Source organism: Helianthus annuus, chromosome 6 (genome assembly GCF_002127325.2).
Source record: "Helianthus annuus cultivar XRQ/B chromosome 6, HanXRQr2.0-SUNRISE, whole genome shotgun sequence".
Taxonomy (NCBI): Eukaryota; Viridiplantae; Streptophyta; class Magnoliopsida; order Asterales; family Asteraceae; genus Helianthus; species Helianthus annuus.
Window position 1 is genome coordinate 13,183,830 of NC_035438.2, and position 144,179 is coordinate 13,328,008.

Consider the following 144,179-nt stretch of genomic DNA (forward strand, 5'->3'; position numbering starts at 1 on the left):
TCAAGGATAATTCGAATGTGGAAAGAGATGATTGTATCAAATAAAGTTGATAATAGTAAAACGTAGGTTCGATTAAAACTTGAATGGTTCCAAACGGAACTTTGACTAACCAAAGTGGTCGAAAAGTCTTTTGAAATTTAGAAACATGCTTTGGCCTAATAGGTGGTATACTCTCGCCGACAAGTCGGTTAACGGTATTCGCCCTTCCAGTTACTACATGTCCCAATTCAATCGAAAATTCGAGACTTGGCGGGATTTATGACAAATCAAGGAGTGGGACTAGTCGACGAGATGCGGGTTTTGTCCCCTAACTTGACGACTTTGTACCCTAAGTGCGGTTGGTACTCGTTGAGTCAAAATTTAATTTCGACACGTTGATGAGGGTCCACTAGAATTCAAAATTCAAAATTTGAAATTACCATTAAGATGTGGATTTCACTCCTAACTTAATGGTGTATTCGTATAAAAAAGATGGGTGGATTGAGAGTCGTTTACCAAATTGTGAGTTTCACGCCTATTTTGGTGAAGTCGTCTCGTTTGTATAATACGAGTGTTTTCTAGTGTAGTAAAATCGAGTAAAAAGCCTTAGGAAAGGCATATGTTGAGGAATAATAAAAACAAGTGTTAACACATAAAAAGCATGTTAAGAATAGAACATAGAGAATGGAACAATAAAGCAAGTATTAACACATAATAAAACAAGTATTTACACATAAGAATAACATGTCAAGTATAGTACATAAAGGTAAAACGACATATATGTTTAAAAGGCCCAAAGAGAATAAATAAGAATGAAGTAGCATGCAAGTAGTTTCAAGCAAAACATAAGAATGAAGCTCTTAAACCATAGACTAGGTAAAAACATTCCTACTTTTCCTAATTCCCTATAGTTATGGCTCTGATACCAATCTGTAACACCCCAATCGCTGGCGGAAAGATCGATTAAGGGATTATAAACGTACAAGTATGATGGATAAGTGAAAGCAAAATTTCGAAATAAAAGATAGATTTTTGTGCGATTAAAGTCTTGGATTTATAACGATGAAACGAAATACGATTTTTTGAAAGAGATGAGTTTCTGAAAATAGATTTACAAGATGCACATTCTAAATTGGGAAAGTTACGAAAAAACGAAGCGTTATAGGAAGCTGAGCTCAAGAATGAGTTGTTATTAGTTGCTGCCTAGAAGACCGGGTTGTTATAACCGTTTAACAACCCAGGTATGGATCTAGTATAAATACATAATCCCTACCTACCAGACTCATTATTCAGATATTTTACTCCACTTGTTTCTCTCTCTAAAAGTTCATCAGGGTTTTCTAGGGTTTCTTCATTGATTCACCTTAAATCAGTGATTTAGTTGTAAGATCTTGTGAATCTGTTACAGATTATCAACATTACAGATTATCGTGTTGATAATCTGTTAGTTGTGATAGTTAAGAGTTTGGTGATTTTGTGTTGTCTGAATCGTTGTGAGTTTGTAATCTTTAGTTCATTGTTAATAATAATCTTTCATTTAGTGTTCTTGTTGATTATAAACTTCGTATCATGTTGTTCACAACTAGACATGCCGATATCTTTATATCAGAAATGGGGCAACCAAATATGGTCAGGGGTAGTTATGTGAAACCCGATGCGGTTTGAATTGATGTTGGAAACAATCCAATTGAGGTTAGCAACAACCAATAATTCCATTTTCATTTCTTATTGAGGCATCCAAGTAACTTTCATTGTTTAAAAACAAGGTTCATTACCAGATAGACATACGTACAGTCGCATTTCACCAAATTATGACTAACAACTAGGCGTGCTAAACAGGTCGTGTTAATGGGTTGGTGGGTTCAATCAGACCCGAACCTGAAAATTTTAAACGAAACCGAACACGACCCAAACCCAAAAATCGTGTCATACATATGGTCCCGAATATTCATGGGTTGACCCGAAACGACCCGTTCAACCCGATTTTTTTACTTTTTTTCCGGAGATTAATATATTATAATAAAAATTTACTAAAAAAAGTCACAAATGTATATTATACAATTACATTTAAATTATAAAATCTATGTCAGCTTCTCATTTTAAGTTATAATTACGGCATAAAATACCCACTCGATCTAATTTATGACATAAAACATATTGTAAAAAATGTAATATAATATATAGGGTCAACCCGCCAACCCTACCGGGTTGACCCGAACCCAACCCCTTTAGCTAACTGGATTTGCGAGTTCAACCTAAAATTGGCGGGAACTCGTTTAGACTAAACCCAGACCCATGAATTTCGTGTTAGGTTTGTGTCATATTTTTAGATCGTGCTAGAAATTCACACCCTTACTAACAACGCCTTTAAGGACAAGTTTTTGTTTTCAAGTTCATCATATATAAAACCCTCTAAAAATGGATCATATGCTTTTTGACAAACAGGAACATAAAATTATTAATGTACATGAAAAAATAATCAACATTTGGCCTCACATTGGTTCTCGCATTTTGCAAGAAATAAACCGGAGTTAATTGCCCGGATGGTCCCTGTGATTTCACGATTTTTCACGTTTGGAAATGGCAAGTATGCTCCCTGTGGTTTGTCATTTTGTTACTCGGATAGTCCCCTGACATTTACTCAGGGGACTATCCGAGTAACAAATGACAAACCATAGGGAGCATACATGCTATTTCCAAACTAACTGACATCTACTCAGGGGAGTATTCGAGTAACGAAATATAAAGCATAGGGAGCATACCTGTTATTTTCAAAAGATGAGGACTAAACATGAAAAAACGTGAAACCACAGGGACCATCCGGGAAATTAACTCAAATAAACCGGTAAAGGTAATAAGCAAACTATTTTGTGCAGTTAGGTTTTGACTCTGGTTCTGTGAACCGTCGATTGAAGCAGGCCCGCCTTTTCTTCGTGAACAAACCCTGTCTCCGAATGTGTTAGCTCATTCGAGGTTAGAACTTTACTGTCAAACATAACAAAGTGTCGAATTGATAAGACTGAAAATCAAACTGTTAAATTATTATATGTTAACTCAATTCTTGCGTTCTATTTTACAAACCCATATTAAACGACATCGACCAAATCAACAAGTAAACTACACGTGACAACAAATCTATGAAAAAAATCCCTATAAACATCTTCATGTACATTATTAATCGTGTCTTGTTGCTTCCCAAAATTCGACTTGCTTGATCAAATTTAGTTTCAGGTTTTGTAGAGCTTGAAGTTGATGATCATCATAAGGCGGGTGCATGGTGCAGGGACTCGCCTGCGATGGAGCCTTCACCTTTGATAGCTCTTTATACTCTTTGACCATATCTTTCCCCAAACAGGAACAAACTTCAACTGCATTTTTTGTAATGACTGGTCTGTATTTAAAAAGCTTCGAGTATTCTGTTAAAAGATGGAGCATGTAATCATACACCAAATTCATTTGTAATTCCTTTTTTACAAATTCACTTCCTCTTCTTCCAATTTCCTGCGCCTATACAGATAAAAATTGTTAATATTATAACTCATATTTTTTTTCATACGAATGATGGCTCTAGTAGCTATTTTAGGTCATGGAAAAATAAGTTCATAGTATTTGTTTTTTTAATAATGTGATTAAGCTTATGAATGTGAATTTCTGACACAAAACTAACACAAAATTAGCGTGTTTGAGTTTAGTTTAAACAAGTAGGTGCCGATTTCAAGTCAAACATGTTTTAGTAAACCGGTCATGTTTGGATTGACCTTGTTTATTCATATTATTTGGTTCCAAATTTGTAGTTTTAGAGTCTTGATATGCAAAAATAGAAATTAGATTAAGATATCACGTTTGATGATTTGTAGTTAGTGGGCCAAGTTAGTGGTTAGTTTCTATGCTTAATCGTTCGGCTATATTAGAGCGATGTTTCCTTTATGAAAACAAGGAATGAAAAAGTATAAATTGAGTCTAAATTCTTTCTAAGTTTCTCTCTGGCTTCTGGCTTTGTGTATTTTCTTGGACCATTTGATTAACGATTCAATTCATATCAATTACCTTATCTGTATTCTTGTTCCCCCAGTCAACGGCAAACTTGATTGAACTACATTTGTTTTTCTCGTTTATGGGCCAATAATGAACGGTGGGTATTAGACCTCTGGAGAAGAAATCATAGTAGTGAGGAGTTACGACCAGACTCATCGAGTCGCAAGCCAATATATACTTCTCGCTAACCGACCATGTGTTTCCTTCAACGTATATTTTGTACCTGTATGCAGTATGATTTCAATATTTCTAGTCAAAATTGTATAAAACTATATTTATTGGTAACTAAATTGTTGTCGACACACCTATGGGTACATTGGCTTGCTAAATCCGTATCATTAAACCCTTTTTTCCAATCCTGCAATTATTTGGCAAAATAAAATGACATTAAAATACATCTATTTGGTTGCCTTCTAGATTTTTAACAACATGACTATCTGTTTTATAGATGTGTAAATGAGTCGAGACAAGCCTAGCTCCGGCTCCTTTTGGAGCTAGTTTAAGCACGATAGTTCAAGCTAATAAAAAGACGATCTCAAATAGCTCACACTTGACACCGCCTCCTACTCTATGTAATATTTTAGCCACATGAGATATGAAACAAAAGAAATGGGTGATTGAATATTTACCAAATGGTGGATTCTGGCATTCCATTCATGTTTATCGTTAGAGTTGCACTTTGCAAGGTCTTTCCGGGCCCTTCCTGTGCGCGTATTCCCTTTCCAGTATGCAAAGGGTTCCCTTTCCATCCATTTTTGTCTCTGATTCCCTTCTTCCAACTCTTTGCTCAATTTCACCCATGGCAATATATTCACTTCAGGCCTACAAAATCAAATTCCGTCCTAAAACAATATAAATATATGGGTTAATATAACTAGCATACTTTCTCATTTTTCATAGACAAAGCCACTTAACGTAATTTTGGCATATAAAAGTCCATGCAAACGTTAAAAAAACACAAAAAGTCATTATATTAAAGTCTAGGAACTTTTCTTAAATGCATGTAATTGTGAAAATGATATTTGAAATAATGATTTGTTACCTGTTAAATTCGCTAAATAAAGTTATATAGAATTTTGGGAAAAACCAAATGATTTCGAAAAATTTAAGAGGTGACAAATCATTATATTTAATATGTTTTTATGAGTAGATGCATTTTTAGAAAAAGTGCATGGACTTTAATATAGTAAAATTCGGTTGAGAACTTTCCCAGCTTTTTTTTTAATGTTCAATGACTTTTATACGTCTCAAAATTATGTTAAAAGTACTTTTTATGAAAAATGAGGATAAAATCATGCTAATTATTTTTCATGAAAAATGGGGACATAATTACAAAATTATGTTGATGTACTTTTTCATGAAAAAGAGGAAATATGTTAGTTTTTTTTAAAGCATGTTTAAAAGGATTCCGTGTACTTAAATGTACCTTATTTGAGAGGGAAATTATGTTTTTAAAGGTGAACCCCTCCTCCAATTGAGGTGTACATTTAACATCCTTTTTATATTCACTTTAATATATTCCAAATTTCCAAGCTCTAATAAGGTTAGAAATATGGCATATTACCAGCCTCAAAACGACCAATCCGGAAAGACGATATCGTAAGTCAAATCATCCCCACAATAATGAAACAATGGAGGTATAACACTCGTATTGTCATGGTAACTGGATTTTCGAACCAACGGCCAATCGTGACATGTGAACATCAAGTCAAGGTCCGGCACTTTTCCGGGATAAAGTTCAAGAAGTTGCAAGATCCCCCAAATTGTGAATACATCTCGAGTTTGGAACACGTAGCCGTATTTCTCCATGTAAAGTCTTCCATCAATGATGATTAACCTGAAATGTGCCTTTTCTCTAGCTTTTTTCACCATTTCGTTAGTTATTCCAGTATGTTTCCATGGCTTTAGATCTTCGTTAATCCATCTAAAGTATTCTGGACATGATTCAGGTGTCGAGTTGTTGGTGGTTTCACTGTTTTCGAACGGAAGAATGTCCTTTTGACAAAATTGAGCGGTTATTGAAGACTTTAAAAGAATGAGAGTTAGTGAATTTCTAAAATGTTATTTTTAAATTTTTAATCAATCAATAAAATAAAATAACTGGCAACTTTAAACTTATGGTTTTGATGTGTTATTTAAGTTTTAGTCTATTTTGTTCGATTTTTCCTTTTAATTTTTGGTTTTATATCATTTGTTAATTTTATCTGTATGTTGATGTATCGATTTTTAAAAGGAAAAGTTACAAGTTTTGTCTTTTATCTTTATACCACTTTTCAGGCGGTGTCCTTTTTAACGAATGTTGACAGGCGGTGTCCTTTACTAGGTATTTTGTTGCAAATTTAGTCCTTTACACCCAATCCAGTTAAAAGTCCCTGTTAATTGTTGACAGGCGGTGTCATTTACTTGGTATTTTGTTGCAAGTTTAGTCCTTTACCTAGGTATTTGTTGCAAGTTTAGTCCTTTACACCCAACAATTAACAGGGTTTTTTAACTGGGTTGGGTGTAAAGGACTAAACTTGCAACAAAATACCTAATAAAAAACACCACCTGTCAACATTCGTTAAAAAGGATACCGCTTAAAAAATGGTATAAAAATAAAGGACAAAACTTATAATTTTTCTTTTTAAAATGCATTTGCTTTCAATATTACTCATACGACTAGAATTTTTAAGTTGCATCGAAATAAGATAAAAAGAGACAAATCTGAGCAATTTATTTAAATTTATAAAAGTGTTAAAGTATATTTTAAGTAAACACTTACAGAAATTAATCAAAAGTATATATATATTTTTTTCATATTATTAACTGTAATACAATTAGCAAAGTTCGTATACAGTGATTTGAACTTTTGATTCTTTGTATACTTTTATCTTTTAACTTTTAACATTGACAATTACTCTCTCTTAACTTTCTAAACACATTGTAATTGAGTTTTGCGTGTTTATTTTTAGAGTAAATTACAAGTTTTGTCCTTTATGTTTACACCAAATTGCAGACGCTGTCCTTTTTTTCAAAAGTTTACAGGCGGTGTCTTTAATGTTCCAAAATCTTGCACGTTATGACCTTTAGACCAAACTCAGTTAGAAATTTTTGTTAAATCTGGTCATGTGCCTTGCACAGGAGGGCATTATTGTCATTTCATCTCTTCAAGGACTATTATGTAAAAAAAACTTATATTTAAGGGCTAGTTTTTAATAAATTGAAAAATAAAGTACTCCTCGCTCTTCTCTCTCTATCTCTCACCTGTCACCACTCTCAAACAAAACCCCACCATCATTCATAATAGGGCTGTTCACGAGTCGAGCCGAATCGAGCGGACCTTTGCTCGTGCTTGGCTCGTTTACAAATCGAACCGAGCGGAGCGGCTCATTTAAAACCGAGCCACAAATCAAGCGAGCATTTTCCAAGCAGGAAATATTTCGAGCGAGCGGCGAGCGAAGTTCGAGCGATTTGGACAACCGTGTCACCCGATTTAAATTTGCTCAGAGAGATAGTGACAATGTAGGGTCTAAAAAAAGGGTAATTGCACGACAATGTAGGGTCTCAAGTTTTTAAATCTTAATAAACAAACACATTTCATGGCATAATATTTTTCTTATGAATAACAATGTTGTGGCCGACGAGGCGATGATCATATTGCACGATCAATGACGTTGAGAGCAAGAGACGATTGATTTAGGGTAACGGCATGAAACATTGAGGTCATGGGCAGACTGTCGTTTATCTGTTTAGGGTTTAACTTTTAGATTTGATATTAATTTTTTTTATTGGCGTGATCGGTTAGTATGTATAGATATAGTTCTAAATTTGTATGTAGTTGACCAAAATCTAATAGAGAAGTATATATAAAACTATAAATTTAATTTATATTTAAGTATATATGTATGTGTGTATAAATTTAGGTGTGTGTATATGTATAATTTATATGTGTGTATATACATGTTTATATATGTATGTGTTTATGTATATATATATACTAACTAATAATAATAATTCGAGCCGAACCGAGCCGAGCGGACCTTTGCTCATACTTGGCTCGTTTACAAACCGAACCGAGCAGAGCGGCTCATTTACAACCGAGCGTCAAATCGAACGAGCATTTTCCGAGCAATTTCCGAACGAGCGTCGAGCGAGCGACGAGCGCCGAGCGGTTTGAACGGCCCTACTTCATAAACAAAACCCCACCATCCTTCATCCCAACCTCCTGCTGATATATTTTCTTTCAATCAATCGATTAATCAAACCATGATAGTAAATACATAAAAGTCCCAAGAATATTGGAGAATCAAGTATTAAAGAGCACACATGATTACATGAACAGGATCCTTACCAATCGATTATTCAACGAAGAAAACACACCAGACAAAAGGAAGGAACCCTAGGATTGGATATTAACTAGAATGGGCTGATATCGGAGACGACAAACCAGATCTGAGATCGGAGACGGCGGAGTGTACGGCGGTGGCGTAGTTGTCGCAGGTCTGAGATCGGAAATGGTTGTAGATGATGAAGAGTGGTGGTGGTGGTCAGTGGTGGCTGTGGACGGTGGGTCGCCAAGGAGTTCAGACGGTGGGTCACCGGAGAGTTCAGGGATCCAATCCTAGCTATATATCTTTTTATTTGAGTATTATTACTTTACAGTTCAATGGCATAGAATTTGGATAGTTGGATGAATTTTTTACACTCTTGTTTGGTTGCTTGTATACAATCTGGTTATAAAAATTGATGATTTTCAAAAGCCATAGAAGAAGAAATGGTCAATGTCAAAGATGCATGTGTGATGGTGGGGTCAAGTGATAGGTAATGGTATTGTTTTAATCAAATTCTTTTTATTTTAAATGGGTTGAGAGGGAAATTACTATTTTACCCTCATGTGCATTGCATATGACTATTTTTAACTGAGATTTCTAACCAGGTTTGGGCTAAAGGACAAAACGTGCAAGATTTTGAAAGGTTAAGGACACCGCCTGTAAACTTTTGGCCAAAAGGACAGCGTCTGCAATTTAATGTAAACATAAAGGACAAAACTTGTAATTTACTCTTATTTTTATGTAATTGTTGGTATAAAATCAAGCTGATTTTCGTTTCAAAGTAAATTTTTCTCGAAAATAAGTTGGGTCAAATATAATATGTTCTTATACTTATTATTATGTATGTTTTCAGTTGGTTGGTTTACGTTTGGACGTATGTTTTTCGGAAATATGCCGGATCAATAAATATAATAAGTTTTCGTGCTTATTTTTATGTATGTTTTCACTTCGTCTAAGTTTTGATGTAAAATATAATTAACAAGTTGTGTGAATAATGTTTTCATCATATTGGCTTTTTTGTTTCTTTCTTAAGGTTTTTTATTCTAGACTTTTTTTTTTTACTTTTCTTTATATTTTTTGTTTTAGTTTTACGTTTATTTTTCATTAAAGTTATATTTAAGATAGCGTTTATCTTTCCATTTACAACTAATTTAAAATCAGCTTGTCCTGCTGTACAATTTAAATTTATTTTTATGTTTTCGGTTGATGTAAAACATGTGTCAGTGTTTTATTTTGAGCATATTTTTCTTTGGATTGCTAACTGAACAAAATAGATATCGACCGAAACCCCGCAGCGTAACGCAGATAATCTTACTAGTTAAAAACAAATGTTAGCTAGAGTAGGTTTTTTGTCTTTAGTGTATGACTCCCTGATCTTAAATACATTGTTATACGGTCCCTTAATTTTAATAAATTTATATTTTTCTTTTCAAATCAATTTACACTACAAGTTCTCAACTTTAATAAAGTTACTTACCCGCAAACTTATTTTTTAAATTTAGTTCTTTTATTTGTATTACTTATTATGGGTTGAGATCCTGTACAAACAGTGCTAATTATAAGAACCGTAAGAACAGATCTGAACCATTGTTAATTTAAATCAAGGGTTGATATTGATTATAAATAAAACTCTTATAATTAAAAATTACTACTAACAAATTAGGGGTAATTTTGTAAAATTGCTAGTCATTTGACCATTTTCTATTAAATACAAATTCCACCAAGGTTTTTTAAACTAAAATAACTTTTATATACTTCATTATTTTTTTTAAAAATATATACCATAAAATCAAGTATTTTTTTATCTTTAATATGAGTACCATATTGCTATACCTTTTTGTATTTATAAAAGTGTTTTTTAAAAAAAGTTAACAAAAGGTGTTTTATATTTGTGCTAATAAGGTGCTGATTATGTGTTAATTACAAAATAATACAAACAAACACCAAAAGTAGATATAATCAGCACATCTGGTGTGTTGATAATGGAGAACGATTGAAGATGTTGTGCTAATGTCGTTTATGTTGATAATGGAGAACGATTCGAGGACGATGTGCTGATAATGAAGAACGATTAATGATGTTGTGCTAATTATATAGTGTTGTGCTGATTATATTTTTTGTAATTATTTTTAAATAGTTATAAATAAATATGGTCAAAAAGTCTAAATTACCCCTAAACTAATTTTTTATTGATGGACACTTGTCAATTATGTATTGGTTCTTATGGTTCTTACAAACTTAAGTGTTTGTATTTGATCCCATTCCTACTTATTATATTTGGGTCTAAGCTTTTAAACGTGTTTAGTTAACCATATGAAATTATGAATTGCGTTCTTTCAGCAAGATTTTTTTTCGTTTACATTATTACGTTAAAGGACAAATGGGCCCACAAAGAATACTTCCTAAGTTCCTAGTTTCTAAAATGTGAACATCTGGGCCTATCGGCCCAATCTTTATTCTCATTTTTCTTCCGTCAATAATTAACACTGAGATTAATCATTATCACAAACTAATTATTGGTGAGGAATGACACCAGTACATTGACAATTTTAAAATATTAAATGATAAGTGATAAAACTTAAAGAGTTAAGTGTCATTTTTGTCCCCGTGATTTGTTTACTTTTGTCATTTCAAACAATTTTTAAAAATACATCAGTTTCCTCCCTACACACTGAAAACATGTCATTTCAGTCCAAAAATTAAAACACAGTTAAGTCAGAAGGGTTAAATGAAGGGTATTATTGTCAATTCATATATCTTTTATTTTCACCTTATTTTTTGAATTGACAACAATACCCTTCATTTAACATGTCTAACTTAACTGGGTTTTAATTTTTGGACCGATGTAATTCGAAAATTGGCCTGAAATAGCAAAAATGAACAAACCACAGGAACGGAAATGACAGTTAACTCAAACTTAAAAGTTTGATGAATATGGGTGTTAATATTAGTACACCCTTCCTTTCTAGCTCTATATATATACACATTTCATACATATATAAAATCAATTTGTACATTTCTTGTTTTCCTCTACATGTTTATTTTATCATTTTTTTTATTATTTCAAATAAATATCTTTCTTTATTTACATCGTTTCATAGAACGCATCAAATATATAACTGATTATAAGTAAGTAAGATTGACACCACAAGTAAACAGTGTTGAAAAGATAGTATGAGAACAAAAAAAGAGTAGGTAAGCGGTTATAACTATTTCATGCAACATGTTTAAAACAACAAGTACAAATAGTTATGAAGTTCTCTCATTGCTTATTGTTTAAATAAAGTTAATTTTATGTTTATTATTTCGGAATAATAGGATGGGATTATGCCTAAAGCAGAAACAAACATTACCTAAATTACATATAATAATATGTTAGACAAATCAAAGTCTAATGGTCTAACAATCAAATTTGGAATAAAAGAAACCATAAAAATAATCCAAATAATTCATGAACTAGTGGTCAGGTTTCTTTTTTTTTTCTTTTTTTTTCTTTTTTCTTTTTCTGAACGACAAATGTTGCACCTGCCTTACTTTATACCAATTAATTAAGTAACTTTCTTTGCCCAAATTTAAACCTCGGATCTTCACTCTAGTATTTAGTAATATGGTGTTTGGTAAAAAAAAATAATAATAACATGGTTTATATATTGCACAGCTCTTGGAAAAATATACCAAAATAACAAACATTGACCGAATGGAAAACTTAATATTTGAATATAAGGAAAATTAACTTTATAACTTAGATGCATTCATACCACCTCACACACATACATCTATTGGATTGAGTTACCCAAACCGCTTGTTCCAACACTAAAGAAGCATTTTGTATCCAACACCTATGATTCTCAAGTATTAATATACGATTCTTCATATGTAATGGTTGCTATTTAGAAAATATGTAAACCAAGAAATGTTAGTAAAAAGATATAAAGGATATACTCTCTTCCGTATAGATTACTCTTTTAGTAAATATATATACTTAATTAATGTTAATATTTACAGATCCAGGATCAATGGCACATGCAGGTTTTTTTAATAGAAATAGAATATTAATTATTATTAATCTGTTTCCTTTCAATTTCCATGGATTCATTCAATTTGATTTGATTTTATTTGTTTAAAGCACGTATCAAGCATCACGTTATAAAAAGAAATAGAAATCACTTCTCAGACTATATGAATACATTTTTCCACTAAAATTAATATGTTATATCATCACGTAAAAATATTGAAAAAATAATTGAAATCAGTCAAACTAATGCAAACGTATCAACCGTTGAACCTAGGGCTGCAAACGAACCAAACGTTTGGCGAACAGTTCGTGAACCGTTCGGCGGAAAGTTCGTTTGTGTTCGTTCGTTTATTAAACAAACGAACACGAACAGGAAATTTCGTTCGTTTAGTTAAACGAACAAACATGAACAGAGGTCGCGTTCGTTCGTTTATGTTCGTGAACGTTCGGTAACGTGTTCGTTTGTGTTCGATAGATCATTAGTGTTTTTAGTTTTTATATTTATTTAAATAGTTCAAAATTCCGACAAATTAAATATTTAATAAGTGTCAGTCTATTATATATTTTGTTCATGAATTATTATTTGTGTTCATTTGTTTCCATTTCTGTTCATGAACATTAGTTTGTGCTCATTTGTGTTCGTCAACGTTTGTTTTTGTTCGTTGCCTAAAATTAACAAACAAACACAAACGAACACGAACAAGTTCATTTCCTTAACAAACGAATATGAACATAAAATCTCGTTCGATAAGTGTTCACGAACACAAATATTTTCTAACAAACGAACACAAACAATGTCTTGTTCGTGTTTGTTCGGTTCATTTGCAGCCCTAGTTGAACCTATATTTGTTAAGAATTGCTTATTTGTATATAAACTTTAATAATAATAATAATATCTAAAAAAGAAAAGTATGATAAATAAAAGGGAAAATTACCAAAATAGCCAAGAAAAATGTTGACTTACCAAAATAGCCATTTCATGAGTCTTTGGAGAGGGGCATCACCCTTCTTATGCCCCTTAATTCTTTTATATGGATACGTGCATGGATGAAGCAACAAGTACAAAAATGGAATGCATGGGATGAGTCACAGAGGCATAGGATGAGTCAGGGATGCATGGGATGAGTCAGGGACGCATGGGATGAGTCAGGGAGGCATGGGATAATGGGATGAGTCACGGACGCATGTGATGCCTCAAACAGACGCATGGGATGATGGGATGAGTCACGGACGCATGGGATGCCTCAAACAGACGCATGGAATGATGGGATGAGTCAGGGACGCATGGGAGGAGTCAGGGACGCATGGGATGAGTCAGGGACGCATGGGATGAGTCACGGACGCATGGGATGAGTCACGGGCGCATTGGACGCATGATGTCACTAAGACACGTGTCACTTCTACATTGGTGGACGCATGAATGACCCTGACGCATAAGCTCTCTCGTAATCAGTGATGCCCCTCTCCAAAGACTCATGAGATGGCTATTTTGGTAAGTCAACATTTTTCTTGGCTATTTTTGTAATTTTCCCTAAATAAAATACTTACAACATCAACCCAACGAGTAAATATGTCTGCAGTGACGAAAAGGGTGACTAAAAACACAGAAAGGAATATTGGTATGCCGGGGTTCTTCATAAGCATGCCGGAGAAGTAAGCTTGTTTCCGAGATACGCCTGCCGGAAAAGCGGAACCGCATTCACCACCACCACCAGTTATATCTACCATGAATGAAACCTTTAAAAAACTCGGAAGCAAATCATCGTGCTAGTTTATTAGAGAGAGAGAGAGAGAGAGAGAAGTGAGAACTGAGAAGTGGGATTCTTTGATTTTGTGTATATATTGTCGAAGTTATCTTGCATTAATAGAAGTCAAACTATTTAATAATACTAAAGTTATAACCACTTATTGACAAGTTAACTATGGATTGGAAAGCCCAAAAACTTTATTTCATTCGAACTACTTATAAAAACCGTCGCCGTGTTGCGGCGAGCATATTTTATTATTTAGTCTGTGTTTATATATGTTTGAAATCACTACAAGCGCACTGCACACGGAATCGCTGACAAGAATAAAAAAAATGTAGAAAAAAAAACACTAAAAAATAACCGAAATAAAATCAACTAAAAAGTTGTATGGTAATGATGTTTTCGGTAGAAGCCCGTAGTCAGAGATGAGCAAATAGTAATGGGTACCGGTACCGAATTTTCTGAACCAAAGATCCTAAGTACCAGTTCGGTACTGACGTTTGGCGCTCCTAGTATCGGTTCGCTACCGGTTTACCTTCATATACCGATACCGTAACTGGTATTTTTGGTACCAATACCGATTCGGTATCAGTTGGCACCGAGCTCATCCCTACCCCTGAAACTAAAAAAAATTGTACGATACCATTGGTGTTCGTACGGTACCCGTGATCAGGGATGAGCAAATGGTACTGGGTAGCAGTACCAAATTTATCGAACTAAAAGATTATCAAACTCAATCCGGTACCGACTTTTGGCGTTTTATATATCAGGCTGGTGCTGGTTTTTACCTTCATGTACCGATAACGAACCGGTATTTCCAATAAAAGTACCGGTTAACACCAAGCTTATTAGACTTAAAAAGTAAAGGAGATAACAATTATTATAGTATTAAGATAATAAAACTATAAAAAAACACTATATATAATATTTTATTATATTACAGTTTACTATTTATTTCATTCATATATAGGTGAATATATAGGTGAATTAGAGGATTGATTTTTTGTTGGAAAAATGTTATATTTGGACTTAAATTAATATATAGGTGAATTAGAGGACTGATTTTTTGTTGGAAAAATGTTATATTTGGACTTAAATAAATGTTTATTTAAATATAAATTATATGGATAATTATTTGTAGGTTTGTATTCTAGCATGTGAGAGCTTTATAACGAATCAAACTACGGTCAAATCATTTTCCCTGTGAACCTCTCCTGCATCCGAAAACGTTAGCTTGTTTTTTATATTTTATTTACAAAACTTCAAGTACCAAACGTAACAAAGTGTTGAATCGATAATAAAACCGAAATTTAAACCGTTAAATGATTATTTGTTACTCAATTATTCCCTCCCGTTTGACAAAACCATAATATAATGCAACAAGTAAACTACATGTGACAACAAATCTAGAAAAAATCGCTATAAACATCTTCATGTACATTATTAATCGTGTCTTGCTGCTTCCCAAAATTCGACTTGCTTGGTCAAATTTAGTTTCATGTTTTGTAGAGCCTGAAGTTGATGATCATCAAAAGGCGGGTGCATGGTGCAGGGACTCGCCTGCGATGGACCCTTCACCTTTGATAGCTCTTTATACTCTTTGACCATATCTTTCCCCAAACAGGAACAAACTTCAACTGCATTTTTTGTAATGACTGGTTTGTATTTAAAAAGCTTCGAATATTCTGTTAAAAGATGGAGCATGTAATCATACACCAAATTCATTTGTAGTTCTTTTTTAATGAATTCACTTCCTCTTCTTCCAATTTCCTGGGCCTGTGCAAATAAAATAAAAATTTATAATATAGTATAACACATTTTTTTGTTAATGATATCTCTAGTAGCTATTTAAGGTCATGGAAAAAGAAAGTCATAATATTTGTTTTTCAATAATGTAATTCCAAAGGATTTAAGCACGTGGCTGTTATTTCTGACAATGTATGAGAATATGATAGACCTAACACAATAGCTGATTGGCTATTTTATGTTAAAACATAAAACAAAAAAGTAAAATATAACCCCTTCTTATAGTTTAAATGTAATTATTTTATATGAATTCATATTTTTGGTTGTAAATTTATAGTTTGAGTATTGATATGCAAAAATATAAATTAGTTTGAAATCTCATGTTACACAACTTATGATAGTGTTTTAATTCACGTGTCTGGTATGATTTTTCTAGTTCATCTTTTTGTCTGGGTTTGAGACTTCAAATCCAACAAGTCTAATGCGACTTTGATGAACGTTTATTTAGCTTGCTTATTTATATAGTGGAACTAATTACCTTATCTGTATTCGTGTTTCCCCAGTCAACAGCAAACTTGATTGAACTACACTTTTTATGCTCATTTATAGGCCAATAATGAACAGTGGGTACTAAACCTCTAGAGAAGAAATCATAGTAGTGTGGAGTTACGACCAGACTCATCGAGTCACAAGCCAAAATATACTTCTCGCTAACCGACCATGCGTTCCCTTCAACGTATATTTTGTACCTATATGCATAAAACTAAATATGTTTAGTCGGAAAAACAAATTAATTTACTTTAATTTGTACAAAAATAAAATTTAATGTTAACTAATTTGTTGTCGACTTACCTATGAGTACATTGGCTTGCTAAATCTGTATCTTTAAACCCTTTGCTCCAATTCTGTAATTTTTTTGACAAAATAAAATGAATTATTATTACTACTGTTAATAATAATAATTATTTAAACTCTTTCATATTTCAAGTTTACATAAATTTGTAATGATATTTAATATTTAAGTGTATATTTGTTGATATGCTAATATGTTTGTTTAGATTAAGGAGTCTACTCAAATTTGGTATATAAAGCTCGAGTTGGGGTTTAAGCTCATTTATTGAATGAGATTCAATTTTTACGGACCCTGACTCGTTTATACTTGGCTCAATTAAAGTTCGTAAATAAAATCACACTTTTGTTTTGCTACATTGTTGTTGTTGTTGTTGGTGCTGTTGTTGTTGTTGTTCAAACTCTTAACATATTATAAGTTTCCAAATATAACTATATACTAAAGAAAAAATTACATCGTTGGTCCTTGTGGTTTCTGCCAAATTTCAATGTCGGGTACTAATAGTTTTTTGTTGCAAATCATGTATTAACGTTCTAATTTGTCACAATGTTGACCACTAAGGCTAAACCTTGTCACAATGTTGAGTACTAAAGCCAAACCTTCTTAACTTTTTTGTTAAGTCTTACTAAAATGCCCTTTAATAATTAAAGTTTTTAGTCATTTTGTAAAACTTAGAAACCGCAGGGACTATATGTGTTAAATAACCAAACTTATTAAATCAAACAAAAAAAGCCCATCTTTCAGGGGGTCTTCTCTGGCAAAATCGCCGGAATCCGACCATATCGGATTCGTAAAAATTATCCGTTTAACTCGTTTTTTTTCCGTTAATGTTTATTTCCATCATAATCAAAACTAACAACTCGTTTGTGTCATTAATAAACTGCAAATTATGCTTATCCGCTACCCGTTTAACTCCGAAATTCTCATCATCCTCTCGATCCGTTATATCCTCAATTCGAGTCTAAATATACGCCTTTTGACCCGATGCAACTTCATTCCCACACAATTTCACAGCCAACTTCGTCTCTACAACTGATCGGAGTCGCGTCAGCATACCGGAACTTCGGCGATGCAATTCTTATACATAATATTGCAAACTGGTAAGAATATTACATGCTATTTGTTCATTTTATCATATAGAGCCAACGCCCCATATTTATTTCAACTTACAAAACTGTTATATTCCTAGGTTATAAATTTGTTTTAGTTATTTTTATAAATCCTAATTTGGTTTATTATTTAGATTAAGTTAAAAAGTTTATTTTACTAACATATTATTTATAAACTCAAAGTTTATAAATAGTAAACTTTAAATCCATTTAATTTTATAAAAAATATAAATAAAATAGAAAACACTACTTTAAATTATTTTAGTCAAATATAATTAATTAAAAAATAGACCCTCTAGTTACTAAAGGACATTTTAGTCATTTTAGTAAAGTAAGACTTAACAAAAAAAGTTAACAAGGTTTGGCTTTAGTACTCAACATTGGGACAAGGTTTGGCCATAGTATTTAACATTGTGACAAATTAGAATGTTAGTACCTGATTTTGCAACAAAAAATTATTAGTACCCGATATTGAAATTTGACAGAAACCACAAGGACTAACGGTGTAATTTTTTCTATGCTAAATAAAACTTATTATCTATGTAAATATTTGTTAATATATATAATAAACTCATTTTGATTGAACTAAAGCTCGGGGGTTCGAGTTCAATCTCGTGTATGAATAAGGTTCAACTTAGAAAGCCTAGAATTCATTTAAGCCTGGTTTAATTCGAGCCTGTAAAAAGCCATTCTCAAAAAAACTAGGCAGCGAATCGCCTCGTTTACAATTTCAAGATTTTATATCAAGTTTTAATAATACATATGAAACAAAAGAAATGGGTAGTTAAATATATGTTTACCAAATGGTGGATTCTGGCATTCCATTCATGTTTACCATCCGAGTTGCATCTCGCAAGGTCTCTACGGGCCACCCCTGTGTACGTATTTCCTTTCCAGTATGCAAAGGGTTCCCTGTTGGTCCATTTACGTCTCTGATTACCTTGTTCCAATTCCTTGCTCAATTTCACCCATGGTGGTATATTCACTTCCGGCCTACAAAATCAAATTCCATCTTAAAACCCTGTAAATATATTTGTTAATATATCATACTAGGGGATGGTTCAAATGAAAACCACTTTTATTGTGAAAACTCGAAAACTAACTAAAAAAAGCCTAAAAAACACACAAATTTTTTTTTTTTTTCAATTTTTTTTTATAAAAATCGCTAGTTTTTATATATAAAAAAAAAACTTTTTTTCAAAAAAAAAAAAAAATTTGTGTAGTGCACATGTGTAATAATACACATGTGTAGTACACATACATATGTGCAGTATTACACATGTGCACTACACAAAATTTTTTTTTTTGAAATTTTTTTTTATATTAAAAAACCTGAGAAATTTTGATTGCAAAAAAAAAAAAATTAAAAAGAAAATTTTTTTGTATGTTTTTTTGGCTTTTTTTAATTAGTTTTCGAGTTTTCACAATAACTAGTGGTTTTCATTTGAACCTTCCCCTATCATACTATCTGACTATCTGTTAATATATTTGTTATATCTTTTAATATCATACATTCTGTAAATATTTCTGTTAAAATCATTGAAAGAACTAGCATATTTTCTTATTTTTCAGAAAAGAAATTCACTCAACATAATTTTGATATATAAAAGTTAGATGTGCATATAAAGAAACACAAAAATCTCCATCACCCATTTTTGCTATTAAAGTCTGCGTACTATGTAGTTGTGAAAATAATATTTAAAATAATGACTCAGTACCTCTTATATTTGTCAACAATAAAGTTATACAGATGTTTTTTTGACAAATTTAAGAGGTGAAGGATCATTATATTATATATTCTTTATAACTAGAACTCTAGAAGCATCTTAGACAAAATGTATGGACTTTAATATAGAAAAATTCAGTTGAAGGACTTTCAAGGCTTTTCTCTCACATGTTCAAGAATTTCACTCGTCTAAAAATTATGTTAAAGGTATTTTTTGATGAAAACTAAGACAGAATATGTTTGATTCTATTTTTTTCATGTAAAGTGGGGACACAAGTATGCTGCTGTGCTTTTTATTGAAAAATGAGGAAATATTTTGGTTTTGTTTAGAGTATGTCTAAACGTAGCCTATGTACTTAATGTACCCTACGTGAGAGGGAAATTATTTCTTAATGCTAGGCCTCTCCCAAGTTTGTGAAAGAGGGGTACATTTAGCACCCTTTTATATTAACCTAAATATATTCCAAATTTTCAAGCTCTAATAAGGTTAGAAAGATGGTATATTACCAACCCTAGAAGAACCAATCAGGAAAGACGATATCATAAGTTGAATCATCCCCACAATAATGGAACAATGGCGGTATCACACCCGTGTTGAATGGGTAATCAGATTTTCGAACCAACGGCCAATCATGACACATGAACATCAAATCAAGATCCGGTACTTTTCCAGGATAGAGTTCAAGAAGTTGCAAGATACCCCATATGGTGAATACGTCTCGAGTTTGGAACACATAGTCGTATTTCTCCATGTAAAGTCTTCCATCAACGATGATCAATCTGAAATGCGCCTTTTCTCTAGCTTTTTCCACCATTTCATTGGTGATTCCAGTGTGTTTCCATGGCTTTAGATCTTCGTGAATCCATCTGAAGTATTCAGGGCATGATTGAGGTGCCGATTTGTTGGCTATTTCATCATCTCTGAAGGGGAGAATGTCTTTACGACGAAATTGGGCGGTTATTGAAGACTTTGAAACAATAAGGTACGTGTTAGTCAATTTCTAAAATGTTATTTTTCTTATTTCATTAAATAAAATAGAGTAAATTACGTTTTTAGCCTCTGTGGTTATATCACTTTTACTATATTAGCCCAAAATAAGAATTTTTAACATATCTGCCCCCATGGTCTCTATAACTAACCATTTTGGCCCCTAAGTCTAACCATTTTGGCCCCCATGGTCTCTATAACTAACCATTTTGGCCGTTATGATCTCAAATGGTTAGTTATAGAGACCATGGGGGCAGATATGTTAAAAATTCTTATTTTGGGCTAATATAGCAAAAGGGATATAACCACAGGGGCCAAAAAAGTAATTTACTCAATAAAATAATTGGTGACTTTAAAGTTGTGATTTTGATTGTGATTATTTAATTATTTATTTTCTATATTTGTATTAAAACTTTTTTTTGTTTTATAAGAGTTGTTTAATTTATTTGTACTTGATGCAAATTTTTAAAAAGCCACGTCGTGTTCAGTATTTTACTCATGCGACTAAGTTTTTTTTAAGTTGCATCAAAACTAGATAAAAACAGACACATATCCACAACTTATTTACATTATTACGTGAAAGGGTTATGGCAATGACTAATTGAGTAACTCATTAAACCACAAATAGTACTTCCTAAAATGTGAACATTCTGATTGACTGGCCCAATCTTCATCATCATTTTTAATTAAAAAAAGCTTTTGTAAGGCCCCTCATTTTTAATTATAGGTGAGAAATGACACCAGTGTATTGACAATATATATTAAATGATAAGCATTTATAAATTTGGTGAATATCAATTTTAAAGTTACTTTGACATTTATGTTTTCCTTTACATGCCTAATTTACTTCTATAAACCACATATACATACACCTTGATTTGAATTCCCCACGTATTGAATAAAGATGGAACACCTAACACCTCACCATTTCACTTGAGGACATTTATTTCAAATATATATCTTTCTTTATTTGCGGTTTTTTTATGAAACACATTAAATATATGACTAATTATAAATAAATAGCTCTGACATCACAGGTAAATAGTGCTGAAAAGATATAGCATTAGAAAGAAAAAAGAAAACGAGTTAGTTTAGCGATTATATCCATCTTATGCATCGTGTATAAAAAAAGTACAAATGGTTACGTAGTTCTCTCGGTGTCGTACCAATTGGTTATGCAAAAAACGATCCTCTATGTGTAGTTGTAGCTTTTTTTCCAAAGAGAGAAACAAAAGTTATGTTATGGATCAAAACCATTCTAAGGTATGAGATTTGTTCTACATTAGTCGTATGGGCAACCAATGTGGGGTTTATATACCAAATAAACTCTCTCACTCACCAGACTAGTCTGGGTTGAGTTCTCTCATTTGGTTTGTAACATTGGTATCAGAGCCAAACTCGGAGTGGTGGCCTGGAGAGCCAGCCGTGACCAACGAGGATGTTGGCCCTTAAGGAGGGCCGATTGTTATGGACCACCATTGCAAGTTATAGGACTTCTCACACATCGGTCGTATGGGCAACCAATATGGGGTTTATATACCAAATAGACTCTCTCACCCACATACTAGTCTTTTGAGTTGAATTCTCTTGTTTGGTATGTAACATGTTACCCAATATATATAGGTAGAGGATCCTGTAAAAAAGGCCCAAAGTGTGAGAAAGGTAAGAAAGAATCTTAACCATTAGATCTTTTGATCTAATGGTTGAGATCAATAGGGACCAAAATGGTTAATATTTTTCTTAATTTGGACTGAATTGAAAATTATAGGGGTAATAAAGTCTTTATATCCATTCAAAATAGGAAACTGTAAATCAAAATTCTTATAATTCCGATCTCTCTCTCCAATTGATCGTACAGTTTCTCTCTCTCTCAACAATTTCAAAACCCTAATGCCGATAAACCTCCATATCGATCGAACAGCGGCGACGACGAGCGGCAGCGACGACGGCGAGCGACGAGCGGCGACGGCGAGCGGCAGCGGCAGCGGCGACGGCGAGCGGGCAGCGGCAGTGGTTGTGCGGATCGGCAGCGGTGGTGCAGCAGTGGTGGTGCCGGAAGTGCCAGTGGTGGTGCCGGAAGTGGAGAAGATGATACAGAGGTGTTTTTTGTACTGAATGGTGTTTTTTTATTTACTGCTGAATGGTGTTATTTTTGTACTGAATGGTGTTGTTTTTGTACTGAATGGTTTTTTTTATCTAATGCTGAATGGTGTTATTTTTGTACTGAATGGTGTTATTTTTGTACTGAATGGTGTTTTTTTAATTTACTGCTGAATGGTGTTATTTTTGTGCTTAATTGTGTTATTTTTGTACTGAATTGTGTTATATTCTTGTACTGAATGGTGTTTTTTTTATTTACTGCTGAATGGTGTTATTTTTGTACTGAATAGTGTTATTTTTGTGCTGAATGGTGTTATATTTTCTGAATTGTGTTATATTTAAAACACCATGTATGAACATGCTCTAAATGGTGTTATATTTATGGACGGTTATAAGTCCTAAATTCCAGGTTTTTCTCTCTCCAAATCCTTAAATCAAGGATTACCATATTTGAATTTGTTAATGCATTTACAATCATACATTTTTCAATTAATTTAGATCTAATGGTTGAGATTCTTTCTTACCTTTCTCACACTTTTAGTCTCTTTTACAATAACTCCACCCTATATATATATGGGTTATTAGATTTTATCACCCTCAACTATTGCCTATTGGCTGCTGCCACCCTCAACTATCACTTTGACGCCCGTCACCCAAAACTTAACACTTAGTGTGTTCTGTCACCATTTCGTTAACTGATCACTAACTTTTGATCATGTTACTACACTTTTTGAGGTGTCATAGGGATCTTGGGGAGGTTTTAGGGATCTTAGGACACCCCCAAAATTATAGTAATAGGATTAAAAGTTAGTGATCTGGTGAAAGAACACACTAAATGTTAAGTTGGGGGTGACGGACGTCAAAGTGATAGTTGGGGGTGGCAGCGGCCAATGGCCAATAGTTAAGGGTGATAAAATCCAATAACCCTATATATATAGGGTAAGGTTCATGCGAGAACCACCTTTATTGCGAGAACCGCGAGAACCAATGTGAACACAACCTAAAAAAACCCTAAAAAAACCCTAAAAAAACCTAACCCCCCCCTCCAAAAAAAAAAAAAAAAACTAAACCCCCCCCCCCTCACCCCAAGCTAAAATGCTAAAAACTAAACCCCCAAAAACCTAAAAAAAACTAAAAAAAATCTAACAATTTTTTTAAATATTTTTTATGTTAAAATCGCTACTTTTAGTAGCCAAAAATTTTTTTTTTTGGCTACTAAAAGTAGCGATTTTTTATAAAAAAAATATTAAAAAAAATAATTTTTGTGTGTTTTTTAGCTATTTTTAGGCATTTTTTTTGTGTTCACATTGATTCTCGCGGTTCTCGCAATAAAGGGTGGTTCCTAACGGATCTTTGTCCTATATATATATATTACTATGTTAGTCAAATCAAAGTCTAATGGTCTTCCACTAAATAACCGTCAACTTCGCAATAAATGGTGGTTCCTAACGAATCTTTTATATATATATATATATATATATATATATATTACTATGTTAGTCAAATCAAAGTCTAATGGTCTTCCACTAAATAACCGTCAACTTCAAATATCATCCAAATTTGTTTTACACGTCAAATTTGAAACCATGGGAATAATTGAAATACCCACAACCTAAAAATAGTGTTTAACTTCTTACAAATACAAGATTAGATGGTATTAAAGTATAAAAAAAATTGTTAGTTAAAAACAAACCTAAACTTTCTTTTTAATATTACAAGGTTACATATTGCACGGCTCTTGGAAAAGTATACCAAAACAACAAACATTGACTGAATGGAAATGCCTTGATATTTAAATACAAGGAAAGTTAACTTTATAGTTTAAATACATGGATACCACCTACACATACATCCATTGGGTTGATTAATATATTATTAAAAGGCCAATTGGATTTTAACACCTCTAACTTTGAAGAATTGGCCGATAACACCCGCAACTAACACTTTGATCTGTGACACCCCAAACTTTTAATTTTCTTTGTCGTTTCACCACTCAGTTAAGAAATCACTAACTGAGTTACCCTTCCATCCTACATGGCATCATTAATCCTACGTGGTTCTTATGACGTGGCCTATAACATGCAATAAGAAGCAAAATGTGAGGGACCTGGCATTGTTCATCTGTTCATTTTGGAGGGAACGATCAAGAGGGCGACAGCGACAGTGACCTAGCTTCTCAACAATCAACAAACCATCAAGGTTAAACAACGATCAAGGTAAGATTTCACAAGAACTAGTAGATTATGCAATGGGGGAAACGATTGATGTTATGATTTGGTATGGTGGTTACATTGAGTTAGGTTTTGGTGTACCACAGTATGTTGGGGGTGAATCTAGGTTAATTAAAGTTGATGTAGACCACATTTCATACTTTGAGCTAGCAGATTATGCATTGGAAATGAAATGCTATAAATCAAGGAACTTTCATATGTATGGGTTGGATGCGGATGATGGTGAAATTAAGCATTTTCGTGATGATAGAGATGTGTTGGAGTTGGTTAAGAAGGTTTTTAAATGGAGTGAAACATTTATGGAAGTATTTGTTCAAGAACGTCCATTGAGTGCACCTGAAGCCCACTCCAGTTCTACTCCAAAACCTGATACCCAGCCCAAGCCTGTTACCCAGCCCAACCCTGTTACCCAGCCCAGTAACCCTGTTACCCAGCCCAGTAAACCTGAAGCCCAATCTTCTAGGGTTTCCCCTGGATGCAGCTCTAACTCAATAGGTAAGCAAGCAGACAAGGACAGTGAAGATACTGAGTTCATCGTGCAAGATGAAGAGTCAAATTCTGATGAGGAAGATTATGATGAACTAGTTGAGACCAGTGATGAAGAGGAAGCTGCAGATGATGTAAACCAAAATACATTTGGATTAGACTCAGACAAGGAGGATGATGAGTGGATACAGTCACAACATGCAGTTCGAGAGGCAACCAAAATACATTTGGAAGCCAAAAAGAAATTGCTTGATGAGGTAGTTCGAGAGGCATACACATACCTGCCAAAGAAACATGGTCAAGAATAGACAGCTAACTGCAATGTTCATAGCTAATGAGTTCCTGCAAGTGTTCAAATCCAAGCCCAACTGGTCGGCTAAGGAAATCATATTGGCTGTGAAACATAAGTATAAAGTAATAATCACAAAGTGGCTGGCCTACAAGGCTAAAACATGTGCCCATAAGAAACTTCATGGATCAATGAGGGATCATTATAGCAAAATTGGTGCATACTTGGAGATTTTGAAAAAAGTAAACCCAACATCAACATTTGTGCTTGTTACTGCACCACCAGGTTTCATTAACTTAGATCCCACAGCCACATGTGAAACTTTTTTCAGACTGTTTGTGTGTTTTGATGGTGTGAAAAGAGGATTTCTAGCTGGATGTAGGAAGGTCTTGTGTCTAGATGGTTGTTTTCTAAAGACCTTCCTAGGAGGGATGTTGTTAACTGCAGTTGGCAGAGATGCTAATGATCAGATGTATCCATTGGCATGGGCAGTTGTGGATGGTGAAAATAACGATAGCTGGGAATGGTTTATGGAAGAGCTCAGGAAGTGTTTGGGTGTAAGTGATGGTGGTGAGGCATGGACATTCATCTCAGATCAACAAAAGGTAGTAGCCATTATCAGTTATTACAATGAACAATTATCTTCTGCTGTAATGTCTCAGTTTAATAATCATTTATCTGCTGCAGGGTCTTTTAAATGCTATGGCACTTATTTGGCCAAGAGCAGAGCATAGAAACTGTGCAAGGCACATCTATGCAAATTGGCACAAGAATTTTAAGGATGAGGAGCTCAAGGAATTGTATTGGAAAGCTGCAAGAGCATACTGTGAACCTGATTACCTCCAAGCCATTGATGAAATGAGGGCCATAAACCAGGATGCAGTAGAGGCAATCTTAAAGCAGGATCCCAAAGCATTTAACAGGTGCTACTTGAAAACTCACACTAAATGTGATGTCATAGTAAACAACATGGCAGAAACATTTAATGGTTATATCATAACTGCAAGGTCAAAGCATATTATATACATGCTAGAGGACATTAGGGTTCAAATCATGAGTAGGTTAGTCATCAAAAGAACTGAAATGGAAGCCAAAGATGTGGTCATTTGCCCCAATATCCAGGAGAAACTTGATTTCTCAAAAGATGCAGCCTTTAGGTGTGAGGTATACCCCTCATCTTATCAGGTTTTCCAAGTTAGAGATGTTGATGATGTTACAGTTGACTTGGAAAAAAAGACCTGTACATGTAGAAAGTGGCAATTAAGGGGGTATCCTTGTAAGCATGTGTGTGCCGTGGCTGGATTTTTGCATAAGAATGCTGAGGATTATGTTGACCCATGTTACCACAAAGAAACATACATGAGAACTTATGAGTACTCAATCCCACCATTGCCTAGTGAAAAGTTTTGGCCGAAGGTTGATTATCCAATGGATCCACCTCCAATCAAAAAGGCACCTGGTAGGCCTAAGAAAAACAGAAAGAGGGACCCTCATGAGGATCCCAAGAAACCAGGCAAACTGACTAAGCATGGGGTTGTAATGACTTGTGGGATTTGTGGAGAAAGAGGTCACAACAAGAGAAAATGCACAGTTAAAGGTGAACTCAATATATTCAGTTGGTTTATTGATTATATCATTGTTTCCTAAATTTGTTTAATGTTAACAGATTCTCAAAATGCGGCACAAATCGGAAGGAAAAAAGCAAGTAAAAGGGGAAGGCCAACTAAAAGAGGAAGGCCAAGTAAAAGGGGAAGACCAACGGAGAATGCTGCAGTTAGTTAATATGTTATGAATGGTTAGTGGTTAATCTTTTGTTGGTTTTGTAATGACTATGTAAACTTATGACTGATGTGCTGAATCTTTTGAATGGTTAATGGTATAATGGTCATTCTGCAGTTAACTTATGTCTTGCATATATGATCACAGGGGTATAATGGTCATTCTGCAGTTAACTTATGTCTGCAGTTAACTTAAAGTCATGCATATATGATCACAGGGGTATAATGGTCATTCTGCAGTTAACTTATGTCTGTTGTGGCCTTAAAGTCATGCATATATGATCACAGGGGTATAATGGTCATTCTGCAGTTAACTTATGTCTGCTGTGGCCTTAAAGTCATGCATATATGATCACATGGGTATAATGTTCATTCTGCACATATATGGTGACAGGAGTATATGGTCATTATGCATACTATGCACACTTGTTTTGGTTTGCATGTGCTGTATATGGTCTGCACACTTGTATATGGTCACAGGAATATATGGTCATTCTGCACATGTGGTTTCAAATGGTAAAAATGGTCTGCACAAAGTCAAAGTCTCTTTTGGTCTGCAATAACAAACAACTTAAAGAAATTACAATTAAAAACAAGTCAAAGCCCAACTTCACTACATTCATTCATGTCAAAGAACTTACAATAAAAAACAAGTTAAATTCGATACACTATGTAAAACAACATGGCAATGATAACAAACAAGCTAAACAAAAACTGCTGCTTCAACATGAATTCTTTCGCACAAATTTGTCGTTTCAACATATTGTTCTCTTGAGATAGCAAGTTGTTCCACAATTGCAAATTATATTCATTCCCGGTCATAGCATCACTTCTTGTAACTGCACTTGAGCTGCAAGTTGAATGAACTTCGAATAATTTGTCGAAATCTCTTTTCCACATAAAGAACTTGCAGTCGTCTCGCTACAAACCAACATCATGTCGTCAGTTCAAAAACAAGTTAAATTCAATACATGGGGATACACAAGACTTACCGGCCATTGTGAGCAACCGTAAAATTCAGCACCACATCGAACACTTCTCCTTCCTGCTACGCGAATAACAGCTCTGATATCGTGATGACAATACAAATTTCCATCCATGTCCACCTTGAATATTTTAGGGATTCGGTTGGTATTACATGAAGAGTTGGAAGAATTAAACATGTCGATCAGCAAATAAGTTGAAGGTTTGCTATGATCTCGTGATGAGCAAATTAGGGTTTCGATTTGGGTCGATGCGTATGGCTTTAATTTAGGGTTTCCTTGTTTGTGCAGTGTTAAAAACGAAGAAGATGATGCCTTTTATACAATTAATGTGCCACATCTGCAATTATGGGCCACGTCATAAGAACCACGTAGGATTAATGATGCCATGTAGGATGGAAGGGTAACTCAGTTAGTGATTTCTTAACTGAGTGGTGAAACGACAAAGAAAATTAAAAGTTTGGGGTGTCACAGATCAAAGTGTTAGTTGCGGGTGTTATCGGCCAATTCTTCAAAGTTAAAGGTGTTAAAATCCAATTGGCCTTATTAAAAAACTAAAATTAAGGGGGTTTTTTTTAACCTTTAATCATATATAAAATCTAATGGAGTGGGAAAATATGATTGTCTCAGTTTCATATATCAAAACACAATGAAAGAATAAATGAATCATAATTAAATAACCGAACTAATTGAAAAAATGATGGTTCGGTTATGATCATTTCCATAACTCAGTTTAATGATCCAATTGTGTGTGTTTTCCTATAATTGAGTTCTGGGCAATGATTATGACTGTGTGTACAAATAATCGATGTAACCGGATCAATATTAAAACCAAACTATATATATTGGCACGTATGTCAGTATGTGTGTGTTTTTTTTTTTTAATTTGGTTCAGTTTGATTAAGGGGCTGTTTGGCAACATCTGAATGGTTAAATGCTGAACAAGTAAGAAGTCTGAACCATTAAGTGCTAAACCAGTAAGAGGTCTGAACCATTAAGAACCTGTATAATGCTTAACCGTTCAGAGGCAAATGTCTGACGAATTCAGCTTAGAGGTCTTAACCATTCAGACTCTGTATAAATCTTAACCATTCAGAGGCAAATGTCTGAACCATTTAGACATCTGCTCGTGAAACAAACTGTCTGAACCATTAAATGCTGAACCAGTAAGAGGTCTGAACCATTAAGAGCCTCATTAAGAGGTAAACAAACAACCCCTAACTCTACTAAATGGAATGAGCTTTGCTTCCCTAATACGATTTAAGTGTTAATGACTTGTGTGATTCTTAATATTTATTGGTTTATATTTGAAGAGTTAAGTTCACGTACAAAAAGCCTTATCGTACAAAACGTACGAAAGGAATAAAAAAGTAAAACAAACGCGATGACATTTTCATAATTATTTACTCGTAGTGTAATTATCATAATTACTCTACAAATGATTTTGTAGGGTGATTTTGTAAAATAATTTGGTAGGGTAATTATCAAAATGAATCTACAAGTGTATTAAAATTACTATACAAGTTTATCAAACAACATACAAATATACAATTCAAAATTACCTTAAAAGATTAAATTTACTGGAAAAGATTATTTGTAAAGTAATTATCATACTCTACAAAATTACCCTACAAGATCAAAATTACCTTATAAGATTAAAATTACCTTACAGTACCATTTGTAAACTAATTATGATAATTTACAAATTACTCTACAAGATCAAAATTACCTTACAAAATCATTTGTAAAGTAATTTTGATAATTACTCTACGAGTAAATAATTACGGAAATGTCACCGCGTTTCTTTTACATTTTCATCTTAATCGTAAGTTTTGTATGATAAATGTATTTGTATTTTATCTTTTGTCTATATTTGAATATAAATATACCAAGAAATTTTGTTAAAAAGATAGAAAGGAAGGATTCCCCTATAGACATCTCTCACCTTTCAAAGAAAAAAAGACATCTCTCTACAAATTTTATACTTGCGTTATAGTTTACAAATCAAAATGATATATGCGTTTTTTTTAATTAAAATAGAATAATATTAATGTTTTTTTCTTGCAATTTCCATTATATTATGGATTCTTTTTTATTTGATTTATTTAAAGCACGTATCAAGCATAACGTCAAATGAAATTACTTTTCTTGATTAATATGAATACATTTTTCCACTAAAATAATGTTGTTTGATCATCACGTAAAAATAATTGAAAAAATATCGACTGAAATTCAGTCAAAATCAAGGATTAAAGCTATATTAGTTAGAATTGCTTATGTGTATATTAAATTAATATCCATAGTGATATTAATATCTATAAAACCATGATTATGATGGATAATTATATACTTACAACATCAACCCAACGAGTGAATAAGTCTGCAGTGAGAAAAAGGGTGACTAAAAACACAGAAAGGAATATTGGTACGCCGGGATTCTTCATAAGCATGCCGGAGAAGTAAGCTTGTTTCCGAGGAGATACGGTTGCCGGAGTAGTGGAACCGAAATCCCCATCACCACCAGTTATTGTATTTCTGCCATGAAACTTTTGAAAAATTTCAGAAGCAAATCATGTTGCTGGTTTTATGAGGGTGTGTTAAAGAGATAAAGAAAGATAGTGGTTTAAATAGAATTAGAGGGGTGAGAAGTGGGATTCTTTGATTTTGTATACTTTTCTTTCTTTCTTTTTTTAATAGAAGTCAAATAGTTAGTATTTATACAAACTAGTTATTTTTCATCCCGCGCGTTGCGGCGGGACTCAATAACTATAAAAGGCGTGTCAGCAACGGCAAACAGATACTGAATATCAAAACATAAATAAAATGACATGGTAAGGTTAGTCACTCCGTCATAAAAAAACGATTTTAAATAACCTAATATATAATAATAGGGCCCACACGTCCTACACGTTGGAAATTCGGTTGTTTTCAGTTCAGTTATTACGTTGCTAACACGTTAAAATATGGATGAGCTCGGTACCGGTAACGGCAGCGAAAGTACCGATCCGGAAAATCATCAAAATTAGGTACCGGCACCGAAAATGCTCGGTACAATACGGTATGGTATTTGAAGGTAAAAATCAATAAATACAGGTATGGTGCTAGACCGGTGTCGAAACGAAAGTAACGATTCTGAAAACGCCAAAAGGTGGGTACCAAATTGGTACCGAAAATGATTTGGTATAGTAAATTTGGTATCCATACGATACCGGTTCGTTTACAGGATTTGATACGATTTGCTCATCAATATTCTAAATATCCAAGTTAATTTTATATGCTACAATTCATTCATTACAGAAAAAGACAAAAAAGAAAGCAAAATAAGTTGTTGTGTATATAAAACCTCATTCAAACGAAATACAATTTACTTACTGTAATCTAAACGGTGCAATTACTTGCATTGTTGCGTTGCTACAGGATTTGATGAGCTCGTTACCAACCGGTACCGAAAATACCGTTACCGAAAACCCCAAAAGTGGGTACCGGTACCGAATATAATTAGTATGGTACGGTTCGGTACTGGTCGGTACAGGTACGACACCGGTATTCGAGGGTAAAAACCGGTGAATACCTGTGCAGAACCGGTACCGAAAATACACCGGTTTGATAAATTTGAGACTGGTACCTATACCCGATACCATTTGCTCATCTCTTAATGATGTTACTATTCATTCCATTCTAATTTTAAATAACTAGAATTACGACCCGCCGTAATGCGGCGGGGATTCTTTAGTTATAAGTCGATTTAGGACGCGCAGGTTATGTTGAACCTGTCAAATGGGAAAAAATAGACGATGTAAAACGTTCACGCACGCACGTTGCGTTGTGTTAACACGCAAAATTTAGAACGAAACGTAAAAACTTTAAACCAAAGACGCACGTTGCGATGTGTTAAGTCACAAAATTTAGAACGAAGCATAAAGCGAAAAATTTGCGGAAAATGAAAACTATAAAGGACCAAAGTTGAAAGTAAAAAAAATGTGAGGATAGATTGCAAAAGATAAAAAGTTTTGTGTTAAAAGAAAAAAAAACAAATAGTTTTGGGTTAAAAGTAATCTATGAAATACTTTTGGGTGAAAAGTAAAAAAAATAATTTTGTGAAAACCCCCCAAAGCCAAGGTTACAACAATCATATGCATAACCATTTTTTCTTTGAAAAACCCCCAAAGCCAAGATTACAACACGTAAGTAAAAAAAAATCAAAGTGGTTAAATCGCAAAAGATGAAAACTTCTGAATTAGAAGTGAAAAATCAAATTAATCAAAGGGGTTAAATTGTATAAGATGAAAACTTTTGAATTAGAAGTGAAAAATCAAATTAATCAAAGGGGTTAAATTACCAAAGATTAAAACTTTAAACTTAAATTGTCAAAGATTAAAACTTTAGGGTTAAAAAGGAAACAAAGATTAAAACTTTATACTTAAATTGTCAAAGATTAAAACTTTAGGGTTAAAAAGAAAAATTCCATTTTTTTAAAAACACCTTAAGCCAAACTTACAACACATGTATGCATAAAGATGTTGCTTTACCAAAGATTAAAACTTTAAACTTAAATTGATAAAGATTAAAACTTTAGGGTTAAAAAGGAAACAAAGATTAAAACTTTATACTTAAATTGTCAAAGATTAAAACTTTAGGGTTGACAAGAAAATTTTCATTTTTTTTTTTTGAAAAACACCCTAAGCCAAACTTACAACACATGTATGCATAAAGATGTTGCTTCTTTATAATGTTTAATTCTAATTCTAATTCTAATTTAATAAGACTATCCGCATCAGTGAAATGCTATCCTTTCTACAAACAGCCTAATCAGCATGCCACATCAGCTTTTCACTTATTCTTCTCACAAACACTTTTTACCCACAACAATAACATATATATCCTTCCCATAAACAACCTTATTATAATTATTTTATTAAATTTAAACTAAATAAAAAAAAAAGAAAGGACCCACCATTCCCCAATCCTTCACCATTTTTCCCCAAGAATCCTTAAGAATGAACACCCGCCATGTCATCCTCTACAACACCCACTAATCCATCCCTCTCACAAATGCCCTCCACATAGGCCAAGAATCACCTACAAACATCCTTGATGTGGATAGTCTAATACTAAATCACTGTTCATTCAACTTCTTTTTTATCATATATAGATTGCAAAAATCAACCTATACCTAAACTGGATTTTGTATCTTTTACTATAAAATCGGCAAAACCCAACCTTTATATTCATGTTTTGTTACATTCTAATTCTATAGCCTTTGCAACTAACGTCGTCTAAAAACGCAGTTAAGTTACATCACATAATTTGTGTGAGGGTATTTTAGTCTTTTCCTATTTTATTAATACAATTTATATATTTATTTATACATTTATAAGATTTTTAAGAAAACCAAGGATGTGTTATCCATCTCTCATTGATTCCTTTTTCTTGTGAGGCCATCTTCAACATTAACTATATACATCATCTTCTTCTCTATCCATCATCTTCTGCAGCATCAATATCTCCATCATCCTCATTAGGATTAGGGCTGTAAACGTACCGAACGAACACGAACAAGCCCTTATTCATGTTCGTTCTTTAAGGAAATAAATTTGTTCACAAATGTTCATGAACACTTACCAAACGAGATTTTATGTTCGTGTTCGTTCATTAAGGAAATGAACGTGTTCACGAATCGTTCACGAACAGAACACAAAAAAATCAACGAAAGAGACATAATCTAGCAGGTGGATGCGGATGAATGAATGTTGGAACTTGAAGCAATAATAGTAGAGCGAAGAATGATAGTGTTCGTCAATGTGAATATTGAGAAAAAATAGAGGAAAGATGCATAAGCACAGTGGGAATTGGGTTTTCTATTCTAATTTTTAGGATGATAAAATAAATAAAAGTTAAAGAATATAAAAATTTTAGATAAAATTAGTAAAAGTACAAAAAAGCTCATGAACAATATAAACAAACGAACATGAACGTATGTTCACGAACACATTACCGAACGTTTATGAACACAATTGAACGAACGAGACCTTTGTCCATGTTCGTTCATTTAGCTAATCGAACGAAATTTCGTGTTTGTGTTCGTTCATTTATTACACAAACGAACGTAAACGAACTTCCTGCCGAACGGTTCATGTCACACCCCGATTTCCACGTGTCTCACCGGTGGGCCCGGTGGGGGATTTCCGTGACGATGTTGGCAACAATATAGTCAAACCACACAATTATATAATGCACAGCGGAAGCATAAGGTAAATATATAATTTCAACCTCTGATCGTAATATCAAAATGTATTACAAAAGTCGAATATCCACAGTGGATCGTAAATAGTCATAAATTATTGTTCCATCAGATACTGCAATCAAGCTTGCGAGGCTTATCCCGACGCTAGGGAGCTAATACCAGCCAATTACGTTTAGATACCTGCACTTAATCTTTTTGGGGAAAATACGTCAGTTTACACTGGTAAATACATTCAACTGACACATTTGAAAATGTTTATTAAAATTGATTTGAATGCACAAGGCACAAACTCTTTTATAACTTGGGAAAATTCATAATGATCTTGTGAACGTTTTACATGTTCTTTTATGCGTTCAGTAGCCCGGGTCGTGCCGGGTTAAAGATTTATAGACACACCACGTTTGCGTAAAACCGTAGTACAGAAACCAACGGCTACGTCTTTTAGTTTTAATGTCGACACTTTATACCGGGTGTACGCCTACACCGGGATGTCGATGGTCGTGGCCATTTCGTAAAATGATGCCTAGGATATCCGGGACAACGGTCATTAAACCCCCCAAAGGCTTATAAGCAACAAAACTGAATCTGGGCACTTTACGCCTACAATTCTGCATCTGGGCACTTTACGCGGCCCGCATGGACATTCCATGCTTCTTTTACGCGGGTCGCCTAAAGTTCATATAACAGACGCGTTATTTAAGAGGCTCGCGGCCCGCCTCAACTAATGCTTAAACTTCACGCGGGTCGCCTAAGGTTAAGATTTCAGGATTTTTAAATCTTTTTGTAATGATTACTGAATCTGGCCATTAATAACGAAATCTTTCGTAATGATTCACCTGACCTTTCGGTTCTGAAGGGGTAACTTTGCGGTTTGGCCCTCGGTTATTTACCCGCATTATTAAGTCCCCGGTTTATTTATTAATTATATTGGAAAGCCTTAACTTTCACTGTTGACGCTTTTAACCCTTCTTCTACGAATTCGATCGTAACTTTCTCGTTTCATATCGAAACTTCGCGAAATTCATATATATTATTTTAGTGAGGGTATAATACCGTTACAAAGTCTTTGGAACGTTAAAGGGTCACTCAGAGGTATTATTAAACATGTTGACACAGTTAACCCCTGTAGTTTGTAATCTCTCACTTTCTTTCGCGTTTTGTTTTTGTACGATCTATAATTTATTCGTTTGAAGGTTTAAGCATTATTTAGGGATACTATACAGTATATTTACCCTTGTTGACATTTATAACCCTCGAATTTATATACTTTCAAGGTTTGTCAAAATTAGTCCTTTATTTATTATAGATGCCACGTGTAAACAAATGACACGTGTTAACACATCATTGGACACAAAAATTCGAGGTGTTACATCCTCACCCCCTTAAAATAAATCTCGACCCGAGATTTACTCAAATAAATAGGGGTATTTTTCTTTCATTGTAGCTTCGACTTCCCACGTATATTCAGGACCTCTACGAGCATCCCATTTGACTTTTACAATCGGTACGTGCTTTCTGCGAAGCTTCTTCACCTGTCGATCTTCAATCGACAAAGGTTTTTCTATGAATTTTAAGCTCTCATCTATATGCACATCTGTGTGTGGAATCACCAACGATTCGTCGGCGAAGCACTTTTTGAGATTGCAGATGTGGAACACATTGTGAATTCCATTGAGCTCTTCAGGCAAGTTCAGTTTATAGGCAACTGATCCGACTCGTTCAATGACCTCAAAAGGCCCTATGTATCTCGGACTCAGTTTGCCTTTCTTGCCGAAACGCATCACCCCCTTCCAGGGTGACACCTTAAGTAATACTTTTTCACCCACTTCGAAGTGAAAATCCTTACGCTTTGGATCAGCGTAGCTCTTCTGCCTATCGCGGGCAGCCTTGAGACGTTCCCGGATCTGGACAATCTTGTCCGTTGTCTGGAAAACAATCTCTGGTCCCGATAATTGGACCTCTCCTACTTCCGCCCAACAAACAGGCGATCTGCATTTCCTACCATATAATGCCTCAAAAGGCGCAACCTTTATGCTGGTGTGGTAGCTATTATTGTAGGAGAATTCGATCAGGGGTAGGTTTTTATCCCAATTACCACCTAGATCGATCGCACATGCACGAAGCATGTCTTCTAGCGTTTGGATAGTACGCTCACTTTGACCGTCCGTCTGTGGATGGTAAGCCGTACTAAAGTTTAGACGCGTGCCCAAAGATTGCTGGAAACTCTTCCAGAAGTGAGATGTGTATCTAGTATCCCTGTCGGAAATAATAGACACAGGTATGCCATGTAAGGCTACAATCTTATCAACATAAAGTTGGGCTAACATATCGGAGCTATACGTCTCCTTTATGGGTAGAAAATGAGCTGATTTAGTCAGCCTATCGACTATGACCCATATTGTATCATTTCCTTTCCTGGTCTTGGGTAACTTGGTTATGAAGTCCATAGTTACACATTCCCACTTCCACTCGGGAAGTTCAGGCTGTTGTAGCAAACCAGACGGCTTTTGGTGCTCGGCTTTGACTTGAGCACAAGTCAAGCACTTTGCTACATGGGCGGCTACAGACTTTTTCAAGCCTATCCACCAATAATTTGCCTTTAAGTCTTGGTACATTTTATCAGCACCAGGATGGACTGAGTATTTAGAGCTATGGGCTTCCTGGAGAACAACATCTCGTAGTCCCCCATAAATCGGAACCCATATACGTCCATTCAGCCTAAGAATTCCATCCTTGCTAAGAGTCAACTGCTCCTCAGTTACTCCCAGCTTTTCATTAGGATAATTAGCTTCCAACACAGCCTCTCGCTGTGCAGCCAATATCCTTTCAATCAAATTATTTTTAACTTCAATGCTCTTGGCATTGATTCGAATGGGTTTTACCCTTTCTTTCCTGCTCAAGGCATCGGCGACTACATTCGCCTTGCCGGGATGGTACCTGATTTCACAGTCATAATCATTCAGGGTTTCCATCCAACGGCGCTGTCTCATGTTCAACTCTTTCTGGTTGAACAGGTGCTGGAGGCTTTTGTGATCAGAATAAATCACAAATTTAATACCATAAAGGTAGTGCCTCCACAACTTAAGTGCAAATACAACGGCACCCAACTCCAAGTCGTGGGTGGTGTAATTCTTTTCATGCACCTTTAATTGCCTTGAAGCATAGGCTATCACCTTGCCCTTCTGCATAAGCACACACCCCATGCCTGTGTGTGATGCATCGCAGTAAACTACGAATTCATCTGTACCTTCCGGTAATGTCAACACAGGTGCGTTGCTTAGCTTCTGCTTCAGTATTTCAAAGGACTCTTGCTGCTTCGGGCCCCAAATGTACTTTTCTTTCTTCTTGGTCAAGGAAGTCAAGGGCGCAGCAATCCTTGAAAAATTCTCAATAAATCTCCGGTAGTATCCTGCTAATCCCAGGAAACTACGAATCTCGGTAGGCGTCTTTGGCTCTTGCCAGTTAATGACTGCCTCTACCTTAGCGGGATCCACTTGGATACCACGCTCACTCACAACGTGTCCTAAAAACTGGACCTCTCGTAGCCAGAATTCACATTTCGAGAATTTGGCGTAGAGTTTCTCACGTTGTAGTAATTCGAGAATGCAACGGAGGTGCTTCTCGTGGTCATCTTGGTTCTTGGAATATATCAGGATATCGTCGATGAAGACTATGACGAATTTGTCCAAGTATGGCTTGCAAACGCGATTCATGAGATCCATGAACGCAGCCGGTGCATTTGTGAGCCCAAAAGGCATCACTAAGAACTCGTAATGACCATAGCGAGTTCTAAATGCAGTCTTGTGTACATCTTCATCTCTGACCCTTAGTTGATGATAGCCCGACCTTAAGTCGATCTTGGAGAAGTAGCTTGCTCCTTGCAGCTGATCGAATAGATCATCGATCCTTGGTAAAGGATATCTATTCTTTATGGTAACTTTATTCAGTTCTCTATAGTCGATGCACAACCGCATTGATCCGTCCTTCTTCTTTACAAATAGGACAGGAGCTCCCCAGGGAGATGAACTAGGTCTGATAAAACCTTTCGCCAGCAGTTCATCCAACTGGGTCCTCAGTTCTTTCATTTCCGTTGGCGCTAATCTGTAAGGTGCTCTTGCTATCGGAGCTGCTCCAGGAATGATGTCAATTCTGAACTCCACTTGTCTATCTGGTGGCAAACCAGGTAGTTCTTCAGGGAAAACCTCGGGGTATTCAGAAATGACAGGAAGATCCTCGATCTTCGGCTTTGGTTCTTCAATTATTACTTGAGCCATGTAAATTACACAGCCTCTGTTCAAACACCTTGAAGCTTTCAGCATAGATACGTCTTCGGGCAATCCGTAATGCGTATCCCCTCGAATGGTAAGAGATTCACCACTCGGAGTCTTTAAAACTATTTGCCGCTTGCCGCAAATGATTTGGGCCTGGTTATGGGATAACCAGTCCATGCCTAGCACGATGTCAAAACCCGCAAGTTTGAAAGGAAGTAGAGATAAAGGAAAAGAATGGTTCCTAATGGATATTTCACATCCTTCTAGAACGGTAGAGACGGTTTCTATCGTGCCGTCTGCTAACTCTACTTCGTATTTCACGTCAAGGGTTTTGATTGGCATATTTAGTAGTTGGCAAAATTTCTGGTCTACAAAGGACTTGTCAGCGCCAGAATCAAACAGTACTCTTGCAAATATATTATTTACGAGAAAAGTACCTGTAAGCACATTGTCGTCCTTGACCGCTTCCTTTGCATCCAAGCGAAAAATTCTCGCATTTGATTTCTTAGTCTCCTCCGTCTTCTTGGCATACTTCGGGCAATTACTCTTTATGTGCCCCTTTTCATTACAATTAAAGCAGGTTGCGTCCTTTATCTTTTTGCACTCCACTGTCTTATGCTCCTTGGACTTGCATAGCCCACAGGGTGGAGTTCTTTGTTGCGACTGTGAACCAGACGCAAACCTACACTTCCCGGAGTGAGGTTTCTTGCAGACCTTGCAGTGAGGTCTTCCATCAGCTTGCCCCTCCTTCTTTGCCTCCGAACCTCTCTTGCCTTCACCGTTTCCACGGTGCTTTTTCCCAGACTTTCATGAGGTATCATCCTCACGCTTTCGCTTCTCAGCCTCCTTGCTCCTTTGTGCCCTCAGACGGACAGCATCAAGTGTAAGAGACAAGGAGAGGTCAGTAACTGACCTGAAGGTCGTTGGCCTAGAGGCTTTTACGCTGGCCTTGATCGCCGGCTCTAAGCCCCCAATGAATCGGGCAATCCTTCGTGGTTCTGGTGTCACAAGATATGGCACCAGGCGTGACATAGTGTTAAAGCTTGTCAGATAAGCTTGACAATCCAGGTTTGTCATCACTAGTGAGACAAAATCAGCCTCAATCTTCTCAACCTCGTGCTGAGGGCAGTAGTTTTCTTTTATGAGGGTAATAAACTCCCCCCATGACATTTTGTACAAGGCAGACTTACCTGAAGCCTGCACCAGAGCTCTCCACCATGCCAGGGCCTCGCCCTTGAATGACTGGGACACAAACTTAACCACGTCCCTCTCAGCGCACCCGCTGATGTCCACAATCGTGTCCATCTCGTCCAGCCAGGTGATACAATCAACCGCACCTTTTTCCCCTGTAAATTCACGGGGCTTGCATGATACAAAGTATTTGTAGGTGCAACCCTTAGCACTGGACGCATCAGTATATTCTCTATCGCGGTGAACACTGTGCTCAGTAGACGAATGCTTGTCGTCATCTTTCTTGGGTTCAGAGGGTGGTTTGGAGTGTGTCTTTGGTTTAGAGGGTGGTTTTGACACAGTTCTGCCTTGAGACTCAGTATTTTGACGATCAATAGCTGCCTGGACAGCATTGTTGATCAGAGCCTTTAGCTGTGCGCCTGTCAAATGTACTGACGCATTGTCATAGTCATCTTCGTTTGTGTGGCTGTTCTCTCCATTGGGATCCGCCATTGTAACTTGAATCTGTTACAGAAGATAACAAAATTTTAATTTAGGAGATTATTATGTGATTGTCTTTTATGACAATTTGTCAACCATGGTACAGAGACCATATTGGGTTAACTTTTTATTTTACTAGATATTAGGATTTGAATATATCCTATTTCAACTATATAAATAGTATTGGCGGCATAAAGCCTAATCATGATGATGTTTTATAATATTAGCCGAGATTTCAGAGAATCAAAGGCATAGAGAATTGAACCGTAGTTCTTTTATCTCCTTCTGACAGAGAGTCATAGACTACCACTGCCTTTTGTCTTTATAAGACAGTTATTATGGCCCATAGGCACTACACCTCTAATGGATGTTTGAATATAGTCGGCCCGTAGGCACTACATCGCTAAATGGATGTTTTATAGTACTGGCCCGTAGGCACTACACCACTAACGGATGTTTTAATAATATTGGCCCGTAGGCACTATATCACTAATGGATGTTTTTATAATACTGGCCCGTAGGCACTGCATCACTAATGGATGTTTTTATAATATTGGCCCGTAGGCACTACATCACTAATGGATGTTTTAATAATTCTGGCCCGTAGGCATTGCATCACTAATGGATGTCTTTATAATACTGATCACCTTCATTGGTGATTTAACCCGCGATTTATAAATCATTTAGTTGGGTTTTGAAATCCTTAAAGGATTATTGTATAAGAATGACGTGCGTGATTATAACGAATCACATCTGCCATGAATGTTAACATGCGTACAGAGGTTAACAGGGAATCAGAATCTTTTCAGTTAGGTCGTACCATCTTGACTAGATCTTAAAAGACCCCAAGCTAGGTTTCACCCTTTTAAGATTCTTTATTTAGGCAGATCAATATAAAAGGAATGGTTTTGATTTATTTTATATATATTAAAACAAAACTCATAACATACATTCCAAAATCTCAAATACAATTACATATTGCCCTAAACGGGTCTTTTAAATAGTACATACCTCCATAGAGGTTTTAAAATAAGTGACAAGTCCACGCAGGGACTAATACAGGATAGGTGTCCATGCAAGGACTAAAGATAAGTCCACGTAGGGACTGAAATACGATAAGTTGTCCACACAGGGACTTATTTCAAAGTAGAAATTACAGTAGTACAACTATTAAGGGCTAGTGGTCACGTTTCTTCTTTTTGCCCTTTAGTAGGTTCGCCAAGCCCTTGAGAAATCCTCGGTGGCTTTTCTTCTCTTCCTCGAACTCTCTCTCCACACGATCTAGTCGATGGAGTATTTCTTCCTGTTCAGGAGGAGAAAATCGTGGTTGTGGCGCTTGATGCGGAACGGGAGGTCTGGGAGGTATTGGATACCCATGAGCTGAGTAATCCGGTGGTCCCATGTTTCCATGTGCTCCGTCAGGGTAGCGCGCATTATATCTAGCCGACACCACATATGGGTCGCGCTCATAGCCGTAGTTGTATTGTGCTTGTGACGGTTCAAACGGGTTGTAAGCCGTTGGACCCGTATAAGCTGGTATGGGTTGGTCATACCCAAATGGTGGCGAATTTCGTGCAGTAGGTGCGGAGTTCGCTTCCTGTATTGGACTTGAAGGTCCTTCTTCATGTAGTGGCGGATAGTGGCTACTACTAGAATGTCGAGGAGTGCTGAAGTGGTTACCCCCTCCTCCTCGTGTAGACATACGAGCATTGGTCCTCCTACGCCTCGGCGGATCAGGTATTACTGGTTGTGCCGGTGGCGGAGGTGGTGGCGTAACTGCCTCAAAGCGTGAATCCTCAGAGGGATCCTGTGGATGTCTCGGTTGTTGTGTCTGATGAGATGGTGTGTTGTACCACTCATGTCGGTCAAACAAGGCCATAAAGCTATCTGGGCCTTGATACTGCGGACCATGATATGAAGATCCATCAGATACTTCTATCGGATGCGTGGGCGTACCACGAGCTGGTTCAGTTGGATCCTCATCTTCTTCCATGGGATCTTCAGAAAAATGGTCTTGTGGCCCTAGTGGAACAAAACCTGAAGGTTCCTGTATGTAGTCAGCCGGATTAAACTGGGCTATGTAGTATGGACTAGGGTCGTCGTAGTTCCGGTGCGAAACCGAACGTTGTAGAGGTATGAAGGAAGGTTGTGGGTTGTTGGGATTATTTTCTGAATCTGGTCCAAAGGAGTGCCGGTAGGATGGCGTTGAGCTGTGCGAAGTGGAATGCCTCGCTGGTTCGTAAAGATCTCTTCTTCGTTGTGGCTCTTCGCTTCGTGTCATCGAAGGATGTCTTGTACCAGATGGTCCAGCTTCTTGATCGTGATGTGTCACGATTTCTCCTCGGCCTCTTCGTCCCCTTCCTCTTCCTCGGAATATAACAGGTGGCATTTTCCTGCTCCAAAACTTATTAAAAATCAAATCGAAAATAAAGACAAAAAGGAGTATAAATCCGAATTTGTCCTAAGTTCTTGTCTAGATTCAAGTATGTGCAATTGTGTCATTGAGATTAAACACAATAGGGTAGTGTTTAATTCACTCAATGTTGGCTCTGATACCAACCTGTCACACCCCGATTTCCACGTGTCTCACCGGTGGGCCCGGTGGGGGATTTCCGTGACGATGTTGGCAACAATATAGTCAAACCACACAATTATATAATGCACAGCGGAAGCATAAGGTAAATATATAATTTCAACCTCTGATCGTAATATCAAAATGTATTACAGAAGTCGAATATCCACAGTGGATCGTAAATAGTCATAAATTATTGTTCCATCAGATACTGCAATCAAGCTTGCGAGGCTTATCCCGACGCTAGGGAGCTAATACCAGCCAATTACGTTTAGATACCTGCACTTAATCTTTTTGGGGAAAATACGTCAGTTTACACTGGTAAATACATTCAACTGACACATTTGAAAATGTTTATTAAAATTGATTTGAATGCACAAGGCACAAACTCTTTTATAACTTGGGAAAATTCATAATGATCTTGTGAACGTTTTACATGTTCTTTTATGCGTTCAGTAGCCCGGGTCGTGCCGGGTTAAAGATTTATAGACACACCACGTTTGCGTAAAACCGTAGTACAGAAACCAACGGCTACGTCTTTTAGTTTTAATGTCGACACTTTATACCGGGTGTACGCCTACACCGGGATGTCGATGGTCGTGGCCATTTCGTAAAATGATGCCTAGGATATCCGGGACAACGGTCATTAAACCCCCCAAAGGCTTATAAGCAACAAAACTGTTTAAATGAGCCAATCATATTTAATCAATTAACCACCTAAGCGATGGAAGTATATAATGCTCAATCAAGCGGTATTAATATACCGTAACCCAAGCCCATATAGGGGAAATAAGTCAAAAGTATTTACCTTTGCAAGTATTAATCCTTAATTTAGATCAAGTCACCGATAGCTTTTACTGGGGCTCCTAATCTGGAACGAAGGTTTTAATTAACCTCTTAGAATCCTAACGGTCCTTGTATTAGCCGTAGCTTAAACCGGTTGATTCCGATATATAGATATGGTTAATTCGCATGAAAAGGCGAAAACCGAGAATGGAGTATGATTTGGACCCAACAAGTTCAGAGACTTGTTTTTATATGGGTCAATGGTTCATACTCTGGATTTTGGGGTTCAAATAGTATAATTTGACCCGTATCGGCTATTGCACGAAAACTAGTTCCATGAGCCGTACCGTGTGCGCAAATAGGCGAAACGGTTAACCATAAGAGTCGTACGCTTATTTCCTAAGTCAATATGCCTTAAAAGTATTTTGGTATCAGTAGGATACCTTCCGTAATGCCCGTAACGAGTTTAAGTTTATATTATGCCCCGAAGGGGCTTTTCGGTCATTTTAAAGACTTTAAAAAGGGCTTTTCGAGTCCTACAGGAAATCTGAGTTTCCCGAACAGCTTATAAAGCTTAAAACACTTTATTTATTATTTAAAACCAGTGGCAATTGGAATCGGGTCAAAAGACCTTGTAGAACTCTCGTTTTGGCCAAAAGGGCATATTCGGTATTTACCGAACCGTAGCCATAACCGCAGGTTATGAGCAAGGTAAAAATTATTAAAAATCTTTAAAATTCCCAAAATATTATTTTACCACAGTGGGTAAAAGTTTTGGTGACGAAAACTTGGGTTAGATGGGCGTTATGCTAATTGCGCCGTTAATTACAAAACTTTCTTAAAAGTGCGCCTTTTAGCATAACTCTCATTCTAGACCTCGGATTGACATGAAACTTTAGGGACATGCTTATAATTTAACAAGCAAGGTTTTGGTCCGTTCACGTGTCCGAAATACTTGTTTTTATTTTAAAAGGCCGTTACGGTCAACTTTTAGGCGAATGACGGAAATGCGCTAAAGACTCGGATAACTCATGAACCGACCACAGAGGCTTATACCAACATGTGACCTGGTCCTAAGAGGGTCCTAAGGTATATTTATACCTCACTAAAACGGGTCAGAACTGAAGTCAAAGCAAAAGTCAAACTTTTGCGACTTTCGGCTCCGAACCGGTTCTATATAGCAAATGATCGATTCAAACGAGCGCAAACATGTTTATGTACTTATTATCATGTTTTATGATTGTCAAAACAGGTTCCATAACATATATATTACAGATTATGCATAAATCGCTAAAATAGCTTTCTGTTGACTTTTTAACCGCACGTTTGACTCGATAATTGACATAGTTAGAGTGGTGATCAGGGGGAACCATTTTGGAGGTTTATTGCCCACATAAATACCAACTCATAACCATTTTTGATTCGTCATAAGACTGAATCATTTGCGAGTTATTGTAATGACAACCGTTAGTTACGACGGTTGCGTTTATGAGCTATAACTATGGAAATGTGAAACCAAAATGGTTATGAACGACTTACAGAAGTTGTTTCTTGATTATAGAGCAGAAGAGAATGCTTGGGAGCACTTAGAATGATCAGAGAAGTGAGTTTTGGTGTTGTGAATGTTATGAGCACAATGGTGCTATTTATAGCCAAGAACAAGGCCTAAAATCATTACACAACATGCTACTACTGATCATGATGATGGGTAGATGTCCCCTGAGTGATATGGGTCAATTGTAGGGTGCCCATGCCTCTTTGATTAAGGTTTGATCGTTCAAATGGTCCAAAAGCCAAGTAGTTACTACAATTCTGCATCTGGGCACTTTACGCGGCCCGCATGGACATTCCATGCTTCTTTTACGCGGGTCGCCTAAAGTTCATATAACAGACGCGTTATTTAAGAGGCTCGCGGCCCGCCTCAACTAATGCTTAAACTTCACGCGGGTCGCCTAAGGTTAAGATTTCAGGATTTTTAAATCTTTTTGTAATGATTACTGAATCTGGCCATTAATAACGAAATCTTTCGTAATGATTCACCTGACCTTTCGGTTCTGAAGGGGTAACTTTGCGGTTTGGCCCTCGGTTATTTACCCGCATTATTAAGTCCCCGGTTTATTTATTAATTATATTGGAAAGCCTTAACTTTCACTGTTGACGCTTTTAACCCTTCTTCTACGAATTCGATCGTAACTTTCTCGTTTCATATCGAAACTTCGCGAAATTCATATATATTATTTTAGTGAGGGTATAATACCGTTACAAAGTCTTTGGAACGTTAAAGGGTCACTCAGAGGTATTATTAAACATGTTGACACAGTTAACCCCTGTAGTTTGTAATCTCTCACTTTCTTTCGCGTTTTGTTTTTGTACGATCTATAATTTATTCGTTTGAAGGTTTAAGCATTATTTAGGGATACTATACAGTATATTTACCCTTGTTGACATTTATAACCCTCGAATTTATATACTTTCAAGGTTTGTCAAAATTAGTCCTTTATTTATTATAGATGCCACGTGTAAACAAATGACACGTGTTAACACATCATTGGACACAAAAATTCGAGGTGTTACAGTTCACGAACTGTTCGCTGAACGTTCGGTTCTTTTACAGCCATAATCCTCATCTCTACTTCAATGTCAAACAAATCATACAAACTTGTTTTTTTTATCAAAATCGATTATTCATATATCCTCATTCTTAATTAAAATTAAACCTAAAATTCTCTTTTTAAACTTGTAAGAAAGAAACATAGCCGGCCATTAACCGGCTATTGATTCCTTGAATTCCAGTCCACTCCATTATTTCTACCATTTCATTAGCATTCATCCTTTAAGTTTATCCACATCTTATACATGCCACTATCATATTATATTGATGACATGAATCATTTCACAACATCACATGCTTCTTGTATGAAGCACCTATAGGTTTGTCATCAAATTTCATAACTCATGTAAACTGACATAACCTCCCTCACCTGCCACTTTAAGAACCTGCACATCACAACCAGTCATCGAACCTCTTTCGCTTCACAAACCGCCACTTTAAGACCCTACATATTAGACTCATCTTCACTAACCTGCGAGACGTACGAGATGGCGGCTTGGCAGATTGTTGCAGTTGAACTCGAGATGGCGGCGGTGGCATGTTGGTTCTGATGGAGGCTGCGGTGAGAAGATGTAGGGTTGAAGATGAGAGATTATTTATGGTACTATTTTAACGATATATATATATATATATATATATATATATATATATGTAGGGGACCGCTAAAATGAAATCACCTCCAATTGTAAGAACCGCGGAAACCACTTTTTGGCCATTAGATCTTCAAAATGGATGGATGAGATTAAAAGTAGTTAAAAGTAGTATTATTTTTTTTCTTATTATGTCTTTAATATTTTAATCTAAAAGGGTATTTAAGTAATTTTGTTTTTTTTATCTTATTAGTTTTATTGTTTTTTATTATATTTTTGTCCTATTGCATTAATTCTTTTTTTCTAAATCAAATTTTTTTTATTAAACAACATTTTGAAATCAGATTTTTTTATTAAAACAAATTAACGCGTGTTTTTTTACGACCCGTTTTTTACGCGCGTTTTTTTACGACCCGTTTTACGCTCCGTTTTTAACGCCGTTTTTTGCGACCAGGTTTTTTAGTGCCGTTTTTTATGCCCGGTTTTACGCACCGTTTTTTGTCGCGTCGTTTTTTACGTCACGTTTTTATAAGCCGTTTGTACGCCCCATTTTTTACGTCCCGTTTTTACGTGCCGTTTTAGCGTCCCGTTTTTATGTCCCGGTTTTACGCGCCGTTTATACGGCCCGTTTTACGCGCCGTTTTTTTACGCCCCGTTTTTTCACGCCGTTTTTGCGACCGGGTTTTGACGTGCGGTTTTTTATTCCCGGTTTTACGCACCGTTATTTAGCGCGCCGTGTTTTACGTCCCGTTTTTACGCACAGTTTTTTTGCCCCGTTTTACGCGTCGTTTTTACGCGCCCGTTTTACACGCTGTTTTTTTACGCCCCCGTTTTTTACGTGCGTTTTTTTCGACCCGTTTTACGCCCCATTTTTTTCACGCCGTTTTTGCGACCGTGTTTTTACGCGCTGTTTTTTGGGCCCGGTTTTACGCGCCGTTTTATACCGCGCCGTTATTACGCGCCCCGTATTCACGCCCCTTATTTACACGCCGTTTTATCACCCGGTTTTTAAGAGCCATTTTTGCGCCCCGTTGTCATGCGTCATTTTTTTGCTCATCATTTTTTGCGCCCCCTTTCTTACACATGCGTTTTTAAAACTTTTTTTACGGTTTTAAACTTTTTCTTTTATGAAAACTTTTTTTTACGGTTTTTAATTTTTTTTTACGAAAACTTTTTTGACGTTTTACGTTTTACAATTTACATAACACAATGTTTTACGCTTTACATAATATGGTTTTAAGTTTTACAATTTACATAAAAAAGTTTACGTTTTACAATTGACATACAAAAGTTTTACGTTTTACATAGAAGTTTACGTTTTACGTTTTGCGTTTAATGTTTACGTTTTACGTTTTACAGGTTACATAATTTTTTTTTACGTTTTACGTTAAAAAGTTTTTACATAAAAAAGTTTTACGTTTTACGTTAAAAAATTTTTACATAAAAGTTTTCGTTTTACGTTTTACGTTAAAAAGTTTTCGTTTTACGTTTTACGTTAAAAATTTACGTTTTACGTTAAAAAGTTTTACGTTTTACGTTAAAAAGTTTTTGCATGAAAGTTTAAAGGATAGCACCAAATCGCATATTTGTAGAAAGTTGTTTTATTTAGAGGAACGAGAAGGTTTGACGTTTTACATAAAACGGTTTTGGAGCTAACGATCAACTACGAGTGTTTGCACATGAATAGAGGATAGAAAGGTAGTTTTAAAAGTAAGGAGGTAGATTAGGATTCGAACGTTTAAACAGACTTGATTGCGAACGGGGTTCGTACAAAAGATAAAGAATAATGGGGTATAAAAGTGAACGTTTGATTTTAATAAACGGATGTGAGTATAAGAATGGCATAGGTATTGGATAGACGAAAGTAGTGTGTTAAGGAAATTCTTAACTTATGTAAACTTGATTTTCTATCATGTAAACTTGAAATCCAAAATCCGGATTAAGGAAATTCTTAACTTATGAGTTTCCAGCTTAATATTCATTTACAGATTATTCGAGCCATTCATATTTTTATCAAACAACACATTTGTTTTAACCCAAGACTTACATGATCATTATAACTATAAAAGTTTTACATTATCCGGAGTTTTGTAATTGGGGTTTATGCACCCAATACCCGGTATGCGTTAAACTCATTCATCCCATTCAATTATACGTAATTGAACTTTGTAGTACAATTTCCATACGTGAAAGTGTTTATCCATTTAATCATAACTCACAACCGAATCCTTTGACTATTAACCCGCGTCTCCGTTTCTCGATTAGCATGCTTATACACAATGCTACCCATTACCCAATTATAATACTGTAATCATTACTTATGCAACCATTCCGGTATAGCAATAAGACCTCATTTTGACCCGTTCGGTCTACTAGCGAAAATCATCGATTTCGTACAACCAAACCTTATTTGACTTCGATTATCATGCTTAAATTAAATAACTGGTACATAACTTTACTTAAACAAATTAAGAAGTGATTCCGGAAATCACTTACCTTATGCATCCGTGTTCGTATCTGCTTCCTTGCCTCCTCTTGACCCGTTAGCCTTTCATGCTTGAGTCCATCTCGACATGATCCCCATACTTTCATGTTATCGAAATCACATTTTTGTTAGCATACATAATTGTACATGTTAACGACCATATCAAATTCATATTCCACATTTGACTTTCATTAGTCAATTCATTCAGTAACATGCATAGCTCAATTCACTGAAAATAGGCTGTTTTGGGACGTCGACTTACTGTACTTACGAGCTTGCAAAAATTACGATCTTTTTATGTGACGTACCTCTCGGATGGATTATCCTTGTGTTATATTTTTAGAGTCTAACTCTCTACGAAAAATTTATAAAAAAATCATTTACTAAGCAGCAATCAGATTCGTCACTTTCCGACTGCAGCCCACGTTAAAATTTATTTAAAAATCCTCGATTATCCGATTGATACAATTCCAGTTGGAGATTTTCATAACCTCCTGAAGCTACCTACAATAAAAATTTGAGATCATCACTCAATTCCTAAATTGATTTATGACATTCGTAATGGGCTGCAAATTCTGCCAGAAAACGCAGCCTAAACCTTCGATACAGAAAATTTCATAAAACGTTCATTTTTCGTCGAAAAAATGCAATTCCAGTTGAGTTTGAAAGATTTTTCCTGGAAGTTCATCACACACTCAATAAACATTAGTTTCTTACAAGACTTGGCCCGGTTACAGTCGATTAAATTCGGCTGTAACTTTCTGGACAGATTTAGTTTCATCAAATCTTTTCAAATAATCTCACATTCTAACTTCACCTAGACATTTCATCAAACACTTGGAGTGCATACAATATAATTTTTTTTTTATTTTGAATATGAAAAAAAAGGTAAAAGGAATAAATAAAAGAGAAGTAGCATTCCATTGATAAAGATAACGAACTACATGGATAATTATAAGTTCGTGGGACCTTAACAATCACATAAGAGACCAAGCAAAAGATAGACTTGTACATATCTTTATTTAGCTAGCAAAAGAGGGTGGGTTTCTAAAATTCCTTCTCCATGAGCCGGAATCGAAGTACAAAGTCCTCGAAATTCTTAAATGTGATGACATCAACAACCAGGTCGCTCTGACTCTTCGTAACCTGGATCATATCCCAACCAGAGTAGTCGGCCTTTGCTTTCATGACCATATGAGTCTCTCCATATTCTTGGTGGATCATGCTAGTGGAAGATAGCACAAACTCTTTTACGTTTTGAAAAGAGGGAGGGGTGATAATAAATCACCCTATCAAAGACCCTCGGACGCTTCTTATCGTCACCTCTTATACGCTTGTCATCATGCATCTTTTCGGGATTCACTTCGGCCAGTACTTGAACGTTCAGACTTTTGAAATTCTTCAGGTGAGTTATAATGTTGGTACTCTTAATGCTCTTGTCTCTTGCATTGCATGTAAGTTTAAGTTTTAACCAAGAAGAAAGAAGAAGGAAGACCTGTGCCTATATAAGAAGCAATGTTTTCAGAACCGGACCGGAGGTCAACCCGGTCGCCTTACGGGGTCAAAGGTCGGACCGGTCCGACCGGTTCGACCGGATTTAAAACCGGATATGTATATATGTATATATATATATATATATATATATATATATATATATATATATATATATATATATATATATATTTGTGATAAAAAAAGTGATTTTAAAAACAACAATATATATTTAATATTTAATATTTATGTCTAGACCTAAGGAATCAAAAAAGCTGCACACATTAAATGAATTAAATGATGGTGTAGCATGCCTTTAACATAAATAAACGAGTGTTTTGACTTTAAGTCTGCACCGTTCAAAAAAAAAACTTTCTAAGATCGGAGAAAACATAGTTTGCCAGTTAGAGAAAAATAGTTTCCAATCGGAGAATCGATGTCAACTGTCGGAGAAGAAAGATTTGCCAGTCGGAGATCGCCGGACAATCGGAGAAGAAGAGACGATTTCGGAGGAGAGATGATCGGAGAAGGAGAGACGATGTCAGAGGAGAGATGATCGGAGAAGGAGAGACGATGTCGGAGAACTTCCGGCCGAACCGCCAGTCACCGGCCGGACCTCCAGTCTGATGCAGAAACGGCCTGAAGTCGTGAACCGGCCCGGTAAAGCTAGCGGATCCCGGCCGGACCGGTTCAACCGGCCGGTCTGGTCCGGGTCTGAAAACATTGATAAGAAGCACCAATGAATCTGAGAATCAATAATAACAAACATGAATTCCAAAGTAATGAAAACCTTGGTTAGGTCTTTCGGAACCATGCCTATGCCTCGGAATGTCGTGGAGAGGCTATATGCCAGTTGGCACAAGGTGTTGGTGGTCGGTGATTCTAACTTTGAGTTCTCTAATGGGCTCGCTGAGATGTTGAAGCCCGAGGAGGGAATGATGATCTGCAGCAGGCCTGAAAAGATAGGTATTATTCATATATATCTTTTGTTGCTGTTTATAATTATAATTTATATTACACACACGTACATTAATCAAAACTTAAACTTACATGCAATGCAGTAGACAATAGCATTAAGAGTACCAACATTATAATTCACCTGAAGAATCTCAAAAGTCTGAACGTTCAAGTACTGGCCGAAGTGAAGCCCGAAAAGATGCATGATGACAAGCGTATAAGAAGTGACGATAAGAAGCGTCCGAGGGTCTTTGATAGGGTGATTTATTATCACCCTCCCTCTTTTCAAAACGCAAAAGAGTTTGTGCTATCTTCCACTAGCATGATCCACCGAGAATATGGAGAGGCTCATATGGTCATGAAAGCAAAGGCCGACTACTCTGGTTGGGATATGATCCAGGTTATGAAGAGTCAGAGCGACCTGGTTGTTGATGTCATCACATTTAAGAATTTCGAGGACTTTGTACTTCGATTCAGGCTCATGGAGAAGGAATTTTAGAAACCCACCCTCTTTTGCTAGCTAAATAAAGATATGTACAAGTCTGTCTTTTGCTTGGTCTCTTATTTGATTGTTAAGGTCCCACTAACTTATAATTATCCATGTAGTTCGTTATCTTTATCAATGGAATGCTACTTTATCTTTTATTTATTCCTTTTACCTTTTTTTCATATTCAAAATCACAAAAAATTTATGTTGTATGCACTCCAAGTGTTTGATGAAATGTCTAGGCGAAGTTAGAATGTGAGATTATTTGAAAAGATTTGATGAAACTAAATATGTGCAGAAAGTTACTACCGAATTTAATCGGATGTAACCGGGCCAAGTCTTGTAAGAAACTGATGTTTATTGAGTGTGTGTTGAACTTCCAGGAAAAACCTTTCAAACCCAACTGAATTGCATTTTTTCGACGAAAAATGAACGTTTTATGAATTTTTCTGTATCGAAGGTTTAGGCTACGTTTTCTGGCAGAATTTGCAGCCCATTACGAATGTCATAAATCAATTTAGGAATTGAGTCATGATCTCAAATTTTTATTGTAGGTAGTTTCAGGAGGTTATGAAAATCTCCAACTAGAATTATGTCAATCGGATAATCGAGGATTTTGAAATAAATTTTTCCGTGGGCTGCAGTCAGAAAGTGACGAATCGGATTGTTGCTTAGTAAATGATTTTTTATAAATTTTTCGTAGAGGGTTAGACTCTAAAAATATAACGCAAGGATAATCTCTCCGAGGGGTACGTCACATAAAAAGATCGTAATTTTTGCAAGCTCGTAAGTACAGTAAGCCGATGTCCCAAAACAGCCTATTTTCAGTGAATTGATCTATGCATGTTAGTGAATGAATTAACTAATGAAAGTCAAATGTAGAATATGAATTTGATATGGTCGTTAACATGTACAATTGTGTATGCTAACAAAAATGTGATTTCGATGACATGAAAATATAGGGATCATGTCAAGATGGACTAAAGCACGAAAGGCTAACGGGTCAAGATGAGGCAAGGAAGCAGATACGAACACAGATGCATAAGGTAAGTGATTTCCGGAATCACTTCTTAATTTGTTTATGTAAAGTTATGTACCAGTTATTTAATTTAAGCATGCTAATCTAAGTCAAATAAGGTTTGGTTGTACGAAATCGATGATTTTCGCAAGTAGACCGAACGGGTCAAAATGAGGTTTTATTGCTATACCGGAATGGTTGCATAAGTAATGATTACGGTATTATAATCGGGTAATGGGTAGCATTGTGTATAAGCATGCTAATCGAGAAACGGAGACGCGGGTTAATAGTCAAAGGACTCGGTTGTGACTTATGATTAAATGGATAAACAATTTCACGTATGGAAATTGTACTACAAAGTTCAATTACGTATAATTGAATGGGATGAATGAGTTTAACGCATACCGGGTATCGGGTGCATAAACCCCAAGTACAAAACTCCGGATAATGTAAAACTTTTATAGTTATAATGATCATGTAAGTCTTGGGTTAAAACAAATGTGTTGTTTGATGAAAATATGAACGGCTCGAATAATCCGTAAATGAATATTAAGCCGGAAACTCATAAGTTAAGAATTTCCTTAATCCGGATTTTAGATTTCAGGTTCACATGATAGAAAATCAAATTACGAACATGTGGGAAGAAACGGGAGGTTAAACGGGTAAACGGTTTAAAGTTACGCAAGTTTTAGCGTTAACAGACGAAGAAACAAAACCGTAGAAACACAAGGGACAGAGGGGGCGTCGACGACGCCAAGAGGGGCATCGCCGACGCCGTGTTCTGATGTTGGTTTTTCGTGAACGCCCTTTGGTGTGCAAATTCGCTGAAGATGTAATTTTTGACCCATCGTGAGTTCTATGCCTTCCGTAACTTATCCCGTGACCTTTAAAGAGTCCCGAAATGTATTCCAAACTCATTGTAGAGTGCTTATGAGATACGATGAGTGCATACGTAAGTTTAAAAGGGAATGAAATAACTCTAAAGGCACGTACACGTATGGGTATGGATTTACCTCCATGTTAGAAATGGAATCCATAGGTAAGCATATTTAGAAATGAATATGTACGTAGGTCAATACATACGAGACTTCTTTATATGAATGTTTTTGATTGGGATATAAGTTAGTATAATCATATGAGATTGTAAATAGTATGCAAGAGGTTGTATGTAGGCATGTATGTAGCTATGTATGTATGTATGAATATACGAATGCACGAAGTAGGAATTATCGCCCATATAGAATGGTGATGTATGTATGTATACATGGTTTCAATACGTTGGATATTTACGTTACTAATAGTGTGCCTTGAGAGTGAAATGTAATGCAGGTACATTATTGAAGTCTCACCAAGGATTAGACACCCAGATGAAATGCTTAAATTAGAAAGATAACGGAATGGAAAGTATATGAGGATAGCACGTAACGAGACTCCATGATTATGAATCTTGTTTATATATAACGTATGCTAATGTTATGAATGTATGTGGTGGGTGCAGGTGGTACAGAATCATGGATCAACATGATGGAAGGCTAGTGATTGAAGATCGAGTGATAGAAACATGGATTGTATGGAATGGGTGGTCATGTAATCTGTATTAGTATGTTATTATCGATAAGTTAATGAAGATAAACAATGTGGTTCCTTACATGTGTTGTTAAATGATTTTCAAGTATAAAGGAACGTTTTAAGAAAGAAATTTTATGGCACGTATTTCCGCTGCGACTTTTCGATCAAAACGTGTTAGGGTCTTACAATATATGAAAGGTTTTAGTATGATGAGTGTGTAAAAGAATAATCTCAAGGATAATTCGAATGTAGAAAGAGATGATTGTATCAAATAAAGCTGATAATAGTAAAACGTAGGTTCGATTAAAACTTGGATGGTTCCAAACGGAACTTTAACTAACCAAAGTGGTCAAAAAGTCTTTTGAAATTTAGAAACATGCTTTGGCCTAATAGGTGGTATACTCTCGCCGACAAGTCGGTTAACGGTATTCGCCCTTCCAGTTACTACATGTCTCAATTCAATCGAAAAATCGAGACTTGGCGGGATTTATGACAAATCAAGGAGTGGGACTAGTCGACGAGATGCGGGTTTTGTCCCCTAACTTGACGACTTTGTACCCTAAATGTGGTTGGTACTCGTTGGGTCAAATTTTAATTCGACACGTTAATGAGGGTCCACTAGAATTCAAAATTCAAATTTTGAAATTTGAAATTACCATTAAGATGTGGATTTCACTCCTAACTTAATGGTGTATTTCGTATAAAAAAAGATGGGTGGATTGAGAGTCGTTTACCAAATTGTGGGTTTCACGCCTATTTTGGTGAAGTCGTCTCGTTTGTATAATGCGAGTGTTTTCTAGTGTAGTAAAATCGAGTAAAATGCCTTAGGAAAGGCATATGTTGAGGAATAATAAAAACAAGCGTTAACACATAAAAAACATGTTAAGAATAGCACATAGAGAATGGAACAATAAAGCAAGTATTAACACATAATAAAACAAGTATTTACACATAAGAATAACATGTCAAGTATAGTACATAAAGGTAAAACGACATATATGTTTAAAAGGCCCAAAGAGAATAAATAAGAATGAAGTAGCATCCAAGTAGTTTCAAGCAAAACATAAGAATGAAGCTCTTAAACCATAGACTAGGTAAAAGCATTCCTACTTTTCCTAATTCCCTATAGTTATGGCTCAGATACCAATCTGTCAAACCCCAATCGATGGCGAAAACATCGATTAAGGGATTATAAACGTACAAGTATGATGGATAAGTGAAAGCAAAATTTCAAAATAAAAGATAGATTTTTGTGCGATTAAAGTCTTGGATTTATGACGATGAAACGAAATACGATTTTTTGCAAGAGATGAGTTTCCAAAAATAGATTTACAAGACACATATTCTAAATTGGGAAAGTTACGAAAAAGCGAAGCGTTACAGGAAGCTGGGCTCAAGACTGAGTTGTTATTAGTTGCTGCCTAGAAGACCGGGTTGTTATAACCGTTTAACAACCCATGTATGGATCTAGTATATACCAGACTCATTATTCAGATATTTTACTCCACTTGTTTCTCTCTCTAAAAGTTCATCAGGTTTTTCTAGGGTTTCTTCATTGATTCACCTTAAATCAGTGATTTAGGGGCTGTTTGGTAGCCTCTTAATAACCATTCAGATGCTACCTCTTGATGGTTTAAAACCTCTGAATGAATAAGAGGTAACCTCAAGTCTGAATGGTTAAGAGGTAACCTCTGAATGGTAAATCATCACATGTCACATTCGTTTACTTTCTCATTGGTAAAATTCTTAATGGTTCCATTAAGAGTTAGCCTCTTAATGACCATTCAGAGGCTACCAAACAGCCCCTTAGTTGTAAGATCTTGTGAATCTGTTACAGATTATCGTGTTGATAATCTGTTGGTTGTGGTAGTTGAGAGTTTGGTGATTTTGTGTTGTCTGAATCGTTGTGAGTTTGTAATCTTTAGTTCATTGTTAATAATAATCTTTCATTTAGTGTTCTTGTTGATTATAAACTTCGTATCATGTTGTTCTGTTGGGTCAAATTGGAGAATGATGTTATCAATTATTGCGACGTTATTTAGTGATTTTATTGTTTATATTATGTGGCGCTTTTAATATGTAATAGTCGGATATTTTAGGGGGTTTAGTAGGTTTTACAAGCAGGAGGCGGCTTGCTTGGAGGACAAGGCTCATGGGCTATATATAGGGGACTAAACCTCACTTGTGAGGTGTGCATTTGTGAGCCACCACCCCAGGGGAGCTCACCGGGGTGAATGATTATCTTTTGTATTTCTTTATCACATTTAATGAGACTTTCTTTGTTCAAATCCTTATTGTTAATATATCTATCTAGTGTTTATCATTTATTCATGGCTCGAATCACCCGTCTCCATATTTTATACCGAACCGAGACTGAAACCGGATCGTTACGGGCCTATCATTTGGTATCAGAGCCTCGGTGGCTCGTTTCAGTTTTGGTTTGGTCGGATCTACACCGGAAAACCGCCGGAGACGTTAAAAGTGCACAGATCTGATAGAGAAACGAAGTTGAGAGAGAAACACGAAGAGAAGATATGAGTGATGATGCTGTTCATCTCGCTTGAAGATGACATCTTTGGTTGTGAATATTTGATCCGGTTACCCGAGCTTAGAGCTTCTTGTGTGTGAATAGAAGCCAACAAGTATTCTGGTTTAGTTCATTCATACGATTTTAAATTAGCGATTTTGTGGATCAAATCCGAGATAAGGTTAGTATTATACGAGTTTCAGTTGTGTAGACTCATACTTTTCACCAGAGTATGGGAGAATTGATAGATGATTACTGTTGACGGTGGATTTACGGTGCGAGCCAACGAGTTTGCAGCTAGGATTTGGTGTCGCATATTTCACACGGCGGTCAATGGGCGGTTAAAAAAAGAGGGTAGTTGATGGTCAGAGATTGTTGTTTCCAGCCGTTGAAATTATGTTTCAGATGGGGTAGTTTCAAGTAAAGTTTCGGTAGCACATGATGGCGGCTGGATAGTGCTTGTTTTTCCGATAATGTTTATCAGCTAGGGTTTGGAAGGAGCATTTGCATGGGCTTGAATGTAATGATGGGCCCAATGATTGGTGATGATAATTATTATGGAATGCACGGAAATAATTAGTATGAGACCCACTAATTGATGGAATCACATGGATGTTTAAGTGGGTGACGTATATTGTTGATGCTTTATTTGTGGACATTTAAAATTCATCTAACCACAAATATAAAAGGTATGAACTTCCTTGATTGGGCACATGAATGGTTTAAATTAATTCTTTTACGGTTCATGCAAGAATGAGAATTTTAAAATGGGCCAACACCAATCGATTTATTTCATATTAGGGTTGTTTGGTTTGCTTGTTCACAAGATTGGGCCAAGGTTCTATGTGGCAGCGACTTTGAATGATTCCAGCGTTTTTATTAGTTTTATCATGTTGGGCTTAATTATATTTTATCATTTGATAAGGGTCTGGGCTTAAATAGGTTGTTTCTATGGATCGCTTTATGGGCCAACGATTTTATGGTAAAGGTGGTAAGAGTGTAATTTGTTGTTGGCTAGTTGCGTTATTTGTTGTTGGTGATTTTCAATTGAATGGCCGGGTCTTATAAGTTCATTTGTGGGCCTAAAAAATTAAACAAGATTGGGCTGGGAGTTCAAGATTATTACATGGGTCAAAAGAAATATTGCAAAGAATAAGGGGTGCGTTGGACCAATTCTTTTACAACAATAGGGCTTTAAAGTTTTGACAAAATTGAAGATCCTCATAATCATGCTAATTATTTAATTTTTAACATTGGAGTTCGAACCCTATTATATGCCTATTACAATTGTATCTTTAAAAGTAAGATAAGGAGCTTTAATCGACAAGATATAGGAGGGTCTACATTTGCGGGGGAAAACGACAATGAAGATTTTGGGTATTTAGCCGATTTGTGAAGAATCGAAGACGACGTCGGATTGATTTTTGAAGATCATTTGAAGAATTGATAGCATCATTCTCGGGGGAATATTGTTGGGTCAAATTAGAGAATGATGTTATCAATTATTGCGACGTTATTCAGTGATTTTATTGTTTATATTATGTGCTTATTTCTTTTATATTGTTGTTATCTAATCAATGAAACTTTCTATGTTACAATCATTAAAGTTTCCATCTTTCTTGTTCATTTTCGTTTGTTCTTGGCTCGAATCACCTGTCTCATTATTTTTCACCGAACCGAGACTGAAACGGATCTTTTCGGGACTATCATTTGGTATCAGAGCCACAGTGGCTCGTTTCAGTGTCGGTTTGTTCGGATCTTCATTGGAAAACCGCCGGAGACGTTAATAGATGAAGGATTTGGTGTTTTATGATTTTTGGAGCTGTTTCAGATCATTGTGACTTTAATATTCAGCGACTTTGTTTATCAAGTTAGACAGTGGTTGGTGATGATCTGATGGTTTCAAAAATGGTGGTTAGGTGATGATACGCGATTTGTTGCTGTTAACAACCACCAGATGGCTATCGAAGGTAACAATGATAATGGCATCGTTCTTGTGATGGTAAATCTGGTTTGGTTGTGATAAACGATGTTGAGGGATGATGAAGGTGGAGCACCGTGATGGGCGTAGCACGGTGGTTAGTTATGGGTGTGAAAATGACGATGGTTTCCTTTGGGCATCTTGTGTTTCGACTTCTATCTCTGGGTATCGATATTGGTTTGTTCATGAGTTTTCTATTTTTATGATACTTCAAATGTTTTATGTTGTTTAAATCAGAAAACATTTCCGATGATGGTTGGTTCGACTGTGAACCAGAGGGCGTAGTTAAGAGAGGTGGCCCTTGGTGGTTTAAAGTGGATGGTGATGACAGATGATGTAAACGACGACTAGATTGAGATGATGTTTCATATGGTAGCGACATGTTGATTTCCGATCCAGGGTAGTCAACAGTGGAGAGTGGCGGACCATGGTGGTGTTCTGTGGATCACGGCGGATTAATGTGGAGCCAGTGAATTTGAGGCGGCTGCGCAAATGTTCTTACGGCTAGGGTTTGGTGAAACACGTTTCTGTGCATGGGCTTGGTTGAAACGATGGGCCAGATGATTTGTTAATAATTATTGGATCATTACCTAGTCATTCTCTGGGCCCGCATAATGATTATTGCAGAATAATGGTGATGACGGCTACGCATTTGTTTGCATATGGGGTTTACAAGAGTGTATTGGCAAAGTTCAACATAGGGTTGCAATGATTGGGCCGCAATTGTTAAAGGATTGTATTTTGAATGGCCCAATATTCATTGATGAGTGTCTATCTACTCATTGACGGCATGTGTCAGGTAATTTGATTTTTTTATGGTTTGGATTAATATGGCATTTTGTCTTGTACTGAGAATTAGAGTATGAATATGTTTCAAGCTTGAAACCGTATAGTTTTTTTTTTTTTTAAGAATTTGAACATAGATGTTTTCATTGAATGTGAGAAGAAAATACAAAAGATAATCATCCACCCCGGGTGAGCTCCCCCGGGGTGGTGGCTCACAAATGCACGCCTCACAAATGAGGTATAGTACTCTATTTATAGCCCCTTGAGCCTTGTCCTCCAAGCAAGCCGCCTCTTGCTTGTAGAACTAATAAAAACGCTAAAATGTCCGACTAAAATAACTAAAAATGCCACATAATATAAACAATAAAATTGCTAAACTAAAGCCGTCATAATTGATAACATCATTCTCCAATTTGACCCAACAATATTCCCCCGAGAATGATGCTATCAATTTGACCCACAAAGGATAATAACAATAATGTGAGCCACCACCCCGGGGGAGCTCACCCGGGGTGGATCATTATCCTTTGTATTGTTATTATCCAATCAATGAAAACCGGTAAGTTCAGCATGAAATTTTCGTAAACCATTTGAGTTCGTTGAAATCCTGTTGCGAAATGGTTTAGAAATATATATAGTTTTCGTTCATCGAAATTTTGAGTACTTTTGCGAAACTTGCATGTCTTTCCACCCCCCGAAAACATTTATAAAAATGTAAAACAGTAAAAAGTGGGGGTTATGAACTCACCTTGACATTCCTGTGCAAAGCTAGCTTAACGTGATTCCATAGTGCCGTTCCAAGAACGTGAATTAGCTAGCGTGCAACTATAGCATTCCTAATCAAGGAATAATTATAAGTTTCTAATTAAACGTAGCTAAACTACGTGTCCGAGCTCTACCGAGTCGTTAATAAAACGGCTCTACGAATGTGTTGTTAGTTTGAAATAGAATAACTAATCCATGGTTATTTCATCACGTTTTATAATTGGAAAAGAAACTAAGTCTCGGGTCGACTTAGTTTTCAAGTGATTAAGATATATATTTATATATATTCAAATATAAATATACATATACACTTACGATGTCTTGTTGGTCGTCGTGAATTAGAATTACGTAGATGGATAATGATGCGTATTCGAAATGTCGTATGAGTCGGTAATACAACGTTGTAGTTTTCGTAGGATGGAAATAATTATATACATATATATATATAGGGGAAGGATGTATAGAAAACCCACTTTAATTTAGAAAACCCGGGAAACTCAAAGCCCCCGATGTTTTTTTTTCTTGAAAAAATTTACACATGTTATATACATGTTTTTAAGGGTTTTGGGCAAAAAAAATAAAAAAACGCCGAGTAGATATTTTTAAAAAAAATAAACAAGTTTTGGTGTAACACATGTTACATTTATCTGACATATTTGTAACATGTGTTACACCAAAACTTGTTTATTTTTTTTTAAATATCTACTCGGCATTTTTTTGATTTTTTTTGCCCAAAACCCTTAAAAACATGTATATAACATGTGTAAATTTTTTCAAGAAAAAAAAACATCGGGAGCTTTGACTTTCCCAGGTTTTCTAAATTAAAGTGGGTTTTCTATAGATACTTACACTATATAGATATATGAAAACTTAATGTTTGAAATGAACATAAACGAATATATTATTGTTATACAAATACTCGAAAATATTCGATTCGACGACGCTTGAAACAAATATAACAACTATATTTATTTCACAAAAGCGTTTAAGGTTGACATGTGAAATAAATATTTGAATTCGCGATATTTGAAAGAAATATAAACTATTATATTAATGTTACATGTTTTTCGACTACTCAACTTTTGAAATCAAATAATCATATTCATTTTGTAAGAGCATTCGTTGATTTGTAACTCATGTTTGTCGTCGTTTTACAACTTCGTTTTATAATTCGAAAAACGTCGTCAAATAAAATATCTCTATATTTTATCTTATAAGAAAAACTCTAATTGTTGATAAGTGTCGTTTTTAGAATGTAAATACGTCTCATGTTACGGGTTTTTAGAAAAAACGGACAGAGCTTCCTCTGTTTTTCGAATAACCTGACAATAAAAGTCGTCGTTTTTTTGTCAAAATTCAATAATGATCCAATCAATTCAACAACATATACTAAAAGTTTATCAAATACGATAAAATAAAACGTGACTAATCACCATAGTTATTAAAGGCGAGCGCTTTATGCGCCTAGGCGCGATTTCCAAGCGACGCGCATTTAATGCGCCTTTTGTTCCTAGGCATTTAAGGCGTTAATTAATATTAATTAACCCAGTTTTCTTTTTAATTAAATGCTAAACTCTTCCTAGGCATTTAAGGCGTTAATTAATATTAATTAACCCATTTTTCTTTTTAATTAAATGCTAAACTCTTCGTATGCAATATAAATTAATCCAGTCTTTTTTATTTAATGCGAATGTCTTTATTAGCATTTAATGTTCAATTACTTGATATCCAGGAGACACACATAATGTTTTTAAGTAAATTCTTCTCATAGACAAATTTTATTTTATTTTTGTTGTTATTTTATTGTTATTTTATTTTTATATTCTTTTTTTTGGAGTTATATTAAGTTTTGCTTAATTTATTTGAAGAAAATATTATTTTTCATTATACAATATATTTTTAATTTTTTTCTTTTAAGTGTGCTTTTTTTTCTTGGACCCACGCTTTTTTGCGCCTATCGCCTAGGCCCTAATCGGTGCCTATGCGCCTGGAGTGCGCCTAGCGCATTTGATAACTATGCTAATCACTAACGATATCGGTCGAGCTCGGTTTCGTGTAAAATATAATGTATATAAACGACTAATTAAAATTTGTTCCGTTTAAAGTTTACCGGGTCTTGTGTTGACCGCGTTTAACCCGGCAATTGACTGTCGTTGACTGTGGTTTGACTGAAAGTTGACCAAGTTGCGTGCGTTGACTGATTTGCTGACCCGAACCCTTGACTGTGACCTGTTTGAACCGAACAACTCAAAACTGAAATCTGAACTGTGAGAACCCCCTATTGACCCGAACTCGTGCGACCAAGACTGAATTAATCGGCTGACTGAGTTGACCCGAGTTGACCAGTTGACAGAGGCGACTCGCTTTGACCGAGTCGACACGGAGTGCAAATCTGACCCGTTGACTAGAAACACCCAAATAAAACTCGAACCTGATCTACATGTGTACAGCTCCAAACCTGAGCCAAACATAATCCTGAACCCAAGTTGACTCGAACAGCGAGTTGAGTTGACCCGCACCTAAACCACTCGAACCAACACTGAACCGAAACCCGAAGTCTATCCGCTAACTTGCTTAGACCGAGCCCGAACCCAGAATCTGAACCCGATCCAACCCGTTGACCTGCTCTCTAACCCGGGCCAACTACACCGCCGGCTGTAAATCTGTCACCAACCACCGATGACGGCATCACCCACCACTGCCGTCATCGATATCTCTAAAAGAAGGACAAAAAACTTCACGATAAGGAGGAGATCCAAACGGATCTGTTTTGTGGAGATGTGAGAAACGAGAGAACAAAAAAAAATGGACTTACCCCGGGTCGTTCTCTGTCGCCGTCGGTTCACCCAGCACCACCATCTTTGAGTCGTTTGAAACTGTTGTGAATCACCCATAGCCCAGCCGCTGTCAGCGGCTTTTCTGGTTGCCGAGAAGAACCGCCGCAGTGAGTCGCCGCCTTCGATGTTTCTGATCTTGTGAAGGTTGGGTGTGGTTGAGAAGCAGTGGAAGAAGAATGGAGGTATATGGGTGCGTGTATGGCCGGAACGACACCGGCACCGGACGGAATTACTCCGGCTCCGGTCACCGGTAACGGACAAGAGAGAGGGAAGCAGAGAGTGGGTTCTGTAGTGGTGTGCGCTGAAGAGAGTGAAGTGTATTAGACTATCTCCAACGCGCATTTCACACCTCGTCCAAAATCCACATCAGCCACGCCCGAATCCGTCCCTGCGTTGGAGGCCAGTGTCCGATCTCTGTCTGAAAAGAAAAATCCGTAACTTTGGGCGTGGTTTTCTTCGGTTATTGAGCCAAGTTTCAGAAAAGAAAAAAATAAATACATTAAATGGGGATCTTTCCATGAGAGGAGTATGAAAAAAAAGACTTGTGAATCGGGATGATCTGAAAATTGTTGGCTGACTGTTTAAATCTAACCAGAGCATCAGTAGCGGCTCTTCCAAATAACAGGAGGAGAAGATAACCTAATTATTTACCTATATGTTTGAATTGGGCTTTTTATTAAATTTATAGCCCAATGCCCTAATATATTTTGCTTTAGTTTATAGCCCAATGCCCCAATGCCCCAATGCACCTAAAATAATTTGAAGGTGGTGTCTTATGGAAAAATAGGTACATTACCTTTTTTTACTATTTATTTCTTCTTTTATTTGTTTTTCCGTTTATTTCTTATTTTATTTAGTTAAGGTCTACTTTAAAATAATATCTATATATATATATATAATGTTTATCAAATCAAACTGTATAAAAATTAAGCAATTGAAATATTATGTTTTTTATTATTCAAATCCTTATTTCTACTTATTTAAGTTAAATAAATAATGAGTGATGGTGGAAAATGTAAGGATATGTAAGCATGTTTGTATGGTTGGAGAAGAAATTGAGAGGTTTTAAGGATTTGTATGGATTTTAAGGATTTGTAAGGATATGATGTGGCGGCTGACTAGGCAGCTAAGGGCGCCTAAAAACGGCATTAGCATTGGAGATAGTAGCGTTTTGAAGTTTGTAAAGAGTATTTATACTAAGGTGTTTAGTGGGCTTGGGCCCCAGGCCCACAAGCCCATTTCGCACGGCCCGATACGTTTACGAAGCCCGTTTTTGAACCCGAACTTCGTGATATGCCGTAAAACAATATTTTAGAGCCAAAACACTAAAAAAATTACGTCGGAAACTTTTGTTTGACACGCTCGGTTCGATTGTTCGTGTTAAATCGCATAAAAGCCTCGTTTGTGGTTTCTTGTTTGTTTTTCGATCCGATTTCGACCGTGAATACTAAAATTCGATTACGGAAACTAATATATCATAATATATTAGTATTGAGGCGTAACTCGAGTCAAGTGCTTCTGTTTTGTTGCTGGTGCATTCCTGAAGTCGCGTTTTTCGTTCGCATACGCGTTTGTGTGTTATGACATTCGAAAGCGTGAAAATTTTGTAAAACCACATTCATATATATAAGTTGTGCGTATCGAATTCGTATTTGTCAGCGTTGTCAGTATTTTGTGCGGTATCAGTTCATTACCGCTTATCGCTCAGCAGATTTCCCGAAAATCACCATACGCGCACTGTAATGTTAGATAGGCAATCCTATGCATTCCAAAAGCCTAATTAAGCTAATTCGTGCCTTAAAAACTATTTGTTATAGCCTTAAACATTTGTTAATCGCGTAATTAGAGGCTGTTAATTACCGGTTGTTACAGTGGCGGACCATGGTGGTGTTCTGTGCCTCTGTGGATCATGGCGGATTAATGGTGGAGCCAGTGAATTTGAGGCGGCTGCGCAAATGTTCTTACGGCTAGGGTTTGGTGGAACACGTTTCTGTGCATGGGCTTGGTTGAAAGGATGGGCCAGATGATTTGTTAATAATTATTGGATCATTACCTAGTTATTCTCTGGGCCCGCATAATGATTATTGCAGAATAATGGTGATGATGGCTGCGCATTTGTTTGCATATGGGGTTTACAAGAGTGTATTGGCAAAGTTCAACATAGGGTTGCAATGATTGGGCTGCAATTGTTAAAGGATTGTATTTTGAATGGCCTAGTATTCATTGATAAGTGTCTATCTACTCTTTGACGGCATGTGTCAGGTAATTTGATTTTTTTATGGTTTGGATTAATATGGCATTTTGTCTTGTACTGAGAATTAGAGTATGGAATATGTTTCAAGCTTGAGACCGTATAGTTTTTTTTTTTTTTTTTCTAAACTAATGGTGGGCCGGTGACAAAACTAAAAACATATGTGGGCTGCAAATGTAAGCTACATATATATTGGGGGCCAGTACAACTTGTTGAACAAAATTTTGTTGGGTCGTTGGTAAGCTTGATGGAAATTAGAATTATGTTTGGAATGAGGAAACACTCCATGTTGCAGGCATTGGGAATAGAAAAAGAAAAGCCAAGAAATGACTATTGATATTTCAGTTTAAAAAAATATATATATGCAAATTGGGCCGGGAGTACAAGATTATTACATGGTCCGAAAGAAAATATTGCGACTTTGGGGCTTTAAAGTTGTAATGGAGTTGTAGATTTTCAAAAAAGAAGCAGATTATTTTATTTCGATCATTGGAGGTTCGAACCTTTATCACATGTCAGTTATAGTAGAGATGTTCAATCGGACGTAAAGCTTACACACAGTGGGAGTTGCCGGTTGAGTTTGAATCTCGAATTAATTTGGAGGGTCTACATTTGCGGGGGGAAAACGACAATGAAAGATATTTTATTTTCACTCGATTTCTGAAGATTCGAAGACGACGTCAGATTTATTTTTGAAGATTATTTGAAGAATTGATAGCATCATTCTCGTGGGAATACTGTTGGGTCGAAATGGAGAATGATGTTATCAATTAATGCGCCGTTATTTAGCGACTTTATTGTTTTGTACAGGATAGCGTTTTTAGCTATTTTAGTCGGGCGTTTTAGCGTCTTTTACGGTTTTCCAAGCAAGAGATGGCTTGCTTGGAAAACAAGGCTCAATGGGCTATATATAAATTACTACACCTCACTTGGAGGGGGTGCATTTGTGAGCCACCAACCCGGGGGAGCTCACCCGGGGTGGATCATTATCCTTTGTATTGTTATTATCAAATCAATGAAACTTTCTATGTTACAATCATTAAAGTTTCCATCTTTGTTGTTCTTTTTTGTTTGTTCTTGACTCAAAATCACCCATCTCACTATTTTTCACCGAACCGAGACTGAAGCCGGATCGTTACGGGACCTATCATGTTCACAACTAGACATGCCGATATCTTTATATCAGCAGTGAGGCAACCAAATATGTTCAGGGGTATTTATGTGAAACCTAGTTATGTGAAACCCGATGCGGTTTGAATTGATGTTGGAATCAATCCAACTGAGGTTAGCAACAACCAATAATTCCATTTTCATTTCTTATTGAGGCATCCAAGTAACTTTCATTGTTTAAAAACAAGGTTCATTACCAGATAGACATATGTACAGTCGCATTTCACTAAATTATGACTAACAACTAGGGGTGCTAAACGGGTCGTGTTAATGGGTTGGTGGGTTCAATCAGACCCGAACCTGAAAATTTTAAACGAAACCGAACACGACCCAAACCCAAAAATCGTGTCATACATATGATCCCGAACAAGACCCGAATATTCATGGGTTGACCCGAAACGACCCGTTCAACCCGATTTTTTTACTTTTTTGCCGCAGATTAATATATTATAATAAAAATTTACTAAAAAACACAAATGTATATTATACAATTACATTTAAATTATAAAATCTATGTCAGCTTCTCATTTTAAGATATAATTACGGCATAAAATACCCACCCAATCTAATTTATTACATAAAACATATTGTAAAAAATGTAATATAATATATAGGGTCAACCCGCCAACCCTACCGGGTTGACCCGAACCCAACCCCTTTAGCTAAATGGATTTGCGAGTTCAACCTGAAACTGACGGGAACTCGTTTAGACTAAACCCAGACCCATGAATTTCGTGTTAGGTTTGTGTCATATTTTCAGGTCGTGCTAGAAATTCACACCCTTACTAACAATGCCTTTAAGGACAAGTTTTTGTTTTCAAGTTCATCATATATAAAACCCTCTAAAAATGGATCATATGCTTTTTGACAAACAGGAACATAAAATTATTAATGTACATGAAAAAATAATCAGCATTTGGCCTCACATTGGTTCTTGCATCTTGCAAGAAGTAAACCGGTAAAGGTAATAAGCAAACTATTTTGTGCAGTTAGGTTTTGACTCTGGTTCTGTGAACCATTGATTGAAGCAGGCCCGCTTTTTCTTCGTGAACCAACCCTGTCTCCGAACGTGTTAGCTCGTTCGAGGTTAGAACTTTACTGTCAAACATAACAAAGTGTCGAATTGATAAGACTGAAAATCGAACTGTTAAATTATTATATGTTAACTCAATTCTTGCGTCCTATTTTACAAACCCATAATATAACGACATCGACCAAATCAACAAGTAAACTACACGTCACAATAAATCTATGAAAAAAATCCCTATAAACATCTTCATGTACATTATTAATCGTGTCTTGCTGCTTCCCAAAATTCGACTTGCTTGGTCAAATTTAGTTTCAGGTTTTGTAGAGCCTGAAGTTGATGATCATCATAAGGCGGGTGCATGGTGCAGGGACTCGCCTGCGATGGAGCCTTCACCTTTGATAGCTCTTTATACTCTTTGACCACATCTTTCCCCAAACAGGAGCAAACTTCAACTGCATTTTTTGTAATGATTGGTCTGTATTTGAAAAGCTTCGAGTATTCTGTTAAAAGATGGAGCATGTAATCATACACCAAATTCATTTGTAATTCCTTTTTTACAAATTCACTTCCTCTTCTTCCAATTTCCTGCGCCTATACAGATAAAAATTGTTAATATTATAACTCATATTTTTTCATACGAATGATGGCTCTAGTAGCTATTTTAGGTCATGGAAAAATAAGTTCATAGTATTTGTTTTTTTAATAATGTGATTAAGCTTGTGAGTGTGAATTTCTGACACAAAACTAACACAAAATTAGCGTGTTTGAGTTTAGTTTAAACAAGTAGGTGCCGATTTCAAGTCAAACACGTTTTAGTAAACCGGTCATGTTTGGATTGACCTTGTTTATTCATATTATTTGGTTCTAAATTTGTAGTTTTAGAGTCTTGATATGCAAAAATATAAATTAGATTAAGATATCACGTTTGATGAGTTGTGATGGTGTTTATATTCATGTGTCTTTGAAAATATTTTCTGCTTCATCTTTTATCCGGGTTCTAATCAAATTTTCATATACATGTCAGGTTTAAGACTTTGATGTAAGTGATTTAGGTTGCCTATTTATACTAATTAGGCACGATGGTCAAGAACATTAAACGTGGGATTGCCATGCATGCATACCGGGAGAAGTATGGGTCATAGTTACCTAAATCGCTAGGATAGCCATGATCCACGTATTGGATCGTGTTGTACCCAATCGGAAATCGTAAGTGTACTGGAACGACATGGTCCGGCGAACCAAGTTGCGTCGGTACGGTGTTCTTGATTGCGGAGGTACGGCGATCCAGATTGACCTAGTTTAGCGAACCAAATAGACAAGGTGGGCGTTCCAAATCGATTGGGTACGACGATCCATAACTGAATTCCAACGCCAGTGTTGTTTTCAGCCGGAAACTAGGAAGAAGGGGAAGAAGAAACAGCGGTCCCGTATGTTTTAGGTCTTTAGGGTTTAATAAGTTTAGTTATTACAACATTTAACCCCTCTATTTTTAGTATTTTACATTTAAACCCTAAAACTTATAGGTTTTTACATAAAAAGTGTGAAAGTAGTTTGTGTATTTAAACATTTAACCCCTTCTATCTTCACTAGTTTACATTTGGTCCTTAAACTTTTAAATTTATACATAAAACTTATAAATTACAATCTGTTTTAATTTGTGTACTTCGAACCGGACTCCATGGTACACCGTACCAGTTCGTACCAAAATGAACCTATCCCTCCATACTGAAAACATCACCTCTAATGAATCATGTACCCGAACCGCGTACCCGTATCGAAGCAAACCGCGAATTAGGTAACTATGGTATGGGTAGTTAGTTAATTCATGTGTTTCCTTTTTGTTATTTCATTAGGGTTTTATTTTAGTTAAGTAGTTAGTGGGCCAAGTTAGTGGTTAGTTTCTATGCTTAATCGTTCGGCTATATTAGAGCCATGTTTCCCTTATGAAAGCAAGGAATGAAAAAGTATAAATTGAGTCTAAATTCTTTCTAAGTTTCTCTTTGGCTTCTATCTATTTTCTTGGACCATTTGATTAATGATTCAGTTCGTATCAATTACCTTATCTGTATTCTTGTTCCCCCAATCAACGGCAAACTTGATTGAACTACATTTGTTTTTCTCGTTTATGGGCCAATAATGAACGGTAGGTATTAGACCTCTGGAGAAGAAATCATAGTAGTGAGGAGTTACGACCAGACTCATCGAGTCGCAAGCCAATATATACTTCTCGCTAACCGACCATGTGTTTCCTTCAACGTATATTTTGTACCTGTATGCAGTATGATTTCAATATTTCTAGTCAAAATTGTATAAAACTATATTTATTGGTAACTAAATTGTTGTCGACGAACCTATGGGTACATTGGCTTACTAAATCCGTGTCATTAAACCCTTTTCTCCAATCCTGCAATTATTTGGCAAAATAAAATGACATTAAAATACATCTATTTGTTTGCCTTCTAGATTTTTAACAACATGACTATCTGTTCTATAGATGTGTAAATGAGTCGAGACAAGCCTGGCTTCTTTTGGAGTTGGTTAACCACGATAGTTCAAGCTAATAAAAAGATGATCTCAAATAGCTCACAATTGACACCACCTCCTACTCTATATAAGGGTATACGGGGTGTAAGCGGGGAAAGCAATCGGTGACCCCATTCACCTATAGGGAACACCGCCGCCATCCCTTAGGTGAATGGGTGAGAGGAGTGAAATTGGTGGGGGTTCACCGAAGAGAGGGGAGGAGAGAGAGAGGAGAGAGAGAGGAGAGAGGGAGCTGCATCCAATCACATGTTTTCTTTTTTTTTTTTTTTTTTTTTTAAAAAAAACCAATTCACCTAATAGGGGAGTGGCGCCATCAAATGGGGGTGTTAGGGGAGTTTAAGAGGTGAGTTGACGTGGCACACGGGGATTGGTTTGGCGTAAGAGAGTGCACTCACCTATTAGGTGTGCACCCCCTTCACCCTAATATTTTAAACACATGAAATATGAAACAAAAGAAATGGGTGATTGAATATTTACCAAATGATGGATTTTGGCATTCCATTCATGTTTATCGTCAGAATTGCACTTTGCAAGGTCTTTCCGGGCCCTCCCTGTGCGCGTATTCCCTTTCCAGTATGCAAAGGGTTCCCTTTCCATCCATTTTTGTCTCTGATTCCCTTCTTCCAACTCTTTGCTCAATTTCACCCATGGCAATATATTCACTTCAGGCCTACAAAATCAAATTCCGTCCTAAAACAATGTAAATATATGGGTTAATATAACTAGCATACTTTCTCATTTTTCATAGATAAAGCCACTTAACGTAATTTTGGCATATAAAAGTCCCTGTAAACGTTAAAAAACACAAAAAAGTCATTATATTAAAGTCTAGGAACTTTTCTAAAATGCATGTAATTGTGAAAAGGATATTTAAAATTAAGATTTGTTACCTGTTAAATTCGCTAAATAAAGTTATATAGAATTTTGGGAAAAACCAAATGATTTCGAAGAATTTAAGAGGTGACAAATCATTATATTTAATATGTTTTTATAAGTAGATGCATTTTTAGAAAAAGTGCATGGACTTTAATATAGTAAAATTCGGTTGAGAATTTTCCCAGCTTTTTTTTTAATGTTCAATGACTTATATACGTCTCAAAATTATGTTAAAAGTACTTTTTATGAAAAATGAGGATAAAATCATGCTAATTATTTTTCATGAAAAATGGGGACATAATTACAAAATTATGTTGAGAGTAAATTGTTCGGATAGTCCCTGTGGTTTGGTGAAATTTCACCTTTAGTCCCCAACGTTTTAAAATTACACTCTTGCTCTCTGTGGTTTGACCAAATGTTACTCGGATAGTCCCTAAAGTGAATGGTGGTTAGTTTTCTTAGTTAATTGGGAATGAAATTACAAAAATACCCTTATCATTAAAATTATATTAACTTCATCTTCATCCCCACCCCAAACCACCTGTGTAGTTTCGGTTAACAGCTCCGGGGATTGGTTAACCCGCTCCGACGACTTTAAGTTTAGAGAGAGAAGCAGGTTTTGTTATTTGGTTTCTGGTCATCCTTGTTCTTTTCGACAACCCATAACACTGTAATGTCACACCCCAACCACCAGAAACCCAATCCCACCATCACCATAACGGCCGCACTCACCACCAAACCCCACTGCATTCACCGTCATCCACCACCTAACACCACTCACCACCACCCACCTTTCACCTTCAAATCCGACACCCTACCCGCAACCAACCAACCACCATTGCACCATGATGACCCGTCCACCTCCCGTCGATAACCACAACAACCACCACCATTCAAACGCATAACAGTCCTCTCAACCACAAGCATCGTCATTTACACCATCTCTAACCTGTTATGTGACCGTTGAACCCAAGGCTAAATCAAAGGAAGAACCCGTTCAACATGCAGTTCATGCATGAGTTGTCAATCATGTCTATTTTTTAGAATGGATACACTTTTTTATTATTTTTATAAAGGTGCAAGAATAAAGGAATGATTAGGATTGTTACCTGTCATCTCCACGTAATTGTAGGATCTAATTGATGTTTTCCTTTTTCTTGTATCTCCATATATGGAGGATTATGGTGTTCGAAGTTTTTATGCAAGAATTATTTATCTATCCTCCTCTCTATTTTTCTTTCTGTTCATCTCCCTATTTTCTATTATTTTCATTAACCGATCGATCCACATCAGTGGTATCAGAGCGGTCTTGATCCTATGGACACCCGGAAGAAAACTCTCGAACAATTTCAGCAAGAAACCCAAGATAACTTCGAAAAATTCACGTCTATGATCGAGAAGTTGGTAACGGAAGTTCAATCTCTCAAAGAGACGGGGCCGCCAAACTTCTCGGGAACGGGTGACGGGAAGATGGTTGTCAACGGAGGTGGCGGTAGACCTTACTTAAAACTCCATTTCCCCAGGTTTAGCGGAGAGGATCCCACGGGATGGATCTATCAAGCCGAACAATTTTTCGATTTTCAGAAAGTGGCTTCAGAAGAGCATGTACAGTTGGCGTCTTTTCATCTAGATGGCATTGCGCTTCAGTGGCATCGATGGTTTGCAAAAACTAAAGGTCCGATGACGTGGTCGGAATTTACTACCGCACTGTTGAGTCGGTTTGGACCGACCGACTATGAGGAACCCTCCGAGTCTTTTCATAGGCTTAAACAACTCACCACGGTCGCTGCATATATCGAATCTTTCGAACGGTTGTCTCACCGTGTTGACGGGTTATCCGAGCCTTTTCTCGTAGGCTGTTTTATTGGCGGGCTGAAAGAAGAGATTCGTTTGGAAGTTAAGCTAAAAAAACCTCGTTTTTTGGTTGATGCCATGGGTTCGGCTAGACTGGTAGAGGAGAAGTTGACTCTACAACGAAGGTTTTCTTCTCCCCAAAGACCCCACACGATTAATACCCCTTTCAAGAACACATCAGGCCCGGGTCTATTGGGACCAGGACCCACCCATCGTTTAGCCCTCCCCGCCCCCAACTCGATCCGTCGTTTATCGAATACAGAGGCCCGTGAACGGCGTGAAAAGGGACTCTGTTATTATTGTGATGAACGATATGTACCAGGCCATAAGTGCACCAAGCCACAATTGTTTATGATTAGTGATACTACGGAAGATGAGGAGGAGCAACTTGTAGAAGCGTCAGGGGAACAAACCGAAGAAACACAGGCCGAGATCTCGTTCCATGCGATATCGGGTACCATCCTTCCACAGACCCTACGCTTGTCGGGTCGCATCAAGAATAAAGACGTTGTTGTTTTGGTGGATGGTGGGAGTACTCACAATTTTATCGATAAAGCCTTAGTCGATCGGTTGGGGCTTATTGTTAACCACGATGTTAAATTTGAGGTGGTTGTGGCTAATTGTGAGAAGTTGGTATGTACAGGAAGGGTGAAAAATCTCTCAATTCTCATTCAAGGATATACTATAGCAACTGATTTTTTTGTTCTACCCGTGGCGGCTTGTCCGATTGTGTTAGGGGTTCAATGGCTAAAAACTTTGGGACCGGTCGAAATTGACTTCCAAAATCTTACCATTGGATTTCAATTAGCGGGATCATCTCATAAATTACAAGGGTTGAAAGGGTCAGAGTTGGGTGCTTTAAAATCAAAGGAATGCATGGGGCTAGATGGAGTAGCAATGCTCTTTCAGATTAGTCCTGTCTTCGATGAACCATTACACACTCATACACCTTGTCCAGATATTCAGTCGGTTCTAACCGAATTTGATGGGGTTTTTCACCAACCCTCGGGACTTCCTCCTAAGCGTTCTCAAGACCACAGCATACCACTGCTACCTGGATCCGGGCCGGTTAGCTCTCGGCCATATCGCCAACCGTATTATCAGAAAAATGAGATTGAAAGACAGGTGAGGGAGTTGCTCCAACAGGGGTTAATACGGCCTAGTCATAGTCCGTTTTCCTCCCCGGTGTTACTTGTTAAAAAATCGGATGGTACTTGGAGGTTTTGTGTTGACTATCGGGCGATCAACGATATTACAGTTAAGGACAAATATCCTATTCCTATGATCGATGAACTTCTCGATGAACTCTTTGGTGCGACGATTTTCTCTAAACTTGATCTTCGGTCGGGGTACCATCAGATACGAGTAAGAGATGGCGACATCCATAAGACGGCATTTCGGACACATGAGGGGCACTATGAGTTCGTCGTCATGCCGTTTGGACTTACCAATGCTCCGGCTACTTTCCAATGTCTCATGAATGACCTTTTCCGTCAACATCTTCGTAAGTTCGTATTGGTGTTTTTTGATGATATATTAGTTTATTCCAAGTCCATTGATGACCATGTCAGACACTTACAAGTGGTCCTGGGCATTCTTAAAGCTAATCGACTTTTTGCTAACTCCTCTAAATGTTGTTTTGGGGTGAAAGAAGTGAATTATTTGGGCCATGTAATCAACTCTAATGGTGTCTCAGTCGAAAGGGCAAAGATCGACGCGGTACTATCCTGGCCGGTTCCTACTACCGCCAAAGGGGTACGGGGATTTTTGGGTCTCGCAGGGTATTATCGGAAGTTCATTAAGGGGTTTGGTAGTATTGCCGCTCCGCTACATAAATTGGTCGGAAAAGGACCCTTTATATGGAATGAGGCGGCTCACAAGGCCTTTGAATCGCTCAAAACTGCTCTCACTTCGGCACCAACGTTGGGCTTGCCGGATTGGTCTAAACCTTTTACCATTGAATGTGACGCGAGTGGCGTAGGTATAGGCGCCGTTCTAACTCAGAATGGGAAGCCGCTTGCCTATTTTAGCGCACCTTTAAAGGGGGTTGTGTTATCATGGTCCACTTATGAGAAAGAGATGCTCGCTGTTGTCAAAGCAGTACGTAAGTGGCGACCTTATCTGCTCGGCCGCCCGTTTGTCGTCCAGACCGATCATCTCAGCCTAAAGTACCTATTGGAGCAACGCATTACTACCCCGGCACAAGCGAGGTGGCTACCAAAGCTTTTGGGATACGATTACAAAATTGAGTATAAACCAGGGGCTACAAACCGTGGGGCAGACGCCTTATCTCGCTGTTACGAACTTCAACTTATGTCCCTATCATACCCCTCTACCACCTTATGGTCTGACATAAAAAAAGAGGTTAGTCTCGACCCTTATTACAGTAAATTACCCACTTCATTGCATGCAAGCTCAAGTGGACGGGTTTATAATAGAGATGGGGTGTGGTTTCGTGACAGTGCAATCTTATTAAGCCCGTCTTCTCCATTGTTAGTTACTGTTTTGAATCTCGGACACTCGTCACCTGAAGGTGGCCACTTCGGTCTTCATAAGACACTAGCCAAGATACGAAGTAATTTTTGGTGGGAAGGGTTGAAAACGTCAGTGAAGAAACACATACGTGAGTGTCAAACGTGCCAAAGGTTCAAGTCGGATAACATGAAACCAGCAGGGTTACTACAACCGTTACCAATTCCCGAACGAGTGTGGGAAGATATAAGCATGGATTTCATAGAGGGTCTGCCGATTTCTAATGGATTTTCAGTGATTATGGTGGTGGTTGATCGGTTGTCTAAGTATGCGCATTTTATACCCCTCCGTCATCCGTTTACGGCGGCAACCGTTGCTCGGGAATTTGTGAATTCAGTTGTACGATTGCATGGGATTCCATCGACTATCATTAGCGACCGTGACAAGGTATTTATCAGCTCTTTTTGGCAAGCCCTTTTCAAATTACAAGGAACGGTTTTGTGTATGAGTTCGAGTTATCACCCACAAACGGACGGCCAAACGGAAGTAGTTAACCGGACCCTCGAACAATATTTAAGATGCTTCACAGGTGACAACCCAAAAAAATGGCACGAATGGCTTCCTTGGGCGGAGTATAGTTACAACACTTCGACCCATGCTTCTACAAAGATGATGCCGTTTCAGGTTGTGTATGGCCGGGTACCGCCTAAATTAATCCCATACATTCGGGGTACAGCCCAAGTTCAGGAAGTGGAGACATACCTAAATGACCGGGATGAAGTTTTAAGGCAGCTTCGATCCAACCTTCTCACAGCTCAGAACCGTATGAAAGTCGCTTCCGATCGCCATCGCCGAGAAGTGGAATTCAGTGAAGGTGATTTGGTTTACATTAAACTACAACCCTACCGTCAGGCTAGTGTGGTCAATCGTTCCTCGGCAAAACTTAGTCCACGTTTTTTCGGGCCATACAAAATCTTGAATCGGGTGGGATCGGTTGCATACCGGGTAGAGTTACCTCCAGGCTCTCTCATTCACGACGTGTTTCATGTAAGTTTACTTAGGCGTTTTGTCGGAACGACCCCAGATATGGCTCCCGTCACAAGCAGCGAGGCGGTGGTCTCACCTACTATTATGCAACCGGAAGAAATTCTTGAGGAACGGGTTGTACAAAAGGGAAAATACCGTCCTAAAACGGAGCTACTAGTTAAATGGCGAGGTCGACCACGGGAGGAGGCAACATGGGAAACTAAGTGGCGTTTCGTTCGAGCCTACCCAGATTTTCACCTTGAGGACAAGGTGATTCCAAGCGGGGTGGATTGTTATGTGACCGTTGAACCCAAGGCTAAATCAAAGGAAGAACCCGTTCAACATGCAGTTCATGCATGAGTTGTCAATCATGTCTATTTTTTAGAATGGATACACTTTTTTATTATTTTTATAAAGGTGCAAGAATAAAGGAATGATTAGGATTGTTACCTGTCATCTCCACGTAATTGTAGGATCTAATTGATGTTTTCCTTTTTCTTGTATCTCCATATATGGAGGATTATGGTGTTCGAAGTTTTTATGCAAGAATTATTTATCTATCCTCCTCTCTATTTTTCTTTCTGTTCATCTCCCTATTTTCTATTATTTTCATTAACCGATCGATCCACATCATAACCCCAACCTGTAACCCCGCTACCCTCAATAGCCAACACCTTACCACCTGCAATAGTCATCATCATCGTTGCTGTAATTCTAATCGTTTGTTTGGTTGATAAAAGCGAAGAAACAAAAGAAATATTATGCTCCATTTACTGGTTGTATTGTGAAATAGAGAGAGAGGGGGGTGGGGGAAGGATGTCGGCTGAAGAAGACAAAACAAAAGGTCAAAGTAGCGGCTAAACCTTTTTTTAAGATGAAGTCAGTGTTTTTTATTGATAAGGGTATCTTTGTTATTACACACTTATTTAACTAAGAAAACTAACCCCCATCCACTTCAGGGACTATCCGAGTAACAATTGGTTAAACCACAGGGAGCAAGAGTGTAATTTTAAAACGTTAGGGACTAAAGGTGAAATTTCGACAAACCACAGGGACTATCCGGGCATTTTACTCATATGTTGATGTACTTTTTCATGAAAAAGAGGAAATATGTTAGTTTTTTTTAAAGCGTGTTTAAAAGGATTCCGTGTACTTAAATGTACCCTATGTGAGAGAGAAATTATGTTTTTAAAGGTGAACCCCTCCCCCAGTTGAGGTGTATATTTAACACCCTTTTTTATATTCACTTTAATACATTCCAAATTTCCAAGCTCTAATAAGGTTAGAAATGTGGCATATTACCAGCCCCAAAACGACCAATCCGGAAAGACGATATCGTAAGTCAAATCATCCCCACAATAATGGAACAATGGAGGTATAACACTCGTATTGTCATGGTAACTGGATTTTCGAACCAACGGCCAATCGTGACACGTGAACATCAAGTCAAGGTCCGGCACTTTTCCGGGATAAAGTTCAAGAAGTTGCAAGATCCCCCAAATTGTGAATACATCTCGAGTTTGGAACACATAGCCGTATTTCTCCATGTAAAGTCTTCCATCAATGATGATTAACCTGAAATGTGCCTTTTCTCTAGCTTTTTTCACCATTTCGTTAGTTATTCCAGTATGTTTCCATGGCTTTAGATCTTCGTGAATCCATCTAAAGTATTCTGGACATGATTCAGGTATCGAGTTGTTGGTGGTTTCACTGTTTTCGAACGGAGGAATGTCCTTTTGACGAAATTGAGCGGTTATTGAAGACTTTAAAAGAATGAGAGTTAGTGAATTTCTAAAATGTTATTTTTAAATTTTTAATCAATCAATAAAATAAAATAACTGGCAACTTTAAACTTATGGTTTGATGTGTTATTTAAGTTTTAGTCTATTTTGTTCGATTTTTCCTTTTAATTTTTGGTTTTATATCATTTGTTAATTTTATCTGTATGTTGATGTATCGATTTTTAAAAGGAAAAATTACAAGTTTTGTCCTTTATCTTTATACCACTTTTCAGGTGTGTTCTTTTTAACGAATGTTGACAGGCGGTGTCATTTACTAGGTATTTTGTTGCAAATTTAGTCCTTTACACCCAACCCAGTTAAAAGACCCTGTTAATTGTTGACATGCGGTGTCATTTACTTGGTATTTTGTTGCAAGTTTAGTCCTTTACCTAGGTATTTGTTGCAAGTTTAGTTCTTTACACCCAACAATTAACAAGGTTTTTTAACTGGGTTGGGTGTAAAGGACTAAACTTGCAACAAAATACCTAGTAAAAAACACCACCTGTCAACATTCGTTAAAAAGGATACTGCATGAAAAATGGTATAAAAATAAAGGACAAAACTTGTAATTTTTTCTTTTTAAAATGCAGTTGCTTTCAATATTACTCATACGACTAGAATTTTTAAGTTGCATCGAAATAAGATAAAAAGAGACAAATCTGAGCAATTTATTTAAATTTATAAAAGTGTTAAAGTATATTTTAAGTAAACACTTACAGAAATTAATCAAAAGTATATATTTTTTTTTCATATTATTAACTATAATACAATTAGCAAAGTTTGTATACAGTGATTTGAACTTTTGATTCTTTGTATACTTTTATCTTTTAACTTTTAACATTGACAATTACTATCTCTTAACTTTCTAAACACATTGTAATTGAGTTTTGCGTGTTTATTTTTATGTAATTGTTGGTATAAAATCAAGCTGATTTTCGTTTCAAAGTAAATTTTTCTCGAAAATAAGTTGGGTCAAATATAATATGTTCTTATACTTATTATTATGTATGTTTTCAGTTGGTTGGTTTACGTTTCGACGTAAGTTTTTCGGAAATATGCCGTCAATAAATATAATAAGTTTTCGTGCTTATTTTTATGTATGTTTTCACTTCGTCTAAGTTTTGATGTAAAATATAATTAACAAGTTGTGTGAATAATGTTTTCATCATATTGACTTTTTTGTTTCTTTCTTAAGGTTTTTTATTCTAGACTTTATTTTTTTTTACTTTTCTTTATATTTTTTGTTTTAGTTTTACGTTTATTTTTCATTAAAGTTATATTTAAGATAGCGTTTACATTTACAATTAATTTAAAATCAGTCTGTCCTGCTGTACAATTTAAATTTATTTTTATGTTTTCGGTTGATGTAAAACATGTGTCAGTGTTTTATTTTGAGCATATTTTTCTTTGGATTGCTAATTGAACCAAAATAGATATCGACCGAAACCCCGCAGTGTAACGCGGGTAATCTTACTAGTTAAAAACCAAATGTTAGCTAGAGTAGGTTGTTTTGTCTTTTGTGTATGACTCCCTGATCTTAAATACATTGTTATACGGTCCCTTAATTTTAATAAATTTATATTTTTCTTTTCAAATCAATTTACACTACAAGTTGTCGACTTTAATAAAGTTACTTACCCCGCAAACTTAGTTTTTAAATTTAGTTCTTTTATTTGTATTACTTATTATATTTGGGCTAAGCTTTTAAACGTGTATTTTTTTTTTTTTTTTCGTTTACATTATTACGTTAAAGGACAAATGGGCCCACAAAGAATACTTCCTAAGTTCCTAGTTTCTAAAATGTTAACATCTGGGCCTATCGGCCCAATCTTTATTCTCATTTTTCTTCCGTCAATAATTAACACGGGGGGGGGGGGGGGGGGGGGGGGGAGCGTAGTTGCACGGACCTCCCATCCGCCGGAGTATTGCAACTCCGCAAGCTAGCTTAGCCCCATAGCTACCTGGCGGTGATTACCCACGGTGAAGTGGAGGGCAGGGGGCATAGATGCCAAACAAACCTGACCCCTATCTATCGTCGTAGAAGCTGTTCCTAGGAAAGATTATGGTTCTCGGGTATCCAATCAATTAATCCCCCAAACCGGGGAAGCTTAAGCGGAAATGAAAGAGTAGGGTGAGGGAAAAGAAAAGGGGGGAAGCAACTCAATTTAAGGCTTCGCTCCCAGATCGCTTCGTGAGCTCATTTAGTAGACAGCGAGTGTGCGCCCCTTTAGAGAAGAGATAGGGGCGAGTACTACACGAGCTCGTAAGTAAAGTACGGAACGAGCCTTGTCTACGAAGCAGAGCGACCTCGGCGCATTCCAGATTATCCAGATGCTTACGCTGGATGGAATGCCCTTAGCAGTTCTGGCTCTTATATATCTGTAGTTGGGATATAGATGAGTAATAGGATAGGGAGCACTCCGCTACACTCATTAGGACAACAACCTCCTAACTACTATGAGTTAAGCAACTAATGGACAGACCAGACCGCATAAGACTACTGAAATAGAAAAAGAGAAGGGATTCACGGGCAGTGAAGGCAACCAAGGGAGAGGAATTATTCCATTCAATTCCGAAGCCTAGCGTCTCCTGTAATAGAATCAAGCCCTTCGTACTTCGATCCAATCAATCGATCGATCAAGAGGCTAATCTCTTTTGTTTGGGCCGGTAGCTAAAAGAAAGTCCTCGCTTTCTCTTGAACAAGGGAAGGGCAGCATAACATTAGCTTCAATGAAAAGACCTTCACCTAACCCTCAGAAGGTTGGCTCGTTGTTAACAAGCAAATGCGAAGGAAAAAGTTTCAATCTCACATTTCGATGTCACTGCTGAATGTGGTTGCTTGAAAGGAAAATTTCACATACGGAAGAGAGAAAGCAGTCTTAGCAAGAACCCTTTTAGGGTTTGATCATAAACCCCTAGCCGAGATTAATTATTATCACAAACTAATTATTGGTGAGGAAAGACACCAGTACATTGACAATTTTAAAATATTAAATGATAAGTGATAAAACTTAAAGAGTTAAGTGTCATTTTTGTCCCCGTGATTTGTTCATTTTTACCATTTCAGACAATTTTTAAAAATACATCAGTTTCCTCCCTACACACTGAAAACATGTCATTTCAATCCAAAAATTAAAACCCAGTTAAGTCAGAAGGGTTAAATGAAGGGTATTATTGTCAATTCATATATCTTTTATTTTCACCTTATTTTTTGAATTGACAACAATACCCTCCATTTAACCTGTCTAACTTAACTGGGTTTTAATTTTTTGACCGATGTAATTCGAAAATTGGCCTGAAATAGCAAAAATGAACAAATCACATGAATGGAAATGACAGTTAACTCAAACTTAAAAGTTTGATGAATATGGGTCTTAATATTAGTACACCCTTCCTTTCTAGCTCTATATATATATACATTTCATACATAAATAAAATCAATTTGTACATTTCTTGTTTTCCTCTACATGTTTATTTTATCATTTTTTTATTATTTCAAATAAATATCTTTCTTTATTTACATCGTTTCATAGAACGCATCAAATATATAACTGATTATAAGTAAGTAAGATTGACACCAAGTAAACAGTGTTGAAAGATAGTATGAGAACAAAAAAAGAGTAGGTAAGCGGTTATAGCTATTTCATGCAACATGTTTAAAACAACAAGTACAAATAGTTATGAAGTTCTCTCATTGCTTATTGTTTAAATAAAGTTAATTTTATGTTTATTATTTCGGAATAATAGGATGGGATTATGCCTAAAGCAGAAACAAACATTACCTAAATTACATATAATAATATGTTAGACAAATCAAAGTCTAATGGTCTAACAATCAAATTTGTAGTAAAAGAAACCATAAAAATAATCCAAATAATTCATGAACTAGTGGTCTAGTTTTTTTTTTTCTTTTTCTGAACGACAAATGTTGCACCTACCTAACTTTATACCAATTATTTAAGTAACTTTCTTTGCCCAAATTTAAACCTCGGATCTTCACTCTAGTGTTTAGTAATATGGTGTTTGGTAAAAAAAAATAATAATATCATGGGTTATATATTGCACAGCTCTTGGAAAAATATACCAAAATAACAAACATTGACCGAATGGAAAACTTAATATTTGAATATAAAGAAAATTAACTTTATAACTTAGATGCATTCATACTTTTCAAAAAAAAAACTTAGATGCATTCATACCACCTCACACACATACATCTATTGGATTGAGTTAACCAAACCGCTTGTTCCAACACTAAAGAAGCATTTGGTATCCAACACCTATGATTCTCAAGTATTAATATACGATTCTTCATATGTAATGGTTGCTATTTAGAAAATATGTAAACCAAGAAATGTTAGTAAAAAGATATAAAGGATATACTCTCTTCCGTATAGATTACTCTTTTAGTAAATATATATATATACTTAATTAATGTTAATATTTACAGATCCAGGATCAATGGCACATGCAGGTTTTTTTAATAGAAATAGAATATTAATTATTATTAATCTATTTCCTTTCAATTTCCATGGATTCATTCAATTTGATTTGATTTTATTTGTTTAAAGCACGTATCAAGCATCACGTTATAAAAAAAAAAAATAGAAATCACTTCTCAGACTATATGAATACATTTTTCCACTAAAATTAATATGTTATATCATCACGTAAAAATATTGAAAAAATAATTGAAATCAGTCAAACTAATGCAAATGTATCAACCGTTGAACCTAGGGCTGCAAACGAACCAAACGTTGGCGAACAGTTCGTGAACCGTTCGGCGGAAAGTTCGTTTGTGTTCGTTCGTTTATTAAACAAACGAACACGAACAAGAAATTTCGTTCGTTTAGTTAAACGATCAAACATGAACAGAGGTCGCGTTCGTTCGTTTATGTTCGTGAACATTCGGTAACGTGTTCGTTTGTGTTCGATAGATCATTAGTGTTTTTAATTTTTATATTTATTTAAATAGTTTAAAATTCCGACAAATTAAATATTTAATAAGTGTCGGTCTATTATATATTTTGTTCATGAATTATTATTTGTGTTCATTTGTTTCCATTTCTGTTCATGAACATTAGTTTGTGCTCATTTGTGTTCGTCAACGTTTGTTTTTGTTCGTTGCCTAAAATTAACAAACACAAACGAACACGAACAAGTCCATTTCCTTAACAAACGAACACGAACATAAAATCTCGTTCGATAAGTGTTCGCGAATACAAATATTTTCTAACAAACGAACACGAACAATGTCTTGTTCGTGTTTGTTCGGTTCGTTTGCAGCCCTAGTTGAACCTATATTTGTTAAGAATTGCTTATTTGTATATAAACTTTAATAATAATAATAATATCTATAAAAGAAAAGTATGATACTTACAACATCAACCCAACGAGTGAATATGTCTGCAGTGACGAAAAGGGTGACTAAAAACACAGAAAGGAATATTGGTATGCCGGGGTTCTTCATAAGCATGCCGGAGAAGTAAGCTTGTTTCCGAGATACGCCTGCCGGAAAAGCAGAACCGCATTCACCACCACCACCACTTATATCTACCATGAATGAAACCTTTAAAAAACTCAGAAGCAAATCATCGTGCTAGTTTATTAGAGAGAGAGAAAAGTGAGAAGTGGGATTCTTTGATTTTGTGTATATATTATTGTCGAAGTTATCTTGCATTAATAGAAGTCAAACTATTTAATAATACTAAAGTTATAACCACTTATTGACAACTTAACTATGGATTGAAAAGCCCAAAAACTTTATTTCATTCGAACTAGTTATAAAAACCCTAGTCGCCTTGCGGGCTTGCGGCGAACTTATTTTATTATTTAGTCTGTGTTTATATGTGTTTGTAATCACTACAAGCGTGTTGCACACGGAATCGCTGACAAGAATAAAAAGAAAATGTAGAAAAAAAACACTAAAAAATAACTGAAAGAAAATCAACTAAAAAGTTGTATGGTATTATGGTAATGATGTTTTCGGTAGAAGCCTCCTGTAGTCAGAGATGAGCAAATAGTAATGGGTACCGGTACCGAATTTTCTGAACCAAAGATCCTAAGTACCAGTTCGGTACTGACGTTTGGCGCTCCTAGTACCGGTTCGCTACTGGTTTTTACCTTCATATACCGATACCGTAACCGGTATTTTTGGTACCAATACCGATTCGGTATCAGTTGGCACCGAGCTCATCCCTATCCCTGAAACTAAAAAAAAATGTACGATACCGTTGGTGTTCGTACGGTACCCGTTATCAGGGATGAGCAAATGGTACTGGGTAGCAGTACCAAATTTCTCGAACTAAAAGATTATCAAACTCAATCCGGTATCAGGCTGGTGCTGGTTTTTACCTTCATGTACCGATAACGAACCGGTATTTTCAATAAAAGTACCGGTTAACACCAAGCTTATCAGACTTAAAAAGTAAAGAAAATACAATTATTATAGTATTAAGATAATTAAACTATAAAAAACATTGTATATAATATTTTATTATATTACAGTTTATTGTTCATTTCATTCATTTATTAATATATAGGTGAATTAGAGGAATGATTTTTTGTTGGAAAAATGTTATATTTGGACTTAAATAAATGTGTATTTAAATATAAATTATATGAATAATTATTTGTAGGTTTGTATTCTAGCATGTGAGAGCTTTATAACGAATCAAACTACAGTCAAATCATTTTCTCTGTGAACCTCTCCTGCATCCGAACACGTTAGCTTGTTTTTTATATTTTATTTACAAAACTTCAAGTACCAAACGTAACAAAGTGTTGAATCGATAATAAAACCGAAATTTGAATCGTTAAATGATTATTTGTTACTCAATTATTCCCTCCCGTTTGACAAAACCATAATATAATGCAACAAGTAAACTACATGTGACAACAAATCTAGAAAAAATCGCTATAAACATCTTCATGTACATTATTAATCGTGTCTTGCTGCTTCCCAAAATTCGACTTGCTTGGTCAAATTTAGTTTCATGTTTTGTAGAGCCTGAAGTTGATGATCATCAAAAGGCGGGTGCATGGTGCAGGGACTCGCCTGCGATGGACCCTTCACCTTTGATAGCTCTTTATACTCTTTGACCATATCTTTCCCCAAACAGGAACAAACTTCAACTGCATTTTTTGTAATGACTGGTCTGTATTTAAAAAGCTTCGAATATTCTGTTAAAAGATGGAGCATGTAATCATACACCAAATTCATTTGTAGTTCTTTTTTAATGAATTCACTTCCTCTTCTTCCAATTTCCTGGGCCTGTGCAAATAAGAGATGAAGCATGTAATCATACACCAAATTCATTTGTAGTATAACACATTTTTTTCTTAATGATATCTCTAGTAGCTATTTAAGGTCATGGAAAAAAAAGTCATAATATTTGTTTTTCAATAATGTAATTCCAAAGGATTTAAGCACGTGGCTGTTATTTCTGACACTGTACAAGAATATGATAGACCTAACACAATAGCTGATTGGCTATTTTATGTCAAAACATAAAAACAAAAAAGTAAAATATAACCCCGTCTTATAATTTAAATGTAATTATTTTATATGAATTCATATTTTTGGATGTAAATTTATAGTTTAGAGTATTGATATGCAAAAATATAAATTAGTTTGAATCTCATGTTACACAGCTTATGATAGTGTTTAAATTTATGTGTCTGATATGATTTTTCTAGTTCATCTTTTGTCTGGGTTTGAGACTTCAAATCCAACAAGTCTAATGTGAATTTGATAACGTTTATTTAGCTTGCTTATTTATATAGTGGAACTTATTACCTTATCTGTATTCCTGTTTCCCCAGTCAACAGCATACTTGATTGAACTACACTTTTTATGCTCATTTATAGGCCAATAATGAATGGTGGGTACTAAACCTCTGGAGAAGAAATCATAGTAGTGTGGAGTTATGACCAGACTCATCGAGTCACAAGCCAAAATATACTTCTCGCTAACCGACCATGCGTTCCCTTCAACGTATATTTTGTACCTATATGCATAAAACTAAATATGTTTAGTCGAAAAAACAAATAAATTTACTTTTAATTTGTATAAAAATAAAGTTAATGTTAACTAATTTGTTGTCGACTTACCTATGAGTACATTGGCTTGCTAAATCTGTATCTTTAAACCCTTTGCTCCAATCCTGTAATTTTTTTTTTGGCAAAATAAAATGAATTATTATTACTATTACTGTTAATAATAATAATTATTATTTAAACTCTTTCATATTTCAAGTTTACATAAATTTGTAATGATATTTAATATTTAAGTGTATATTTGTTGATATGCTAACATGTTTGTTTAGATTAAGGAGTCTACTCAAATTTGGTATATAAAGCTCGAGTTAAGGTTTAAGCTCATTTATTGAATGAGATTCATTTTTTACGGACCCTGACTTGTTTATACTCGGCTCAATTTAAGTTCGTAAATAAAATCACACTTTTGTTTTTCTACATTATTGTTGTTACTGCTGCTGTTGTTGTTGTTCAAACTCTTAACATATTATAAGTTTCCAAATATAATTATATACTAAATAGAACTTATTATCTATGTAAATATTTGTTAATATAGATAATAAACTCGTTTTGATTGAACTGAAGCTCTGGTTCGAGTTCAATCTCATGTATGAATGAGGTTCAACTTAGAAAGCCTAGAATTCATTTAAGCCTGGTTTACTTCGAGCCTGTAAAAAGCCATTCACAAAAAACTAGGCAGCGAATCGCCTCGTTTACAATTTCAAGATTTTATATCAAGTTTTAATAATACATATGAAACAAAAGAAACGGGTAGTTAAATATATGTTTACCAAATGGTGGATTCTGGCATTCCATTCATGTTTACCATCTGAGTTGCATCTCGCAAGGTCTCTACGGGCCACCCCTGTGTACGTATTTCCTTTCCAGTATGCAAAGGGTTCCCTTTTGGTCCATTTACGTCTCTGATTACCTTGTTCCAATTCCTTACTCAATTTCACCCATGGTGGTATATTCACTTCCGGCCTACAAAATCAAATTCCATCTTAAAATTAACCCTGTAAATATATTTGTTAATATCATACTATCTGTTAATATCTTTTAAAATCATACATTCTGTAAATATTTCTGTTAAAATCATTAAAAAACTAGCATATTTTCTTATTTTTCACTCAACATAATTTTGATATATAAAAGTTAGATGTACATATAAAGAAACACAAAAATCTCCATCACCCATTTTTGCTACTAAAGTCTGCGTACTATGTAGTTGTGAAAATAATATTTAAAATAATGACTCACTACCTCTTGTATTTGTCAACAATAAAGTTGTACATATTTTTTTTTTGACAAATTTAAGAGGTGAAGGATCATTGTATTATATATTCTTTATAACTAGAAGCATCTTAGATAAAGTGTATGGACTTTAATATAATAAAATTCAGTTGAAGGACTTTCAAGGCTTTTCTCTAACATGTTCACAGAATTACACTCGTCTAAAATTTTTGTAAAAGGTACTTTTTGATGAAAACTAAGGAACAAAATATGTTTGATTCTATTTTTTTTCATGTAAATTGGGGACAAAAGTATGCTCATGTGCTTTTTAATGAAAAATGAGAAAATATATTGAATTTGTTTAGAGTGTGTCTAAACGTAGCTCATGTACTTAACGTACCCTACGTGAGAGGGAAATTATTTTTTTTAATGCTAGGCCCCTCCCCAAATTTGTGAAAGAGGATACATTTAGCATCCTTTTTATATTAACCTAAATAAATTCCAAATTTCTAAACTCTAATAAGGTTAGAAAGATGGTATATTACCAACCCCAGAAGGACCAATCAGGAAAGACGATATCATAAGTTGAATCATCCCCACAATAATGGAACAATGGCGGTATCACACTCGTGTTGAATGAGTAATCAGATTTTCGAACCAACGGCCAATCATGACACATGAACATCAAATCAAGATCCGGTACTTTTCCAGGATAGAGTTCAAGAAGTTGCAAGATACCCCATATGGTGAATACGTCACGAGTTTGGAACACATAGTCGTATTTCTCCATGTAAAGTCTTCCATCAACGATGATCAATCTGAAATGCGCCTTTTCTCTAGCTTTTTCCACCATTTCATTGGTGATTCCAGTATGTTTCCATGGCTTTAGATCTTCGTGAATCCATCTGAAGTATTCAGGGCATGATTGAGTTGTCGATCTGTTGGCTATTTCATCATCTCTGAAGGGGAGAATGTCTTTACGACGAAATTGGGCGGTTATTGAAGACTTTGAGACAATAAGGTACGTGTTAGTCAATTTCTAAAATGTTGTTTTTATTATTTCATTAAATAAAATAATTGGTGACTTTAAAGTTGTGATTTTGATTGTGATTATTTAATTATTTATTTATTTTCTATATTTGTATTAAAAGTTTTTTTATTTTATAACATTTGTTTAATTTATTTGTACTTTGATTCAAATTTTTAAAAAGCCATGTCGTGTTCAGTATTACTCATACGACTAAGTTTTTTTTTTAAGTTGTATCAAAACTTGATAAAAACAGACACATATCCACAACTTATTTAAATTTATATAAAGTATCAAAGTATATTATAAATAAAAAAAACTACATAAATTAATCAAAATTTACATTTACATTATTACGTGAAAGGGTTATGGCAATGACTAATTGAGTAACTCATTAAACCGCAAATAATACTTCCTAAAATGTGAACATTCTGACTGACTGGCCCAATCTTTATCATCATTTTTAACTTGAAAAAAAAAAAAAAACCCTTTTGTAAGGCCCCTCATTTTTAATTATAGGTGAGAAATGACACCAGTGCATTGACAATATATATTAAATGATAAGCATTATAAATTTGGTGAATATCAATTTTTAAAGTTACTTTGACATTTATGTTCTCCTTTACATGTTTATTATTTCATTACCTTTATTTATTTCACATTTTTCTATTTTTTGTTTCTTTAAACAAATCCTAATTTACTTAAGGATGTAACGTGAAAGGATTGATGTAAATTTGTAAATATGTAGTTTCGTTTGTTGTTTCGGTCTGCCTGATTTGTGGGTGAGCTGTGTTTGTTTTGTTTTATGAAAGTTACCGTTCCAAAAAAAAAATCCTAATTTACTTCTATAAACCACATATACATACACCAAGATTTGAATTCCCCACGTATTGAATAAAGATGGAACACCTCTACCATCTCACCATTTCTCTCGAGGACATTTATTTCAAATATATATCTTTCTTTATTTGCGGTTTTTTATGAAACACATTAAATATATGACCAGTTATAAATAAATACCTCTGACATCACAGGTAAATAGTGCTGAAAAGATATAGCAATAGAAAGAAAAAAAGAGTTGGTTTAGCGATTATATATTTATATCCATCTTATGCACAAATGGTTACGTAGTTCTCTCGGTGTCGTACGAATTGGTTATGCAAAAAACGATCCTCTATGTGTAGTTGTAGCTTTTTTTCCAAAGATAGAAACAAAAGTTATGTTATGGATCAAAACCATTCTAAGATATGGGACTTGTTCTATATCGATCGTATGGGCAATTAATGTGGGGTTTATATACCAAATGAGCTCTCTCACTCCCCAGACTAGTCTTTTGGGTTGAGTTCTCTCGTTTGGTATGTAATATTAGTATCAAAGTCAAACTCAGAGTGGTGGCCTGGAGAGCCAGCCGTGACCAACGAGGACGTTGGCCCTTAAGAAGGGTCGATTGTTATGGACCAAAACTATTGCAAGTTATAGGACTTGTCCCATATCGGTAGTATGTGTTACCTAAAATAAAAAAAAAATAATATGTTAGTCAAATCAAAGTCTAATGGTCATCCACTCAAATAACCGTCAACTTCAAATGTCATCCAAATTTGTTTTACACGTCAAATTTGAAACCAAAGAGAACCATGGGAATAATTGAAATACCCACAACCTTAATTTATAGGTTTTTTTTAAGTGTGAGTTTAACTTCTTACAAATACAAGATTAAATGGTATTAAAGTATAAAATAATTGTTAGTTAAAAACAAACCTAAACTTTCTTTTGAATATTACAAGGTTACATATTGCACGGCTCTTGGAAAAGTATACCAAAACAACAAACATTGACTGAATGGAAATACCTTAATATTTAAATACAAGGAAAGTTAACTTTATAGTCTAAATACATGGATACCACCTACACATACATCCATTGGGTTGATGAATATTATTAAAAAAACTAAAATTAAGGGTTTTTTTTAACCCTTAATCATAAATAAAATCTAGTGGAGTGGGAAAACATGATTGTCTCAGTTTCATATATCATAACACAATGAAAGAATAAATGAATCATAATTAAATAACCGAACTAATTGACAAAATGATGGTTTGGTTATGATCATTTCTATAACTCAGTTTAACGATCCACTTGTGTGTGTGTTTTCCTATAATTGAGTTCTCGGCAATGATTATGAGACTATGTGTGTACAAATAATCGATGTAACCGGATCAATATTAAAACCAAACTATATATATTAGCATGCGTGCGTGTTTTTTTTTTTTTTTTTTTTTTTTTTAATTTGGTTCAGTTTGATTAACTCTACTAAATGGAACGAGCTTTGCTTCCCTAATATGATTTAAGTGTTAATGACTTGTGTGATTCTTAATATTTATTGGTTTATATTTGAAAAGTTAGGTTCACGTACAAAGAGCCTTTTCGTACTAAACGTACGAAAGACATGAAAAAGTAAAACAAACATGATGACATTTTCGTAATTATTTACTCGCAGGGTAATTATCATAATTACTCTATAAGTTTATCAAACAACATACAATTCAAAATTACCTTAAAAGATCAAAATTACTCTACAAGATTATTTGTAGAGTAATTACCATACCCTACAAAATTACCCTACAAGATCAAAATTACCTTATAAGATTAAAATTACCCTACAATATCATTTGTAGAGTAATTATGATACTCTACAAGATCAAAATTACCCTATAAGATTATTTTACAAAATTGCCCTACAAAATCATTTGTAGGGTAATTTTGATAATTACTCTACGAGTAAGTAATTATGAAAATGTCTTCGCGTTTTTTTACCTTTTCATCCTATTCGTACGTTTTGTATGATAAAGATATTTGTATTTTATCTTTTATCTATATTTGAATATACATATACCAAGAAATTTTGTTAAAAAGATAGAAAGGAAGGATAGAAGTGTCATATACTTTTTTCCCATATAGACATCTCTCTACAAATTTATACTTACGTTATAGTTTACAAATCAAGGAATCAATGACATATGCGTTTCTTTAATTAAAATAGAATAATATTAATGTTTTTTCTTGCAATTTCCATTATATCATGGATTCTATTTGATTTGATTTATTTAAAGCACGTATCAAACATAACGTCATAAAAAATGAAATTACTTTTCTTGATTAATAATATGAATATATTTTTCCACTAAAATTATGTTGTTTGATCATCACGTAAAAATAATTGAAAAAATATCGACTGAAATTCAGTCAAAATCAAGGATTAAAGCTATATTTGTTAGAATTGCTTATGTGTATATTAAATTAATATCCATAGTGATATTAATATCTATAAAACCATGATTATGATGGATAATTATATACTTACAACATCAACCCAACGAGTGAATAAGTCTGCAGTGACAAAAAGGGTGACTAAAAACACAGAAAGGAATATTGGTACGCCGGGGTTCTTCATAAGCATGCCGGAGAAGTAAGCTTGTTTCCGAGGAGATATGGTTGCCGGAGTAGAGGAACCGTAATCCCCATCACCACCAGTTATTTGTATTTCTGCCATGAAACTTTTGAAAATTTTCAGAAGCAAATCATGGTGCTGGTTTATGAGGGTGTGTTAAAGAGATAAAGTAATATAGTGGTTTAAATAGAATTAGAGGGGTGAGAAGTGGGATTCTTTGATTTGGATACTTTTCTTTCTTTCTTTTTTTAATAGTAGTCAAATAGTTAGTATTTATACAAATTGCAAAAATCAACCTATACCTAAACTGGATTTTGTACCTTTTACTATAAAATTGGCAAAATCCAACTTTTATATTTATATTTTGTTACATTCTAATTCTATAACCTTTGCAATTAACGTCGTCTAAAAACGCAGTTAAGTTACATCACATAATTTGTGTGAGGGTATTTTAGTCTTTTCTATTTTATTAATACAATTTATATATTTATTTATACATTTATAAGATTTTTAAGAAAACCAAGGATGTGTTATCCATCTCTCATTGATTCCTTTTTCTTGTGAGGCCATCTTCAACATCAACTATATACATCATCTTCTTCTCTATCCATCATCTTCTGCAGCATCAATATCTCCATCATCCTCATTAGGGCTGTAAACGAACCGAACGAACACGAACAAGCCTTTGTTCATGTTCGTTCTTTAAGGAAATAAATTTGTTCACAAATGTTCATGAACACTTACCGATCGAGATTTTATGTTCGTGTTCGTTCATTAAGGAAATGAACGTGTTCACGAACAGAACACAAAAAAAATCAACGAAAGCGACATAGTCTAGCAGGTGGATGGCAGATGAATGAATGCTAGAACTTGAAGCAATAATAGTAGAGCGGAGAATGATAGTGTTCGTCAATGTGAATATTGAGAAAAGATAGAGGAACGATGCATAAGCACGGTGAGAATCAGGTTTTCTATTCTAATTTTTAGGATGATAAAATAAATAAAAGTTAAAGAATATAAAAATTTTAGATAAAATAAGTAAAAGTACAAAAAAGCTCATGAACAATATAAACAAACGAACATGAACGTATGTTCACGAACACATTACCGAACGTTCACGAACACAATTGAACGAACGAGACCTTTGTTCATGTTCGTTCATTTAGCTAATCGAACGAAATTTCGTGTTTGTGTTCGTTCATTTATTAAACAAACGAACGTAAACGAACTTCCTGCCGAACTGTTCGCTGAAAGTTCGGTTCTTTTACAGTCCTAATCCTCATCTCTACATCAATGTCAAACAAATCATACAAACTTGTTTTTTTTTATCATAATCGATTACTCATATATCCTCATTCTTAATTAAAATTAAACCTAAAATTCTCTTTTTAAACTTGTAAGAAAGAAACATAGCCAGCCATTAACCGACTATTGATTCCTTGAATTCCAGTCCACCCCATTATTTCTACCATTTCATTAGCATTCATCCTTTAAGTTTATCCACATCTTATACATACCACTATATTATATTGATGACATGAATCATGTCACAACATCACATGCTTCTTGTATGAAGCACCTATAAATTTGTCATCAAATTTCACAACTCATGTAAACTGACATAACCTCCCTCACCTGCCACTTTAAGAACCTGCACATCACAACCAGTCATCGAACCTCTTTCGCTTCACAAACCGCCACTTTAAGACCCTACATATTAGACTCATCTTCACTAACCTGCGAGACGTACGAGATGGCGGCTTGGCAGATTGCTGCAGTTGAACTCGAGATGGCGGCAGTGGCATGTTGGTTCTGATGGAGGCTGCGGTGAGAAGATGTAGGGTTGAAGATTAGAGATTATTTATGGTACTATTTTAAAGATATATATATATATATATATATACATATATATACATGTATATATATTAAATAATGAACTAAAAAGACTAAAATACTCTCACATGCAAAGCATGTTATAACAACCCTCGGTAAAACCGACACCCTCATAATAAATTTGACACCCTAATATATCTTAAAATGTCACAACATGTCTTTATATGCACCCCGTATATGAAAACCGAGCCCAAAATAGATTATAATATATAAAATAAATTAAAAAAAATAAATATTAAGTTGAGGCGGGCCGCGTAGGACCTCACCTCAACTTAACGCGGGCCGTATTAAGGTGTAACTGGACTCCGCTGAAATCTTTAGTTCATGCGGGCCGCGTATGATTTCGTTTAAGTTGATGCGGGCCGCGAGCGTCTCAGAATGTGGCAAAGCCCGGTGCGGCCACGTGGCCCAACACACGGCAAGCCTACTTGGTGACCCAGCCAAGCTACGCGTTGACCCAGCATTGACGCGGGCCGCGTAAGCTTGGCCTGTGCTTTACGCGGGCCGCGAGAAAGTCCAGTAGCAGCCCTATAAATAGAAGGCAACGGGCCTTCAGTCCAATCGTTCATTTCTTTCTTTCAATCTCAATTTTCTGTAGTGGCGTTATTATACCCGGGCGTTATACCCCCTAATTAGCGAGGTTCTGCTACGATGTAAGTGTTATAACCCCTGGAGACGTATTAGATACTCTGCCCGATTGATCTAGGGTTCCGTAACGGCTGTCGTGGTTCTGCCCGACGTAGTCGTTGGAATGCCGTCTCGGGGAGGGTATTACACTATTACTAATGTTAAAATGGGTTATTATACTAACACACGTGCATTTGTGTAAATTATAGATATTCACCAGGAAACCCTAAAGGATAACCTAAAACAGCAATGTGAGTTGATCCATTTTTTTGTAAACCTTTTTGTTAACTGTTTTTACAAAACCTTACATACTTTTCCATGCGAATAATAGTTATTGAGTATTTGTAAGAATACAATTATCGTGGGTATGTTGGGGTTTTGTATACAAAATTTGTTACCACCTGGTTAAGGAGTAACATTTCCACAAGTCAGGTCTGACAGTACCGACGGATGATAATTGATATAACTTGGAAACAAATGTAATTGCGGGATGCGCCCTCAATACTATTCACTGTGATTTTGATTTAAACTTGATTAAACTGGGATTCACTCACCAGTATTTCCCACTGACAAAATGTTTTTAAAACGCGTTTCAGGTAACACAATGTGAAAGCCAAATAGAAGCCAGCTGGACAGCACTGAAGGCTTGGAAAAGTGGCAATAAAGTTACTTAAGAATAAAATCGATGTTTTCATTAAATAAATAAGATTTATTCCTATGAAATGTGTGTACTGAAAACTTGGGTTTTACCCATGTGTTTAAAGTTATAAAATATGGTGGTTTACTCTGATTAAATATTTCCTAACTACGGTCCTGATGAAAATTTCCGCTGCTAAATTGGATAAATAAACGTGATACCACCGAAACTGGCTCACGGCCGCCCATTCCCGGGAACTAGGGATCGGGGGCTGTGACACATGTGAGGTAACTTAACTGAGTTTTTTGACGACGTTAGTTGTAAAGGTTATAGAATGTAAGAAAACATGAAAATAAAGGTTGGGTTTTGCCAATTTCATAGTGAAAGGTATGAAGTGCAGTTTAGGTATAATATAAAGGTTGATTTTTGCAATTTAGTCTAGTATTTAATGATATTGATGTTACCACTTATTGACAACTTAACTATGGACCGGAAAACTTGAAAACTTTAGTTCATTTGAATTAGAGAAATGATTTATTTTTATGATTTTCAGCTTTACTTTTTTTCTTTAACTAGGGTAGAGGGTTCGCCCTAGCTTCCTCAGATCATGTATACTCACATCATTTTTACTCTAAGATATTCTCAAGTCATCAAAAAACACTCATAACACTCTTTTAAACTACCCTATAACTTCTTATTTTTTTTAAATAAAAAACAAATTCAACAAATTAAAATTACTAAATTATAATTTCATTAAAAAATAAAGATAATGCATAACTTAGAAATAAACAAATAGCATAACTTAACACATTCAACAAATTAAATTACTAAATTTTAATTTCACCAAAAATTAAAGATAATACATAACTTAGGGGCTGTTTGTTTACCTCTTGATGAGACTCTTAATGGTTCAGACCTTTAGTAGTTCAGCATTTAATGGTTCAGACTGTTTGTTTCACGAGCAGATGTCTGAATGATTCAGACATTTGCCTCTAAATGGTTAAGCATTATACTGAGTCTGAATGATTAAGACCTCTAATCTGAATTGGTCAGACATTTGCCTCTAAACGGTTAAGCATTATAAAGGCTCTTAATGGTTCAGACCTCTTACTGGTTTAGCACTTAATGGTTCAGTCTCTTACTAGTTCAGCACTTAACCATTCAGATGTTGCCAAACAGCCCCTTAGAAATAAACAAATAACATAACTTAAAATTGTTAAAATACATAAACCCTAAATAAAGGAAATTCTCTCCACTGTGGATGAGTTCTCATGATCTTTGAAGCCTCAAGACGAGGCTTAAATTCTTTGGGGTCTCCTCAGTAGGGTGCAGGTAGTTTTTATACCTTTAAGCATTTGATCCACCATCTTTGGACAATCTAAACCTTATTTAGTTCAATCATTTGTTCTAGGTCTTGTCCCGACAGTTCCAAAACCTCAGCAATACTCCTTTGAATTATATTTTCCCCATTATATTTGAAAATGTGATATTCAAATGTTTTGAAATCACAATCTTAGCTTTTAATATCATTTTCGTTTATATCTTCATCTGTACTTTCTTCAGCTGACAATATAATATACTCATCACCACCCTCAGACTCCCTTTCATCTTCATTTTGAGCATCATCATTTATAGGGTTTGGCGTAACAGTTGAGGGTTTGGCGTTTTGATTTCCAGCCATCTCCCCTTCCCCTTCATGTTCTCTTTCTCCTTCTCCTTCCCCTTCCTCTTCTCCTTCCTCTTCCCTTTCACATCCAGCTTCCCTTTCAACCTCATCTTCATTTTCATCTTCTTCTCTTTCATCTGGCACTTCCATGGCGTTTTCATCAACAAATGTTGTCACTTCCTTGGCATTTTGTTCTCCAGCCATCCCCTCTTCCCCTTCTCCTTCCACTTCCTTTTCACCTTCAGCTTCCCTTTCAACCTCATCTTCATTTTCACCTCCTTCTCTCTCATATGGCACTTCACTGGCGTTTTCATCAACAAATGTTGACATGTTCTATAACAATGTTAGACATACCTCCTCAGCTTCAGTGTTTTGTTGTTTCTCACCACCACCATGGTCTTCATACCATGTTAGTACTCTGACTAGAGCATGGTTCTCTGATGCAGAAACTTCAAACATCCTATTTTGGCTTTCTACATCTTCATCCACAACCCTTCGATAGAAAGACTCTTCATACTCATCATTGATTTCCATGGCGTTTTGAACTTCAGGGTCAAGTTCAGCATAATCATAATGATCATCATGACCAAAACCATCATCATCATTAACCTCATCATCATCATTATCAGCATGCTCATCAACATTGTTAACATCAACTTCTGTAACGCCCCGTGTTTTCGAATGTCAAAGTCAAAGTCAAAGTCAAAGTCAAGACGACTTCTTTGACTGTAAATAGTTTGTTTTATGTTTTATTTATATTATGTGGAGTAAGTGTTGTTAATCAAGAATCGAACTAATCGAATGTTTTATCGACGCGAACCGATTTACGACTGTGAATAGTAGGAAGTAATAATGCGATAAAGTTAACTAATCAGTAATCAAACCGATCGAACCATCATCGAACTCGAATCTCGAATTACGCAAACTTTGGTTGTTGTTATACGTGTGTGTGTGCCCTATGTGTTACCTGTGCATGTTTACTTTATGTATGGTGTGGTGATCAATCGAATCGAAACTCGAAACTCAATCGAACTCAATCGAATCAAGTTGTGAATGGTAGAGAAGAGACTATGCTAGATGTAGATGATTGTATGTTAGATATAGTAGTTGGGACTGAAAGTAATTTGAGTAGGAAACTCTATCGTATTCGTATCATCTTCGATCGAAATCGGAATATCAAAAATCGTTGCACCAAACACTCGAAACAGGCTGTGGATCGATCAGGCTGTCAGCCGATCGAACAGCCCCGTCGATCGGACGGACTGTCCGATCGAGCAGGCTGTCCGATCGGGATGCCTGGCCGATCGGCCAGCCCTTTCCTCTTTGGGAAGCCTATAAATAGGGCTGTCATTGTCATTCCTTACCACTTTTGGAAAGCTCTGACCGACCAGCTCGTGCTCCCCTTCTTTTCTCAGATTTCTTCCGATTCCGGTAAGTTTTCACCCTAAATCTTGTACTTTCTTGATCATTACACACTCCTACACCTTTCTATCTTTCAAATCTTGATTTCCAACCGTGAAATCATCAAGATCTAAGCATTCTAGGATGATGTCATGATGGTGTTCTTCAAGAACATCATGTTTTGGCCTTAATCCACCATGAATAGCTCGGATCTAACCGATTTCCACATAAACAAGCTAAGATCTATTACGGATCTAAACATTTACATGATGTAAAGGATTTAAAGGAGGATTTCCAACTTTCTTTCAACTCTTTTACACTCAATGCCTTCACACCGGTAGAAACAGAGCTTGATTCAACTCACCAGTCATTCTAATGGTTGAGTGGTTCAAGATTCGGATTCTATCTATGAGGTTCACCGACTTCGGGTTAAACATCAAACTGCCGTTCCGAATAGTTCACCGGCCGGACTTGGGTGATTCCTGTCCGAGCAGGGGAAACAAGTAAGAACGAAAGTTCCATGGTTCAGCTCGTTGTCAAACTACCTCGATATAACGTCAAATAATCAGAACAGCCAAGTGTTAGACGAACAGGCCGACCAGGTCAGGATGCTGACCGAACGGTTAGGCTATTGACGTGATCGTGTCGTCCCGATCAGTAAAAAACCCAATTAAACCTAGGTAGCTAGGGTAAGTCGGGTATCGAATCCACGAAGAGCTTGTGGTCAGTATTGCACGACCTGTTCGACTAGTTAGACTATTTACAAAAATGTACAATGTGATTATGAAGATTGCTAATTTTTTTTATAAGTTTATTTGGTTGGAAGATAAATCGGAGTGACCTGACAATTGGTATTATCTAAAACACTTGTGATTAACTAAAATTGCAACTAAATTACTAAATGATTAAAACAAGAAATTAGAGACAAGTTCCACACCCGGTTCGATTATTTCAAGACCTAGGGTTCCTACATGTTTTAACTTGATTCAATTGCATATAGTGATTAACGGATTACTATCACGAAGCTTAGGTGCCAATTGATATCGACGTCATAGACAACGGACCGTAATGCACTTCGTTACCTCGGACATGTAAATCCTAACCTACGATAAGGCATAAGTGCACATAACCATTTCGCAAAGTCATAACTTTTCACATCGTTCGACAATTTACGAATTCGAAACAAATGCAAGACAATTATCGAAGGTTTCAAATACTAAACAATTTGTCACAAAATTAAATCAAATACGAATGCATAAACCCTAGAATTCTTACAATGATCTACACCGGGGTGAAACCGAAGAGGCTAGCCGTTCATGGTCGAAGAGGCACGATCACCGGAGGATGAATACGAGCACGGAGCCATGACCTTGAGTCTTGAGGAGTGGAGGTTAGGGTTGAAGGCGATGATGGAAGGTTGAAGATGGTGGTGATGGTGGAATAATTGAGGGTTAGGGATGGTGGAGAATTGGTTAGGGTTTGAATGTTAGAGATGAAAGGTGGGTGTTAGAGATTGATTGGGGATGAATTGGATGATTTGAAATGGGTTAGATGATAGGGAATGGCTCCAAGGAGGTGTTTTAACCTCTAATAACTCGTAACCCCCGAATATTGGTCAAACTTGATGATATAACTCGTTTCCATGCTCCAAAACTTAAAATTCATGAATTGAAGCTGTGAGGGGCGTCGCCGACGGCCTTTGGGGCGTCCCCGACGGCCTCTGGTTTTGCCGGTTTCGTCCGAAACTGTTTTCTTCATAACTTCTTCGTTATAGCTCCGTTTTACTCACCGTTTTCGCCCACGTACTCGTAATTCAGCCCTCTATCATGCCATCTTCCAATATATTCATTTTAAATCCATTAACATTTCACAAAACACATCCAATCTTTGTGATTAACCCGGTTTTGTTCATTTCACATCCCCGGTTGATCCGATTCGCGTCCCGGTGCTCCGTTTAGCTCCCGATTAGCTCCTTAAACTCTTTTAGACCTATAAAACACAAATCTCATTAAAAGTGGACTATTCAAGATTAAAAGCTATGTAAAAACATCAACTTAAGCACAAACGATCACCGGCTTTCGACCACGTATCAGCTATTCGAACGGACAGCCCAACCGATCGGACATGTCAGCCGATCGATCGGGCCAGCCGATCGGCTAGCATATGGCCCCACAATTTGACACTTTCAGGAAGTATGGTATTGAACGAAGTAATGTCCTATCGAACGACTGATTGGTAAACATTACTCTTCGGATCATGAGATACTATGCTTCAACACTTAGTAGATTTTCAACTCGTTCGACGTTTTGGAATGCCACCCGATCGAACATGCTGTCCGATCAGGCGACACCCTGCTGAGAACTCACCACTGAAGTGTCTAACCGATCGGTTAAGCCGACCGATCGAATGACCCGTCCGATCGATCGACCTGAAAGGTAAGAACACTTCCATGTTCTCAAATACTACAACGAAAACCTCAGAAGGTCAAACCATCATACACAAACACATCCTATTCAAAGGAAGAAACAATCCACTCGAACAGTCCAGCCGATCGAGCCTACCGGCCGATCGAACAGACTGTCCGAACGGATTGCCTAACCGAACGAACAACCCGTCCGACCGAACCTACTGTTCGATCGACCAGGCTGTTCGACCCATCATCACTTGTTCCCATTCTATGTGTTACTCATCATTATGATATCTAACTATTCAGGCTAACCCTACTCTCAAGTGCTCTCTTCAATCCATCAATCAATCGCTGTGAGTATACCCGATCCCTTTTTGCTTTTAGCACTTTTGGGTGTTACATACGTTACCTATATCAAAACACAAACGATCACACTACTCAATTATTTGAACGTTAACCGATTCGCATGTATTACGTGACTAAATGAATGCTTGTTGTTATGTTTACACGTGGAATGCTGTCTACCTGCCTTAACGACGTAGTACTATAGTTTGGACTCAGCACCCGTTCACACGGGGGTTGTTAAGGACAATTACTTGCATGGATTACGGTGGTAATCATGTATTGCGAACTGTCTCGGACAGTCAACCCGCAGTCATTGGTATCGATAGGTCCATGTCGATAATTAACATGCTTCGTTTTCCTCTGTGTACGTGCTGGTTATGCGTAAACTATTCGAACTCTACTATGCTATTATTAAACTTGTATGCTCAGCTTTACATTATATGTATTGACTTTATTTTAACGTATATGACAAGTGTATAAGATGTTTGCTTGCTAGGAAAGCAAGGCTAGAATAAAGCTCTAGAGGCCCCCAACAAATAGTTGTCTGGTAGGAAAAAGCAACTAGAGCATAGTTGTCTGTAGATCTTGTCAGGCTTGGTCTTTAGGAGCATTTGAACAATATTTTATTATTTACATTTAAATCTGATTTGTCGGAATAGAATATTTGACTGGTTGTTATCTGTAATAATTTGTTTTATTATTTGGGACACGGTATGGGACGTGTTATTTAACTAAATAGTGATGATAGTTGTTATGGAAACTTCTGGACAATCTGTTTCGCTCAGTGCCATGCCCGATGATTCCGCCATCGGTTGGGGTGTGACAACTTCATCTTCATTGTCAACATCATCACCATCAACATCTTCTTCATCAACACCCTGCATTTTGTATGTTGTCTTTGTGTGGCTTGTTCTTGAACAACTGTTTGAAACTTTGTTTCCTTAGCCTTCTTAACAATTTTCTTTTTAAGTTCTTTGCCATCATGGAGTTTTGGCTCTCCACCATATTTCCTTTTAACTAGTACACTCTTAAACATTTCAAGATTTCTTGTTGTAACCCACTCAATCGGGTATCCTTCTTGATGTTGCAACCTTTTTCTATTGCAAGCATCATTCACCAAGGCAAGCTGTAACACAAGACATTTTTAATTTTTAAATTGTTATTTTGTGCAAATTATTATATATGGAAATTGTTTTCTTACCGCAAGTACAATCAAGGTGTGAAATGCTTTTTTTGGAGACGATGCGTTTTTGGCGTGTTGCAAGCATTGAATGAGATAACCACACCAATTTGGTTGGTTTATTTAAACATTTCGTTTAATGTTATGCAAGAACTGTTGGTTGACGACCGCATCATCAATTGCATGCCCAATTATAGTGAAGAATGCTACAAGGAAATCTAGGCAGAAGTTTCTCCCAAAGCTATTCATCTCAGGCAAGATGTTATCAAAGTAGAGCTTCACACTTGGTATGTTAATCCAGTCAATCCCTTTGAACTGTGCTATCCGCTCAGCCACTGTTTTTTCATTAGTTGTTGACCTTTTTTTATCCTTCACGACTACGTCTCCATTCGGTATACCCGTTAAAGAGTTTATCAATTCTTCATTGATATATATTGTATGGTTGCCAACATTTAGATTGTTTGTTCTTTCATTATAATTTTCAACTAACCAGTACCCAAGCATTGTGGGTATGTTGCCTACTTTCATCTTGAGGGCGGCACCAAACCCCATGTCATGTACTGCCTGTCTTTGATTTTGATTTATAAACCAAGCAGTTAAGTTTGTAGGTTTTACTCTTGATAAAACTCAAGCCCCACTGAACTGAAAAATGGTTCTTCCTGAACCTCAACATCCTGACTTAAGGCCTTCCTCTTATTGGCGTTTTATACCTTTCCGGTGTGCACATTTATTGTTACTCTAAACCCCTCTTTATTTATAAAACAAGATCATATTCCATGGCATTTTAGTTTTTTCATGGCGTTTGCTCAAACATTTTCCACACATAACTTTTACATGGGGTTTAACACATTCACAAACTCACAGTTAGTAACAAAAATGATACATAGCGTTTAATAACATAAATGATATATGGTGTTCAATAACATAAATGATATATGTAACATAAATGATATATGGCGTTCAATAACACAATTGATATATGTAAAATGGCGTTCTCATACAATCAAACAATATTATACAAACGGTACATGTATTGGCGTTTAGTAACAAACTATCAAAGTATACTATATTGCATAATATATGATGTTTTACAAACAAATATCATAAAAAGTAACCATCTGTACCATGTTTTGTTGTTGGCTTCTTTTGTTGCTCGGTGGTTCTTTGGCGTTTTGGAGCAGGTGACTCTCCGGATTCCACACCCATAGAAACCGCACATTTATTCATAAAATTAAAACGCCAAAAACATCATAAAACTAGCATAGTGTAAATCGAAGTTAACTCACTCTGTTTTTTGCCTCTGGATCTTGTTTGATCTTTAAACACCATAATATATTGTGGTTTCGCGTTTTCTAGGGTTTTCGCGTTTTTCGTTGGAATTGGAGAGGTTTCTCTGGGAAGTATATATGTTTCGGTCCCGTTTTGATGGGTTTTGTAGATGCACATTTACCTTTTTGCCCATTAATGAAGCGCGTCCACGTTCGAAAGCTGATGTTATTTACGAAAACGTCACCGTGCCAATCTAATCAAAAGATTGTTTTGATCCAATGGATGAGGGGCGTTCTCACCGTTTTCACACTTATAGGTGTTTTCTCTAAATCCTACACCTATATATATATATATATATATAGAGCCGCTAAAATAGAAACCACCTCTAGTTGTAAGAACCGCGAGAACCACTGTCAACCAATCAGATTATGCCAACTAAAAGGGCATTTTGGTCTTTTACCCCATATGTCTAATCCCCCTTCTCTCTCTTCATTTAAAGTTATTTCATCTCTCCTCTTTCATTTGTCAGTAGTTATTATCCTCACCTCTCATTTTATCTCTCATCTCTCTCTATCTTGAATTGCTTAACCCCCTTTTATCTTCTTCTTCGAAATGTTCTGCACAAAGAAATAACTCTAATCTAAACTCAAAACAACCACCACACACCATTGGTGCCCCCTGTTTCTGGCGACAACCACCAGCCAAACACCCTCCCCCCTCCGTCTATACAGTAATCGCAGCCGCCACCGTCGTCATCTCCGGCGGCTACAGTTGTTGTCGTCTTCTTCTACGAATCTCTCTCTCTTCTGCGACACTCTCTCTCACTTTCTCTATTTTCTGTGTTCGTCGCTCACCACCACCCGATGGTGGTGGTTGTCTTCTGAACTGTCGAAGGGGGGAGGTTGTCGGCTGGTTACAAGTGCCGGAAAGGTCTCACCGGAGAGGGAGCCACAGCTGGGACGTCGCCGGCTCCGCCGGTATGTAAACAGGGGGATTGTCGGCTACACTTGAGGGAGGAACGAGGGAGTGGAGTCTAGTTGTAGTCTAGTTGCTATCGGCTGCACCGGTGGTGGTGGTGGTCGGTACAGATCGGTGCGTGGGAGGGAGACAAGCGAGTGGAGGATCTGTTGAGTAACAGTCAAACAAGGTAACACCCAACCCACTTTGCAGCCTTTTACCCTATTTGTTGGGTTATTATATAGGATCATCCGGGCTTTTTTGGTTGAAGAACAAAAGATTGTGAAAAGGGTGTTGAAGATTCAGTAGGCAAAAGAAAAGTCTGCCTCCAAAGCTTAGATTTTTCTCATGAGGAAGTAATTTTTTGGGTTCCAGATTTTGAATCTGTAATCTGGCTGTTTGATGTTTGAATACTTTTACTTTGTTGACAATCAAATTTGGTTCAGTCTTTTAGGTTTTTGTTTGCTTTCCAATGGTTTTATGAATTATATTTTGGACATGTTTTCATGTTGGTAAGGTTGAGTAACAGTCAAACAGGGTAAAACAATTTGGAGATTTTTGATAAGTGAACTGTGTGGGTTTTGGTCGGTTGGATTTGGGTGGCGATGATGGAAAAAAACCTAGATTTTGATGACGATAGCGCGGCAACGATGGTGGAGGGTAGGTTTTTGAACTTGCAACCCCACTTTGCAGCCTTTTGATTCTCGAATAATCTGAGCCAAACCCCGTTTTTTTCGAGATACACTTTGTTTTGATGTTGTTGGTTTTTTATTTTTAGCGTAAAACGTAAAATTTTAACGTAAAACATAACACGTAAAACGTAAAAATTTTAACGTAAAACGTAAAGCGTAAAAAGTTATACGTAAAATGTAAAAAGTTTAACGTAAAACTTAAAATGTAAAAATTTTAAAAAGTTTAACGTAAAACGTAAAAAGTGTAAAAACGGCGCGTTAAAAAACGTGTAAAAAACGGTGCGTTAAAAAAAACGACGCTTGAAAAAACGGCGCGTTAAAAAAACGACGCTTGAAAAAGCCCGGCGTAAAAACGGTGCCTAAACAAGGGGCGTGGATACGGGGCATAAAAACGCCGCGAAGAAAACGGGACGTAAAAAACGCCGCGTTAAAACGGGACGTAAAAAACGGCGCTTGGAAAAGCTGAGCGTAAAAAACGGCGTGCAAAAACGACACATTAAAAACAGCGCATAAAAAAGTCGGCGTAAAAATGGCGTGCAAGAACCGGCGCGCAAAATAAATTATTTTTGTTAAAAAATCTGAATTTAAAAATGGTTTTTAATAAAAAAATTCTGTTTAAAAAATAAAAAGTAATATAATAAAACAAAAAAAAGTAATAAAAAATAATAAAGACTAAGGGGGTGTTTGTTTTTTTGTGAAAAGCTCTCCAGGACCTCTTATGTCTGCCTCACGCAGACCACGCGCAGACGTTTGAGTCTGCAGTGTGTTTGTTTTCTTGAAGACCTTTCATTAAAAAATGTCTGCGAGACCTCTTCTTGGTGCAGACGTGGGTCTATGTCTTCTAACCTCTTCTCTCATCTTTCAAATTTTGCCAGATACTACAAACAAAACACCCCCAAAGAAAACCCTAGCTCCTCCTCATCTCCTCCCTTCTCCCCTCTACATAGTCGCCGCCGCCGCCGTAGCTCCTCCGCCTTTTCTCCATGCCGCGGATCTCCTCCCTTCTCCCCTGCTACTGCCGTCGATCTCCTCTCTTCTCCCCTGCTGCTGCCGTCGATCTCCTCCCCATCTCCCCTGCTGCGTTTCGATTACGGAGCATTCATGGAGAAATTCATCCTCCCGACGGTACCGACCTCTTCTCCGTTGAATGGCCCCACATTTGCCATCAAAGACATGTGAGTTTTTGAAAGAAAATATGGTTTTTATTTTGTGGATTTGATTTGCCTGGATCCGATCACTATAGCTTCTTAAATATGGTTTTTTCCGGTTTTTGGTTTATCTCCTGGACAACTTCTTTGCAATATTATTGGAAATCATCATTGTATCACTTGAATTCTATTTTGCAATCACTATTGCATTATTTTGCAATTTCATTTGTTTATGATTAAAAAATAGAAAATGTGATTTTTTTTTGGATCCAGTGAACCATTTTGGTACTATATTGCAGTGATTTAAAAAATGAGAAAAAAATTATGTTTAAAAATTATGTTTATGATTTCTTGTGTTTGCAGAAGTTAAAAAACAAACAGTCTTCTCCTTGCAGACTGCAAAGGTTTGGTCCACCTATTCTGCTACAGATGTCTGCAGATGTAGTCCGCAGACTGCAGACGTTTTACCTCTGAAAAAACAAACAGCACCTAAAAGACAAAAGAAAGTAATTTTACTAAACTATCCTTTTGGATTAAAATATTAAAGACATAATAAGACAAAAAAAACTATTTAATATTAATATTAACTACTTTTAAACTCATTCATCCATCTTGTTGATCTAGTGGTTAGGAACTGGTTCTCGCGGTTCTTACAGCTGGAGGTGGTTTTCATTTTAGCGGTCCCCTATATATATATAAGGGAAGGTTTATTTGAGAAGAAATTTAATGTGAGAAGAAAAAGAAGAAAGGGCATAATGGTAAAACATTAAATAGTTTATAACTCCTCTCATTAATTATGTTATCTCTCATTAATAAAGTAAAAAACATTTTATTCTACACATTTTCAAAATTTATCCTACATATATCTTACACTTTCCGAAATATACCCTACCCATATTTAAATTTTTCATACACATTTAAGAATTTATCCTACACATACTAAAATTTATCCTACACATGTCGAAAATTGTTCTTCACCCTAAATTATTTTATCTTGAAAGAGTATATTTAAAAGTGAGTTAAAAATTTAATTAGTTAGCTAATTAATTACAATTAGAAATTTACCTATATGCCCTTATCAATAACATTAAATACACATATTAAATGAAGTAAAATGGAGCATTTCTATTGGTTTAAAACTTATTCTTTTTATTCTTACAAAAAAAAATTTCTCATTTGAACCCTCCACTATATATATATATATATATATATATATATATATATATATATATATATATATATATATATATATATATATATATATATATATATATATATATATATATATATATATATAAGGGAAGGTTCAAATAAAAACTATTAGTTATCGCGAAAACTCGAAAACTAACTAAAAAAGCCTAAAAAAACATACCAATTTTCGCTATTTAAATTATATAAATTTTTTCTTTCAAAAAAAAAAAAATTGTAGTGCACATGTATAATATTACACATAGCGATTTTTATAAAAGAATTGAAAAAAAATTGTGTGTTTTTTAGGCTTTTTTAGTTAGTTTTCGAGTTTTCGCAATAAAAGTGGTTTTCATTTAAACCATCCCCTATATATATATATGGTCAGGATTTAGAGAAAACGCTCAAAAGTGTGAGAACGGAGAGAACGCTTATGGATCGTCAGATCAAAACAATCTATGAACTAGATGACGCGGTTGCATTTTCGTAAATAAAATCACTTTTATTAATCTGGTGCGCTTCATTAAGGGTAAAAGGGTCTTTTGACTTAACATTAAACGCCAAACTCACGCTATTAAAATCCCGCCTCAACACACGTAGCACACTTCATCATAATATAACGCCATAGATATAAAACGCCAAACTTTGTTTTTAGCCGATAAAGCTGAACAAACAGTACTGAAACCACGGAACTTAATTACATGCATTTACTGTAATAAAAATCGCGCCTAAAATACGCGCCAAAAACTTCCTATATAAACAAACTCTCAGAACTACTAAAATACACACCAAAACCCCAAACACCTATATTTTCCTCTATACCATTCATCTTATAAATGCCAAAAAAACCAAAATATCAAAGATTCCAATCCACGTTTCTTTGATATACACTATTTTCTCAATAAACTTTCGCTCTACGTAATGAGCAAGATCCTCAATATAAACGCCAAAACATACAAAAACCACAAAACTTTAAAAAAGCCATTTCATGGAGATTCAGTTTTTGTTCTCAATAAAGTTTAGCTAAACGGGATGGATAACATTGTTATACATCTTTCTTGACTGAGGACTAACAATGTTATCCATTTCGTTCAGCAAAACATTATTGAGTTTAGCACGACCAAAATTAGAAGTTTATGGTAGTTTTATATAGTGGCGTTATTGTTTTTTTTTTTTTTTTTTTGCGTTTGATTTCCTTGCCCGATCTTATATTGTTTGTTATTTAACTTCGAAGTAGCATGTTATGAACAAATAGGAAGAAAAAAGAAAAAGATGCAAAAAAAAAATTTGATTTGAAACGCCAAACTGAGATCTGTCTGTGTTCTATAGGATTGAAATATATAAAACACTAAACTACTCTACACTGGCTCTTGAAGACCATCTCTGTGTTTTCTGTAAGAATGAAAAATACAAAACGCTAAACTACTCTTCACTGGATCTCGAAGACCTTGTCGATCTTCTTTTAATTACGGCATGTTTGCATGTCGATGCGTAGTGTCCATAGCCTTTGCAGTTCTGACACTGTCTTTCTTTGGCCCTGGGTTTCGACTTTGATTTATTTTTGTCGATTGCTATCTCCTGTTTAGATTTCAGGTGCTTCCGAGAACCAGAACCTTTGGATTTATACCCTACAGGGACTCTAATCGGATTCTTTTCATTTTATTATTGACCGGTTATCTCGGCATATCTATCCCTAGAACTAGCGGGAGAAGCAACAATCTGCATATCTTGAACCTTCTTCATATAAGATTGAACATGATCCTTGTATAAGGATAGCTCCTCTTTATTACCAGATAAACGGTTCAAAGTGTATTCGGTTGAAAAAATAATATCTCGCATCATACTTTGCACATCAGGATCAAGCTCGATCATATATTCACGTGTAACACCTCGAAAATTTGCATCCTATAATGTATTGACACGTGTCATAAGCTTGGACGTGTTAAAGAATACTATAGAGGGACTAAAGTTGACAAACATAGAAAGTATGTGAATTCAAGGGTTCAAAACATCAACAGGAGATAAATATACTTTACAGTAACCCTAAATGATGCTCGTACCTTCAAACGAATGAATCATGGATCATACGGAACGAAATGTGGAAGAAAGTGAGAGATTACAAACTACAGGGGTTAAATGTGTCAACATGTTTAAGTTATACCTCTGAGTGACCCTTTAACAAACCCGAGACTTTGTAACGATAAATTATGCTCACTAGAATGCACGATGTAAATTTCGTAAAGTTCCGTTTTAAAATGAGAAAGTTATGATCGAATTCGTACATGAGGGGTTAAAAGCGTCAACATTGAAAGTCAGGACTTTTCGGGTAGTAATAAACTAACCGAGGACTTAACAAAGCGGGTAAAAGTCACGAGGCCCTTATACGTAAATAAGAGAGGCCCCAAAGTGCAAAGTTAACCCTTAGAAACGCCAAGAGCCGACTGTAATAATTGAAAAAGATTTGAAAATCTTACAGCAGGCTTCAGGCGGGCCGCGTAAGAGTTGCCGTAAGGCTTACGCGGGCCGCGTGGACAGTAAAAGATATGAGTTCTGATAATAAGATTCAGGCGGGCTGCGTAAAGATTAGAAGAACCTTACGCGGGTCGCGTCAGCCTCCCAGATACAGAAAATACGGACAGAAGCACTGTTTGGTGTTTTAACCGACTTAGAAGCCATTATTATCAGCATGGGCGCCCCCTAAATGACCCCTAGCACTCAGGGACATCTGTTGATGATCCATGGCCCTTGATAGCACTTGTTGTCAATGATCTAAGAGCTTATGAGCACTATAAAAGGCCACTAAGTTGCAACAAGTTCTTCACACCTTCCATTTGCACATTGGAGCATTTCTGGAGCTAAAGACTTCTCTCTAAGCTTCACAAATCGTGCATAGGACTTCAGTAACTGTGATTAACCCTTCTTAGTTAAGTTTTTGCTTAGTTATTGCTTAAAAGTCAATCCGTCGTAATTAACGATTGACTTAACGATTAATCACAATTGGTCCAGTGATTAGTCGAAACAAAGGTAGTTATATGTTGGTAATTATGTGGGCATTAAACCCTTAAAAGGGCACCCTCTGATTCCCACTCTAACTAGTCCAAATGTCGGGTCAAAGTTGCTTGGAAAAAGTCAACAAAATGCTAATTTTCGATTTAACGCATAATTAACAATGTAGATGGCGTGTAACCTGTTTTATCACTCATATAACTTGATAATAAGTATAAGAACTGGTCTAAGCTTGTTTGATCCGATCGTTTACTGTTTTGACCCGGTTCGGAACCGAAAGTCGCAAAACTTTGACTTTTGCTTTGACTTCAGTTCTGACCCGATTTAGTATGATTTAGTTATTCCTTAGGACTCTCTTAGGACCAGGTTACATGATGGTATAACCCTCTGTGACCGGTTCGTTGTTGTCCGAGTCGTTTGCACATTTCCGTTATATGCTTAAAAGTTGACCATAATGCCCTTTTGACCTTAAAACGAGAATTTTGGATATGTAAAAGGACAGTAACCTCAGTTACTGATTTCTAAACATGTCCCTAAAATTTCATGTCAATCCGAGGTCTAGAATAGGAGTTATGCTAAATAGCGCAATTAAGAAAACTTTAGTAATTAAACGGCGCATTTAGCATAAAGCCTATCTAAACCCAAATTTCGACACCAAACCTTTTACACACTGATGTAATATAATATTTTGAGATTTTTAATTATTTTTAAGCTACTCATAACCTACGGTTATGACCATGATTCGGTAAATACCAAATATACCCTTTTCGGTCATAAAATGAGTTCTACATGGTGTTTTGACGCGAATCCAGTTGCTACTGATTTTAAATAATAAATAAAGTATTTTGAACTTTATAACCTGATCAGAAAACTCAGATTTCCTGTATAACCCGGAAATCACTTAAAACGACTATATAAGCATATTAAACGCATAGTTTGAAATTAAAACCATTTTGTCAAGTAAGGTTTATTGCCTACTGATATAACTTGTTAAAATAAGTGGTTTTACTGATTATTTCAAACCCGAACATCAGGAGTGTAAATAATTCTTTTATAATCTTTAAAATGACCAAAATACCCCTACGGGGCGTATTATGGGATTAAACTCGTTATGGGCATGATGGAAGGTATCCTACTGATATCACAACCTCTTTAGAGCATGTTAACTTAGGAAACCTATGTAGGACTCTTACGGTTACCCGTTACGCCATTTACGCGTACGGTTCGGTTTATGTAACTAGTTTACATACATTAGCCGAAACGGGTCAAACCTTGTCGTTTTTATCTCAAAATCAGAATGTGATTAGATTAACCATATTAAACAAGTCTTCAAGCTTGTCGGGTCTAAATCACATTCTATTCCGGTCTTCGCTTAATCGTGCGTTCGAACCGTATCTTTCGTTGAAACTAACCGGTCTAAGCTAAGGCTGAATTAAAAGACCCGTTAGGATTCTAATAGGTTATTATAAACCTTCGTTCCAGAATAGGAGACCCGGTAAAAGCTACTTGCATTAGTTGTTTGTGAATTATACTTGCTAAGGTAAATACTTTTAACTTATTTCTCTATACGGGCTTGGGGTACGGTATATAAAATACCGCTTGGTCGGGCAATTGACCTTAATCGTTTGGTGGTTAAGTATTATCAATTATGACCCGTTAAAAATTTGACTTGTTTGCTTAAAGCCTTTGGGGGGTTAATGACCATGTCCCGGATATCCCTGGCATCATCTTACGAGATGGCCACGACCTAAGCACGGGGTGTAGGCGTACACCAGACAGTTGCATATGAAAAAGGGTATCTCACTTAAGGTTTAACCTTGTGGGTATTATACCTGTGGTGTGTCGATTAGTCTTTAACCCGGTCTACGGAACGGGCTACTGAACACAAAGTAACATGTAATTCGTTTACAAGTATTATATTAAAATAATTATCCCAAGTTATAAAAGTTTGTGCCACGTGCATCCAAATCAATTTTTATTAAACATTTTACAAAAGTGTCGGTTGAATGTATTTACCAGTGTAAACTGACGTATTTTTCCAAAAAGGTTAACTGCAGGTACTAAACGAACTAGGCTGGCATCTTCCTAGAGTCCACAATAAGTCTCGCAAGCTTGGACGTCAAACTGTTGAACAATATTCCTATTTATTTATTTGATCCCCTGTGGATTAATTTCGACTATTGTGATACTTGATACTACAATTTATTAAAGTTGAAATATATCTATCTTTTGCTTCAGCTGTGCATTTATATATTGTGTTGTTTGACTGTATTGTTGCCAACTACGTCACGGTAATCCCCCACCGGGCCCACTGGTGAAACGTGTGGAAATCGGGGTGTGACATCACGACTAATTGAGAATTCAGGAGAGCAGTTTGGGGAAGCCTCTTTGCGCCATCTATTCAGAATGTATTGTTTTGGAAATTCCCTAATGTCCATAATTCTCAAAACATAGAATATATGTCTACATAGCAAATCAAACTGTTCAAAACGCCTGCATGAGCAACTGCATGTGCAATCAGACTTACGGAACATTACCTAAAAAACGCCAAAAACAATATCTCTATAACGTCATGCATAGAATGTTTGTCTAAAAAGTAAAAAAAAAAACATTGCATATGATAAAACACCATTAACAGAAAACGCCATAAAAACCAAAACGCCATTATTTACCTCAAATAAGGATGTACAAGGTTGTTGGAAGTCATTTACGTAAAACATAACAAACCCATCAGGCTGATCTTCGTAACGTTGATTTATGCAATCCGCAACTCCAATAAGCTCACCTTGAACATCACAGAAAATACTTTTTGTGTATATGTCAACAGCTTACCCTTCCAACAATTTGTAACTACTCTTCAACTGGGGTCTTTTGTATCGAGATTCATGATCATTTTTACGATGTGTGTGACGCTGTGCTTCTATTGCAGTCTCGTAATGCGTCATGAACTCAACAAGAGTAGCTTTCGAATTACACACTTGACCAAAAAAATGATTCTCACTCTCCGACCTGGATGTCGTTCGCATAAGACCAGACATCTGCTCCATTCTGTAGTATGCAGGGATCCAAGATTCCCTAAGTGTAAAAATATCAGATAACCAGTCATAATATTCTAAATTGAACTTTGCGATAACTGCTTCCCATTCTGATTCAAACTCTTCAGGTGTGAGAATATCCGTCCACACAACACCACAAATACGTTCTTTAAAATTGGTGGAATTGCATAGCCTAACACCAACCTATATATAACACGAAAACGCCATGCATAAATAAAAAAAACAATGACAAAACTTAATTAAAAAAACACTAACAAGGTTAAGAACGCCATGTAATTTAAAACGCAGTGTATCCTAAAACGCCAAAGGTAAACAAAGCATAACAACCTTCAGAGAAGGTTTGTGCATCACATGCCACATGCATAACCGATGCCTCGTGTCAACAAATATAACAGAAATAGCCTTCTTCATCGCTGGATCTTGGTCAGTGACAACAACTTTTGGTTGAGAACCAACAGCTTTTAAAAAAATCTTAACAACCAAATATACGTATCAGCAGTTTCCGACGCCAATAAAGCTGCACCAAATGTAACGTTGCAGTGATGATTGTCTTTACCATTGAACGGTACAAACACTATAGAGTATCTGCATAAGAAAACGCCATGAGAACTGAAACAATAATAAAACGCCATTGAATGTAAACTAATAAAACACCATTACATGTAAACTAATAAAACGCCATTGCATGTAAAATAATAAAACGCCATTGCATGTAAATTAATAAAACGCCAAAAATAGAAGAAGTTGAATTATAAAATATTACTTGTTGGAACGATACGCGGCGTCAAACGAAATCACATCACCAAACACGTGGTAATTGCGTTTGGCTTGATCGTCACACCAAAAAAGACCCTTCAAACGATTCTCTTCGTCTGTGATGTAATCATACGAGAAATTAGGCTGGGAATGTTTTTTTTTCATTCAAATGTGTCACAACCATATCGGCATCATATTCCCCTATAAACAAGTTAATTTGCTTCTTATAGTTCTTAAATTCAAATTTACTTGCACCCACGTCTTCAAAACCGCCAAAACAAGTCTTCATAACATTAAACGCCTTGACGGGACCCAAATTCAGCTTAGACATGCTGTGTATAACATGCTTCTGGAGCTGAGTGAGGTGTCGTTCAGTTGGAAGAAAATGCTTATCGGGACGTTCAACAAGTTCATGATTGTGCTCCTCGACAAACTTATACACTTTCCATGATCCAGCCTCAAAAAGTACACATAATAGTGCACCACTGTTGATACAACAAATACAAGACCAATGATAGTGGTTGGGCTGGTTAGGCAAAAGGCTTAGAGGGTTCCGGTTTGCCTAACGCAGGTCGTAGGGTCCCCCCATGTTTGCAAGACGTGGAGAGAGGTTCACTAGTTATGTTTGTTGTTTGTTCAAGATCTTCGGCTGAAGGGTGTTCAGGCTTGGATGCAAGAGCAATCTGATTGTGTGTGTTGAATGTGAAGAAAGGAGACTTGTGTGAAACAAGTGCTCGAGAGACAAGAAGAAAGATTAGAGATCCCAAGAGATATCAGCTGATCTAAATGTCCTTGATTCACTTAATGAAGTGTTATTTATAGAGGAAGAGATTGCCCAAAGGGGAAACCTTTGACCAGTGAACCCTGCTTGCAGTGGATGACTTACCCTTTTAGGGGTTGAAGCGTTTGGACCTGCGGATAAAAGACTACACCCTGTGCACATGTTATGCTTTTACGGCTAGGAGAGTTGTTCAAGTAATCAGTGAAGTGACCGATTACTGTACACGTGCTGTCTTAGCTTAGTTCCCGTGCTTTAAACCTTTGAACCTTTTAACCCTTCAAGCTATTAAATATTTTTAGTCATTTTGTTGAGGTTTGAGCTACCCCCGTCATCAACCACAATCAGTGTTCTTTGAAAAGTTGGATCGCACTACTTGCTCCTTTTGATTGGGGTCCAACGTATCAACCTCCTTGTCCTTGTATAACCCAGATCTCGTACACAAGTAATATTTAATATGTAAGACACCTTTAGAGTTTGTCTTTGTAGTCCCTTTCCTGACTGAAAACCCACACTACTTGGCATACTTAACATACATTGAATAACAATCATCAAGGCTTGAGAATACCATGTCCTTTGTTGGCTTTAATTCTTCACTGGCGTCAGGAGTGATAAATGGTAATCCAATTTTGGGGCAAAGCCTTTGACTCGAGGAAGAGACTTCATCTAAGAAAACACAGTGAGGAACAGAAAAATCAGAAAAACACAGTGATGTCTCATAATAACATTATACATTAAAACGCCATTAAATGAATAATAAACAAGACATAATAAACACATAATTTAAAAACGACATGATAAAAAAGCCATGAGATGAATAATTAACAAAATATAACATCATAATGAAAACGTCATAATTTACAAAACTAATGTTTACACAAATTAACAAAATAGTAATAACTGATGTTCACAAATACTACTAAATAAAATTCAAAACTAATCAAATAGATGAAAAACGCGAATGATCGTAAAAACATAAGAAATACACTAGAACGTAAACGACAATTAAAATTAATATTGAAAACTTCAATTGCAGTTCTTAATAATTATTTAAATATCAATTAAAAGGCGATTAAATTGCATAATTAAAATAACGCTAATGAAAATCATACAACACATTATAAAACATAACAATTAAAAAAACGCCATAGAACAATAAAAGAACAAAATGCCATATCTGTTGCATGATTTGCTGGAACGAAAATAGAAAACACCAACGAATTTTACTTTGTTGAACAAAATCCACGTTAAACGCCAAAGATCTGAGAAAGAGATTTATAACGCGAATAAGGAGAGAACGTATAAAAGGACAATCGTACCCCCGCAAACAATTAGGGCCCCCTGCCACGTGTTGGGCCAGGATTCGTTCTCACCGTTCTCACACTTTTCACCGTTCTCTCCTGAACCCGTTTCTCTCTATATATATATATATATTATATATATATAGAGAGAGAAACGGGATCAGGAGAATACGCTCAAAAGTGTGATAACGGTGAGAACGCTTCCTGACCCAACACGTGTCCCGCGGCATAGAGAAAGGCGGGGGGGGGGGGTTGTCTTTTCATTCTTATTTTATTTTTCCCTACGCGGTATAATATTTTATGGCGTCTAAGTTTTTTTTTGGCGTTAATTGTATTTTTTAAACTTTTTGGCGTTGAATTAATTGTTTTTGTGTCACATATATAATTTTTTGGCGTTATAGCGTTTTCTGGTTAATTTTTTGGCGTTTTGTATAATAATTCACTAAGAGTCATTAAAATTTGCATAAGATTACAATAACACCAATTTTTTTGGCGTTTAGTGAATTTTTTGGCGTTTAATACCCCTTTTACAAGGTGCTTTTGCCAGCAGCTGTTCTCCCAGTTTTCATACTACTAGCGTTTTGGTGTTTGTAGTTTTTGGCGTTTTATATAATAATGTATTTTATTTATAGAGAATTAGATAACAAAACGACATATAACTTGATATCAAAACAATATAAAATGAAAACAAAAATAATACAAAATGTAATCTAATTTTTCTTCCGAATCTTCAATGTCATCTACCTCTTCCTTCGTGAATTTGTTTTTGGCGTCTTGAACCTTTTTTGAATACTTTAGCTAGATGCCAACTTTCCTTCATAAACCCCGTTTTTTTAGAAGAAGCTGCTTAGGGGCAACCTGTTTTTTGGTGTGATATTCTTGTTTGGTGGCATGTCATTAAAGATCAAATCTTGCTTGATGCTATTTGTAATAATGGAGTCCAAAATAGCATTTTACACTTGTGTTGATCCCTTTTTTCCATTCAAATAATCATCAAGAACAAAGCTCACATGATGGCATATCATTGTCATCAGTCTCTTTTTCTTAAATATTTGTCCATCTCATTCAGCAAAATATTATTGAGTTAACCCTCTCAGAAAAAGGATCCATTTCAGTGAAAGCTTTGCCATCTGTGGCGTTTTAAAGGGAGCATGGTTGCAAAAGTCGTCAGGTGCTCCCTAGTCGGTCGACCGGGGAGTTGAGAGTACTCGGCATAGGCGGAGAGTACTCGGAGAGTACTCGAACATGTTAAATTATAAAGAAATTAGTTTTCGAAAATTAAATATATGTCTAATAACATAAATTTACTAATATTTATAACAAAATACGTGAAAATGATATTTATTATTTAATATGATAGTCATATAAATTATGTTTGATTATTTTTTAAATCAAACTCGACCCGAATTGACCTACTAGATCCGATTTTGGCCGAGTTTGACCGTGTTTGATCTATTCCGAGTAATTAGGTGGAGTTAGAGAAAGTCGCATCGGCAACCTACCTTGTGGCGACTAATCGGGGAGTACTCGGCCTTGGAAACCTTATTTTACAACCATGAAAGGGAGTGGTTTATAGAGGATATGGCGTTTTTGTGTTTTTATGGGTGTGATTAATTTCATTGTGTATAGACCCTTCTCTTATAGGAGTTTTTTGGCGCGTAGTTTAGGCGGGACTTTTTATTGTAATAAATGATAGTAATAAAGTAACTGTCTTTTCAGTTACTGTTTTTTGTACTTACTGTGTTGATCAGCTTTTATCAGTTTTATAGGTGATAGACGTCACATCTTCTAAGTTTGGCGTTTTTTTTAAATGGCCTTATGCAGAAACATGTCAAAATACAATAACGGAGTAAATAAAATATTAAGCAGGAAAAATATTTTTTGTTATTTTTGGCGTTTTGTTAGGGTTAACCATTTTTAGTATTATTTTGGCGTTTTGCTAATAAAGATAGAAATATATCATTTAATTATCTTAAAAAAAGATTACATAGAATAAGAAAAAAGAGGAAAAAAATTAAAATCCTTCGTCAGAAGGTACTTTATCTGAATAGTATCCATCACTTGTGTCATCTTCTTCCTCCTTGGAGTCTTCATCTTGATCTTCATCCATGTCATCACATTCACCTTCATCAGCTTCTTGTTCCTGAAGATTCTGAAGCCTCCACCTGAACATGTATTGCATTAACTCCAATTTTGAGTCTATTTCTGTGTTGGTACAAGTGCTGTTATGCAATTCTTCCATGAAACCCAGTCGCTGCTTTGTCATGATGTTCTCTAGCCAGTAGACTTCCTCCTCTCCGCTGTCGTATGTAACTGTCACCATGTTTGTTTCATCATCAAAACGCCATGATGTCATGACAGGGTCTGGCTTCACATTCCCTTTGATTGGTCCAAATTTGCTGGTTAATGCTTTCATAAGCATATGCGTTTCATGGCATTCGTTGTCTAGAGCGATGCCAATGGATAAGATTTGCCTCTGTATCTCTTCTTCCATTTTCATAATTGCCTTCACCGTCTTAACATACACCTTCCTTCTATTGTCAAAATGGAGGACGTATCGCCTGATTCCCAGAGTGTATCTCCATGAAACGATTGTTGCCATTTTTGACGTTTTGTTTAAATTGGCATTTTTGGTTAAAGATGTTTTTTTTTTGTTTTTGTTTTTTGTTTTTGTTTTGTTTTTTTTTTTTTTTTTTTTTTTTTTGCAGAAAATGGATAGATTGAAGTGATTATGGAAGTTATGTTTTTATGTTTATTTATATAATGATGTTTTTGGCGCGTAATTTATGAGAGAATTTCTTTCTAATAAATGTTAATAACTGAAATTCAGTTATTTGTGTTGTTTCATCTTCCTGTAATATTCAATGCGTTTTATTTTTAATTTTTGGCGTTTTGTTTTTAATGGCGTTTTAAATATGAGCGGTAAAAGAACCTTTTACCCTCAATGAAGCGCGTCCCACATAATAACATTGATGTTATTTACGAAAACGCCACCGCGCAATCTAGTCCATGGATTGTTTTGATTGGACGATCCATAAGCGTTCTCAACATTCTCACATTTTTCACCGTTTTCTCTAAATCCTGACCCTATATATATATATATATATAGGATTAGGTTCAAACGTGAACAAAATCCCAAGAGTGAACTGCGTGAACTGATCTGGGCCCTTGATTTTTATGATCTTGAGATTAAAGTAAGTGGCATGATGGTAATTATTTGGTTAATTTTTTCCATTTAATTAAATACAAAAAGGGTATATGTGTACTTTCAATCTTAAATTGATTGCATAAATCTCTCACAAATCAAGTAATCAATTATCCTCTTAAATTGATTGCATAAATCTCTCACAAATCAAATCAAATATTAGGAAAGATGTAACTTAATTCAATTATTAAAATAATTATTTGTTTAAATGCAATGTACACATGTGTATTCTGATTTTGCCCTCTTTTTAATGCGATGTACACATGTGTATATCGCCTGTTTTTGTGATATCTCAGAATTTTTTTTTGTATTGAATGTTGATGTACACATGTGAATTACTGTACACATATGTACGATGCTGAGTACACATGTGTACTGTTCTATTTATATCCAAGTACACATGTGTATAACGTTGAAATATGAAGGTTACGTGGATCTTAAAAATCAAAATTTGAATTATGGTGATGAAATCTGAAATAAAAATTAAAATTGAAATCTGGTGATTTGTTGTTTGTTTTGGTAATTATCTTATTAATAAATAAACATAATGTGGATAATGAATTTAAATTAGGAAAGATGTAACTTAATTCAATTATTAAAATAATGATTTAAATCTAATTTTTTATATAATTACAATCCTACCCTTAACAACTAAAAAAGAAATCAAGGGTCCATATCTGTTCACGCAGTTCACTCTTGGGAGGTTGTTCACGCTGGAACCCTATCCTATATATATATATATAGTGGAAGGTTCAAATGAGAAGAACTTTTTTGTAAGAAGAAAAAAGAACAAGTTTCAACCAATAAGAATGCTTCATTTTACTTCATTTAATATTTTTATTTAATTTTAATATAAGGGTATATTGGTAAACTTACATAAATCATTAATGTGTATTCTTCCCCTTTAATAACTAGTTAAATTAAATTTGTAACTCCTTTTCAAAATATATACATTTTTCAAATTAAAAAAAAAACAACTTAATTTAAAATGTAGAATAAATTACTAGTTGTGTAGGATAAATCACGAGTTGCGTAGGATATATTTCGAGATGTGTAGGACAAATTTCGACTGTGTAGGATAAAATTCTATATTGTGTAGAGTATATTAGGAAAATTTTGATATGTGTAGGTTTTGTAGATTATATGTAGAATAATTAATAATTAGTTGACTAATTAATTAAAGAGAGAAAAATTAATGATATGAGTTATAAATTAAATAGCATATTACTAACATGCCCTTTCTTCTTTTTCTTCTCACATTAAATTTCTTCTCAAATGAACCTTCCTCTATGTATATATATATATATATATATATAGGAGAAGGATCCGTTAGGAACCACCCTTTATTGCGAGAACCAGTGTGAACACATGGCAAAATTGTAATTATGTGATATTTGTTATAAAAACACGCACCCTTTGTTTCACAACTCTGTTCAGATCCACAGTTAGGGTTTCATTCATCCTATCTGTTTCACAACTCTGTTCAGATCCACAGTTAGGGTTTCATTCATCGGATCAGAACTTTGTATACATCGACGAAGGTGGCCGACGACGTTCAAGTAACTCACCGGAGTTCACGGCGGCGACATCACAACGACAACCCACCATTTACACCCTCCACATGGCATCCTCTGATTCATCAAGTGTCGATTCTCACACATCTGATGTTCCTCCTCATACATTCTCTGATAATCCTCCTTATATCTACATGGCATCCTCTGATTCATCAAGTGTCGATTCACACATTTGATGTTTCTTCTCATACATTCTCTGATAATCCTCCTCATACATCTGATGCTGACATTGTTGGTGACATTGTTGGTCCATCTGCTGATAATACAGTTACCAGTCACAATACATCTACAAATACAGAACATCAAGAGTTGCAGTTCATTCGATTTGTGACCAAAGGTATTATATTGACTGTAAATGATGTATATACTTTGTAAATGATATTATATTAAATGATATGCACATGTGCATTATATTTACTGTAAATGATGTTGTATTAAATTATATGCACATGTGCATTATGTTGATTGTAAATGATATTGTATTAAATTATATGCACATGTGCATTATGTTGAAAATTATATTATGCCGTTGATGTATGGATTCTGAACAAGTGCCTTATGGATGACTATCCAATTATGTATAGGATGGCAGCAAACAAAGGGGCTTGTGTGGCAGACAACTACAAAAAATAGGGGAGGTGACCGTGTGGGATTGGCAATGGAAGAACAATCTGAAAACCGGGGAGGCATTGGTGGAGTTTATGTAGTTTTTGGCGTTGCTGAGAGACACCAGAATGAAGACGGGTCAATATGGGTGGGGTTGGCACTCGGAAAAATAAGTCGCCTTTCAATGTTAAAACCGTTTGAGAGTATTTGTGTGTCACAAGTGGAGACCCGTCGAGTGGCTTTGTAATGACCTGGAACGGCTGGGCTACACCTAAAGCCAATATGTTAGCATGGAAAGGCGTCGAAGGCAGGTTACCGACAAAGACGGATCTGGAAAAAAAGGGAATTCAGATCAGCAACACATTGTGCCCGGGTCGCGGATACGAGCAAGAAACTGTTGAACACATCCTCATTACGTGTTTGACTTATACGATTACTCAGTTGAATACATCATTTATCCGGTAATCACAACAAATTACATCCTTTTTTGTCCGATTGTATTGTTTTTTGTCATCCATATACAAATAAACATAATTTCACTTGTAACCCCTTTGTAATACAGATGGCATCATCTGATTCATCACATATATACCCTCCTCGTCAATCTGATAATGACATTAACAAAGTTAGGTCAACTTCAGCTTATAAAAAGACCCACTTTTTATATCCATACTATTGAATCTATGTCTACATCAGAAAATGCCGTTGTAGCCGAACACTCAATTTCCGCTGAATACTCAATTTCCGATGACAATACTTCAACATCGCTGAATACTCAATTTCCGATGACAATACTTCAACATCGACTGCTATATCACCCACAAATCTGGTCCAACAACAATTGCAATTTATACCAACAATTACAATTTATACGATAGGAGACTAAAGGTAGTATACAGAAATAGTTTTTACATGCTTGATAACTCTATGTTCCTATATCAGTGTTTATTTATCATTGTTCATTGATTGTTTTTCTAGTTTTTACATGCTTTACTACTCTATGTTATTATATCAATGTTTATTTAACATTTCCTGATTACTCTATGTTCCTGTATCATTTTTTATATAAATTGTTCATTTTTTTTTGTTTATCTGCTTGATCAATATAACGATCATGCACATGTGCATTATGTTGATAACACCCATACTCGTCATCCGTAAACTGTTAACCATCATTAACATGAACATGCACATGTGCCAACAATCCATAATCATCACAAATAAACTGTTAACCATCAGTACATAATTATGCACATGTGCATCACATTACCAACACCCCATACTCATCACCAAAAGAAATTGTTAAACATTTATACATTGTGCGTATACACACCATATACCATATACCATATTAATCACACCATATACCATATTATTCACAATCTTATATGTTTTTTCTTTTTATTTATACAGGAACACTTACGACTTCTACACCTAATGGCACACCATATTGGATACCCGATGTTGATGCTTTGATGCTGAATACATCCCTATTATAAACAGTACGATTAACAGTTAGGAGGACGTTGATTCCAATGATACTGATGAAGATGTTGATGATGATGCTAAAGACCCTGCATATATATATGAATCTGAGCAACCTCGTAGACATTCATCTAGGCGTGTAGACATTCATCCAGACGTCATAAAACATTCAACGATTCTTGATTATCCTATATAGAATGACAAACAGTTTCTAAGCATTATTCTTTTTGTTTACAATCATTTTGCACTGTTTGTATACGTATTCATAGTTTATGATTGTGATCATGATACTTTGATATCAGTTACTTATTATACATAAGTGTATGTAATTTCATTATTGATCACCTAACATATATTACCAACATGGTTACTGTTTTGAAAAATGCACATGTGTATACATGTTTACTGTTTCACCCCACATGGTAATTGTTTCCAACAATGCACATGTGCATACATGTTTAATGTTTCACTACATATTGTTATTGTTTCGACCAATGCACATGTGCATACATTGTATATACATGAATATCTTAACTACATGTAATCCGTTTTCCTTTACATATACATCATCATATGCAATGTGGTACCCCATACGTAATAGGTTTCCACATACGTAATATGATACGCTATATCAAACTTTACACATGTGCGATACCAACATTTTCTATACCAAACAACATAATACATCAAATATTAAGAAACATACCAATATACCTGAACAATCAATAGAGTTTTAACCCATCAACCACCATATAAAACATCGTATACGTCAAACTTCTTATATCAACCGTTATCGTAAAAACTACCCACATATTACAATAAAAAGACATCAAGAAAAAAAAAAGAAATTGTCTTTATAAATTGCATATCCACAAACTACCTACATAACATTCGCATTATTTCACAACCTCACACCTTCTGATCTTCTTTCCATTTCATAACTATATTCCAACATTCCTCCTGTTTCAACGCCTCTTCGTCCATCATTTTCCCTGGTAGTTTTCATCCATCAACCTATTAATCAAATACGTCCTTGTTTCAATCCATGAGCAGTTTCAAATAATTTTTTCCTGCATACATTACATATATTACATCAATTATTTCATGTATGCACATGTAAAGTAAACATATTACATATAATATGTACAATGTTTATGTTTTAAGGTAATAATACACGTGTGCATATGCCGCAATACATTCATATTAACTTAATCTGACAAAATATGCATATGTGCATAACTATGCACATGTGCATTAACATGACTGACCTTATCAACAGGTTTGTTTCAATAAAAAACTTACCCTTACCAAATCAAATATCGTAATACCACCAATCATATTTAACATTAATTAGTAACAAACTATTATGACAAACTATGCACATGTGCATAAGTTTTTTTTTAAATGTAAATGTTATTCACAGAAGCCAACCTCCAAAACAGAGGCAGCCGAACCAACAACTACAGCAAAATGAAAAACGAAAAACAACAACTCAATACAAGAACCTAAAGACCGAAAACTAGCAGTTACCTTATATCGAAACTACACCATTTTTCCCAACTCACGGACCTATTTTTGGACCGATTCTTATACCATAAAAAACCGACGGACTTAATATTACGGATAATCTCTCCAGGTTTAACTCGAGTCTTCGAGAACCTTTTATTGTCCCTGGCTAACCATATAAACCAACTTGTCATGAACATAATGCCATGTAAATCTTCTTTCACTTCTCTATCCAGATTGCAAAACTTAGAGGCAATTACGATATCTTTAGCCGAAAACAGAATACAAGGACTCACCTTGCACCACTGACTGATGTGATAATAGATAGTCGACACTATCCTGCACAAACAAAGAAGGTGTTCAACTGTTTCATTGCCATCTTCACACAGACAACATTTCACGTCTCTGCCCCAACATTTCAGATCCCGGAAGTCAGCGTGGGAATACAATTTAAAACCGCCCTGGAACAAAAAATATTTCATTTTTTGGGACCCATTTCGACTATTTCACAACGTGCCTGCTGCTGAAATCGGAGCCACTATACAAGAAATTCTTGACAGTCTTGACCAAAAAATCAGAATCATTACCTCCCAACCATCTTTGCCATCGGACAAATTGACATTATCGAGGAGCCCGATCAACTCATGCCATTCCAGTAATTCTTTGGCCGAGCTTGGGCTTCTCAACCAATTCCAAACCCCCATTAAGTTTCTATTATCCTGATTGTACTGGTCTGCCAACAGGCATCGTTTATCTTGTTCCATTCTAAATATATTTGGAAAACGAGTTTTGTGCATAATTGACCTTATTAACCTATTCTACCAAATATACACATATGCATAATTATACGCATTTTCATGTTAAACTAATATGACAAAATATGCATATGTGCACAACTATGCACATGTGCATTAACATGACTGACATTATCTACAGGTTTGCTTCAATAAAAAAACCTAACCCTTAACAAATTGAATTTCGTATTACCACCAATCATATTTAACATTAATCAGTAACAAAACTACTTACAAAAAACACATAAATACCACATTACAGATCCAAAAAACACATAAATACCACATTACAGATCGTGATATCACAACAGTCACCCCTAATCCCACAAAAATTATATACATCACACCATTTTCACTAATGCATACATGAAACTAAGATTTAAGCCTCATATTCACATATAAAAGATCTAAATCGACCATTAAGCGTCTTGTTAACATATAAACGAGCAAGTTGACAAATTCTCGCAAACTATGCACATGTGCATGGCATAACTATGCACATGTGCATCAACATAATACACATTTGCATCAACATGATTGACCTTATTAACCTAATCTGGCAAAATATACATATGTGCATAACTATGCACATGTGCATTAACACGGATGACCCACACGTTTGCTTCAATAAAAAACCCTAACCCTTACCAAATCAAATTCCGTATTACCACCAATCATATCTAACATTAATCAGTAACAAAACTACATACAAAAAGCAAATAAATACCACATTACATATAATTCTATCACAACAGTCACCCCTAATCCCTCAACAATCATATATATCACACAATTTTCACTAGTGTAGATATGAAATGATGATTTAAGCGTCGTATTAACATATAAAAATCTGAATCGATGATTAAGCGTCATGTTATCATATAAAACTGCAAAACAAAGAGTATAAACTTACAAATTTACGGAATGGTGTAGCGACGCTGAATAATCTGTCAATTGGACGTTTGTTCTTCAGATTTTTCCTAATTGTGATAGAGTCTTCGATGATTATGCTCTTATTGCCCTAATTTGAGCAGATGACGAATATATGATCGATTATTATGTTCTTATTGCCCTAGTTTCGATTACACGACGAATACACGATGAATGGTAAGATTGAGATGGCGAATTTTGGAGATTCTGGTGTGTTGGATGTGAACTGGGATGACGAAGTTTGTAGATTTGGAAGTGGCGGACGTGAACTAAATAAAAAAAATGATTTAATTGTTGTTTGAAGTCCAGTAAGAGGGGAAGTGATAGCTGATTTAATTTTTGTTATGTGTTTACAAAATTGCCCCATGTTCACATTGGTTCTCGCGGTTCTCACAATAAGGGTGGTTCTCGCATGAACCCTACCCTATATATATATATATATATATATATATATATATATATATATATATATATATAGGGGATGGATCATGAGAAAACTAATTTAAATGAGAAAACCAAAAAACTAACTAAAAAAACCTAAAAAAAACCTAAAAAAATACCAATTTTTTTTTTTTACAATTTTTTAAAGAAAAATCGCTACTTTTTATGTATGGAAAAAAATTTTCAAAAAAAAAAAAAAATTATTGTACTACACATGTGCACTAATTCGGAAAGCCTAAACAACTTAACCCACCGCCACCCACCCCCCCCCCCCCCAAAACCTAAACCCCCCCCCCCCACCCCACCCCCAAAAACCTAAATTCACCCTCCCACCAAAAGCCTAACCCCCCCCACCCCCCAAAAACCTAAACCCCCCACCCCCACCCCCCAAAAACCTAAAACTAAACCCTAAACATAAACCCGAAAAAAAACCTAAACCCCCCACCCCACCCCCCCCCCCAAAAAAAAAAAACCTAAACCCCCTCCCCCCACCCCCCAAAAACCTAAACCCCCCCCCCCCTCCCCTCCCCCCCCCCCAAAAAAAAAAAAAAAAACCTAAAACTAAACCCTAAACATAAACCCGAAAAAAACCTAAAGCCCCCACCCCGCCCCACCCTCCAAAAAACCTAAACCCCCCTCCCCCCACACCCAAAAACCTAATCCTAATCCTAAACCTCCAAAAAAACTAACCCTAAAAGCTAAACTAGACTCAAAAAGCTAATTTTAAGCATGTAATGCAATTGTAGTACATGTTATATTGCACATGTGCACTACTATAATAATAGTGTTGAAAACAAGACGACACCATAAATCTTTTTTTATGTCATAAAAAATATGCTCGAATATACTTCAATGAAAGATAAGAAAATTTGTGATCTTATGGTGTCATCTTTGTTTTAAAATGATAACGTATGGAGAAATGGGAAATGTTTGAAAAGTTATATTTTTTTTCCAATTTTACCCCTCCTTCATTAAAAGTCTCCCTCCCCCTCCTTTTTAGTGGATTTTAGTTAGTTTTCTAGTTTTCTCATTTATATTTAGTTTTCTCATGATCCTCTCCCTATATATATATATATATAGTCCGGGTCTAACTAGAGAACAATGTTATATTATGTGAACAGATGGGATAACTTGAATATAATGTTTGGCTCATTGGGTGACAACCAAGTTTTATTAGCTATTAAGACAGTTGAAATGTCGGGTGTCTCTGGCTCTCCCTCGTGAAGTCTGATTACATAGTAGATTGGTAATGGGGAGGTTCCAAAATGACTAGTGGTTGGGTGAGGGGAGGGTTCCAAAATGACTAGTGGTTGGGTGACATCGATGGCCAGTGGCGGATTCAGGAATTTTTTCTTATGGGTTCACTTTTTTTGTGGTCAAACTTTCACAACCATACCATAGAATTTTCGGGTCGGTCAGGTTGGGTCGGGTCAATTTCATACTTTTACAAGCATTGATTTCGGATTCACAATCAGACATCACGAGCTCTCAACTTACAATAAGCAAATGGCCAACACATTTTCGGTTTCAGATTGTTAATTGACATGATATATGGAACAAATCTACACATTTTACTCGTACATAGAGACATCACAAATCATAAGCTCCAATTTCAAAAATATGAATAGATATGAACAAATGAAACAATATAAGCAACTAAAAAGCTCAATTGGCATAGCGATTCAATCTCATAATGTTAACTTGTTAAGCATTAATTCTAGATTCACCAACATAAGTCACAAGCTCTTGGCTTAGATTAAGCAAATAATCAACACATTTTCAATTTCAAACTGTTAATTGACATGAAATATGCAAAAAGATAAAGTAGGGTCTGAGGAGACATACAATTAATTTTGAGATAAATTAAAGTAGCAAGTGAAGAATACTAATATCATTCATTTGTTGAGCTCATACAGAAACTAACAGTCATGCAAATGAAGACTAATGTGAATTAATTTTAGCAACGAACGATCAATAACATTGGGGGAGGATGCTAACATTACCGATGATATTTCGAATATCTGAACAAAATTTGCAGGAGCAGCCTACCACCAGCAGCCAAATTATAATTGCTGCTTGTGCGATGACTGAAGCAAAACTTGGGCGACAGTGGTGAAAGATTGTGGAGGTAGAAAGATGAGTATCCAACGGAAAGAACGACTGCCATTAACGAAGCTCAGGTTGATTGCCAGACAGCAGCAAAAGTGCAAAACTAACCTAAATACCAAACAGATTCAAACAGATTGCCTTTGAAAAAAAACTTGAAATATTCAATTAATCGTATAAAACAAAAACTAACCTTAATCGCTGGAGGTGGAGCAGCCGGAGGCGGAGCAGCCGGAGGCCGGAGCAGCGGCAGCCTGCTGATGTTGCAGACTTGCAGTTGTCTGAACTCGTTGCAGGGGCGATGTTTGAACTCTGTTTGTGTGCGGCGTATGTTGTAGGATATAACCCTAAATGGGTTTTAATGTTTTGTTACTTTAAAGATAAAAAATTAAAAGAGAAATAAAAAAAAACGGACATAAAAAGAAGTTACGGGACTCGAACTCGGGTGGATTAGGAAGAAAAGCGGGAACTTAACCAGTGGAACCAAGGCCTTTTATGTTTATGGGTTCCTTTTATAATATACTTATGGGTTCCTTTTCAGCTTCTTATATATATTTACACTAAAAATTAAAAACCGACTGGGTTCCCGGAAACCCGTACTTTGTACATAAGTCCGCCCCTGTCGATGGCAATGTTCCAATAAAGAATCGTCCAAAAATTACAAGTAGAGGTTTATAGCATTATATATATCCATAGTATGTATAATTAGATTATTTTTTTCCTTATTAGAAATGCTAAATCACTTTTATGTTGACATATGACGGAAGTTGCTAATTGGGTAACATAGTTAAGTTAACTACCTTAAATGATACGTTTTTGAACCTTAATTTGGCCCTATTTCATGAGAGAAAAGTCGTTGTTATGTGGGGTGGGAATTGCTTATATCTATGATGAGTTATTTAAAGAAAATTTGGTTTGCATAATCGGTACAAAGAATCAACTTAACATAGAGATCGATAAATATGCAAAAGTCCAAGATAAAACTTGGTTGAGTACAAGAGTTCTGTGTAAAAAATGTAAAACTTACTTTAAGTCAGAATTTAGATCTAAATGCAGAACCAAGCAATTTTTACTGGAATAATTGGGCGACTGGAAAAAGTGTAGCTTTTGTATGGAGAGCGATAGATGAAAAGATCCCATCAGCAGTGGCTTTAAGGAACAGAGGTATGAATATACAAGATGTTAGGTGCAAGATATGCGGCGTTGAAGACGAAACTGCCGGACATCTATTACTAAGATGCAATCTAGCCAAGAGAATTTGGGATGCGGTATCGACGTGGACAAGATTTCCGATGTACAACACGGCTGCCAGTGTATCGGAACTACTGCAGTTGATTTCGGAAAGCAATAGGAGCCGATCAGTTAGAAAACTACTTCATGCGATAGCCATTCAATCTATGTGGATCATGTGGAAGAATAGAAATGAAAGGGTATTCACAGGAAGACAAAGGGCGAGCCAGTTGATTGTTGAAGACATCAAAGATACAACTTTTCAAGGGGTAAAGTCCCGATCGAAGTTCAACACAATGACAAAACAAGAATGGTGGGATTTTAATTTTAACTCGTAATAGAGTTATGTTTCTGTTTTTCGATTTTTTCTCCTTCGCTTGTTGTTTTTTTTGTTTTCTGTTCAGCTGCTGGCTGAGTTGTTTTTGTACTCGGTTTTCGGTTTCCTATGAATGAAAGTTTCGTTTGCTATTCAAAAAAAAAAGAGTACTTGAGTGTTAGGCTAGAATAATTTTCTCATTGGTGTTACACTAAGTCATAAAAAGGTTCAAATGTTCATGATGACTTTTAGTATTATGGTTTCAATGTTTGATATTATTAAGTTTTGAATTTTGACATGTTAATACAAAGTCTATAAACTAAAATTCTGTTGTAACACGTGTATGACATTTGAAGTTATCATAAAAATGATTTAATTCGGTTTACTACGGTCTTCCAAAGAACATAGCAAAGGTGAATTACGTAAATTGTAAACAAGTTAGCTTAATTTGACTACGAAAGAGGATTTAGTCTACCATTATCAAGGATTTGTAGTAATGGTGTACTTCCTTTAGTGGTTGACGGTTCGACTCCAGAGTAAACATTAGTCTAGATTTAATTTAACATCAGGTTTAGAGCAAGTATGAGTTAACCAGGATTATTTTACCTCGATTACTTAATATTTCATTTGATTAACGGGAATAAAAGTGTAACAAAAAGCCAAAGCCATTCACAATTATCTCTAATACCTAATTTCTTATGTGTTTCAATAAAAGATCACATACGTCATACGTGGTAGTTGCTAACGAATACCTCTAAATAATACATACAAGAAAATGTTACATATTTAAAACCAATAAAAATCAATCAATCATACCCAGTAAAATCCCATAAATAGCAAAGCTATTTGTAGGGTCTGGGGAGGGTGGGATGTAGGCACACCTTACCTCTACCCCTAGGGATAGAGAGGCTGCTTCCAGAGAGACCATCGGCTCCAAAACACCCAGGAAAGAAATAAATAGAGCGTGAGGTGTGTGTGTGGTGTATGAAGCTACCAATGTAGTATGAGTTGTGAAATAGTGCATGGTAGAACAGAACAAATATGACAACACAAAACAGCCTATACACATAGTTACATATCTACGACCACACACTACACCTAGAAACACAACTGTACAAAACATCCTATACACATAGTTACTTATGTACGCCCATACACTACACCTAAAAACACAATTGTACCCTCTCCTAGAAATCTTTAACCTTAATCCTACGTCTCCACGAGCTCCTATCATGGACCATGTTCTCAGAGAGGTGCAATTTTTGCAAATCCTGCCTAATCCGCTCATCCCAAGTAATTTTGGGTCTGCCTCTACTCCTCCTCCCCTCCACCTCGAGGGTTTCAACCACTCTAACTGGTTCTATCGTCTGCCTCCTCTTCACATGCCCAACCATCTCAATCTTCCCTCCTTTATCTTATCTGATATACTAGCTACTTCTAACATTTCCCTAAAAACATCATTTCTTATCCGGTCTAACCTTGTGTGGCCACACATCCATCTTAGCATTCTCATCTCTGCTACCTCCATCTTGCGTGCCTGTACTTCCTTAATGGCCCAACATTCAGTTCCATATAACATAGCAGGTCTAATTGCAACCCCTATAAAATTTCCCTTTCAATTTTGTTGGGAACCTCCTATCGCACAATACCCCAGTGGCAGCTCTCCACCTACACCATCCGACCTGGATGCGGTGGGCAACGTCACTATCTATCTCCCCATCCCTCTGGACAAACGATCCTAGATACTTGAACTTAGTCACCTGCGGGACCGCTTGACTGTCAATGGTGATCTGAATGTCCTCATCGTTGTCTACTCCACTAAAGTCGCAATACAAGTACTCAGTCTTAGATCGACTAATCTTTAAACCTCTTCCCTCTAAAGCTGCTCGCCACTCTTCTAACCTCGCATTCAGGCTTTGTTTACTATCAGCAACTAACACGATATCATCTGCAAAAAGTAGGCACCACGGAAGAGCCCTCTGAATTAACTTTGTCAACTCATCTAGGATAACTGCAAATAGAAAAGGGCTCAAAGCGGACCCTTGGTGGAGTCCTACCTCCACAGGGAAAGAATCAGTATCCCCTACAGGTGCTCGGACACTAGTCTCAGTCCTAACATACATATCCCTAATTAAGTCTATATACTTCCCAGAAACCCCTCTACTCTCCAAACTGTCCCAAATCAGTCTACGTGACACACTGTCATAGGTCTTTTCAAGATCAATGAACACCATGTGTAGGTCCCGTTCTTCTCCCTATACTTCTCCATCAGTCTCCTTAGAATATGTATTGCTTCCGTAGTCGATCGCCCTGGCATAAAACCAAATTGGTTTACCGTGACTTGGGTTTCTCTTCGGATTCTCGTCTCAATTATTCTCTCCCATAATTTCATAGTGTGACCTAGCAACTTAATCCCTCTATAATTCCCACAACATTGGGCGTCCCCTTTGTTCTTATACACAGGTACTACTACACTATTCCTCCATTGATCTAGCATTTTCCCAGATTTGAAAATAAGATTGAATAAAATAGTTAGCCAATGTACTCCTTCTTCTCCCAAGCATTTCCATACCTCAATCGGTATGTTATCTGGCCCAACTGCCTTAGCCCTTCCCATCTTTCTAAGGTTTGTTCTCACCTCCTCTCGTGTGATACGTCGACAGTAGCCGTTATTCCGTAGCCGCCTTTGCGTAGGTGAATCATCATTTTCTTCAATTTCTTGTTGGTAATCCCTCCTGTCATTGAAAAGATTGTAGAAGTACACTTGCCATCTCATCTTAATGTCGTGTTCTTTGACCAACACGCATCCGTCCTCTCCCTTTAAAAACTTCATTGCTCCTAAGTCTTGCCTTCTACGCTCTCTAGCTTTTGCAATCTTGAACATGTCATGCTCCCCCTCCTTTGTTTCCAGTCGATCATACATCTGCTTGTAAGCTGCGTTCTTCGCCTCTGACACTGCCTTCTTCGCCTCTCTCTTAGCCTCTTTATATCTATCCCTTAAAATCGCTTGCTCCTCCTCGACTGTACACCTCAAAAGATCCCTAAAGCACCCTTGTTTAATCCTTATTTTGGTATGCACATCCTCATTCCACCACCATGACTCCTTATGGCCACACCTCTTTCTTTTGACAACCCCTAGCGTTTCCTTCGCCACATTAGTAATGGTGTTTGCCATGTCCTTCCACATTTGGTTTGCGTCCCCATCTACTCTAGGCGATGTCATTGAGAGTACCTTATCTCTAAACACTTCGATTTTGTCGCCCTTTAGCATACCCCATCTAACCCTAGATCGCATTACCCTCTCTCCCTTGGTCGCATTACCAAATAAAAAAAATAATAAATACTGAGTTTTTTGGATCGTGGAGTAAGACATGATTTCATGTAGGAATGTAAGATGCAAGCTTTCCAAATTCCAAGTCAACCTAGGAGGCTCAACCCTTTTAAAATATACTATAGGAGGAAGACGTGGCACCTAAATGGTTTTCTAATGTGTTGAGCTTGTCGTCACTTTTGAAAATTATCATAAAATAAATAAAACTTTTACATGACTTCACACGCACACATATATTTATTTATTTAGAGTAAACTGTCATTTTGGTTCATGTGGTTTGGATATTTTTGTCATTTTATTTTAAATCTCAAACTTTTTAAATCTGACTCTTTATGGTTTCACTTTTATTGGCATTTTAGTCCAAAATTCAAAATCCTCCTTTATTAACTGTTACAATCTGCCTATTTTATCTTTTTGTTTAGGGGCATTTTTGTCCAACTGATTTTAATTTAACATTTCTGTCAAACTGATTTTAATTTTAATTTAAAATGCCCTGAACAAAAAGACAAAATAGGCAGGTTGCAACAGTCAAAAAATAGGGGTTTTGAATTTTGAACTAAAATGGCAATAAAAGTGAAACTACAGGGATCCAAATTTAAAAAGTTTGAGATTTGGACTAAAATGACAAAAGTGCCACAACCACAGGGACCAAAATGGCAGTTTACTCATTTATTTATTTATTATTAGTATTCATAACGATCTAGTATTTTTGCCTGTCACGCGTTGTGGCGGCATACGACGGGTAGTAAGACACAGAGTGCAAAATACAATGCGTAAGATACAATGCGCTACACACAATTCGTAAAGGATAATTACAAAAATGTAGAACACTATGGTAGACACAAAGTGTAAAACACAATGCCTAAGACATAATACGCTACACAACATTCTTAAACACAATGCATTGGCATTTGCAAAAGTAAAAGTTGTACTCTAGGGGTTATAATTGCAATTTTTTAAAGTTGAGACGGTGTAAAAGTGGAGTAATTGTGTAAGGAAAAAATGCAGTCTAAAACTTGACAGAATGTAAAAGTAGTAGGGTAAAAATGCAAGGTATAAAAGTAGAGAGATGGTGACAAAAATATGTAAAAGCTGAGAAGGTGATGGTGGAAATGCAAAAGTAGAGGTGTCGTAGTGAAAATGTGTTAAAGTTGAGAGGATTGTAGTGGAAAAGTAAAGTAAAAAGGCTATGGAGACAATTTGTAAACCATGAGGATGTAGTAGTGAAAAAGTAAAGTAGAGGGGTTAAAAGATGAGGGTGTGTTGGTGGAAAGTCCACCGACTTTCTCTTTTAAATTACAGTATAATATAATATAATACCTTATTACATAATAACCAGACCATAATGATCAAAGACGCGTAGCAAAGCGTGCAAAAATTCCACTGGTGGTGAATAAAAGAGCATGAGGTGGACGCCGGATTTCGGTAAAGCAGAAAAAGGAAAAAAACAAAAGAACCATGAAAATGAAAATATATGTGATAACTAAAAAGTAAATAAAAGTATAGATGAATGATGAATTAATAGATATATATGAATTATATGAGTTAAATCTTTTTATTCCTATCACCCAACGGTCCAATACTTTACCTATCTAATTAAACCTTTGTATGTTTGCTTGTTGGCGTCTACAGCTCTTCTAATATGTTGAGACACTTGATGGTTGTTACAATAGTGTTTGGTATGGTATGTAGGAATAAAAAGCAGAATGAAATGGACTATTACAAGGGAATGAAAATAAATGTGTTTCGTTAGTTAAGGTAATGGAATCACTCATTCCATAAGTCATTTTATTCTCTCAAATTTATTCCATCCATCACTCTTTTTTTTTTCATTTCATTTCCTCTCCCACCCTTCATCACCAACACCACCCACCACCACTCGTCACCACCGCCACCGCCCGCCGCCACTGCCACCACAGCCGATCAACAGCACCACCACCACCACTGATCACCACCAACTACCGTCGCTGCCATCGACTACTGGCGACCACCGCCACCCACCATCATCGCCGCCACCCATCGGCGCCACCGTTGTCCACCGCCACCGCCACCTCAACCACCACCGCCACCAGCACCCACCGCCGTCACCACCTTCCGCCAACGACCACCGACGCCACCGCCATCAGCACTGACCACCGCTACCCCCACCAACCGTAGTCACTGCCACCAATCATCACAGATTTTATTCCTTCGTTTTCTCCAGCCTACTAAACAACACAAGGTAATGATTCATTACATTCCCACATGGTAACTAAACAAGACTATGGAATGGTAATTATCCATTGTATTCCTTTGTTTATTCCATTCACTCGTCCATTCCATTCCATCATTCATTCCATTACCTCATACCAAACAGAAACATTATTTACCGTTTGACATTTTAATGTTTTGGATAAGTTAAGGACACCAAAGTTATCAAGCTCCAGATGATTTGGTGACATTTGAAAGTATCGTGCTTCGACTAGGATGGTGTCATCCTAAGATGTCAAGACTCTAATTTACTGGATGGCGTCCGGAGTTATCATAATCTAGATGTCCTAAAATATTGTACTATGATTATGTTAGTAGTCTAAGCGGTGTGTTACCCCAACAGTTTTAGTTTATTTGGGTTTGAGTTAATTACTGTTTTCGTCCCTGTGGTTTGTCAAAAATCACTATTTCAGTCCATTAGTTTAAAAATTGCGATTTCAGTCCCTGTGGTTTCACTTCCGTAACCATTTCAGTCCCTGTGGTTTCACTTTCGTAACCATTTCAATCCATTATTCTGTTAAGTACAGGGACTGATATGGTTATGAGATGGACTGAAATGGTTACAAAAGTGAAACCACGGGGACTGAAATCGCAATTTTTAAACTAATGGACTGAAATAGTGATTTTTGACAAACCACAGGGACGAAAACAGTAATTAACTCTTTGAGGTTATTTGACAACGTCTGGAGATGTCATACTCTGGACGTCCGAAGTTGTTGTACTTCGAGCCTGGAAGTTCTTAGACCATACGGTGTGAGGGGACTTGAAAATGGGGCGTTATGCGATACGTGGACGATAAGTAAGCACGCGTAAGGTGCAAAAACGGCAGTTGTGGGACGAGGCGTGGAAGAACGCTGTTATTCAACACCGGGCACACACTTTTATACTTAAAAATTAGATAAAATCTATTAAATTTAAATGAAAAACATTGATATTAATTGCATCCAATCACATGCGGCCACTTCCTCTCCCACTATGCCCTCCACGCCGGTGGAATTCTTGCTGCCCCTTAAACAACGCTGGCCTCCACGCCGTATTCGGGATGGTGTGCCCAGCGTGGAATGGCTTTCACGCCACTTTTCTACACCCACACCATATGGTCTTACCCCACAAAATATAATCTTTTGGTTTGTTTTAAACTAAGAAAAAGTTATCTATTTCTAATTTTTTCCATCAATTATAAGTTGCAAGTTCAGTGACTTTTTATCATTTGCTTTGCCTTTTCGGTATGGTAATTGTTTTATTATGATTTTGCTAATTGTTTTTCTTGTCAATACTAACTTTTTTAATTAAAAATTAATATATTTTTCTAATAAAGGGACTTTTCAAATTTGGTACAAGTTCGGCTACGACTCTTCAATTGTATAAAAAGAGATAACTAGTTTGGTAGAAACTCTTTCCGATCATACTTCACTTTGTATGTATGTGGTTGAATATTATAAAGATTTTTTATGATATGGTGAGCAAACAATTAACTTTATGCATGTATAAAAAACACCTACACTTCATACTTATATTGTTGGCACTTATAAACTTCTAAAAATAATTACCATATGTACTTGCTAAAGAAAATCACTAAGCCAAAAATATTGAAGGAGAAACCATAATAAACATTAAAGAAAATCACTTAGTGATTTTAGTGTTCTTAAGTAGTTTGGATAATTAGGAATTACTTGAAAACTAAAGGAAAAAATTATAATATACATTAATACGGTGTAGGAGGTGTGGAAGTACATTCTCATTTAATACTATCATGATTTCGAGAACAATCCTCCTTATCAGCTCTAATGCTTTTAAGCAATTCTTTCTGTTTTTGATATGGTTGCGATTATGAATGCTGATATGGTTGTGGTTATGAATACAAGTTAGCATAATAATCTGTGGAATACCCCGATGAATGTGGACAACGAATGGTGAAATGGGGTCCTCCATAAATCTCGCACATAATAAAAAACTGTACAAAGAACAAAAAGTAAAAATATATACAAAATACTAGACACACTACTACTAGTCACAAACTCTAAGACTCAAATTACATATAAGACCAATTAAACAAGTAAGATCAGTCAAAGCTAATAACGCAATCACCTAAGTGTCCCCGGCAACGGCGCCAAAAAACTTGATGTGAAAAATCTACATCTATACTATATATAATAAAAGAAACCAATGAGAGGACACATGTCATTCATTGAAGTCATCTATTTTTTATAGATAATTAATATTAATTAAAAGATAATTATAAAATTCGTTGAAGCCATCTATTTTTATAGATAACTAATATCAATTAAAAGATAATTATAAAATTCATTGGAGCCATCTATTTTTTATAGATAATTAATATCAATTAAAAGATAATTATAAAATTAAATTTAATATAAATTTAAACAAATGGTATAGGAGATAAACTAATATTTTAAAATATTTGTCATATTTCAAAATTATTTATCCTGAAATTAACAAAAGATGTACGCTAAATATAAATTAATATAAATATAAATATAATGTAAATGATTTATTTATTGTATTAAACTAAAGTAGTTAAGGGTAGAACCAACTTCAAAAATGTTGGTAAGGGGTAAACAAAAATATTAATCAATGTTTATTGGTTCTATACTTTTATTTTCGTGTTCAACTCTTAACTCAAATGCGGTAATCACCATGTTTACGTGACATTTATAATAACCATCACCGTAATCACCCCATCCATCGTATATCGAGTATAACCGTTAGTTTTTTTAAGATATAAATTTTTATTAGATTCATTCAACTCGTTTAATAAAACGAGGTTTTTTAAAGATATAACATTTTTATTTTTTACTATACAAAATTACATTTATGCAACTCATGCAATACACGGAGTTTTTAAAAATATAACTTTTTTTTAATATGTAGTATATAAAATTAGATTTATTCAATCAATATAATACATAGGGTTTATAAAGATATAACTTTTTATTGTTTGGTATATAAATTTACATGTGCTCAACCCGTATAACATATGAGGCTCTTAAAAATGTAACGTTTTTCATTATTTAAAATATAAAAGTAAATTTACTCAACCCGTACAATACACGAGGTTCTTAAAAATACAACATTTTTAATTATTTAATATATAAAATTACATTTATTCAAGCCATGTAATAAACGAGATTTTAAATATATATTGTTTTATTATTTGATATATAAAATTACATTTATTCAACCTGTGTAATAAACGAGATTTTTAAAGATATATATATATATATATTTATATTATTTGGTATATAAAATTACATTTATTCAACCCGTGTAATACACGGGGTTCTAACCTAGTATGGTCTATAAAATTAACCTAACCTAAACACACTAGTTAAACCTAGACTCTTCCTAATGCTAGACCACAAGATAGGCAAGTGTACCTATCGAGAGTAGTAAGGCCTAATGAAGTTCGGATATCGAATACACGAGACATTTGCGACGCTAAACTAGACTCTGACTCAACTGATTACTTAACTGGTTGTGATTGATTTGAGGGTTTTAAATTAATTAATTAACTAATATCCTAAATTAAACTAAGGCGAACTAGACAACCAAATGACTGAGAACACGAGTTTTAATCAATTTGAAGCAAAAACCACCTAAGCAATGAATCCCTTGGAGTAGGTATTGACCTGTGACTTTGACAATTGACTAACCCCCCGTTAAGGATGATTAAATCCTATAGTAACTATTCAGCTCAGAGCAGGAACCCTACCCTTCAGTTCCTATAAATGTAACTATGATGAACAATCAGATAGTGAATGAAGTGCTAGATGAACCGACTCGACCTATCGATACCGAATTCCACAACTGTGAGATAAAAAACAGTAATAGTCAGTATTGAGTATCATCGGTGAACAAGATTAAATAAAGAGAAACAAAAAATAATGACTAACAACATGTCGGATCTTCAATTCTTCGAACTCTAGCTTCATTCTTGAATCAATCCTCCTCCAACTCCAAGATTCGTCCTAAAGTCCACTGGATACATATGGAACGGTTCTGGATTGTCCTCTGTATGGTGAACTATGTGTGAATTAGGGTGTAATACGTATCTAAATTGTAACACCTCGCAAAATCATGACCAATAAAGTGAAGGCACGTGTCATAAAACCTAAACATGTAATAAGTTGACTTTGAAGGACTAAAGTCGACAAATATTGAAAAGATGTGTGTGGAAGGACTAAAAGTGTCAATATGTGAAAACTATGCTTTTAAATAACCTTACACGATGTTCGTATTCTTAAACAACTGAATTATTGGACGTGATAAGCCATTTGTGTTAAACAAGTGAAACATTAAGACGGAGGGGTTAAATGTGTCAACATGTTAATTCTTACCTCTGAGTGACCTTTTAACGAACCCAGAGCTTCGTAATGTCCAATTATACTTCCGAGAATGCCAAATGATAAATATATATGGTTTCGGTATCATTATTTAAAAGTTGTGTGAGATTTCAAGAAAAGGGATTAAAAGTGTCAACGAGAGAAACTAGTACCTTTCGAGTGATCTCATAGCTATACGAAAGCCTAACGATGTTTGTTATATATCCTAAGATACTTAAAAGCTAACTTTGGGGGTCAAAAGTGCCAAAAATGAAAGCTATTTAAAGTTAAAATGGACCAGGGGCTGAAACTGCCAACTTTGAAACATTTTTACCGGATTTGGGAGTTGTCGCGGGGCGCGTAAGCCTTCCTTGGCTCTTACGCGAGGCGTGACAAACTGCCCAGTAAGTTAAAACTTGGCAACTGCAGGTTACAGCTTTCCATACCACCATTGCATGCCTTCTGCTCGAAACCAGGGGTTGTTTAATGGTTTTTACAGACACCTTAACACCTGTAAACATATGGGAGCCTCTCATAACAGCTGGATTGATCTTAAAGATCCTCAATTCACTATAAATAGGTGCCTTGTTTGCACATTTCAACTTGCACCTTCAAAGAAATTCTCTATACTTCTTCTCTGGAGCATCCTGGTCATAAAGGACACTCCCCTCAGTTCAAACTTCGTGCTAGGACCTTGGGTAAGTGTTCTTGGCTTCTGTAGTTTGGTTTTTATATGTTTAAAGACCGAAAGTCAAAGTTGTTGTAATTACGCTATAACTTTTAGTTTAAACTTTATCGGTCTAGCCATTATTCGGAACGAAAATGGCTACGTGATCGTAATTAGATAGGTGATAATCCCTCAAAAGGGCACCTCCTAATTACCACGTTTACTTAGTTAATTGTCGGGTCAAAGTAATTAACATAAAAAGTCAAACGGGTCAGTTTTTAAATAAATTCATATCTGATAATGTAGAAGCTATAAAATATGTTTTAACACTTTAATAACTTGGTAATTATTATTAGAACATGTCTAGACATGTTCGACCCAACAATTCTGAGTTTAGGCTCGGTTCGCAACCGAAAGTCGCAAAAGTTGACTTTTGCTTTGACTTTGACTTTCAGTTCTGACACGAATTAGCTTAGTCTCTTTATGCATTAAGGTTCCTTTGTGACCATATTATATAGTAGTATAACCCTCTGAGGTTATATTACATGGTCCCTTAGTAATCTGAGTTTATTACTTGTTTCCGTTATTATGCTTAACTTTTTAACCATTATGCCCTTATGGTCTAAAAATGAGATTTTTGAATTGTAAGCATGAAAATAACTTAGTTACTGATATATAAACATGTCTAAATTATTTTGACATTATTTTCTGGTCTCAAATTAATGTTATGCAAAATATCGTAAAATTTAACTTTTATAAAATTAAATTATGCTTTTATGCATAAATCTTGTTTAAGCATAAATTTTGACAGCAAACTCATTACCTACTGTTATGATATCATTTTTAGGAATTTTTGGAATGTCGGGTCAGATTAGATACTAATGATAACTTTGAGTTCTTGTATAAATTCCATAATGGACGATAATACCCTTTTTGCTAATAAAATGTGTTTTACATATGATTAACATGCCAAACCTTTTTCTACTGATCTAATATGAAAAATAAAATATTTTAAGCATCCAAGGCTGAACAAAATTTCAGAATCACATAAACATTGCAAATATCGTCAATTATCAATTTTTACGCTAATTAGGTGCATAGTATGGTTTAAAACCATACTTAGCACCCAAGACTTGTTACCTACTGAAATTATAAATAATTTTTAATATATTTATAGTAGGTATAAGTCATGAACTCAGACTTCCAATTATGACCTTAAAAGCATATGTGAAATGACCAAAATACCCTTTCGGAACATAGTTTGGTCATAAATGGTAAACCACACATATGTATGATATCCTACGATTTAACATCATAAAATAAATATTTTTATAGAATGTTTTAGAACAGAACATCAGTTTACTATTAAACCTATTTTATAAATACCAAAATGACTAAAATGCCCTTAGGGACTTAATTTGGTTTTAAAATCTTTTTGGGCATATTTGCTGATATCCTATTGATATATCAACATATTTTAAGCATAATAACTTATGGAATTTGTACATGACTCATCCGGCTACCCATTATGCATATACGCGTTCGGTACAGTTTATGTAACTAGTTTGCATAAATTAGCCGAAACGGGTCAAATCTTATCATTTTAACTTCAAATTCCAGAGTGTATTTAGTTTACCCATTTTATACAAGTCTCCATATTTGTTGGGTCTAAATTACATTCCAATCCGGTCATCGCTTAATCTAGCGTTTCGTACCGTAAACCTTTCTTTAAACTAACCGGTCTAAGTTTACAACTTAAATAAGACCCGTTAGTAATATAATAGGTTAATAAAACCTTCGTTCCAGATTAGGAGCCCCAGTAAAAGTTACTTGCACTAGTTTGAATAGATTATACGGCTGAGTAATCAAATCTCGCATTTTAAGATCAGGCAAATACTTTTAACTTATTTTCCGTTATACGGGCTTGGGATATGGTAAAAATATATTACCACTTGGTCAGGTATAATAATCATTTAATCAAATGATGGTTAATGAATTACATAACCCCGTTTTAATCAGTTATGCTTGATAACATAAACATTGGGGATTAACACGACCGTGTCCTGGATATCCTCAATTCATTTCATTTGTAAATGGCCACGACTTAAGCACGGGGTGTAGGCATACACCTGACAGTTGCGTATGTAAAATGATATACCCACTTATTGGGGATAACTCCTTGTGGGTTTATATTAGCGGTGTGTCGGTTAATCGTGTCTCCGCTTCTATCCCCGGGCCTAAATGTATGACAAACATGTAAATCTGATACAAGATTATCGTTATATAATTATCCCAAGTTATGGTAAAATTTTATGCCT

General features: G+C 35.9%; 5 protein-coding genes, 1 long non-coding RNA gene and 1 pseudogene across 6 annotated transcripts; 2 read left to right on the forward strand and 5 right to left on the reverse strand.

Moving 5' to 3' along the window:
* Positions 1 to 3,153: 3,153 nt before the first annotated feature.
* LOC110880655 (protein O-glucosyltransferase 1) lies at positions 3,154 to 14,067 on the reverse strand. The gene is given in 6 exon segments (XM_022129135.2): positions 3,154 to 3,486; positions 4,027 to 4,237; positions 4,320 to 4,372; positions 4,644 to 4,836; positions 5,579 to 6,039; positions 13,888 to 14,067. Coding segments are annotated over 6 exon segments (1,431 nt in total).
* A 1,318-nt stretch (positions 14,068 to 15,385) lies between these two features.
* On the reverse strand, positions 15,386 to 64,698 carry LOC110883902 (annotated as a pseudogene).
* Positions 27,988 to 29,326, reverse strand: LOC118479701. The gene is made up of 2 exons (XM_035974400.1): positions 28,383 to 29,326; positions 27,988 to 28,311 (listed from the first exon to the last, which is right to left on the reverse strand). Exons 1-2 carry the CDS (start codon positions 28,551 to 28,553, stop codon positions 28,045 to 28,047), a joined length of 438 nt encoding a protein of 145 aa, XP_035830293.1. The 5' UTR covers positions 28,554 to 29,326; the 3' UTR covers positions 27,988 to 28,044.
* A 3,898-nt stretch (positions 64,699 to 68,596) lies between the features above and the next one.
* Positions 68,597 to 84,578, reverse strand: LOC110864751 (protein O-glucosyltransferase 1). The gene is made up of 6 exons (XM_022113882.2): positions 84,406 to 84,578; positions 78,547 to 79,007; positions 71,494 to 71,686; positions 70,824 to 70,876; positions 70,531 to 70,741; positions 68,597 to 69,063 (listed from the first exon to the last, which is right to left on the reverse strand). Exons 1-6 carry the CDS (start codon positions 84,499 to 84,501, stop codon positions 68,731 to 68,733), a joined length of 1,347 nt encoding a protein of 448 aa, XP_021969574.2. The 5' UTR covers positions 84,502 to 84,578; the 3' UTR covers positions 68,597 to 68,730.
* Positions 84,579 to 85,820: 1,242 nt separating this feature from the next.
* On the reverse strand, positions 85,821 to 92,997 carry LOC110864752 (protein O-glucosyltransferase 1). The gene is made up of 6 exons (XM_022113884.2): positions 92,684 to 92,997; positions 88,841 to 89,301; positions 87,854 to 88,046; positions 87,138 to 87,190; positions 86,824 to 87,034; positions 85,821 to 86,298 (listed from the first exon to the last, which is right to left on the reverse strand). Exons 1-6 carry the CDS (start codon positions 92,870 to 92,872, stop codon positions 85,966 to 85,968), a joined length of 1,440 nt encoding a protein of 479 aa, XP_021969576.1. The 5' UTR covers positions 92,873 to 92,997; the 3' UTR covers positions 85,821 to 85,965.
* A 1,553-nt stretch (positions 92,998 to 94,550) lies between these two features.
* Positions 94,551 to 96,046, forward strand: LOC110863762. Its single transcript, XR_002549344.1, has 2 exons — positions 94,551 to 94,636; positions 95,887 to 96,046. It is a non-coding gene; the product is annotated as an uncharacterized LOC110863762 (long non-coding RNA).
* A 31,301-nt stretch (positions 96,047 to 127,347) lies between these two features.
* LOC110944409 lies at positions 127,348 to 131,292 on the forward strand. Its single transcript, XM_022186072.1, has 2 exons — positions 127,348 to 127,441; positions 130,781 to 131,292. Exons 1-2 carry the CDS (start codon positions 127,348 to 127,350, stop codon positions 131,290 to 131,292), a joined length of 606 nt encoding a protein of 201 aa, XP_022041764.1.
* Positions 131,293 to 144,179: the final 12,887 nt, after the last annotated feature.

Bases quoted from the DNA above. Each gene is read 5' to 3' on its own strand.
- LOC110864751 (XM_022113882.2), bottom strand. From the start codon at position 84,501: ATGCTTATGAAGAACCCCGGCATACCAATATTCCTTTCTGTGTTTTTA. The intron at 71,687-78,546 runs GTAATATGCCAC...TTGATTTTGTAG, and splicing joins GATTGGTCGTTTTGGGGCTG to GCCTGAAGTGAATATATTGC. The intron at 70,742-70,823 runs GTTCGTCGACAA...TACTGCATACAG, and splicing joins GTAAGCCAATGTACCCATAG to GTACAAAATATACGTTGAAG.
- LOC118479701 (XM_035974400.1), bottom strand. From the start codon at position 28,553: ATGTTTAATTCTTCCAACTCTTCATGTAATACCAACCGAATCCCTAAA. The intron at 28,312-28,382 runs GTAAGTCTTGTG...GTTGGTTTGTAG, and splicing joins ACGGTTGCTCACAATGGCCG to CGAGACGACTGCAAGTTCTT.
- LOC110864752 (XM_022113884.2), bottom strand. From the start codon at position 92,872: ATGGCAGAAATACAAATAACTGGTGGTGATGGGGATTACGGTTCCTCT. The intron at 88,047-88,840 runs GTAATATACCAT...TTGATTTTGTAG, and splicing joins GATTGGTCCTTCTGGGGTTG to GCCGGAAGTGAATATACCAC. The intron at 87,191-87,853 runs GTAAACATATAT...AAAAAATTACAG, and splicing joins ATGCCAGAATCCACCATTTG to GATTGGAGCAAAGGGTTTAA.
- LOC110944409 (XM_022186072.1), top strand. From the start codon at position 127,348: ATGAATGGTAAGATTGAGATGGCGAATTTTGGAGATTCTGGTGTGTTG. The intron at 127,442-130,780 runs GTGAACTAAATA...ATCTAAATGCAG, and splicing joins TAGATTTGGAAGTGGCGGAC to AACCAAGCAATTTTTACTGG.